General features: G+C 38.6%; 1 protein-coding gene and 2 pseudogenes across 1 annotated transcript; 2 read left to right on the top strand and 1 right to left on the bottom strand.

Moving 5' to 3' along the window:
* The first annotated feature begins 6594 nt into the window (after nucleotides 1-6594).
* Nucleotides 6595-28255, top strand: LOC145789303 (oligopeptide transporter 1-like; annotated as a pseudogene).
* A 29021-nt stretch (nucleotides 28256-57276) lies between these two features.
* Nucleotides 57277-58587, top strand: LOC145800051 (uncharacterized). The gene is made up of 4 exons (XM_082889709.1): nucleotides 57277-57340; nucleotides 57449-57538; nucleotides 57671-57845; nucleotides 57996-58587. Exons 1-4 carry the CDS (start codon nucleotides 57277-57279, stop codon nucleotides 58585-58587), a joined length of 921 nt encoding a protein of 306 aa, XP_082745835.1.
* Nucleotides 58588-66731: 8144 nt separating this feature from the next.
* Nucleotides 66732-109646, bottom strand: LOC114295887 (oligopeptide transporter 1-like; annotated as a pseudogene).
* Between the last annotated feature and the right edge of the window lie 4227 nt (nucleotides 109647-113873).

Raw genomic sequence — 113873 nt, 5'->3', positions numbered from 1 at the left:
TACATACACAAACCTTTGGCCATAGTTATGATTTGAAAGGTTTTGTTATCATCAATTTGTACATGCGTTATAGAACTGTTGAAAAATGAATATTACGCCTTTTGTTGTACTATTCTGCTATTTCAGTCCTTTTCATCCTTCAAGCATCGCTCTCATTCTTTACTGTCATTGTAGATATCTCTGATGTTCCTTATTGGAAATGACAACACCTTTGACGTCATTTGTAACGCCTCCAAAATAATACAATAAAGATAACTCATATGTGAAATAAATATGAGAAACAACATACTTTCATATATTAGAGTTCACTGTTTAACAACTGGTTGAATGTCATGTAGGCTTACATCTTTCCAAGTCATTGCTTGGTTACACAAATTGAGTTTCGCTCATTACATCTTAAACCCTTGGCTTTACAAATAACAAACATACACACATAAGACATAATTAAGAAGCTCTTACTTCCCGAAAGTCCATCCATGCTATTGCCTTGGAGGTAACATCTCACCTGCACCTGAAAATGATATTCCCGTATAGGGTAAGCCAACAACCCAGTAGAGATAATCTAACATAATATATGAGGTTTAGCAAAGGTATAAATACCATGTGCATAAACAATACCGATACTAAAACATCCACAAGGTCTGCATATTCATATGCCACTAAGACCAAACCTCATTTCCATTTTCCTTCAATTCATTTCAAGTTCATATATGCTACTCAATTCATGAGTTAAATCCATTATCTTTCAACAACCAAAATGAGACTACAACTCAATGGTTTCCAATTATGCAAAACACACATAAACACTTCAAATCTGTCATTTTACGGATATTTCGTCCGAAGGAATCGACACCCATTTATATATTTAATTTTAGGCCTTTCACGTAGGACACTCCGGCCAACTTGCTTTAAAATGGAGTCCATCCCCTTTCTCCTCCCAAACAAATATACATATGCAATGTATTTATAAACATAATCGCATATGGAGTACATCTCATTTCTCCTCCCAAACAAATATACATATGCAATGTATTTTTAAATATAATCACATATGGAGTACATCCCCTTTCTCCTTCCAATAAACATACATATACAATGTATTTATAACATGGTCATATTCAATGACACCAACAATGGATTTGCATTAAATCGCCTAATTCTCATGCAATTTCTACAACAATCATAGTTATCCTCCACTGATAGCCCAATACAATTATTTCTAAAGAGATGTTCAATCTCAAAATAAATCTTTTATTCAAAACTTACATAGGTGAGATAATACATATCCAATATCACCATCTATACCCATAAGCTTCCAATTTCACATTTTCAATGCTAATCCCAATTATTTATATAAAATAATAATTTAATCAAAATTAGGGCAAAATCTCCCTCTTTCCAAATATCAACCCAAACACCAAAATCAACTATTTTGGCACAACATGATCTTATATTCAAGCCTCATACTCATTTACCTCATATTCATCAAAACCCCTCTTTTCATTTCACACCCAAATCCTAGATTTGTCCAAACCACAACCAAATCTCATCATCTATACACAATAGCAAACAACTAAGCTAAAAACCATATTAGAGTGTAGAAATTCCCTACCTCAAGAAAAGAAGACGAGCAAAGCAAGGTTGAACTCCAAAAATGACAAAACCCACTTTTACTTAGATCAATACGAAGCTCTTGAAGCCCTCTACCTTATTCTCAAAGACACTAGGGTCAAGAACTCAATGGTTTTCGATGAAATCTTAGAGAGAATGTGAGTTTCTAGAGAGAAAAGCTCAAGATCTGGAAATTTGGAGACTTTTAGAGAGAGAGAGAGAAAGCAGAAAATGATCTGAAATGTCACTTTCACGATCTGATAAAGCGAGGTCCGCTCGAGCGGAGAGTTTGACGCTCGAGCGTCAGAAACATAAATTTTACCCGTTCGAGCGCGATAAAGGCCGCTTGAGTGCCAAGACACAACAACAAGGTACTACCCGCTCGAGCGCAATTAGACTCGCTCGAGCGTAGAATGCACTGATCCAATATTTTTGCAGACATAGTCCCCGCTCGAGCGCCCGAATTCCCGCTCGAGCGTAGAGCAAAATTTCAGAAGCCCGCTCAAGCACAATAATGCCCGCTCGAGCGGAAGAGCCAAATTCTGGGCAACAAAGGCTTGGAAAAACAAGTAACCAACCTATTCCCAATACACAACTACAACCCAATAACCAACATTAAAGGGAAGACAAGGGAAACAAGACATGAACCACCATCTAAACCATACAAACCCGAGTCCGGAACACCACAAGAGACGGGTCAAAACCAGGGTCGCTATATCATTTTCACAAGTGATAAGCTCGTTCAGTCTCTCTTTTTCATATTTCCTTTCCTCTCGCTCTACTAGCTAATATTCTCTAACTCCCATTTTCTATTCCATGCCTTTAAGTCGTTGATTAAATTATTTAATGATTGTCATTACATTTTGTTTTCTCTGTATTCTAAGATTTTTAGTGATTTGTTTAGTCATTTTATGATAATTGTTATGAAACTTTGTTGCTTGATTACAATATTTGTGGTTTATAAAAAATTTAGATATTTTGCTACATCAATTAGTTGTATTGTAACGCATTTTGTGATTGATGTTATGAAATTTTTTGGACTGGTTATGACATTTGTGATTTGTAAAAATTGTGATTATTTTTATTATGGCAATTAGGGGTGCAATTACGCATTTTGTAGTTGATGTTATTAAATTTTATGAGTTGGTTATGACATTTGTGGTTTTTAAAATTTTTAGATGTTTTTGTTATACCAATTAGTGGATAGTTATATAATTTTTGGTTAATGCTACGAAATTTTGGGAATTAGTTACGACATTTGTGATTTTCTATAATTTTAAACAATTTTGTTACGCCAATTAATGATGGCGTTATGTATTTTGTGTTTAATATCACAAAACTTTGTGACTTAATTATGATATTTGTGCTTTCTAAAATTTTAAATATTTTTATTACGTCAATTAATGATGTGATTATACATTTTGTAGTTGATGACTAAGATAGTCTTTTTCATTAATTTTACTTAATAAAAATAGATGAAGGATTTATATTAAAAATAAATAAACAAAATTTAAGTATAAATTGACAAAATTATAAATTAATAATTTATTTTATTATAAGATTCTATTCATAAATCTTTTAATTTTGTTTTTTATAATGATTATTACATAATTTTGGCCCCATTTTCTTCAAAAATTTGGAACAAACATCCAAATTTTGTCAAAATCAAAATTCCCTCATTAATTGTTTTTGACAAATCCCTAGACTCTTTCTTTAGCCCAAATGCGAGAGAGAGAGAGAGAGAGAGAGAGAGAGAGAGAGAGAGAGAGAGAGTAATTTTTGGACTTAGGGTGTGCCGCGAGCTCATGGGCCAAATTTACACCCCTATATGTGAATAATGGTTATGAGATATGTAATTAGTGGTTATGATATATTTGATGTTGGTTATGAGGCAAATGGTTATGACATAAGTGGGTAAATGTTACGAGATATATGATTAGTGATTATTAGATATGTGGTTTTGGTTATGAGCAGAGTGTAGTTATAAGTTAAAGAGTATTTGGTTATGAGATATCTGATTAGTGATTATGAGATATGGAATGTTGGTTATGATCAAAGTGGTGTGGTTATGAGATATGTGTAATGCCCCAAATTTTTAACTCAAATGATAATACAACAATCATGGTTCTTTCAAGAAAAACCAAATATAAATCTCCAAACTTACATTACATGATATAATAGTTCTTCATGCAACAATACATTAATCCAACAACAAGTAAATAAACAAATAAATACCCCCAAGGGTTTACAAGTTTCCAAGGCTTGAGCTTGGTTACACAAAACAGTTATTCAAACCCACACACATACAGCCCTTGGTTTACACACAGAGTCACAACAAAATGAGAGTCTCGTACTCTCAACACACATTACCTCGCCTTTAGTTAGACGGTATCACCACATCTTTTCTTGCACAAAAATCCCGTAGGGTGAGCATGAAGCTCAGTAGGAAATCCTTAACAAAGTATATACATTTTATACAAGTCTCAAGAGATGAAATGCACATGCCATGCTATGCCCCATTTTGAAGATAAATTAAATTTTCATCTTTTGAAAACCATTATGCTTAATGATGTCATGCAATTTCAATTATTCAAAACTTAACAATTTATTTCAAGGGTGGTAAATACGACTCTGGTAATCCCTAGGTCGGTGTCTGTAAGTAGACTATACAAGTACTACCAAATTATCATTTTTACCGGTATTAACCGGAAGGCTCGACACCTATCTGCGCGGGTTTTCGGTCTTTCACCCCGGACTCTTAGGCCAACTTATTCAATATCATCTACACCACCTATCAAGGCTCACCAACGTATTTATCCCAAAACCATTTCATGAAAACTTATTTGTTAACATTCTTTTCTCAATGCAAGTTTTCAAATCAACTTTCAAAATTTAATGTAATCAAATGAATTGTTATGTCAATAACACAAGATGAATATAAATACTTTTATTCCAATTCATCATCCAAGAAATAACACAATTCCCTCTTCTTAAGTATCCTCAACAATTAGTCATTTCAAGACTATTTTAACATTTTGAACAATAATTTCCAAAATGAACAACAATTTTCATATTCCCTGAAATTCATCATTTATATAAATATTAATAAGAAAATTTCCAAACATCCATTTATTTTGACACACAAAATAAATACAACAATATCATTCATGGATTTTCAGTCTCTTTTAAAAAATCCCCAAATTCTAGGTTTTCTCACCAAAACTATACAACTCAAATCCTTTGAAAGAAAACTTTCCAACATCATCTTTTCTTCAATCAACGAAGATCAAAACCTATAAGATCATTTTAAAAGAACAAGAGACAAACCCACTTTCAAAATCGCTCAACTTCTTGAATCAACAATTAATTTTCAAAGCTATCAAAAGATGATTTCGAAAATCATATAGATCTTGCAAAATATATATATATATATATATATATAACTCTAGGAAAAATCCTACCTCAAGTTTTGAAGAAGAAATGAGATGAAACCTTCAAAATCAAAGGTGTCGAAACTCGATCTTCACCGCACACAACGAAGCCCTCGAGAAGTTAACCAACTTTGATAAAGAACTTATGGCAGAACTCTAATGGATCTTGAGAAATCAAGGTTTTGATCCAATTTGGCGTAGGGAAATGTAGAGAGAAAGGAGAGGAAAGGGTTTTAGAGAGAGATATACAAAAGTGATTTGAAATATCAGATTCATGAACTGATGCAACATGGATCGCTCGAGCGTGGAAAGCCCCGCTTAAGCGTCAAATACACTTTCCTAATACTTTTGCAGACAGGTCAAACTTCTGAAACCAAACATTCTCCGCACAAGCGCAAAAACGGCCGCTCAAGCAGACAAGCAACTTCTAATGTATTTTGCATTTTTGCATCGAGGGCGCTGCCCCTTAACCTCGCCAGGGCGCTGCCGTAGGACCCGCCAAGGGGCGCTGCCCCTTGGACCCCTGCGAGCTGACCGGGCAGCTCGATCCCCGACATACTCAGCGAAGCGGCAAAACTGGGATCGCTACAATATGTGATTAGTAGTTATGATATATGTGATATCGGTTATGAGATATGTGGGTAATGGTTATGAGATATTTGATTAGTGATTATAAGATATGTGATTTTGATTATGAGCAAAGTGGTGTCAAAGGGTGTTTGGTTATGCTATATATGTTAGTGGTTATGAGATATGAGATATTGGTTATGATCAAAGTGGTGTAGTTTTAAGCAAAAGGGTTGTTAGTTATGAGATATATGACTAGTGGTTATGAGATATGTGATATTAGTTGACTCAAATGGGTTAGTTATGAGATGTGGTTATGATTCATGTGGGTAATAGTTATGAGATATGTGATCAATGGTTATGAGATATGTGATATTGGTTATGAACAAAGTGGTGTGGTTATGAGCAAAATGGTGTTAGTAATGAGATATGTGATTAGTAGTTATGAGATATGTGATGTTGGTTATGAGCAAAATGGTGTTAGTTATGAGATATGTGATTAGTGGTTATGAGATATGTAATGTCGGTTATGAAGAAAAAAGGGTTGGTTATGAGATATGTGATGCTGGGACCCCTGGACTCCTCTGATTTCCTTTGCCCTCTTTTTGATAATCGGTTACACCGGTTGCCAATTCAAAATTAAATTATTAAAATAATTTAATTATGTGGTAGTTATGAGATAATATGTTATATATGAATAACTAAATATAACTAAGTTATGAGTTAATATGATAATGATTATGATCTATATGATATTAGTTATAATATAAAATCACATATCTTCATAACTGATGTGTGGTACATCCAAATGTACCATAGAACAAGAACATTGAACAACACGAAATGGAAACAAAAACCAGAGCAAGAGTACAGAGTGGAATCAACAGGGCGGCACGTAATCAATTCCATTAATTGCTTGCTTGTGTTATAAATAAAAATAAATAAAAAGGAATCCCTGTGTTGGTTACACTGCACTTGTTTAAGGATGGAGCTATCGAGTAGTAATGGGAATTCTCTGTCGTATCAGCCCAACAAACTTGATTTCGATACTCACTTTTCTGATGAAATATCTGGTGAGTTTTTTTTTTTCCTTTCTAAATTATTCACATGATATAAAGTGTGAAATTTATCATACCAAATATATATATAACAAAGTCTGAAATTACATAAAGACATGTTGTGTTTGGTTTCTTAACCAAAATTTCTTTTGCAGAAGAGGTGAACGATTCTCCAATCGAGCAAGTCCGCCTTACGGTGCCATATTCCGCCTTGCTTGACATTTTGAACATGGGTTTTGGGGACTTTTTCATGTGCTATCCTGGCATTCTTGAACCAATTCTTTGGTTATCGCCAAAACGCGCTTTATATTTCCTCAGTTTCAGTCCAAATTGCTGTTCTTCCCATTGCAAAGTTTATGGCAGCATATCTGCCAACCAAGTCTATCCAAATCCCGTGAACAAAATGGACATTTTCAATGAATCCAGGGCCATTCAACTTGAAAGAGCATGTTCTTATCACCATTTTTGCCAATTCAGTTTCGAATACTGTATATGTAGTGGGTATTATTACCGTAGTGAAGGCGTTTTATCATCAACAACTTTATCCTCTTGTAGCCATGTTGTTAACCTAAACTACCCAGGTGCTTCTCTCTCTCTCTCTCTCTCTCTTTTAGCATCTTCATTTGCAAGTCTCTTTCTCTTTCAGCATCTTCATTTTGCTAAATTTTCTTGATGGTGTTCAATGGACTGTTTAGATGCTTGGGTATGGATGGGCTGGTATTTTCATAAAGTTTCTAGTTGATTCACCATACATGTGGTGGCCTTCTAATCTGGTTCAAGTCTCCCTCTTCAGGTAGTCACTTTCTCTATCTCTCTCTCTCTATCTCTAAACGCACAAATAATGGTGTGCCCAAATCACCAACCTGCCAACCTGCGCCCACCAAAATCGAACCTAACTGACCCATGCAATTTAAGAATGTGAGCGGGTTGAGTTGGGCAGGTTAGATGATAAAAATAGACAAATTGGTTGACTTGTGTGTTAAAATTTATCAACCTATCTACAAACTCACGAGTCTCCTATATGTATACGCAAAATTACTTTGCACTTATCCATACATAATTTCTTTCTAGCTATAGGCCCCGTTTGGTAGAGCTGTAGGAAAGTGATTATAGCATATAGCTTAATAGTTTATAGCTTATGACTGTGAACATAAGCTGATTTTTGACTTATAAATTAAGTTTCTCCTCCCCCACTCAAAGAATAAGTTGATTTTTGGCTTACAAAAAGCTATAAGCTATATTGTTAAGCTGAACCAAACACATCAAAATAACTTAAATTAAACTAAAAGCTGAAATAAGCTGGAAATAAGCCCTACCAAACAGGGCCATAATATCATTAATCAGATAACACATCTCTCATTTTCGTTATATTTTTTCTCTTATTTTAATTGCTTGGTATATTATTTTGTGCAATATGATGTAGAATAGCATGACCATTTAATTAATTTGTGGGTTATGTAAAATACTCGTTGTATATTCACATTTTTTTTTAATTTTTTAATTTTTTTGCCATACTATATTTCTAACTCACTCAAACCAAACCCTGTCCATTTTGAAGATGAGTAATTCTTACATGTAAGAGAAGCACGCCTGATTTTATGATCAAATTTTGTGTACATGAAAGAACTGTTTGTAGAGTTCATTTGTACACTTACGCTTTCTCCTCCATTTTATTGGTTAATTTTGGTGTTGTGGCAACTGTAGGGCCTTACATGATGCTGAGACTAGGCCTAAAGGAGGCCTAACTAGACTCGAATTCTTCATAGCAGTACTCATATCAAGCTTCTCATACTTCATAGTCCCCAACTACCTCTTCCCATCCATAACCGCTCTCTCCTTCGTTTGCTGGATATGGAAAGACTCTGTCACTGCCCAACAAATCTGCTCAGGTCTCCATGGCCTTGGCATTGGCTCATTTGCTCTTGACTGGTCCACAGTGGCTGGTTTTCTGGGAAGTCCTTTGGTCACTCCTGGTTTCGCCATCCTCAACATACTGGTTGGATACATAGCAATTGTGTACGTTGTGATTCCTATTGCATATTGGACCAATTGGTTTGAAGCAAAGCGATTTCCGATTTTCTCAGCCCATGTGTTCAATGATGGAGGGTTGTACGCGTTTAATAGACAGGGTTATGAGAGTAATAGCAAGATTCATTTGAGTATCTTCTTTGCGTTTATTTATGGTCTCAGCTTTGCTACATTGGCTGCTACATTGTCTCATGTTGCACTCTTCCATGGGAGGTATATCTTTTCCTCTATTCTCTATGGGTTTGGCATGCATAAAAGTTCTGAAAACAAATGATAGTAATAAAAATAAACAAACATATTTGATGAGTTGCTGAAAATAATAGGCAGAGGACTTGAAAATCCTACGTTTGATGACTATACGAGGCAGGAAAGTGTAAAGATTGAACCCCAAAAAATAAAATAAAAATAAAAATAAAAACAATATGGGAAAGATGAAAACTCTATGAATTTTTTAATTTTTAATTTTTATTACTCAATCACCATTGGCCTAGCCTCAAAAGTTTACAATCCAATTTATAGTAAACGCTGACCAAATCACGATTCACACCCAAATTATGCCAAAATTAGTAGAATTAAAATTTAAATTTAAAAAAACACTATTCAAAAAACAATTTAAATTTAAAACGGATTTGTCTAGACCCAAAATTATGCAATCTGCTTTTTTCAAAAATTGTAAATTTTGTAATTTTGAGATCTTATCATTTAACCTTTTTTCGGATTGAATATGGATATTTTGAAGTTGATCCTACAACTTTAAAAAAATTAACAAAATTATTATTTTGTCATCAAACGATCTGAAAAATCTAAGTGATTCGTGATTCATACTAGATTAATTGCACCAATTCTCAAACAATTAAAAACAAACAATCTAAATCATCTAGCATATACGAAAAGTGATTTAGATTGTTGCTTTGAAATCAATAAATCGACACAAATGATTTTTACGTGAAAAAATCACAATTGGAGCACCTCTAATTGTGATTAAAAAACCACGGGCAAAACGCCACAAATCAATCAATTATGAAAGAAAGAAAAAAATACAAATATACCAAAACAAATTACCCAAACGCAATCAATTTGTCTTCAATAATTTGTATATCTTTCACCACCGCCTTCGCCTCGGAATTGATCAGCTTAATGTTGAATCCGCAACATCCATGTCGAACCAACGACTGCGCACAGCTTCGAACTGCTTCGAATACTCCACGCTTAAATCTCTGGATTCCACCGAAGAAGAAGAACACTCTTGAAGTTGAACAATCAAACTCTTTGATGTATGCTTGTCAAGACATGAGTTTAATACTCAATCAAACATCAAAGAAAACTAGCAACATAACCCCAGAAGAAAACCCTAGAACCCTCAAAGAAGATCTGGAAGATGTGCCCTAGATTTGAAGCAAACTGCAGTTTTATAGTAGTTGGAATCGCGATCTCCGCTTGAGTGCAGGACTTGCCGCTCGAGCGGTGTCACTAAAATGCGTGTGACAAAACAGGGTCTACGCTCGAGCACTAGAACTTACACTCGAGCGTGAAAATACACCTCCTAGTAGTTTTGTAGACAGACCAAACTTCTGAGAGTATGAAAACTCCGCTTGAGTGCAGATTTTCTAGCTCGAGAGGGAAGACCAAAAAATAAGGAAATTTTACAACTCAATTAAATGAAGCTTGTTCATGGAATTGGCAACAAGTAGGGACCTAACAATCTCTCCCTTTGTCAATTCTCGGACAAAACTTTCTAACAATTTTTCCTAACACCCACACGTACTAGACACACTAACAATTGCAACAAAATACTATAAACCAACAAACACCACAAACCACAAAGGTTAACGCAATTTAGAAACACTTTGGGAATAACCCACCTGTTGAAAAAAAAATACCACACAAACCAAAACTGTGGAACAAAATAACATAAACAGATAGAAAGAGAGAAATAAGCAAATGAGCCCAAATATGTATGTCCAAATCTATCTATCTATTCCAATATATCATACCAAATATCCAAAGCTATGTGTGTGTCCAGTATTATCCAAACCAACCAATAATAGCTAAACCAATATCCACAATTATAAGCAAAAATAACTACTTCCCCTTTTTGTTCGGGAGACAAGATAACCCAGCCAACAGTAACAAAAAAAAAAAAAACATGAGAGACAGAAGACAAAAAAACATAAAAAACTGTCCAAGAGAGAAAGTAATACTCTCCAAAGAGGAAAAAATCAAGGAGCTGGTGGCGGTGGAGGGGGCTGTTGTAACTGAAGCAAAGAGAGAATCTGATCAAGCTGAAGTGTAGTCTGCACGGCTAACTGCTCAAGATGGCCAAGTCGACCATCGAATGCATCAAGTCGAGCATCCATGTGATCCAACTGCTGAGTCATGGTCTGCTCAAATCGGCTAAGTTGGCCACGAATGGTTCGGGGATAGACATCCGGCTCCTCTGCACCGGCCGCCACTGCATCAATCTCAGCCTCCTCTGCTAAAAGATCCGCATCACCTGTAGAAGAAAGACCCACCCTAGATGACTCCCACTTAACATGAGCCCGACATTGAGACACAGTTTTCTTAGTAAAGGATTTAATGGAAGTGGCACAATCATCTTCCTCGAAGATCGAGACCTCAAGTCTGGACAGGAGACGGTTGATCAGACAACCATAAGGCAACCCTAATTGTTTGTTTTCAATAATTATAATCATCTTGCGAAGGATAAGTGTGGCAAGATTAATGGGCAACTGGTGAGCAATGCAGTATAGGGTATAACCTTGGTCTTGGTTTATTTCGGAGCTATAGGTGGTGACTATGAGATTGGCACAAACAATGAGATTAAGCAACCGAAATTTTGGAAGGAGTTCATGCTGTTTGATGAGGGCACCTTGGATCTAGTTTCGGGGTGTACCACATAACTCAGTGGACACCTTATTGAAGTCACAAGTGGGGCAAACAAAGAAAGGAAATCGAGCATTAAAAACAGGGCCAATTCTGAGAAGAGACCGAATAAGGTCCTGGTCAACTACAATCTGCTTAGAGCGAACCTAGGTTTTGAAGGACGGACCTACAATAACAACATCTTCTATGTTACAGTAAAATTCCTTGACCCAATCCAAGTTTTGATGCCCAGAAAAAGAGAGAACTAGATCACCACCTAGGGGCTAAAACACAAACCAGATCGGGATAGACTTAAAGGTGTTAGGCTGCACATGACGCTTTAGATGGACAGTGCGGGATAGGTAAGCTTCTCTAAAATTTTTGGCTTTGTCAGCGGAAGGGAAACAATCAAAGTTAAAATGTGGGCGATTAGCGGTGGACTTGTGGCGTTTAGAGGTAGATATGGTAAACCCAATAACAAAACCAATACTAACCAGACAGAACACCCCCCCCCCCAAAAAAAAAACAAACAAAACAAACCAAAAACCCAAAACAGTTAGGGTAGGAAAACCATTAGTAACACAAATGAGTAGAAACAAAACCAATTAGGACAAAAACAGTAGAAAACATGGAATGTCATTAGTATCCAAACATTAGGTAGCACAAGCTTATAACAGTAAAATCCAAAGCAAAGCCACCAAAAAAAAATCCAAGAAAACAAAAACTATAACCAAACCATGTATAACTCAAAGGCACAGATAACAAATTCCAAGCCTACACAAAATAAGTAACTGCAATGGACAAACTGAGAAAAGACAATACACGGTGAAGACAAGAATAAACCAAACCCCAATAAAAAACACGTACTAGACTAATAACCCTCTGTGGAAATGTGGGAACTAGTGAAGAATAAGAACAAAAAGAAAACAGAGGTGAAGAATGGGAACTAGTGAAGAATAAGTCACAAACAAAACCATATCCCAACTCAGACAAAGAGAGAGAGAGAAAGAGAAAGAGAGAGAAAAGAAAAAAATTTGGGGGTGAGAAACTTACCAGATGCAAACCAGAGGTGAAGATGGAAGAAGAAATCACCAAAGCACAATCCAAACCAGTCGCTGATGAAGCCCTAGGCAAGAGAGAAAAAGAGAGAGAGAGAGAGAGAGACAGTCGCAAAAGGAGAGGGAAAAAAATGAGCTTGAAATGACAAGTTGAGAAATGTATACTAGGGCTCACCGCTTGAGCAGGGTATTAAATGCTCAAGTGTACTCACTTAAGCGCGTCTCACTGCTCGAGCGTGAATGTGACGCTCGAGTGCAAAAACCAAGCTCTCAGAATCTCGTGCACTCTGCAAAAGTACTGGATGATAGAAAAATACACTTGAGCGCTATATTTTCCGTTCAAGTGGGTAAGAAAAAACACCAAAGGCAAAATGCACCCTTCTGAGCAGTTAAAACAACTCATACTATCAAGTGGGACCTGAAACAAGAGGGGATTAGAACAATAGCAAAAATGTAATACTAAGATGAGATAATTCACAAACCATGAAGCCTGCAAACTCGCAATTTTGATAATATGAAACACAATATTCATGAGCAAATCAGGTAAACATCAATCAACGAGCATAAGCGACATGAGAATACACAACTCAAAGACAAACATAAGAGCTCACATAATGAACGTATGTGTGTGTGTATGTGTGTGTGTGCGCAATCCTTAAGAGGCCACAGAGTTAAAGTTAATCCTCATAGTGATCGGATGGCTGGACCACTGGCAAGAGTTACTAAACATCACTGAGAAAAGTCAAACCACTCGAAATCAAGGGGTATTTGTTGAGTAAAAACGGAGGCTCCCCCTTAATCAGTGAATCCCTTTTTTTTTTTCTTTTATTTGATTTTTGACTTTTCATTCTTGTGAGCACTCACTGGAGGCTTTCACGCTCAAGAGTATGGAGACCAAACCAGAGAAGCATGGAATTAATAAGGATGGCCTGGTTGGTGCCTCTGAGGTAGCCTTCTCCTAATGCACAGACTTCAATGAATTGAGAGAGGAACCGTGAAAGTGAAAAATCATGGTAGATCGTTAAGAGACTCAATATCACCCAAGATATGCCAGTATAGGTTAATTCCTCTAAAAATGTATAAGAGACACTGATAGAGGTCCATAGAGAACTTTGATCACTTGTGCGGAAACCCCTGCAATAGTTTATCTAAAGGATGTGCACAGAATGAGATCATGAAGTCAATGAGTATGCGTATTCAGAATGAGCTATGAACATAAAAGAATGAAATCTTGCAAACAACATGAGAGGTGTTCATATGAGTCTTAAATACAGAGATGACAAGAATAAATGACAATGAGATTATAGCATCCAAGTACACATAAAGCCAATCACTTTCACTCACTCAAGAAACAGGTCACATCTTAGTGACTGAGCACTACACCCAAGGTCTTTCTAAGGAACTCAAACCTAAGAAGATTAAGGGGTTTTGTAAAAATATCAGCATTCTGATGCTCAGTGGGTACATGTTCAAGAACAACAAGGCCCTTTTTCACTAACTCTTGAATGAAATGATGACGAATGTCAATATGTTTAGTGCGAGAGTGTTGGATAGGATTTTTAGAAATGTTAGTGGCACTTGTATTGTCACAGAAAAGGGTGAGAGTGTTCTGGTCTATACCATAATCATGAAGCATTTGCTTCATCCACAACATTTGTGCACAACAACTCCCTACTGCAATGTACTTAGCCTCAGTGGTTAAAAGAGAGATGATAATTTGCTTTTTGTGATGCTAGGCAACCAAATTATTCCCAAGGTAAAAACACCCTCCAGATGTGCTCTTACAATCATCAGCACACCCTGCCCAATCGGCATCAGAAAAACCAGTGATTTCAGTGGTAGTGTCAGTCGTGAACCAAATCCCATACCCTAATGTCCTATCTACATGCTTAATGATGCATTTAACCACAAGCAGATGAGACTTTTAGGACAGGCTTGGTAACGGGCACAAACACCTACACTAAATGCAATGTTAGAACGCCTGGCTGTGAGGTACAAGAGACTCCCTATCATGCTCCTATAAAGGGTAGGATCAACATCAGTACCAGAGGAATCTTTGGAAAGGTGAAGACTGGTGCTCATGGAAGTATGTGCATGTTTGGTCGACTCTAGACCAAACTTAGACACAAGGTTTTTGGCATACTTGGTTTGAGAGACAAACATACCCGAAGGAGACTATTTAATTTGAAGACCCTAGAAGTAAGACAACTCCCCTATCATACTCATTTCAAACTCATGTGTCATGCAATCCGAGAAATATTTCACAAGAAAGTCAATAGTGGATCCAAACATAATATCATCAACATAAATTTGAGCAACAAGTATATAAGACTTGGTATGTTTCACAAATAAGGTCTTGTCAACACTACTCTTTTGAAAATCATTATCAAGAAGAAATGTAGTAAGTCTATCATACCAGGCCCAAGGGGCTTGCTTCAATTCATACAACGCCTTGTCTAACTTGTAGACATGATGCGGGCATTTTGGGTCCTCAAACCCTTTTGGTTGCTCAAAATAAACCTCTTCTTTCAAGTACCCATTCAGGAAGGCACTTTTCACATCCATTTGAAACAATTTGAACCCAAGAAAACATGCAACACCAAGTAAAATACGAATAGATTTGAGACGTGCAATAGGGGCAAACGTCTCATCATAATCAACACCCTCTACTTGTGTATACCCTTAAGCAACCAACCTCACTTTATTTCTAACCACAGTACCATTCTCAACAAATTTATTTTTAAAGATCCACTTGGTACTTATCACATTCATGTCTCTAGGTCTTGAAACAAGAGTCCAAACTTTGTTACATTCAAATTGACCTAATTATTCACGCATAGCATTAACCCAACTATCATCTAGTAAGGCCTCTTTTATATTTTTAGGTTCAATTATCGACACATAGCACATATGAAATACCTTTTCCCGAATTTGTTTCCGAGTTTTCATTTTGTTTGAGACACTTCCAATCACCTGTTGAGCTGGATGATTCAGTTTTACCCTTGCTGATGGTCTTAACTCTGGACTAGTAGTGGCGGGAGCTTCAGAGGTGGTGTCTCTTTGTGCACTCTTTGGACTCGGACTAACCATTAAAGTTGGGGCCAGCTCACTTTCTTGGGCTTGACCCTGTGCTTCTCCTTGTCTTTGTGGTTCAGTATCCAAGATTGGAGACTTACCATATTCTTTCTCATGTATTATTGGCATAGGAGAACCTATGTCATCTATAACCACATTGATTGATTCCATTAGAGATAAAGTACGCAGGTTATTGACACAAAAAGCCCTACTAGTGGTTGAATACCCTAGAAAAATACCTTCATCACTTCGAGAGTCAAATTTTCCCAACGTCTTTCTATCTTTGACAATGTAACATTTATTCCCAAAAGTTTTGAAGTATTTTACGTTAGGTTTTAGCCATTTCCACAATTCATATGGAGTTTGTAAAGTGCTGGGCCTTAAATACACACGATTCACAACATAAACAGCGGTATTTAAGGCTTCAGCCCAGAACTTAGGAGGAACTTTCTTACTAGGAAGCATGACCCTAGCCATCTCTTGAACAACCCCGTTCTTCCTCTCAACAAACTCCATTTTGCTATAAAGTAATCGGTGCAGAAAACTCATGCTTAATTCCATGCATATCACAAAAATCCGAAAACGAACTATTTTCAAATTCACAACCATGATACGTTTGGATTCTTATGATACGCCCAATAAAAACACCCTGTTCATTTTGGATTTTAAGGACTAAGGCCTGGAAAGCATCAAATGTATTATATTTTTCTCTTAAAAAAATTAACCCATGAAAAATGAGTATAATCAGCAACAGTTAAAAATATGTATCTTTGACCTCTAATGCTTTCAGTACGAGTAGGTCCCATAAGATCCATATGAACCAGTTCAAGAGGACGTTTGGTTGTGAAGATGTTCACATTTTTATGAGGGGAATGAGTTTGCTTCCCAAGTTGACATGGTCCACACACATGGTTCACATTCTTACCTATTTTGGATACTCCTCTCACAAGCTTTTTGTTGGCAATCTTAGTTAGGTCTTTGAAATTCATGTGACCTAATTTTTGATGCCTCAGGTCAAGATCACTTATGATGGCAAAGTGGCAAGTGAGATCATTTGTGGTAACAATCCCATAGCAATTATCAGATGTGAGAACCCCATGCATGATAGTATTTCCCTTCTTATCCAAAATTTCACATTTTTGTTTTGAAAATAATACATCATGGTGGGAATCACACATTTGACTGATGCTCAAAAGATTCGCTTTAAAGGTCATCAACAAGTAAGGCATTTTCAAGCTTTGGAAGACCGGCCACACTTATAGAGCCCTTAACAATGACTCCAGAAGTGCCACCATCTTTAAAAGTAACAATTCCTCCATATTTTTCAAGAGATGTGAAGTAGGATTTGTTACCTGACATGTGATGAGAGCACCCACTATTAAGATACCACATGTGTGAGTTACGTGCTTTCAGTGCAGTGTGAACAACAAAATAAGTTAAGCCACTCTTTTTCACTTATATCTTTTTGGTCTTAACAGAAATAGGATTCGTAGTCTTGGTAACTATCTTAGCGTTGTGAGCACCATCATGAATCTTGGTGTTTTGCCTAGACATGTAAGGTTGTCTCCTAACCCATGAAGTATTAGAATTTCTAATTTTTTGAGACACCTTACCAAACAACTCATAACAGTAAGGACGAATGTGGCCATACCTACCACAATGATGACAAACAAAAATAGGTTTTACCTCATTTTCGTTGTTCTTACCCCCTTTAGGTTAATGATGTCACGACCCAATCTTGGCAAGGCAAACCCCGCCAAGAGGGCACACTTCAACACTATAGCACCTGCACACAATAATCACCTGTATAATTCTTATATCACATCACCAATAGTGCATAAGACCTTTCGATTGGCCAACATATATGAGATGATCCGTTCAAAGACAAAAATATCATCGTGCCACTAAGATAGTTCCCATGCACCACTACCCCAATGATAAAACGTACTATTCATGAATCCATCAATACATCTAACTTCATAAGCAAAAGTTTACAATCAACCTCTTTCATAGAAACAAAGGATAAAACTACATCCTAGAGTGACCCTAAGCAAAAACCTCAACTACAAGATGCCCACATTCGATCCTCCAGAAACTCTAATCTTCCAAGTTGAGGCAAGCTACACAAAAGTCTAGGAATCAGGAAAAAAAAAATTTATTTAAAAAGAATGAGCTAAAGCCCAATGAGTATACCAATCCCATGGAGTTATAAAACTTGCTCCTTCCAATGGGTTCAAAATAAAGATAATAAACATAAGAGCTTAAATGGACTGAAATTTATACAAATTGAAAAAATTGCATAAACCATTATCAAGATTTTCCCAAAGAATCTCATAATGCAGGAAAAATACATTTGAATATGGAAAGTAAACAAAAATACAACTTTTCAATACATTAAGATTTCATGTCCATCATACGAATCACTACATAGCCTTAGGGTCATGTTATCTCGCGACTTAGGTGGTGACGGTACCGTTACCCAAAACATAACCATAGGAACTTAACTCATGTCATCGTAGCACTTCAATTCTCATTTCAATGTTTTGGTCCCCAGGACCCCTTATGTACAACGACCCTTATGGTCCTTAAAACATTTAGGTCCCTGTAGACACCCCATTTTGACCGGCCCTAAGACTTGGGCCCTTTCTTTTGATTACCTGATGATGAAAATAAGAACATGTTATCTCCCAAAATTCTCAGCAAGAAAAATGGAATTTAAGCTTTAATCCCAACCTTCACCCGTTTTGGCCAAATTATTTTAGACCGTGTTTTTACATATTTTGAGTGTTTTTTTAATATGTGTACATTTTAGCTTTTGTATATTATATTATAACTTTAAATCAAAATGAAAAAAATAATAAAAAAAGACTTTGTTTTGGTGGAGAAATCCACCCACCCATTCAAATAAAAAATAAAAGAAAGAAAAAGAAAAGTAAAAGAAAGAAGTATCGAAGATGTCTCCATATGCACCATCTTTAGCATCCACCTCACAAAATTTTCAATAAAAAAGATGGAATTTGAGTTTTAATCCCAACTTATACCTGCTTTAATTAAATTATTTTAGACCATATATTTTATTAATATTGTACATAAGTTGGTATAAATTAGACATTTTAAATATTTTATAATAAAATATAGAAAAATGCTTGGGAGCACTAATTAGTGCTCCCACTAATTAGGTGGCAGTGGGTCCCGCCATGAATGATGTGATATTTTGGTCTTGGAGTTGTAATTTTTTTTTATTTTTTTTATTTTTTTAATGTATTAGTGCTATTAGTGGTGATGTTTTTAGTGGGATGAATCATTGTTGTAAAATATATTATTAAATTATACACTAAACATATATATATATATATATATTATAATAAAATATTTTATATTCTTCTTTCGGTGGTGGTTTGCACACCATGCCACCATTATATATCATAATATATTATATTATTATTAAAAAATTAAAAAATTAAAAATTAAAAATTTAAAAAAATTTAAAAAAAACTCCATATGCACTCTTGCATTTGTCTATAAAAGGATGGAGTGGGGAGGAGAGAATTGGGGGCAAGAGAAGAGAAGGATTGGGGAAAAAATTGAGAGAATTCAGGCAGAGGGAATTGAGAGAAAGAAAGATAAAAAAATTAGTGTTTTTTTTTAAGGGAGGGAACAAAAAATAGTAGATATTTTATTTTTGTCAAACAAAACTTTTCTTTCCAACCTTTCTTTCCAATACATTCAAACCAACCATTAAAGTTGAAATTCCAAATTTTGAATTGAGAATTGAGAACACATTCCACAACCTTGAGGGTGATCAGAAGAAAGTTTGTAAATCAGAAAATTCATCATTTCCTCGAAAGGTGAATTTTCACAAACTTTCATTTAATGTGAAAAATTGTGTTAAAGTTGTTTAAATACTTCCTTTACTACTTTTCATAACTTTTTCTTATCGCTTTAATGGGAAGGCTGCACCACCCGCATATCTGTTATAGTTTACTAGTTTTTTTTATCGCTTTAACGGAAAGGTTGCACCACCCACATATCTGTTGTAATTTACTAGTTTCTTTAATTGCTTTAATGGGAAGGCTGCACCACCCGTATATCTGCTATAATTTCCTACTTATACATAAATTATTGTGATTTTACCACTTTAAATGGTCGGTTGACCACCTAATTTGTTAAAGATATGACCCCACCGGATGAATAGTGATCGACGATGAATAGTAATCTCTGGTGGTAAATAGTAACTTCCGGCTGTGAATAGTAACCCCGACGATAAGTAGTACCTCCGGCGATGAATAGTAACTGCGGACGAAAAATGCCTGGTAAGATGAATAACGATCAAGAAAGGTGAATAGTAATTGTCGTGGTGAATGGTGCTCCCGCAAAATAAGTTTCCCCGGATAGAACGGAGCAGTCTTCCTGCGTCAAGCAGAATATTTTCCGGTGCACATGAAGTTTCTTTATTTTATTTTTTTATTTTGAGAGTTTGTGAGGATTTTTATATTTTGCTGTAATATTTGTTTTCTTCCTCCTCCTTTATTTGGATATGTAATAATTCAAGTGTTGTAATAATTCCCCATCCCCGCTTCTTTATATCCCATTCTTATACTTACTTTCCTTATTTGTACATAAACATCATATATATATATATATATATATTATCATATTCATACTTTGCATCCATGTTTCATGCATCTTAATTCGGCTTATTTTGCATTTATCGATTTAATCAATTCTTATATGATTATGTGCGCTACCTCATGTTCTTCAGATGATTTACATGTTGTATCTTAGAAGCCGAATCTTTAGTTACATCTCATGAGTGCATTGCATTAGGATTTTATATATAAGATCATGTATGTTTTACTAACTTTGTTTTGTAACTGTTCGCGGGACGTCGGTACATATGTAAGTTTCTATGCTTTAGCATCCCGCTTGTGTGTGTTTTTCTTATTCTGTTTAAGCATCCTACCATGTGGCTACTTGCTTACTTGATATAACTGTATGAATGCCAGTGGATGGAGGTTGTGTCGCTTAAATTGGAATAATGTTGATTTTTCATGTTTGTAAACTCAATTTATTTGGGTTGTACATCTTCAAAACTCTTTCAAAATACATGAAATCAAATTGTTCCAAAATAAATGACATAGTCTATACTTGTATGCTTCATACAGTAATTTTTAGGATTTATTAAATAATCAAAATATGAACATATAATGTAAATAAAAGTTATATCATGGTTTAGTAGAGGTCGATCTTTGATCGGGTGAGCGGGGGTGCTCATTATTGACTTTCCCCTCTTATACCTAAGGTTCCGAGCCAAGCATCTTTGATTACGACAAACAGTGGTCTTGGCACGAGTCATGGGTTTCCTAATTTTTTCAAAATAAATATTAGGTGGCGACTCTAAGATTTGATGACGTAGTCCATTTCTGGCAAAAGATTTTGCATTAAAATGGATTTTTTAAAAGTTGCCAAATCTGGACTCTCATCTATGTTTCACATTACACTCGTGAGATTAGATCAAAGAGATCTCAGGAGTCCGAACTGTTTCACGCGCGCAGGTACCCCCCAAGCATGTTACAGTCCCCAGGACCCCAAAGCATTTTGGCCCTTGTGGCCGCAAAGGCTATATTCGGTTATATGATCAATAAAAATATATACTCTCGAATGACGTTTCATTGTCATTTAATCATCATCATAAAATTTGAAGGACTCAACTTAAATAAATTCTCATAAAAATTAATGCTTCATTATACAAATGAAATCATATATTTATTTAAACTCAACGTTTGACTTCAATAAATTTATAGATTTTCTTCTTATACATATATCATGATGAAATGTGTTACTTCCTCTAATTTAAAAATACTTTCAAACTTTGTATTAAAGATAGAGATAAGGTAAATTTCCATGGTATGTATACTCACCTCCAAAATAGCAAAAGCGTAGATTTGAAACCCTATGAGTTAATTTCCAAGAGGTGTAGAGACGCCTTCCTCCAATCCTAACAATTAGTAAATAAAATCTAAAATTAGGGGAAAGCTTTCAATGAGAATTACAACATCGACAAAATTGATCCTAAATAAGACATGCTATGGAATGAAAGATAAAACCAAGCTAAAGAACTCCTCCAACTTCAAGTCACCCAAACAAACAACTTATCCAATCTCCACAACACCCAAACTTTGTACATTTTTGAGTTATTAACTTTTTTAAATATCCAACCAATTTATAAGAACAATACCACCATCAATTAAATCACAAAAGTCAAAAATCAACATTTTCATAAGCTCAACAACTTAGGTAAAACCACTTCAATCATTAATAAATTCCTCCAAAATCGTTTATAGAACATAGAGATACCCAATCCACCATTTATCAAATCAATTTCAACATATAAATTTCCTAACACCAAAATCCCCAATTTTTACATCACATTCAAACCTAGATTAACCCAAATCTCAATCCCCAAAACAACCATCAAATTGATCATTTTTCTACATGTAAAACATTCATAGAAACTAATTGAGAGTATAAAACTCAACAATCAAACCCCAAATCATAATAGATCTAAAATAGAAAAAAAATTCATCCTCTCTAACTCAAAATATGTAAAACCTTAAATTAAACTTTTTAGGGAAAGATTCTTACCAATTAAAAGCCTCTAATCCATCAAAAAAATAAACCCCAAGCTTTGATTTTTGAAAAGATTAAAAAAAATCTAGAGTTGGTACTTCTATTGTGCTATTTTCGGATAGAGTAAAGGAATGGCTGATAGGACCTTTTTCCGGCAAGATAAGATGGTCGGTGGTGGTAGAGATGGTGGGTTAATGTGGTGGTGTAAGGGTGGAGCAAAGGTGGGGCGTTTGGCCACCAAGAAAGTAAAGAAAAATGAAAGAGAATGTAGTGAGAAGTTAGAGAGAGAAGAATAAAGACAATGAAGTAAAAAAAATCTACACTTTTTTTTTTTTTTTTTTGGTTGAAATGGGGTATTTGGTCACACGTACTATCAAGTTTGGAGTTGGGTTTTGATATCCTAAGTGGAGTTTAACTTAGGAGTGTGTTTGGATCTAGATGAATGTTGGGAATATTATAGATGAAGAGAGGGATCACTCTGTTGAACCTTCAGCTTTCCATTTGTTTGAGTTTTAATGTTATGTGATATAGAGGCCTGTCCCTTTTGAACTGTTCCATTACCATAGCCTATCCCATTTTTGTTACAACTCATCTGTTGAGACTCGAGGATGTCTTCCAATGTCTTTGACTCTTTGTTCCACATAGCAATCGTGGCTCTAGCATCTTTGAGTTATTCCTCTTTCTGACCGACCATCTTTTCTAATGCAGCTTGTGACATCTCAAGGAGTTCAATCTTCTCTTCATATGTGGTATAGATTTTCTGAAGTTCATTCCTTTCACTCTCACAAGATAGAAGTTTTCTACATAGATCTTGCATGTCATTTGAGATCTTGATGACATCGTTTTTTGCTGTTGCAATCTCTCCCTTCAGCTTGACATTCTCGCTTTTACATGCTTTGAGCTTGAGAGTGAGTTTGTCATTGATCTTAGAAAAGTTCAAAGATTCATTATAAAGCTTTTCATAAGCTTGTTGTAGATCATCACCATCAATCTCATCATTGTCTTCCGAGGTTTCATTATCTTTTTTTTGCTTTCTTTCTCCTTGACCTCATCCAGTCAAGCAACTAAGGCATGAAAGTTGATGGATGGTTGTGCAAATGACTCTCCTCTTTCATGGATTTGACTAAGAATGTCCCATGCATCTTTGGCCTTCGTGTAGTGAGCAATTCGTTGTTGTTCTTCTTTAGAAATTACTTCACGGATGATAATCAGAACTCTTTGATTGCTCGGATTGTCAGCACTTTCAGTATCCTCTTTAATTACTTGCCAACCTTCAAGGTCATGAGCTCTAGGATACATCCTCATTCGTATCTTCCAAAATAAGTAATCACTTCCATCAAAGGTATGAGCACGGTGCAGACTCGGACCACGAGCAAACTCAACTAGTTTTGGAGATGGTTGAGTGACAGTAGACCAAAATGTCATGTAGGTACTATCTTCATCTTCTCTGGATTCAGTTTCTTTGGGTTCTTGCTCTGACCCGCTTTCATCATCCCAAGTCAAAGTATAGACTTTCTTGCGGTTCTTTTTTGATGGACATTCAAGTGCAATATGTTCAAACCCTTGACATTCATAACACTTGACACATTGCCCCTTCACAGTCTTCTTCTTAGTATTTGGAGCACCTTTTAGTGGAAAAGTTTTGAATTTTTCATTACCCTTATCTTTTGAACTAGAGTCCTTCAAATTCGGCTTCTTTTTCTTTAAATTTTATTAAATTTTTCGGTAAACATTGCCGTCATTTCAGACTCTAGATCAAACTCAACCTCAGGAGTCTTAGTAGTCAATTGAGCACTAGTAAAAGCCATACTATCTTTTTGTTTTTTCTTAGAAATCTTCCAACCAACTTATCAAGCTTGAGGTTCTCAACATCCTGAGCCTCCTCAATAGCTGTCACTTTTGATTGGAACCTTTCAGGTAAAGACCTCAAAATTTTTCCAACTACCTTTGATTCAGGGATTTTTTCACCAAGTGTGAAATAGGAATTCACGATCTCACAAAGTTTAGCATAAAAATCATCAAACGTCTCATCATCACACATAAAAAGAGTTTCAAAAAAGGAGGTGAGACATTGAAGTTTTGATCTTTTAATAGCAACAGTGCCCTTGTGAATAGTTTCAAGAATGTCCCAAGCCTCTTTTGCTACCTCACACGTGTAAATACGACGAAACTCTTCTGGTGTGACAGAGCAAAAGAGGGAATTGAGAGCTTTACTGTTCCAACTTGAGTTTTGATAATCGATTGCATCCCATCTATTGAGTGGTTTGGAGATATCAGCACCACTAATGGTGACAATAGGTTCACTCCACCCGTAGAGCACATAGTGCCAAACTTTTTCATCAATAGATTTTAAAAATGCCCTCATACAAGCTTTCCAATAAGAATAGTTTGTACCATCAAGTAACGAAGGTCTACGGGTCGAGTTACCTTCGCGATTTGAATAAATATCACAAATCACACAAAATCGCACTCCTATAGTTTTGAGAAAAACAAAGAGTGACATGCTCTGATACCAATTGAAAAACTTAAGTGATTTGTGATTCAGACTAGATTAATTGCACTAATTCCCAAACAATTAAAACAAACAATCTAAATCATCTAATACATACGAAAGTGATTTACATTGTTTCTTTGAAATCAATAAATCGACACAAATGATTTTTATGTAGAAAAATCACAATAGAGCACCTCTAATTGTGATTAAAAAATCACAGGTAAAACGCCACAAATCAATCAATTATGAAAGAAAGAAAGAATACAAATATACCAAAACAAATTGCCCAAACACAATCAATATGTCTTCACCAATTTATATATCTTTCACTACCGCCTTCACGTCGGAATTAATCAGCTTGATGTTGAATCCACAACATCCATGTCGAACCAACGACTACGCACAGCTTCGAACTCCTTCGGATACTCCACGCTTGAATCTTCGGATTCCACCGAAGAAGAAGAACACTCTTGAAGTTGAAGAATCAAACTCTTTGATGTAAGCTTGTCAAGACATGAGTTTAATACTCAATCAAACATCAAAGAAAACTAGCAAAATAGCCCCAGAAGAAAACCCTAGAACCCTCAAAAAAGATCTGGAAGCTGTGCCTTAGATTCGGAGCAAACTGCAGTTTTATAATAGTTGGAATCGCGATCTTCGCTCGAGCACAGGACTTATCGCTCGAGCGATGTCACTAAAACACGTGTGACAAAACATGGTCTACACTTGAGTGCTGGAACTTATGCACATGCGTGAAAATACACCTCCCAGGAGTTTTGCAGACAGGCCAAACTTTTGAGAGTATGAAAACTTCGCTCGAGCGCAGATTTTCCTACTCGAGCAAGAAGACCAAAAAACAAGAAAAATTTACAACTCAATTAAATCAAGCTTGTTTGCGGAATTGGCAACAAGTAGGGACCTAACACGACCAAACTGCACTTTTTGTGTATATACATCTCTAATTATGTAGAATTTTATAAATTGATTTGCAGGACAATTTGGGAACAAACAAAGGCATCATTCCAACATAAATTTGGAGATGTGCACACAAGGTTGATGAAGAAAAACTATGATCCATGGTTTTACACACTGTTGGTGGTGGTGATTGGACTAACCATCCTCACCTGTGAAGGCTTTAGCAGACAATTACAACTACCTTACAGGGGAGTTCTACTTGCGATGGTGTTGGCTTTCATCTTCACCTTACCTATTGTTGTCATTACAGCCACCACCAACCAGGTATACTACATACACGGCCGACCCTGAGTTTTCAGGGCCTGAGGCGAAAGAATTTTTCGAGCACCTTTAAGATATTCATAAAAAAAATCTCCATGTTTGGTTTAGAGTTTTTAAGAATAATTTTTTGAGTTTGCAATTCTTATTTTTTTTTTTATATATATGGTAAAACAAATTTTAAAAAAAAATTCACAAAGATTATACTTTTTAAATATATCTACATTAGGTTTATCTACAAAACAAAAAAAAAAATTACCTAAAGTATAAAAAAAATTCACTAAAAAGACACATAATTGGGCCATAAAAAGAGAGTTAAAAAAAAGGGGGTCGAATAGAATTGGACTAACAACTAATACATACATAAATACATATATATATATATATATATATATTTTCAATTAGGCTAACAATTAACACTTATACATATTTTTAAATTGTGCCTTTTATCAATTGGGACAAACAGAATATTTGGAACCCTTTAAACTGGCCTAAATTAATAAAACAGAATTGAATCATTTTGAATTTTTAATATAATACATGACTAATAAATTTGGGAGCCTTTTCTGAGCCTAATTTTTTGGATCCTACGCACAGGCCTTATTAGTCTTAGCCGAGGGCTGGCCTAACTACATATCATTTAATTATAATAATGGTCCTAAAAATATGCTATATATGTTATATTTTATTTTTCTACTTGTGTCTCAAAAATATAAAATTTGTTATACTTTAATTGTTGAAATTAGTGATGTTCAAATTAATAACAATTTCAAAGTTTTATCTATATTATATATATGAAATCTCAACAAAATCTGAATGACCAAATACTCTCATGGTCCTCCAAGTGTGAATTTTGTTGCATTTTGATCCTTTTTTTCTTTTTCTTTTTTTATAAAAATAAAATAAAAATTTAGTGCAAATTTTTTTTTTGTTGTAAAGTTTAGAAAATACCCCTAATGTCATATTGATTTTGAACAGCTGATGCTAGGGACCAAAGTGTAATAGATCATATATTTCGGGGGTCAAAATAAAAATAAAAAATTACAATATTTGAGATTCAAGTGTGATAGATTATATACTTTGAGTACCAAAATGAAAAATAAAAAGATTGGGAATAAAGTTCAATAGGTAGCAAAAATTAGGGACCATGAGTGTAATTAACCTAAGTATATATATATACCCTATATATATATAGTTATTCTATTATATAAAATGCACAACTCAAAACATTTTTAAATTTTTGTTAACTTTTTTCTTTTTTAAGGATACCCATATTATTAACTGTTAATAACTGCCACCAGTTTTCAAACGCAACTCATTTTCTTCATTCGTCAAATTGCCAATAGTTTAGATTTAAAATAGCAAGGACATCATATTTGCACCAAGAACTAGTATATATATAACTAATTAGGCCTAATTTAGTTATCCACCATGACACTCCTAAGGGTGTGAAGGAGGTCATGGATTCAACCCTTTCCAAGTGGAGTTGAATTAAAAGGCAAGCACTTCGTGCTTTGCAAAGGTGGGGAGGCTAACTTTTATTGGTGCTAATTTAATAACTAATAACTGAGTTTGATAGATAAACAAAAAACAAAAAAAAACAAAAACTAATATATATACACACACCTTCCTACATAATCAGTTTCTTGTTAGAATTTGAGCTAAATCACATTCTGAAATCTTAATTTGTGGAAGCCAGCAACCAGGACTAAATGTCATCACTGAGCTCATCATAGGCTTCATGTATCCGGGAAAGCCTCTTGCCAATGTTGCCTTCAAAACCTATGGTTGCATAAGCATGAGCCAAGCAATCATGTTTCTCTCATATTTCAAGCTAGGCCATTACATGAAAAGCCCTCCAAAGTCCATGTTTGTTGTTCAGGTAATAATCACAAACCCCTCCACTCTCACTCATTCTCATTGCAAGCTATGCTATGCTTGAAAACAGTTCTGAAAACGAAACTAAATAGAGCGATTAATACTTATCTATGGTTGTTAATGAAGTTAGTGGGAATTGTAGTTGCATCCTCTGTCTACTTTGGCACGTCTTGGTGGCTCCTCAACACGGTGGAAAACATGTGTGATCTAACAAAATTGCCTAGTGGAAGCCCGTGGACATGCCCTGGAGACGATGTTTTCTATAACGTGTATCAATGTATTCTATCCATAACAACGTTCATTCCTAGTCAAAACAATATCCTGCTATAATAATGTATTAATCACCAAATCACAGTAAAATTTATTAGAATGATAGACATAGCATGTATTATCTATTACTCTTTTAGAATTCTTTCATTTACAAAAAGCAAAATTACATACATCATTCATAGATACAAAAAATTAATTCTCAAAAGTTATCCACATCGTCGTCCTCGAGGTCTTATCTCTTGGCTATTTTTCTTTTGAGGTTAAAGTATTCCTCACTCCATGCTTTTGGAGAATCATTCAAAAATTGATGCACTATTGATACTCGAAAACTGTTAATTTTATCATCTTCCATTGACTTTGCAATAGGCTCATCTCTTATGATTTGACGCATGATATAATATACAATAATTTCGTAATCACCACTGTTAATACAAATCAAGATCTTGTTAGATTTACTCAAATTTGAAGACTACCAATTCAGGCATGTAGTAGTAGTGTGAAATACTTACAATGTTGGGCGTTGTTGTGGATTATCTTTCACCGAAACCATGTTTGCAAACTTTCTTGTACCTCTCTCCATTTTTTTGCCCAACTTGTTCTCCACATATGTTATCTAATCATTGCATAATTGTTTGGTCACGATTAAATACAAGAATAAAACACAATAAAAAGGGTTTCGATGGCACCATCGCTCAGAGCGGTCGTGGAAGAAGGGTTTTGAAGGCTCACGGTAGTGGTGGAAGGAGGATTTCGGATGATATGGCAGTAGTGAAAGGTGGGTTTCGAATGCTCACAACAGTAGTGGAAGGAGGATTTCGGATGCTACAGCGGTGGTGAAAGGAGGGCTTCGGATGCTAGGGTTTTTGAATGACGGTTTTCAGAGGAGGGTTTTTAAGTGATGGAACAGAATGAGGGGACAGAAACGGTTCAATCGTTTCATATTTGCCTATTTATATGGAAGGGTATTTCAATCTTTTCATCATATTTTTTAATTTGAGGGACTTTTGGAACCATTATTTTATTCCGTGGGCTTCACACAAAAAAGGTCCAATGAGAAGGATTTTTCACCAAAAATCCTCTTTTAAAACCACAATCTACGACTTTAGTGGAAGCGTTCGGCCCATTAAAGCCTAGTAAAGCCCAATTTCAAGACACTGCTCCAAGTCTTGTTGTCAATCCATAGTGTGAAAATTAAGACTGTGTTTGGAACGCTTTTTAAACTATAATTCTACCCCTTTATTTGCGTTTGACGTTTGTTTACGATTTTCCAAAGTTAATTCCACATTCAATTTTGAAAACTCTGTCTTCAGCGGCAAAATTTGGGTTAACCGGTCATCCCACCGGTCGTTCGGCCGATTGACCGGAACAGTAAATTTTTTTATTTATTTTATTTTTTTAATTTTTTTTTTCAATTGACACATTAATTTTTAAATATTCGAAAAAAATATTTTCCAATTTTTTAAAATTTTTTATGAGCTTTAATAAAATTTTGAATTGTGTGTTTGGTTATGAGTCGTAAGTTTTTGTATCAAATATCATATGTCACATCAAAAATTTCCCACTCAATTCAAAACTCTTTCACCAAATAAATTTTCTACACTCAAATCATAATTTCAAAACTTACAAACTCAAAATATAACTTCTACTCTCAAATCATATTTAGAATAAGCTTTTTTGGAACACCATGAAAATGAAGTTAAACCAAATCTTTAAATGGGGTGGACATAACACAAGCCTTCAATATAATTTGGTAGAGACAAGGTTTGATTTCCTCATTCAATCGACCTTTCTTTTGTCCTATTGTTGTCAAAATAGATGGTCCAATGTTGAATGCTCAGCAGGCTTTGAGCATTTTTTTCTGTCAAATATAACCAAGTGGGAACAAATAATCCAAAATAGCTACACGTGCTCATGACATCTCCTTGATAATGTGGTTGAACTAGAGTCATTATTTTTTAAAAAATATTAACATAACTCTTTGTTTTAAAAATATCTCCGTTAAATTGTTCTGAATGTATTTTCTATATAATTGTTTTTATAGACTTTTCTTGAAGTCCTTAAATGCACTCGAGTGGTATTGATTGTTAATGTCTAACTTGCGTTACCACATTTTATGATTGTGATTATAAATTTGTAGACACCCCATTTTTGACCGTCCTCAAGACTTGGACGTCACCGTTTGAACACACGGTGATCTTCCATGTTTGTGTTCGTTTGGAGTTCCCGGAGGTCTCGGCTCGCGCGCCTTGCCTCAGGATCCCCGAACTCGATCGTTTAGTGTCTGGTTTTGCACCAAACACTTGCATCTTGCCCTTGAGAGGCAGGGTGGGGCTTGTAGACCATCCCCACCCACCACCGGCAGTGGCTAGAGGCCACCGGCTGGTGTTTTGCTGCCACCGGCAATTTTTATTGCCGGCCGGCACTTTTTGTTGCCGGTCAGCACTATTTTGTGCCGGTCGGCACTCTTTTTGGCCAAGATGGCATTTTTGGCCGGCCGATTGCTGTTCATCTGCTTTTGCAGATATTTTTAGACAGCTGTCTTACTTTTGCATCCCTCCATACACGTGTATGGAGGGATCTCCCTCTTGTAAAGCTTGTCTTGTAAGCTTTACAAGACATATAGAGGAGCTCTCTCTCTCTTGTGGCAAAGGGTTGGAGATTTTGGACATTGGAGGGAGAGAAAAATACAGACCAAGCTCTGGTTTTAGGGTTAGGATTAGATACACATCCTATCTCTCTCTCTTTTCCTTCTTGTGTGTGTAAAATAGTGTTTAGTTCTTACTATTGCACACAAACACCTAGTGTTTCACCTTCCTTTGGCTCTTGAGGTTCTAAAGGAGTGGTTTTGAAGTTTTGGTGTAGGATCCAAGCTAAAGGAGGCCATTGGAGCATCATTTGTGAAGAAGGCTTCAAGGGTGAGAATCTAGTCCCATTTTCTCCATTTTTGCATTGATTTTATACCTATCTTAGAGCTGTTTTTGTGCTTATTGTATAACATAAAAAAGTTCTGTTTTTAGACCCTCTTTGTTGTTTATTAAGAGTGTTTTGTTGTTTGAGGGTAGTTGACCACCCTTAGGCCTTGAAAGGCCTCATTTTGAGCCATTTTGTGTTAGCTCCGGGATTTTGGTGTTGAGATCTCTTCACCACTGAAATCTTGAGGGATTTCAGTGGCGAGGATGATGCTTTGAAGTCCCAAGAAGGAGAGGGCCACCCCTCTCCTTGTTGTCCTTGAAAAGGGCATATTTTGGCCTCTTGAGAGAGCATTATGCTTGAGTGTGTGTTGAGCATGTTTGGGCTGTTTTTCATGCTTATATATCCTTAATATAACATGACTTTAAGTTGGTTTTGGTACTCCATGCATGCTTAGCATAGTTGCCTTGTAATGCCATGTTTATGCCTTAATGTGCCTTAGGTTGTTAGCCTTTGTGGGAGCATGTTTTAGGCTTAGTCTTGTGAAGATTATGTGCTTATTTTGCCATGTTTTAGGTCTGTCCATAAGTGTTTGGGTCGATTTTGGCATGCTTGATATAGCTCCTTTGTATTTGGGCTTCTTAGCCTTGAGAATGTGCATGTGTAGCATGACACCTTTGCATCAAATTGGTGATTTGGGGTCCCTCCACATGTTATTTCAGTCCCATTTCCATGCTCGTTTGATTGCCTTGCATGCCTCTTTAATGCTTTGGAAGTTTGTGTAGCAATGCTCCATGTTTTGGTGTTTATGCATGCCTTTGTTTTTGGGTCATTTAGATGTCATCTAAGTGGTCCTTAGGCCTTGTATTGATGCCCCAAAACTCTGTTTTTGGTTGATAAGCTCATACCATGTTTGGTCTTGTAAGTGTATCTCAATGCTCCTTGGATTTGCTTTGAACATTTAGACTATTCGTTGCATGTTTAGCTTGACTTATTGCTTGGTTTGGTACCATGTATTAGCATAATTTTCAGAGCTTATGTTGCATGCTTTTAGTCCATGAATGTCTCTTTCAAGTGTGCTTGAATGTTGCTTGCTTTGTGCCTAAGTGTTGGGTCTTAACATGTGTATGTGTGCATGTATGTTTTGGTCTCCATTTTTGGGCATAATGGCTACTGTTTTGGGCCTTATTAGAGCTGCCTAATTCATGCATAAGTCCATATTTCCATTAGTTTGCATTGCCATATGTATGCTTGTATGCTTGCATAAGCTTGTCACCATGCCATGTTGCATCCTTAGTTTGTATGCTTAGGTTACATTGCATGTTGCATGCATTCCTTGCCCCTTGATTTGGTGATAGGGATTAGGACTTTGATTTGATTTGGTTTGCATTTCATTTGAAATCAAAGTTGCATACTTGGTCTTTGGGCCATCATGCATGGAAATGCGTGATTGGTGGTCCGAGAATCGAGGCACATGCCCCTTTGAGTCATTATCATGATAAGGGACATGGTTGGTGCATACATGCCTTGAATTGTGCTGCCATGCTTTGTTTTGCCCTCTGTTGCTGTGAGTTGCAGGTTCTGCAGGCTTTCTTTGCCGACCGGCAGTGTAAGGTGCCGGCCGGCAATCTTTCCTCTGCTGACAACTCCATTTTGTGCCGATGGCCACACACCAGTGCCGGTGGTAATTCCACTCAGCCGGTGGCACTCCCCAGTGTCTAGGGATGCAGTCCTGAGGTTTTGACAGCCTCCAGAGGAGCAGAGGAAAGAAAACAGAGGCAGCTTACGCATGGCGGCGCGTTTCCCGAGGCAATTTTCCTGTGTTAATTAATTTATTTAAATTGTTAATTAAATTAATTAATTTGTAATATTAATTAGCTTGCGTAGTTAATTAATTTGTAATATTTATTCGATCCCTCCGAGCGAGGGCAAATCTGTAATAAGTGTGCGTGAGTGTGTGTATGTCTTCCAACCTCACTTCTTTCTTCCCTTTTATTTACCTGCTTTGATGGTTAGTATTAGGGCACGTTTAATTTAGCATACCTTATGCTATGCATGTGTGCATCCATACATTTGTATTACATACATTAGGCTCGGTACATCATGCTAACCGCATTTGTACTTCAAATTCTAAACTGAATATGTGATAGTTGTGCATTTCTCACATGCCATGTTTAGGATAGCCGAGCCTATTCTAGCAACACTTTGTATGCGATGCATTAGGCACTTAACATGGACTTGGATCATGCATGTTTGCTAACGAGTTCTTTGTTTTGGCACGGAGTACGATGTAAGTATTTCCGCTTTAGCATATCGCATGAGTGTGAATGTTGCCATGTCAGCATGCTTAACATGTGGCTAGATGCTTATGTGTTATAAACTGCTTGGATGCCTGTGGGTGGAGGTTGGATTGTTTGAGTTGGAAAAACTCATTGAAATCCGTGTTTTAGCCTACTTGCGAGTAGCAAATTCCAAAGCATTTTCAAAACAAACGGATATGCAATGTTTCTTTCCAAATTAGGCAATCTAGTCTATACTTGTTTGCTGCACGCATAACACAGTAATTCTAGGCTAATAAATGGAATAAGAATACATAACGTTTTCAAAAACGAATATCACGGTTAGTAGAGGCCGGTCTTCGGACCGGGCGAAAGGGGGTGCTCACAGCTGACCTTCCCCGATCGTACCCAAGCTCCTGAGCCGAGACAACTCCGGTGATGACGGACATGTGGCCTTCGGCACCGAGTCAGGGTTTCCTAAATTTCCCCATTTTAAAAACATTTAGGTGGCGACTCTGTATCTGACAAAGCAGTCCATGTTTGGCATTACTTTTTCAAAAATCTGTTTCTCAAAACGATTTGCCAGATTTGGACTCTTTGGTTCAGATTAAGAACCATGACACAAGTCGAGTCCGAACTGTAGTAACCCCAAATGAACAGAACGGGACTCATCCTCCCGGGGCGTTCGGGGACGTCTACAGTTTCTGGCGACTCTGCTGGGGACTTTAGAGAGCTTGACTCGAACTCGTGATATCCTGTTTTGATTTCGCTTATGTGTTTCTTTGCATTGCATGTGCATTGGTGCGCCTAGGAACACAGTGTTTGCCATCTGCCATTCCTGAACGGTTTGCCGGAGGCTTGTCTTGTCAAGGCATGTCCATAAGGCTGACCGGCTATGGGCTCTGACAGCATGGGAACACAAACCCCGGTTTACCGGGGCACCCTTTTTGACCATTCGACCTAGTTCATATTCGGATCCATAGTGACCATTCCAAATTAGGACAGGTTGCTCACCCGATGTTAGGTTGTTTGAAAACCGCTGTGTGCATAGTGAAACCCTAGTTCCTGACAAAATAGGACAGGGAAACCCTACCCCAACATAGGAGTGTTTTGGCTCTCACTTACTTGCTATGTGCTTTTAGAGTGTATCTCTACAGGAACGCATATACCAGTTTGCAAGTTTGAGTATCGGGCCCGAGGGCACCAGAATCAGTATTGTTGAGAATCAGTTATCAGGAATCAGTTATCTGCGGGTATCGGGTTCAGTTCGTGGGAACAGAAATCTGGGAACAGTGATTAGCAGTAGGGTACAGTTGTCTGGCTACACCCGTGTTTGATCAGTTTGGGCTGAAATGCTGTCTATTTTTCCTTTCAGTTCGGAAAGTTACAGAGTTGATACAGAATAGCCAGTGTCTCCCCTTTGCTGAGGCAGGATTTATGGCGGCACAAAATTCAGAAGAAATTGTGGTTATGACGACTGCATTGGAGTAGGGGACTGCTCCGCAGAGTGAGGCCAGCATCAGTATGTCATACCCGCCCAGGTCGCCCGTTGTGCACCCGGTTTGGGCTCCCCAGTTATATCAGGCTCGTGAGCCCACCACCTTCGAATTGATGGGAATGATAGGGGACCTCCAGAGGACCGTGGCCGATCTAGCTTATGGAATGTCGGCTTCACCGCCAGCGGCGCCATATGCCGGGAATTTCGTACCACAGGAGCCCCCGCTACTGGGGCGGATTGTGATAGAGCTCAGCCAGCCAGAGGTGGCTTCCAGCTACAGCCGCGACATGCCAGCATCAACCCCGACCCTTGATCAGGCTGAGGCCAAAGGAAAAGACAAGGTGAAGGTAGACGCCGACCCTATTGAACAACTGTTGTGGGCAGTCGAGGCTCTGAAAGTCAGAGGGATGAACAAGCAACAAACATCCGCGATCGTGATCAAAGCTGTGGATGATGCTTTCCCCGCTCCGATCAAAGGCAGTTCAAGCCAGGTAGAAAACCGGGATGGGCCCCGTCATGCCCAGACAATTCCTGTAGTTCCCAACCCTGCACCGGGAAAGGTTCAAAAAGCCAAGGCAGCGCCAGCCGATCCTTTCGCCAGCGCATCTGGCAAGAATCCTCAAACTGCAAAGTACCTGCCCCGAGGGCGCAGGGTCTTTCACGACCTCCACATGCCTTTGTCTAGGGCATTACTAATATTGGCGAAGAATGGGCATCTTAAGCCTTTGGAGCCCCGGCCACTCCCGAAAAATCTCCCCGCCACCCATGATGCCACCTTGTACTGCGCGTACCATCAACAGTCCGGTCACAGTACCGATGGATGTTCCCGCCTTCGTCATGAAGTGCAGGATTTGATCGATAACAAGGTTATCCTACCACCCACCTCAGGCAAGCCCGTCACCACTCAGTTGTTGGATTTCGAGGGCTCAGATACTGCGAGTATGTGAAGTGGACCGCCTGCGGGCAACATTTGGTGAATTTTTGAAGCGTCTGGCACGCATTTTTGAGCATCGGTGAAACCGAGTTTTGTAAATCCTGGCTTGGATGTTGAGTCGGTCTTTTGTTTTGGGTCTGTCTCTTTGTCTTGAGTCAGTCTTTTTTTTTTTTGCTTAAGGGTCTGTCTGGTTGTATCGAGTCAGTCCCCGTTGTATATAATACTAGGTGATTCTGGGGTTGTTGTCCCGAACGCCTTTTTGTTATTATTTGTTTTTGTTTTGAGTCTGTTTCTGCCGAGGGGCCAGTTGCACCAACAAAGCCGATTGAAACAGCTGTTGCTATCTCAAACTTCATGCTTTCTTTCAGCATAAGTGCCAGAGAATTTGATTGGGCTGAAAGTACATCTCGCCTGCTCTCCTGCGTGCCAAACTCATTGCATTAACCTAAGTTTTCCAAAAACAAACTTTTTGAACACTGCGGTGATGAAAACGAAGAGGAAGGAATTCCTCGGGTTTTGCAAAATTTTGATCATTTTGAGAGAGAGAAAGGCGTGCTAAGCCTTTTAATGATGAAACCATGCTTGTCGGCGTGAGTACTGAGAAGGATCCTGGCCTGATCCAGATTGGTTCCACACTATCTTCGGCGCGAGCGATTTGTCGCTTTCTTAAAAACTTTCAAAAACAAATGTTTTACGCGGCCCTGCGAAGACCTGTGTGGAATCGCTCTTGAGACTGCGCAGCCTAGGATCGCTCTCAGCCTCAAGATTCGACTTGTTGTCTTGAATCTCGAACTCATTCGGAACATTCAACAGTCAACCGTTAGAGGAGGCCCGTGTGGCCAATTTTGAAGCAGCCCTCGACCAAGAGGCGCAGAAATTGAATCAGAAGGAGTGGATCTCGCCGGAAGAAGCTCGTGGAGCAACCGGGATGGATTCTCCGCAAATCAGCGCAACAGCCGTTCTCCTGGACACAGAGAGGCTTCAACTTCAAAAAACCATTTGACATGGACTTGCTACACTTTTTACCCTTTGAGAGGCTCGCTGGGTCGAAAACCCGGAAGGACGGTCCAGGCAAAAGTTAGAGCAAGAGAAAATACAAAAAAGCAAAAAATACAAAAAAGAAAAAAAATGCAAAGACAAAAAAAGAAAAGAAAGAAAAAAAAAGAAATAGAAAATGAAAAGAAGCTCGCAAGGTCGAAAACCCGCATTGGGCGCCTTGGCAAAAGTAAGAGCCTAAGAAAAGTGAAGGTTAAAATACCCGAGTGTACCTTAACCGGAACTACGTAAGGCTTGATTCCCATGTTTGGGATACGTAGGCAACTTCATCGTGAAGTCCAGCCCCCAACGCTTTCATAGCATCTCAGTCCATGCAATGGTTTCGATTTCATCCCAAAGTCCAGTGGCCGACACCCTTCAAGGTGATTGTGTCCATATATGTGTTGTGACCGTCTTTGTCATCGCTGTGTCCAAGAGCTCGGCAACCGCCAATGAAGACTGTCTGCGGATTGCTGCGGCACCATTCCAAACAAGGGGCAACTTTCCGTTGCCACGAGCCGCCGTGAGCCGCCATTCAAACTAGGGGCAACTTTCCGTTGCCTCCCACCCCCCTTCAAACCAGGGGCAATTTTCCATCGCCTCCGATCCGAGGTTGCGCGTCTCGAAAAGTAAGTTCCATGCTTGTTGAGCATCAGCTGTTTGAAAAATAGTTTTTGAAAATTTTTACTGAGGTTGACTATTTTCTCGAAAACTATTCCACTTTCCAAAGCTGGACCATTGTCTTGGACCCAAAAAGGAAAATTTTCAGTGCTTGCAGCCTGACTCGCATACTTTTCAAATCAAAAATCGAACAAGTACGTTAATCCGACTCTCATTTTGATCAAAATTGTTTTAGTAGAAAGCAAAAACAAAAAACAGTTAAAATGATGAACTAGGGGCACAGTTGAGTCAGGCGTTCTGTCTTTCCCCCGTCATCGACGTACTTGCCAGAAGGGCGCTCTACCCGCCGGAAGAAATAGCCGTGAGCTAACAGCATTGGGCATGAACCCGCAACTTCCTGTTCATTCATCAATCACCCCGGGGAGGGATGAAAAATGAGAGAATGAAGAATAGAGAGGTGTAAGTTGAGAGAAAAGTGAAGAAAAGGTTTTTGAGAGAAAATCCGAGCTTGAGAGTCGAGTGATGTGAGAATCACAAATCAGACAGGGTGGGAAACAATACCCAGTTTGAACTGGCTCCTCGTGGTCCGAGGTCCCCCATCTTCGTTTACGCGTCTGTGTGTCGTGTCTCTTTGATTTGACGGTCTCGTCTTTTATTTTTAGTCTTTCCCGAGTGTGTCTCGTTGTGTTTAGGTCGTGCACCTATATTTGAGTCCTCCCCGCTGTGTTCAGTTGTAGGCTCGATACCCCGGTTTGAAAAACCCTCATTCGATTTCAAAAAATCATTTATGCTCAAGAATGTTGTGCCATTCTCTACATTTGAGCGTGTTTCGACTCCAACCGGTTCCATCTTTGAGGGCCGTCTTGTCAGATTGGGCTGTTTTGTTTAGAATTTGCTGTGTGCAGGATGAACCGAATGCTGTGCTAAGGGCTGTATACAGATTAATCCCCAGTAGAGCAAGGGCTGTGTGCCCAGAATCAGGCAGTGGGCTGCTTGGGTTATTTTGCTGTTGGCTGTTTAAGTTATTTGATTATTGCAGTGCAAGTGTTCAATTTTCAGACAGCTAATCAATTTCATTTACATTGAGGTGTAACATGATGGAATGCGATGCAATACATGAGATATGTGAATGTAACACTTTTTAAGCAAAAATCTGTTCATTTAACTATCTTTCCAAATGTACAAGTTTTGGAAACAAAATCTGCCTGTGGCAGTACAAGGCAATCTATCTACCAACAAAAAGAAAAGTACAAGAAAGAAGAAAGATAACAAAATCTGCATCTGTGTCAAAAAAATCCGAGGGCCGTCAGTCCGTCCTGGTCCTCTTCCTGGACGAGGGTCCAGGAGCATCATCAGCATCGTCGTCAGAGCCCGAGCTAGAACCGTCTCCGGTCTCCTCCTCCGATGACTCGGACTCCGCCTCTGCCTCCGCCTCTGACTCCTCGTCATCATCATCGTCCAGGACTGGAGCTCGCGAGCTACTCCCGACATGAGTACGCCCTCCCCTGGTACGGGGAAATATCCTGCCCTCCTCATCTCTCCCCCGGGCAGGGACAGAAGGTCCCGCTGGAGCACCTCCCGCCATGGGAATCTGGAAAGGAGGCTAAAAAGTATATAAAAAGGGAAATGCATCAGTATACTGTGAACAGTTTAACAGTGCAGAAGACAGTGTATGAATACAGTGTGAGAATGCCGTGAGCAGTTTAACAGTGCAGAATGCAGTGTATGCAGTGTATCAGATGCTGTGAGATCAGCGTATTAGGTGTTGTGCCGTGCGTCAGATTATGTAAAGCAGTGTATGAATGGTTGAGGCCAGTGTCAGAAGAATATACCGGTATGCTGTAGAGGGCTAGGAGGTCAAATGTCCGCTGAAGCATCCCCATCATCGAGGCATTCATCGCCAACGACTGACAAGTGTACTCAGAAGAAGCCTGCAAAAGTATCAGATGCATCAATATTCTGTGGAATATCAAGTAAACTAAAAATGAATGACTGTATAGAAATGCAGTAATACATACTGGAGGTAAGTCGGGGACGTCAATGAACTCGTGACCAGCCGGTGGAGGGGCGAAGGGGATCTGATAGGTCGACCCACCCTGCCCCTCGAAAGTCAGTACAGCGGGCAGGGCAGGCCAGCCAACTCCCCGTCCTCCCTGCACTCCGCCCCTGCCACGGACCCGCGCCCTCCTCGAAGATCCAGCCCTTGCTCTCGCTCCGGCCCCAGCCGCCGATGCCACAGGCCTGGCCCCCTCTGCTCGACGGCCGCTCAGGGGGCGCATCAGATATGTCTGCACATACTCCCGGTAGTCACCGGTGCCTCGGAAGCTGGCCTCCTCCCAGCCGATGGTGTAGTCGTCCACCTGCTCGCGGGTGAGCCTCTCGGTCTCCCTCATATCCCCAGGAGGGGGAGTCGGGACTATCTGCTCAGGTAACCCTAGGGTCTGACGTAGAAAACGCTCCCCCAGGTACCAAGCTCGACAGACCGGGCCCTCAAGCAAAATCCGGAAACGCGAGGTCTCCTCCGCACCAGGGAACCGACCCCGCATCGCTGCCGGCATAGGAGCCCACGGCCGCCAAGTGATCTGAAAATGACAGACAGTTTGTTATCTACTGTTATTGAAATATACAGTTGGTAAGCGAAGCTTAAATGAACTGAAAGTAAAGCATACCTCCGCGGGGGTGATGGTGTCGAAATATCGGCGGAAGAAGTCGAATGTCTCCCGTGGTCGCCGGGTGCATCTCCCGTCGAAGCGACTCGAAAAGGGGACGGCCAGGGGAGTCTCCGCAACTGGCACAGGGGCAAGCCTAGGAAAGTAGGCGTAAACCCACAACTGCAAAACAGATGTCAGTATGACCGTCAGATAAAGCAGAAATGGCAGAGCCGTGTGTTGTGCAGTGTATTGTGTGCAGTGTACAGTGTAAGCAGTGTACAGTCAGTGTAAAGCAGAATGTATGTGTGTGCCGTGTGTACAGTATACAGCAAGTATAGAGCAGACTACAGTGTGTGCAGTGTACAGAGTACAGAAAGTACGAGACAGGAATGAAAAAGCGGAGAAGAAGTGTACCTCCCATGCCCGCCAGTAACCTCCGAGTAGCTGGCCGCTGCCACGCGAAGCCGAGCTCATATATCCATAAAGGGTGGCCAGAGCAACGCCGCCCCAATCATAGTGCAGGGTGTCCCGGACGTCCACCAGTGCGCTGAGAAGACAGAGAGGCACGGTGTTCGCCCGGTCGGCGAAGATGGTAGTCCCGAACAGGAACATGAGGAAGCCGCGAGCATACCTCTCCACGTCCTCCGGTGTCATCTGCGCCTCCTCCTCCTCCAACGCGGGCTGGACCCGAAACTGGACCTCGAACCAGGAGTACCGCACAAAACCTGGACGAGCTAGTGGTGGCGCCTCCCCCAACAGATAAACCTGAGCGGCGGTCCACTCATCCATCGCTATGTCAAAGGGGATCGGATCACCCCCTACCGCGATGCCTGTGAGCATCGAGAAGTCATAAGGGGTCATCGTCATGTCCCCTGTAGCAGAAAAATGGAAAGAATCGGTGGTGTCCCACCACCTCTCCGCCAGAGCGGCCAAGAGAGGTCTGCATGTGGATAACCTGGAGAGTCCTCGGCAGAAGGCGCCGAAACCCGCTCGATCCACGATGCGTCGGACTGCGTCGGGGAGCTCATCATACCACTCCCGTGCGCCAGTATTCCCATACCCGCGAATGGTATGGGAACCCTCCTGTAAGCAGAAAATAACAATTGCAAGACAACATTCAAAATGCAGTTTTGAAAAAGCAGATGAAGCATGTGTGCAAGTTTGTTAGGCTTAGACAAATACCGGGTACCGGTGTGCTTACAGTGAACTACAGCGTGTGATGTGTCAGCGTGTTTGGGTGGTTCCGAGCAGATAAAGCGTGTGTGCAAGTTTGACAGATTCAGACAAATACTGGTTGCCAGTGTGTATGCAGTGAAATACAGTGAGTGCAGTGTGTTTGAGTGATTCAGGGCTAGTGCAGTGTGTGTGCATGTGTCAGTCTCAAACAGATATCAGTTGTATGTATGTTTACAGTCAACTACGGTCTACAGCATATCAGTTTTCAGCAGTTAAAGAATACAACTAACTATGACAGTTTTTGTATCCTACATTGCGGAAAGTAAAGCAGAAGACAGGGAGTTACCTCGGAAGTGCCGAATGAAAGGTGGGAGGTAGGCTCACGCAGCAGTAGCTCAGGCGCCACGTGCTTCTCGAAGCTCCGGAACTGACGCAGGCCGTCGGGGGGCAGAACATAGATCACCGGCCGGTAGGTCGCCGGGTCGAACGGGCGCTCGCTCAGTGGTAAGAGCTCGACCCCGGGATCCATCTCGTGGTCTGGGGGAGTCCCGCCACGTGGAACATCGTCCGCCATACCGAAAATGATGAGAAAATGGCCGGAGGAAGGAAAACCGGGCCGGAATACGAAGAGTCAACCGAAAAGTCGACTCCCAAGAGGGTCGGGAATGGCCGGGAACGCCGGAATGTGAAAAGGCACAGGAATGAAGAGGAAAGTGAGGGGAACAAACCCCGAAAAGACGGGAACGCCAAACGAGGCACCAAAACAAAAATGCGATCGGTTGAAAATGTCCGCAACGCGAAGGAAATCGCGAATCCGACGACAAAATGGGCGTAAAACGCGAAGAAACGGAGAAACGGGAAGAAGAAAACACTCTAGAGAGAGAGAGTTAGAGTTTTCGGCGGTGGAGAAGTGAGGAATAGGGTTTTGAAACCCTATTTTAAAACACCGAGGGTGAAAAGTCGAATCTGCCCCGACTCAGCAACTGTTTGCCGGTCGGCAATGTTTTGTGCCGGCCGGCACTTTTTTGTGCCGATGGAATTGTTTTACAGCCGGTGGACAGCCGGTGACCTCCCCTCCTGGCCGGTGATGTTCCCACAGCCTTGTTTAGGCCATGTGAGGAGTTTTTGGTCTTCATAGCTCAAGAAGGTGCAAGAAAGTGCATTCCCGACGCTCAACCGGCCTCCGTTCTGACTTCGGACTGCATCTGCCGTGCGTAGCACTCCAACCCATGCAGGGTGTATCCTTTTCGTATCCTTTTGACTTTTACAGGATTCAAAAGTTGCCCCATGTTTATCGCATAACAATCGCACTGTTTTGTGCATTTCAATCAATCGCACTGTTTTGTGCATTGCAAAATTGTTCGCGCTGTTCTGCGCGTCGCACTGTTTTGTGCATTTCAAAATTGTTCGCGCTGTTTTGCGCATCGCACTGTTTTGTGCATTTCAAACCGTCGCACTGTTTTGTGCATTTCAAACTGTCGCACTGTTTTGTGCATTTCAAAATCATCGCACTGTTTTGTGCATTGCAAAATTGTTCGCGCTGTTCTGCGCGTCGCACTGTTTTGTGCATTTCAAACCATCGCACTGTTTTGTGCATTTCAAGCCGTCGCACTGTTTTGTGCATTTCAATCGTGCTGTTTTGCGCATCGCACTGTTTTGTGCACCTCACTTGCATCTTGCATGTATCCATTCGCGCTATTTTGCGCATCACACCGTCCTGTAACATCACGGTCTGGCGAGACCTTAAACACGCATGGTCTGGCGAGACCTTAAACACGTACGGTCTAGGAGACCTTAAATCCTTGGGAGGTGCGAAACCTCCGGTGCATTGATGTGCACGTTTTTTTTTATTTGGCATATAAGTCCATTTGCATCAACTTATATTCCATACGGCATGCGTGCCTCATTCTTGCATTGTCATGCATATTGCTAACAATATTGTACCTGTTAAGTTTGTTTTCTTTTCAGGAACGGTATTGTATGTACGGTTCATTTGAGGCTGGAGCAACCAGACGAACCGGACAGGTATTTTGCGGTCTGGCGAGACCTTAAACACGCACGGTCCAGGAGACCCTAAATCCTCTGAAGGTGCAATTCCTTTGGTGTTTGTCGTGCCCGAACGACTTTCGGTGGTCTGGTAAAGCCACCTGCCTATGTTTGCGATGAGTTCCTAGAAGAACAACTGGGACGGTGGAAACTAGAGTTCGAACGGCTTATGCCTAGAACGCAAAGGTTCGGGAGTTCCGAGACTAAAGTCTGGTTTAAATACCCAGGGGTTTACCCTCGGCTTGAAATCTGTATGGTACCCCATAGGTTGAGGCGGCATGTCTACGCCTCAGTTCTGGATACTAAACCAACCTAGTATATCACCCTGTTGGTAAGATAGGGAAAGTTGCAATCATAGTCATTGCATCATAGTGCATTGTCATGCATTTCCATTGTAGTTTGCATTCATTGCATCTTCCCCGTAGATCGCATCATACTGCATTGTCATGCATTTTGTAAATATCCATTCCATTGCAAATTTGTAAATTTTGCATTGTAGCTTGCATGCATTCATTGCATCACCTTCCATCCATGGCTTGCGCCTTTCCAGGTTGAGCTTGGTCTGGTATGTGCCCTTACTTTTCATGTTAAAACACAGTTATGCATGTGTATCGCGCCGATTCCACGCTGATATGTTGGTTGAGGGTTGCGGCACCTTTTCTGTGTTACACATGACTCGTATGTATACATGCCTTTCTTAGGCAAGATTTGGTTTGGCTTGCGTGCCATATCCATTGTATCCATATCCACTCCATTGCATATTTGTAGATATTGCATTGTAGATTGCATGCATTCATTGCATCACCTTCCGCCTATGGCTTGCGCCTTTCCATGTTGAGCTTGGTCTAGTATGTGCCCTTACTTTTCATGTTAAAACACAGTTCTGCATGTGTATCACGCTGATTCCACGCTGGTATGTTGGTTGAGGGTTGCGGCACCTTTTCTGTGTTACACATGGCTTGAATGTGTACATGCCTTTCCTAGGCAAGATTTGGTTTGGCCTGCGTGCCATATTCATGTATTACATTGTAGTGTAATTTTTGCATCCGGCATTAGGATCGTAGTCCTTTCTCCAGTGGGTCGTTTCCCCACTTATGTCGATTCCACCCAATACTTGTTCTTGCGTCTGTCTACAATACTCATAGTTCAGTTGACCGTTCTATGGTAGACAGACTTGTTATCTCCATCAATCTATTTGACATAGGTGTGGTTTCGAATCGCTCGTGATTGGATCACGATTCAAATGCTTCGCATGTAGCTTGCATTGTTTCAATTACATTGCATCTTCATTTGCATTGTTTATACATTGTTTTGTATATATTGCATATCATTTTGCATCCATTCTTGCATTGTCATGCATGTTGCTAACAATATTGTACCTGTTAAGTTTGTTTTCTTTTCAGGCACGATATTGTATGTACGGTTCATTTGAGGCTGGTGCAACCAGACGAGCCGCACAGGTATTGTATCCTCCGAGTGAGACGTATTGAGAATTGCATAATTCTCTTACATCCTTTCTGCATTGTAGTGTAGTTCGGTGTATGCTAGCTTAAAACTGTCGCATGTTTGCTTCATTACAGCTTTTCTTTGCATGATCATAAGTTATGCTCGGCTCTGTGCATTGTCTTGCATTTTGCCCCTGCCTTCGGGCGCATATCTTGATTGTCTTGCATGTTTGTCTAAGTCTTCGGCCTTGTCAAAAATGGGTCGTCTCTGGGCTTTGACATTCACTCCCGTCATTGTTATGACTTTCGAGTTCTGTCAAAGAGGGGCAACTGTAGACACCCCATTTTTGACCGTCGTCAAGACTTGGACGTCACCGTTTGAACACACGGTGATCTTCTATGTTTGTGTTCGTTTGGAGTTCCCGGAGGTCTCGGCTCGCGCGCCTTGCCTCAGGATCCCCGAACTCGACCGTTTAGTGTCTGGTTTTGGACCAAACACTTGCATCTTGCCCTTGAGAGGCAGGGTGGGGCTTATAGACCATCCCCACCCACCACCGGCAGTGGCTAGAGGCCACGGGCTGGTGTTTTGCTGCCACCGGCAATTTTTATTGCCGGCCGGCACTTTTTGTTGCCGGTCAGCACTATTTTGTGCCGGTCGGCACTCTTTTTGGCCAAGATGGCAATTTTGGCCGGCCGATTGCTGTTCATCTGCTTTTGCAGATATTTTTAGACAGCTGTCTTACTTTTGCATCCCTCCATACACGTGTATGGAGGGATCTCCCTCTTGTAAAGCTTGTCTTGTAAGCTTTACAAGACATATAGAGGAGCTCTCTCTCTCTTGTGGCAAAGGGTTGGAGATTTTGGACATTGGAGGGAGAGAAAAATACAGACCAAGCTCTGGTTTTAGGGTTAGGATTAGATACACATCCTATCTCTCTCTCTTTTCCTTCTTGTGTGTGTAAAATAGTGTTTAGTTCTTACTATTGCACACAAACACCTAGTGTTTCACCTTCCTTTGGCTCTTGAGGTTCTAAAGGAGTGGTTTTGAAGTTTTGGTGTAGGATCCAAGCTAAATGAGGCCATTGGAGCATCATTTGTGAAGAAGGCTTCAAGGGTGAGAATCTAGTCCCATTTTCTCCATTTTTGCATTGATTTTATACCTATCTTAGAGCTGTTTTTGTGCTTATTGTATAACATAAAAAAGTTCTTTTTTTAGACCCTCTTTGTTGTTTATTAAGAGTGTTTTGTTGTTTGAGGGTAGTTGACCACCCTTAGGCCTTGAAAGGCCTCATTTTGAGCCATTTTGTGTTAGCTCCGGGATTTTGGTGTTGAGATCTCTTCACCACTGAAATCTTGAGGGATTTCAGTGGCGAGGATGATGCTTTGAAGTCCCAAGAAGGAGAGGGCCACCCCCTCTCCTTGTTGTCCTTGAAAAGGGCATATTTTGGCCTCTTGAGAGAGCATTATGCTTGAGTGTGTGTTGAGCATGTTTGGGCTATTTTTCATGCTTATATATCCTTAATATAACATGACTTTAAGTTGGTTTTGGTACTCCATGCATGCTTAGCATAGTTGCCTTGTAATGCCATGTTTATGCCTTAATGTGCCTTAGGTTGTTAGCCTTTGTGGGAGCATGTTTTAGGCTTAGTCTTGTGAAGATTATGTGCTTATTTTGCCATGTTTTAGGTCTGTCCATAAGTGTTTGGGTCGATTTTGGCATGCTTGATATAGCTCCTTTGTATTTGGGCTTGTTGGCCTTGAGTATGTGCATGTGTAGCATGACATCTTTGCATCAAATTGGTGATTTGGGGTCCCTCCACATGTTATTTCAGTCCCATTTCCATGCTCGTTTGATTGCCTTGCATGCCTCTTTAATGCTTTGGAAGTTTGTGTAGCAATGCTCCATGTTTTGGTGTTTATGCATGCCTTTGTTTTTGGGTCATTTAGATGTCATCTAAGTGGTCCTTAGGCCTTGTATTGATGCCCCAAAACTCTGTTTTTGGTTGATAAGCTCATACCATGTTTGGTCTTGTAAGTGTATCTCAATGCTCCTTGGATTTGCTTTGAACATTTAGACTATTCGTTGCATGTTTAGCTTGACTTATTGCTTGGTTTGGTACCATGTATTAGCATAATTTTCAGAGCTTATGTTGCATGCTTTTAGTCCATGAATGTCTCTTTCAAGTGTGCTTGAATGTTGCTTGCTTTGTGCCTAAGTGTTGGGTCTTAACATGTGTATGTGTGCATGTATGTTTTGGTCTCCATTTTTGGGCATAATGGCTACTGTTTTGGGCCTTATTAGAGCTGCCTAATTCATGCATAAGTCCATATTTCCATTAGTTTGCATTGCCATATGTATGCTTGTATGCTTGCATAAGCTTGTCACCATGCCATGTTGCATCCTTAGTTTGTATGCTTAGGTTACATTGCATGTTGCATGCATTCCTTGCCCCTTGATTTGGTGATAGGGATTAGGACTTTGATTTGATTTGGTTTGCATTTCATTTGAAATCAAAGTTGCATACTTGGTCTTTGGGCCATCATGCATGGAAATGCGTGATTGGTGGTCCGAGAATCGAGGCACATGCCCCTTTGAGTCATTATCATGATAAGGGACATGGTTGGTGCATACATGCCTTGAATTGTGCTGCCATGCTTTGTTTTGCCCTCTGTTGCTGTGAGTTGCAGGTTCTGCAGGCTTTCTTTGCCGACCGGCAGTGTAAGGTGCCGGCCGGCAATCTTTCCTCTGCTGACAACTCCATTTTGTGCCGATGGCCACACACCAGTGCCGGTGGTAATTCCACTCAGCCGGTGGCACTCCCCAGTGTCTAGGGATGCAGTCCTGAGGTTTTGACAGCCTCCAGAGGAGCAGAGGAAAGAAAACAGAGGCAGCTTACGCATGGCGGCGCGTTTCCCGAGGCGATTTTCCTGTGTTAATTAATTTATTTAAATTGTTAATTAAATTAATTAATTTGTAATATTAATTAGCTTGCGTAGTTAATTAATTTGTAATATTTATTCGATCCCTCCGAGCGAGGGCAAATCTGTAATAAGTGTGCGTGAGTGTGTGTATGTCTTCCAACCTCACTTCTTTCTTCCCTTTTATTTACCTGCTTTGATGGTTAGTATTAGGGCACGTTTAATTTAGCATACCTTATGCTATGCATGTGTGCATCCATACATTTGTATTACATACATTAGGCTCGGTACATCATGCTAACCGCATTTGTACTTCAAATTCTAAACTGAATATGTGATAGTTGTGCATTTCTCACATGCCATGTTTAGGATAGCCGAGCCTATTCTAGCAACACTTTGTATGCGATGCATTAGGCACTTAACATGGACTTGGATCATGCATGTTTGCTAACGAGTTCTTTGTTTTGGCACGAAGTACGATGTAAGTATTTCCGCTTTAGCATATCGCATGAGTGTGAATGTTGCCATGTCAGCATGCTTAACATGTGGCTAGATGCTTATGTGTTATAAACTGCTTGGATGCCTGTGGGTGGAGGTTGGATTGTTTGAGTTGGAAAAACTCATTGAAATCCGTGTTTTAGCCTACTTGCGAGTAGCAAATTCCAAAGCATTTTCAAAACAAACGGATATGCAATGTTTCTTTCCAAATTAGGCAATCTAGTCTATACTTGTTTGCTGCACGCATAACACAGTAATTCTAGGCTAATAAATGGAATAAGAATACATAACGTTTTCAAAAACGAATATCACGGTTAGTAGAGGCCGGTCTTCGGACCGGGCGAAAGGGGGTGCTCATAGCTGACCTTCCCCGATCGTACCCAAGCTCCCGAGCCGAGACAACTCCGGTGATGACGGACATGTGGCCTTCGGCACCGAGTCAGGGTTTCCTAAATTTCCCCATTTTAAAAACATTTAGGTGGTGACTCTGTATCTGGCAAAGCAGTCCATGTTTGGCACTACTTTTTCAAAAATCTGTTTCTCAAAACGATTTGCCAGATTTGGACTCTTTGGTTCAGATTAAGAACCATGACACAAGTCGAGTCCGAACTGTAGTAACCCCAAATGAACAGAACGGGACTCATCCTCCCGGGGCGTTCGGGGACGTCTACAAAATTATTTGACCCGAAGTCCTTAAATATACTTGAGTGGTATTGATTGTTAATGTCTAACTTGCGTTACCACATTTTATGATTATGGTCAGTGGTGAAGCCACGTAAATCAGGGGGGTCACGTGCCCCCTTGGATTTTGTGATTTTGTTTATAACAAATATAAAGAAAATATTTTAAATAAAAAGAATTACAAAAATATTATTAGAGTGAAATGTCAATGACATTTTAAAAATTATGAAAATAATAATAGTTATTTTGATTGAAAATAAAGAGACTACTATAAACTATATTATCTATGAAAAATTTAAATGTAAGAGTGATGTCATTATTATTGACATGCAAGTATAAGTAATCTCACTATAAAGATATGAAATTTATTGGATTGTTAGTTATATTTGACATGTAAGGTTCACTCTCTGTGTGTTTATTTATTATTAGTTGGTGATACCTCATACTAATGATGACGTGATATTACCATTATATTGAATTTTTAATCAAATTTTGTATAAAAAAATAATTTATCATTATATAATTTATTTTAAGGTTTATATCCATATTTTTTTTATATTGTTCATGATACACTAATTATAAATAACATTATTTTTTTGATATTTCTGGAAATCAATTGTAAAAACTTGCGTGAAATATTTTTGTAAAAATTTTCGATATTGTAATTAATAAATGCCTCCCAAATTTAATTTTCTGGCTCCGCCACTAAGTGTGGTTGTAGATGGTTTGACTCGAATACCCATCTCCCCCTTTTATAAATTAATATTATTAAGACGATCTATTTTTTTTATTATCTAATATGTCACACTAATGTTTTATTTATACATGATGATCCATGTGGAATGCTCCAAAAATGAGCAGAGCCTTTTGCTGCTATGTGTTGAAATGGGAAGTAAGGATCCAAAATAGCTACTCACACATCCACATGACATCTAGTAATACCATATATGGAAAAATTATACAAAAATGATGTAATTAAATTAGAGCCATTGATTTGAAAATAAAACAATCATAAAGATGATCCTTAATTTTAAAGATATCATCATTGCATCACGCTTATTTATAATTTTTTTAAACAATAAAATTTTCCATAATACATAGTGATATTAGGAGTCCTTGAATATGCTCTGAGTGTCTAACTTGTGTGAGTAGCCCTTTCAATCACACTTTAACAAGTTGGCTCAGCATAATTACAGAAGATTAGTCTAAGGAAAGCACCATGTGATGCACGTACATCATTTCATTTGGTTAAGCCTCTGTTCTTAGAGCACTTATTAGATCACCCAATAACTTCTCTTTAATTAATGTCATTTTAGGTTGGGTGGACACTAACAATTAATAACAAATATATAAATTAAATTAATTAAAGCATCGGTCTTGCTAATAAGTGCCCTTAAGACACAAGAAAATGACAAAAGATATGTCAATTCCGATAGATTTATTATTAAATTCAATATACATTTTATAGATTTCAAAAGACTATATAATCTTTTTACACTTTTTCTCACCTTTCCAATATTAACAAGTGCCATAGTATTTGGCCTAGAGCATCCGCATCAGGATCATCAAAATAACAAAAAGCTAAAATATAACTAATAAATCATCAAATTCTCTCTCCATCAGTCACAACAAATTTTTTCTAAATTAACTTTTTGTTAAATTTGCTACAGTACCTCAACAACTTTGTTGAGGCACTGTTCATGTGCTACATATTTTTTTATTATATTTTCTAGAGCAAAACTGGGCCAAAATCTTTAAACCGGTAGTCCACCCGGATGTCCTCCGGGATGTCCCACCACCGTGATTACCTGTAGCAGAAGAAGAAAAATGCCGAAAATTAGACAAACCGGTCCACCGGTCAACAACAATTTTTTTTTTTTTTTTTGCATTTTTTAGGAATTATTTGGCTATGCTCATCAAATTAATAAAAAAAGAAAGAATAAAAAATACAATAACAAAATAATATTTTAATAGGATTGAGTTAGAATAGAGAGTTTGATGCAGTGGCTGACTGGCTAAAATAGCAAAATAAGTTTTTCAGCTCTAATTTGACTAAAAATTTGAAGAGGCTGGTGTGGATGCTCTTTTAAAACATATAGGGCGCTAGATAGATCAGTTTGAATTTTGAAACTCCAAATGAAGTGATGTAGCATGGTAACTACTCATTGCATAAGATTCCATTCCAATTAAAGATTTAAGTCAAGGTTTTGAACAAAAGTGAACACCCAAAATTTGAGGTTTTTTTTTTTTACCAAACTCTTGAGACAAGTTTGTCAATGTAAGTTATTTTGAACTTATTTTTCAATTATGAATTGGTTTTTTAAAGTTTAGGTGTTGAAAACATGACTTCAAGCTTGAAGTTGGTGAAGTCATAAACACGACTTCATTGCCTGTAAAGATAAGAGAGAAAAAAAAAAAAAAAAAAAAAAAAACTTGGTGTTGTGTTTTGAAAACACTATTTCAAGTTTTTTCACAATAAGATAATTGAAGTTACTTCAAAAATTTTAAAAGTAAGTTTAATATAACTCCTATTGGGGAATTTTGTTTAGAAATGATATGGGTAGGTAGATAACTCCCAAAAATTTGTTTACATGAAGCTGTTTTGAGAAGTGATGATGAAAGGTGAGATTCAATATGAAGGCAAGATGGAAATTGTTTATGCAATGATAAGTATGATTAGGGTAGTGTTTTTGCAGTTGATTCAATCATAGCCTTGTCCATTATGTTAATGCTTCATTTGATTGTCATAAATGAAAGATCCAAAATCAATCAATTTTTTTTTTCCTGGTAACCAAACAGAAGTCTGATTATATTTTCCCCTCCATTTGATTCAGAGCAAGAAACGTAGAGTAACAACACAGATATAAGAATTTAGGTTTGGTTATAGCAGGGGTGCTTCTCAGGAAGTAATTTGTGCCTTGATGTTGCTTTATTACGATGTTTGGATTCTCTGCTATGCCTTCTCCACACTTTATACATCTCAACAAAGTATATAATTCAACAATTTAAAATTAAAATGGCAAAATATTGCATACCTACCGAATTCAATGGTTTAAATTTAAAATGAAAATAAAAATGACAAATTTGTATAACTACCTACCCTAAAACAATGTGGCTTTGCTTTAACTTTAACTGATTACCATTAATGACAAGAAAAAGCAGATTTCATGACTAAAAATGAATTTTTCGTCGCTGAAAGTAGCAGAATTGGCGACTAAAATTCAATTAGTGGCGACTAAAACAGTTTAGTAGCCAAATGTAGGGGTTTTTGCGACTAAAAGTCAGTTTAGTCGCCGAATGTAGGGGTTTTAGCGACTAAAAAAATTTTAGTAGCCAAAAGTGAAGGTTTTTGGCGACTAAAAACATTTAGTAGCCAAAAGTATAGGTTTTGGTGACCAAAAAATAGTTTGGTCGCCTATTATACGTGTTTTACCGACAAAAATCAATTTCGTAGCCAAAAGTGAAACTTTTTGGCTACTAAAAAAAATTTAGTAGCTAAAAGTCAAGAATTGCCGACTAAAAATGCAGTTTAGTCGCCCAAAGTAGAGGTTTTGGCGACTAAAATTCAGTTTAGTCGCCAAAAGTGCTATCCTTAGGTAGGATTTAATTCTTTTAGTGACAAAAAAGAAATTAGTAGCCAAAAAATATAGAATTCGCGACTAAAATTCAAATTTAGTCGCCAAAAATGCTATCCTATTTTTTTAAGTAAATAATTAATTTTTTACATAAAATATATTAAATAAAAATAATTATTTATATATATAGTTTTGTATTAATACCGGTCAATATAGTATATAAATAATATATGTTGCATTAATATTTATGTGATATTGTAGTAGCGTAATGGGTTGAGAGTGTTGGTAAAGGTTGAGAATGTTGGGAGGTTGGTGGTTCGAAACTTGGGAGCAACAGAGGCAAATTTTTTTTTTTTTTTTTTGAAAATGCTTTTGGCGACTAAAGTCTGTGGTCGCCAAAAGATTGGCTATTGGCAACGAAAAGTTTAGTTGGCAAATGTATAAATAAATAAAAAATTAACTATTGGTGACTAAAAGTTTAGTCGCTAAATGTATAATTTCCAAAAATGGAATTGACTATTGGCGACAAATTCTTTGGTCGCTGAAGACCTGTATATTGCCGACTAACAGTTTTTTAGTCGCCAAAGGTATTCGCGACCATGTATTGGCGACAAACCCGGCGACTAAAATATTTAGTCGGGGAAAGTGAAAATTCGACATTTGGCGACTAAAAAAGGACTTTTTTAAGGTGTGTTTTCTTGTAGTGATTATTATTTCAAAGACATTTTGGATTCAAAATTCTGATATTGTATGTTAATGCACTCAACTCAAAATTAATTGACAATGAGCGGAGGATCTCAAGTATGTTAACCAAGTTTGGGTGACTTAGAGAGTAGATTTGAGATAAATCTAAACAATGTAACAGAGAGGGAGTGGGACATAGGATCCAGATTCCTTTGGTCCTTAGCTCAAATACTCTCTTCTGTTAGAAAACTATTACGTTCATCTTGTTTGGACCATGCTATGATCACTTTCTGTAGGAAAGGGACTGCTTACTTCACTTATGGTAGCAGCAACTTTCATTCACCTTTGGTTAGGCCATCCAGTTGGTTCTGTTAAATATAACACTATGCCCACCCTTATCTATTGTCTACTTGTTGAAATTTTACACTAGCAGCATGATTTTAAATAGCTGTATTGAAATACATATTGGTATTGTTTGATTATGATCCAAAAGCTCTTTGATTATATCTTATGTGGTATTTGGTTCAATCATATATGTTGGTTAATCATCACATAAGAGTATTTTGAAAAAATAATTAAAAGTTAATTTTTTTGATCTTTTTTAATTTTTAAAAAAAATTATATTAAAAATATAAGAAGTAATGTGACTTAAAATAAGTTAAAAATTAACTTTTGACTTACTGTGTTACCAAATTGGCCCATATTCCAGCTTCTTTTATTATTATTATTATTATTATTATTATTATTATTATTATTATTATTATTATTATTATTATTTATTTATATTTTTTTGAGAAAGTCTCATTGAAACTTGTTATTATGAGGGGAAAAAACTTATTTTATGAAATATTAATAAATTTACGATAATCACTCGCTCTCAATGTAGAGTTAATTAAAAGAGTCTTAGAAACCTTGTGGCCCAAGCCAAGTCCATGCCCTTTAGCATGTTGGGCAATCCGAGTAGGCTTTGGGTTCAGGCTACCTGTTGAAGCTCGGTCTGACGATTGGCCTGTGAAAGTTAGTCCGTTGGCTAGGCCCGCAAGCTTAGAAAAATCAAAGAAAAACTAAAAAAACAAAATTATAAAAATATATAATAAAAATAAACTCAAAAGTATCTTAGCCTATTGGGTTTAGCTTGCTTAACATGACTTGAGTTTAAGATTTTTGACTAACCAACATATATGATTGAACTCAAATAATAATCAAACATGTGATCAAAGCAAAACCTCTAAAGCTTGATCACCATACTTGCATAACAACATAAGAGTTGGAACCATTTTTCAAATCTACAATCAATTGACAGTAAAAATTTACTATTAATTAAAGTAAAATTTTACTGTCATTGTAAGTCCAAAACACAAATCACAGAAGTACACAATGTTAGAGTAAAATTTTACTGCCATTCTATCAAAAAATAAAAAACAGAACTGATAACACCAGAGTAAGATTTTACTCTCATTTTATCAAACAAAAATAGAGCACATACTAGAGTAAAATTTTACTCTCATTCTATCAAACAAAATCAAATCATACACAATAAAAATAAAAATAAAAACAAAAAAAAAAACAAATCAATATACATGATTGAACTCGAACAATAATCAAATACGTGATCAAAGCAAAACCTCTAAAAGTAAATAAAAGGGATTTTTATTGATAAATCCATTTTGGAGTTATTATAACCCATTAGGTCCACAAAAAAATAGTATAACCTGATTAGTCTCATATATTTTTCTTTTTATTCCATAAGGTTCATTTTACTAATTTTATAGTTGTACCTGGACTATTATGCCCTTATATATATATATATATATATATACATTCTGTTAATACACAGAACATGTTGCCTATTTTTTCGTTGATTCAGTTTTGGTAGTTTCTATCTTCATCATCATTCTAAGTCAAATGGATACGTTTCAATTTTGCATGCTCGTTCGAAGGCTTTGATGTGCTAGGGTTTCATTGTTGCTGTTGTAGTATGGTTTGGTGATTTTCGAGTGAAGACGATGAATTGACAGTGTTCGATTTTCACATTTTCTGGAGTATAACTAGTTCAAATCAGTTGTTTTCGAGTTACAGGACGATTATAGGATTACATGATTAAGGTTAGTATAATATTGATTATGAATACATGTTCAGTTTATGTTTTAATTTGTATGATGGATCAGATGCTCTGTTTTTTTTTTTATTGATATGGATCGGATGCTCTGTTTGTTCAATTATATGCATTTTACGTGGTCCTGTGGAGGGGAGGTCATTCAGATTATGTGAAGAATGTGGATGTTCTCATTTTACTTTGAGGTTTGCGTAATGAGGCTATGTATGGGTGATATAATTCATAGTATATGTATCAATGTGAATGTGCACGTCTTGTTAATATTATGTGAAGAATGTGGATGTTCTCATTTTACTTTGATGTTTGCGTAATTAGGCTCTGTGTGGGTGATATAATTCAGCGTATATGTATAAATGTAAATGTGCACATCTTGTTAATATTATGTGAAGAATGTGGATGTTCTTATTTTACTTTGATGTTTGCTCAATGAGGCTCTGTGTGGATGATATAATTCAGAGTATATGTATCAATGTGAATGTTCACATCTTGTTAATGTGAAGTTATGGAGGGTTGCTTGCATGTTGTGTACTGTCACCTTAATGTGGTGGTGTCATTTTGATATGGTTAAATGTTTTATGTTGTGTAAAGATGGTGGTGATAGTTTTCATTGTGGATTTAGCACTTACACTGTTCACATAGGCATCTAATTTTGCACAATGTGAATTTTCATATCGTTTTGGATTATTGTTGAATGTTGTGTTTTTACAGGAGATTGATAGCTTTATGATGTTGGTATGTACATATGGTTGCAGTACAACTGTAATAAATGTTGCCCGCGCTTTGTGTTATTCGCGTTTGGTGGAGTGTTTGTGTGAAAAATGGGGTGAGTTGTCTGCTAGTTCTATTTCATTGTTCTACTGGCTACCTGGGATTAATAGGTGTGATTTGGACAATGAGAAAGAATTTCAAAACATGTTATTGCTTGCTAAATCAATGGGGGTACAACATGTAGAAGTTGTCGTCGAGTTGAAAAGTGACATTGGTCTGTCGAGTAGCTCTGGGTTGTTGCGTGTGGAGGGTGACGAAGAAATTGATGCACCACGGAGATTTTGCCACCATAAGGAGGTGTTGTTGTCAGCCCCTTTGGCAAATGGTATTACGCATATGGGACAACGGTTTGGTGGAGGTGCACAAGAATTTCGTGATGTTTTATGTAAGTACGCCATTCAATGTGGGTTTCAGTTACGTATGTGAAGAACGAGACAACAAGGGTTACTGTTGTGTGTGCGATGCATAAAGAGAGAGGCTGCTTATGGGCTTACATTATAGAGCACAACGAGCAAATGGTTTTTTCTACATCAAGAGTTTTAGTGATGTGTATAGTCGTGGTACGGATGTCCGAAAAATGCGCGAGTTAGTTCTGATTTGGTGTCGAGTACCATATCTAAAATTATGAGGGACAAGCCGTTAACTTGGCCATGTGAGGTGGTGACTATTTTGAAGAGGGATTATGGGCTAGATGTGAGTTACCACATGGTATGGTTGGGTGTGGAGAAAGCAAATGCTATTATTCATGGAGATCACTCATTATCATTTGACCAGTTGTGGTAGTATTCGGATGTTGTGATGTGTTACAATTCGGGGAGTTATGTCAATATTGACTATGATACGAGTAGTCAATAGTTTTTTCATTTCTTTGTATCATTCCCTGCGTGTATGTCTGGGTTCAATTCTTGTCGGCCTTTATTATTCCTAGATGGAACATTCCTCAAAGGAAAGTACAAAGGTTAGCTACTTGCGGCAACGGCGAAAGATAGAAACAATGGTTAGCATTTTTTTAAGCTGTCTATTCATGTAAATATTACATTGAGCGGCATAGTGTGAACGTATGACAGACGGTTACACAGTGTGTTCCACATCTACACTGGTGTCAATGTTTACATCAATACAAATTGATGTGAACAACAACATAATATGAGTGATTGAGAAATTAACAGTAATGTGAACATTCACATTAGTATACACTGATGTGAATGTTCATATCAGTGTCTACTAATATGAGTTTATCCATTAATGGACATTAATGTGAATGTTCACATTATTGATGTTTACGAACCCAAATCCAAAAACAACAATAGTAACAGGGCAATGTAGATATAAACATCCACATGACCTGTTTCCTTTATATTGTTTTCTATTCACTTTGGAATATTGTGAACAGTTGTTTAATGGTGTTATGTTGTAGGTCTATTTCCTGTTGCATTTGTGATTGTTGATTCAGAGACCACGGTCAATTGGTCATGGTTCTTGCACGAACTTGGGAAGGTTGTTGATGGTAAGCGCCATATTACTTTTATTTCGGATCGTAATCTTGGTCTGTTAGAAGCTATGCCAAAGGTGTTCCCATCGGCTCACCACGGTTATTGCTTACAACACTTGAAGAGCAATTTAAGAGACCGGATAAAAGGAATTGATAATGGATTTAGGGATCACCTAGTTAGTAGTTTGGGTGACTATGCTTACGAGCCAACTGTGGTAGGATTCCATGAAAAGCTTACGAAATTAAAAGAGGAGGGCAAGCAACAAGCACATAATTTTTTCAAGAACTTAGCACCTGAGCACTGGGCAAATTCATACTTTAGGTAATAGTAGTTTCCTAATGTATTTCATTTGTCAAGTTTAGAATGGTAGTGATGTGAATTTTCAGTTATGCTTTGTGGCAATGTGAAATTTCATATTCAGTTTCGAAGAAATTAAATTCCGTATTGTACAATGTTTGTGATGTTGTGCAGGGGTATGCGTTATGGGGAGATGACATCCAATGCGGCGGAGTCATTTAATAATTGGATTAAAGAAGCACGCAATCTTCCTATCACTCGAATGGTGGACACAATTCGTACGCAGTTGATGCGGCAAATGTCTGTACGGCGTGACCAAGCAAACAAATGGAATGAGCTTATTTGTCCTACATTCGAAACGATGCTTATGGATTCGTTCAACGACAGCAGGTCTTGGCAAGTTAGCAAAGCCAATGAGGATGTGTTTGAAGTTCATTCGATGCCATCTGTTACAGTTGATATTGCAAGGCGTACATGTTCTTGCTTCAAATGGCAAATCAACAAATTCCCATGTGACCATGTTGTGATTGCTATTCAGAAGAGCCGTTACAATCTCAATGATTGTGTGGAACATTACTTTCATGTAGAGACATATCATGCAGCTTATTCGGGTGTCATATTCCTTATACCATCGGTGGAAAAGCCGCCTTTTGATCCCACAGACTTCACTTTATACCCGCCAACTATGAAAAGACCACCTGGAAGGCCAAAAAAGAATAGAATCCCATCAAGGGGTGAGAAACTGAAGCAAATTATGTTGTGTTAGCAAACATTGTGTTGCAAAAAGATTACGTTGTGTTGGCAAGTAGAATAATGGTTTGGCAAACTTAGTATTTGATTTGTGTTTTTTCTTTTTCTTTTTGGGTACGAAACTGATATTTTGTTAAAGTTTTAATGATGCATACATGATGTGGACATTCACACTTGCGTAAAAGAATCATATTATGTGAAAAGTTTCGCATGGGTTTAACTTTTTTACATTATTGTTGTCAATGTTGACATGAATATAAACTGTGTTGTGAACTTTCACATGCATAGAGATTGACATGGTGTGAACATTGACAATTGTTATGAATAAAAACATATGTGAATATTCACACGTGTATGTCATCCTTAATGATGTCATGCAGACAATGTGTACATTCCTGCACAAAATATGTGTATTACAGGAAAAACGGGTTCAAAAAATCGCATAAATTATGCTCATCACAACACAGCAGTATGAATATCATTAGTGAATATGAACATTCACATCAGTGGTGCAACTGTGAACATTCACATCTGTAAAACATTAGTGTATATGAATATCATAAGTGAATGTTCACATTTGGTAGAGAAAGATAACATTCACAACTGTTATGAATAAAAACAAATGTGAATATTCACACATGTGTATGTTATCCGTAATGATGTCATGTAGACATTCCTGTAGAAAATATGTGTACTATAGAACAATCGGGTTCAAACAATCGCATAAATTATGCTTATCAAAACACAGCAGTGTGAATATCATAAGTGAATATGAACATTCACATCAATGTTGCAACTGTGAACATTCACATCTGTAAAATATTAGTGCATATGAATATCATAAGTGAATGTTCACATTTGGCAGAGAAGAATAACATTCACAACTGTTATAAATAAGAACAAATGTAAATATTCACAAATGTGTATGTGATCCGTAATGATGTTATGTAGACAAAGTATACATTCCTGCATAAAATATATGTATTATATAACAATCAGGTTCAAACAATCGCATAAATTACACTCATAACAACACAGCAGTATGAATATCATAAGTGAATATGAACATTCACATCAGTGATGCAACTGTAAACATTCACATCTGTAAAACATAATAACACCAAAGGTAGACCAAAATTCACAGGTGGCTTTTTCTCATTAATAGATGTTGTATCACTGTTTTGTAATCAGTTGTTGTGTCAAAATGTCAAAGCAATTGATATTAACATTCATATTGAGTGTTAGTTAGTTTGTAGGTGGACACCCCCCACCTATAAGTTTTAATGACGCTCTGATTTCTTATGATTCAAAAACTATATACTAACAAATCTCGTAGTCCACACCATTTAGAACTAGTGAAGCTGCCCACAATTTCTTCATGGTATATGTGCGCCCGCATGATGTAACATACTGCAGGCCCGCAGTCCACTCTGTAAATGCAAAATGGTTTTCATTAGCAGTTGACATGTATGTTTGCATAATGGTTATGGAGGATTTGTAAAAAATGTAGTAAGGCTTACGAGTCGTCGCCCTGCTGAGGACAAACATCAACTAATATGATTGGTTGTGACGGATATTGACCTGCTAACTTAGTGTAAAGTGGTGATGACTCACCAATAACGTGCACAACGTTCTCGATGTACTTCCTCTGTGTAGGGAATTTCAAATTAGGCACCAACAAACATATGTGTGTGTACATTCATTTAACGCAGGACAACAAGTCATAGTTGTGTACAAAAAGAGCCACTTACAACTTCCTGTGCTTGGTCGATATGTGAGTCATGTATGCCTGTCCTTGGGTGCAATGAGTTATAATGCCTCCATAAATTATCTTTAGCATCATACACAACTATCGTCCAGTGGAAGTCATGGTGCAATGGGAATAGTAGGTATCTCTCTCGTTGGTAGTTTTTGACATGTGCATCAATGTGTTTACTCCTTTTGCGAGGATGGTACTCTCGTATCATTTTCTGTACACATTGGACTAATAATTAATGGACTGTGAAGTTTCACATTCACATTAGAAAAAATAGAATGATAGATTTTACCAAACACATGCTCGTGAAGATGAATGACGCTTCATCTGAAGTTGGGTTGACCACCTCTTATTGTTCATGTAATAGTTCAGCATATGCATCTATGAGCTGCACAAACATAGGGTCATATTATATTATTTGTGGTGGGTGAACAATATGTTTCTGTGGCTGTGGGTATGTGTCTCTGTGCGTATATGCATGAAGAGTGAATTATCTTCGTAATGGCATACATTGCTGTGTATCAATTCCTCCTTGATAAGGTTCACAATGTCATCAAAATACACATGTGTAGACTTCGAGTCTCCTTTCCACACAAGCAGCCTGTGCATTTTAAACAAACCAATGTGAATATTAACATTGCACAGTTTTGAACAAATCAAATAAATAAGCATAGTGGTGAATATTGACAATTATAGAATGTAAATGTTGACATTAGGTGTTTGTACAGTCACTTACTCATCGCCTCCACTCTTTTGTAAAGCCTGGACCTTTTGCTTGTCTTGTTTGGACATCTTGCTCTAGACTTTGAACTTGTTGGCCAAGGTTAATTTTTTTGGGTGCTTCGCTGGTGGGTGTTTGTCCACATCTTCAACCATTTCGACTGTATGGGGCTGTTTTTTGGCCAAGTAAGTCTGGGTATGGGAAGTCAATCAAGCGATGTTCTTTTTGATCTTTTTCCTTTATATGCTTCACCCTAGAGGGTGGGCTGAGATTGTGTTGCATTGGGCTAGGGGGTTGCTTCTGTGCCTCAGCCTGTGTGACGATGTGGATTGACTGGTCATCGTAAAGGTCCTGAAGAATTATTTTCTCGCATTCTAAGTCAATGACCAGCTGCGTTAAGCGCTTAATTTCTTCATCATTCTGCTCCATGCACTTTTTATGTTCAAGATCAGCTATGACTCTTGCCCTTAACTCCCATGAGAATTGAAGGTGTTTGTACTTTGTTTCCCATTGCCTTATGACGCCACAAACCTTCCGATTTTCTTTGATAAGTACATCAATAAAATCAAGTTGGTTTGTGTTTGCTATGACAATAGCTCTTTCATCATGTGGGCTGCTAAATGGAATGTGAATGTCCTCATTACTGTCCTTTACCTCAACTCCATCCGCAGAAAATTGGGAGTTGCTGCCATTGTATTATTCTTCCTTGATGTCAGATAGGTTGGGAGATGTAGTGGCTGGTTCATAAATTTCGGGCTCCACCTTCAATGTTGTATGCCTGAACTTTTATAATTTTGTTGGGGCTGCAAAGAGTTCGTCGACATTAACCTGAAATGAAAAAGTTATGTTACTTAACGTATATATTTGGGTGGTGTCATAATGTGAATGTTTTGATCAATAGTTCAAGGCCCTACCCCATTAAAACCAATATCAGCCAAAAATGTGGTTTTCATCTTCTTTTGTAAAGCAGTCAGATCCAACTTGACATAGCGAGGAAAGGCATTGGACTTGTGAGGTTGTAGGATAAAGACATATGTTATTTAGCATTTGCATAGTAATGTCAACATATCTGAACATTAATAACAGCGGCACGGTTGTGAACATTCATAGTAGTATAACATGAGTGAATATGAACATTCACATTAGTGGTACAGATGTGAACATTCACATCTGTGAAATATAAGTGCATATGGACATTCACATCAGTGGTACAGATGTGAATGTTCATAGTTGGCATAAATAAACAACACTCAAGGACATGTGAATGTTATTATTTGAGAATACGGGTACTTACCATCAATAACATGACACAGCCAGTGACTTTTGCCGGCTTTTTGTCGTTTTAGGAAATGGAGGATGTCAACATTGTTCTAATTTGCTTGGCCCAATCATATTCTTGCATGCTTTCCAGTGGGTCCATATGTGCGTAGTAGCCCCATCCTATTGTCTCACCGCTTGTGGAGAAAAAAAGTTTTTGGCAAGCATACATGCAGACTAGTTGGGCGATTTCTTCGTTGTTATCTTTCTTTTTGCCTTTCAATGCCTCGGTCAAAAGGGTGCGTATCCATTTTGAAGTCAAACGGCTGACATTTTTGCACTTTTTGTTTATAATGTCAGTCTTTGGTTTCACACCATATGATATGTCCATCGGCTTGATGCCACAGTCCACACCAAAAATCAGCTTGATGTCATTGTCGTGTATGTTCATCTTCTTCTCCCCAATGTAGAAGGCATCTTTTGAAGCTTTGTACATTTGTAGGACATGCACAACAACATCATCGTACTTCATGCATTTGTCAAGGTCGATCTCACTGTTTCTCAATGCATCTAACAAATGCCAAAAAGGTGTTTGTTACAGGCAGCCAAGCTGTGCTTGTGTGAATTTGGTGCTTTTCATTAATTTCACTAGTTCGGTCATGTTAGATCTGTAGTTTACACGCCGCATGTCAACATTGTTGCTAGTATTTGCTTGTGCGCTTTCTTCCTTGACATGGAACTCATCTCTTTTTCTCTTTGAGGTTTTCTTCTGTGCAAGACCTGCAAAAATGGAGTATTTTAAAAAAATTAAGTCAAGGCTCATGTGATTAGCATAGTGGAACAGATGTGAACATTCACAACATTGCCACTGATGTTCATGTTCACAGTTGTATGCGTTGGTGTGAATGACCACAGTTTGTGTATGGATGTGAATATCCACATATGCACATGGATGTATATGTTGACTGTGTTAGCATAAACACAATGTACACTTTGTGTGAGTGTGTAAAAATCAATGTACTTTTATACAACCATGAACAACATTCAAGAACATGTGGATGTTAACACAAACATATAAAAGGATGTTGCGAACATTTACAGTCCTAATTTGTATGGCAATGCACATTCTTACTACAATCATGCAATGCCAATCTTATAAAACAACCTCAAAATTGAAAAACAATTTGAAACATGGGATAACAAAAGTGATATATTTTCTCTAAACACAGTGGTTAATATTCACAAAGTGTCTAATTAATTTACACATATAATGAATGTTCACAACATAATTATGTATCACAATAACATCTAACACAAGGAACTTTAAATATGAATGTTCACTACGGTTAATAACAACAATTTGATAGAGGGGGGGAATGATAGTGTCAATATTTGCAGGGACTGTATTTCATGCCACTTTCATGTAAAAAAAAATCAAGAATTGAAGGTTCAACTTATTGGATCACCATTAACAATCAACAATACCAACAAGGCAAAATTCACAAAAGGGGAAAAAAATCTACAATATTACAAAATAATGATTGGCCAAACATTTTCAATCCATGTGAATGTTCACAGCATTGAACAACAACACCAATAATATCTGGAATAATTTGATTATCCAAACATTTTCAATCAATGTGAATGTTCACAGCTTTCAACAACAACAAAAACAATTTGATTTGGCCAACATCTTTCCAAATCATTTGAATGTTCACAGTTGTGAACACAACATAATGGCAACTGTAATGTTTTTATTGAAAAAATCAATATAATTAGGGATTACAATTGAGGGGTTCAGATTAAAGGTTAGAGTATGAACAATATGGACTCCTATATATTGTATGAATAGAAACATGGGATATTTGTGAAAGTTCACAATGTTGTTTGTTGAAAAAGAGATTTAGGGTTTAAATACACGAATGAGTAGAATGCTTACGTTTTTTGTCCATTTCGACGATTGCGTTGTCACAACTAGTCGTTGAAGGTGATTTTGACGAAGATAGACCTTACGGATGTTCAACAATGGTGATTTCACATTTTCGGCGACCGACGGTGTAGGGACGACGAAGAAAACGATGAGACAATGCGACGATGCGACGATGGACCAAAGACAATCTTCTGGGCGTTGAGGCGATATGGAATACGGATTTGGATTTCTGGAATGGTAGAGATGTGCGTGATTTCCTGCGAAAGAATAGAGGGGAAGACAGGCGCGTGTTTGTTTGAGGGTTTTTTTGGTCTTTTGGTATGAAATGAACCTAATGGAATATTACAAAACACTATGAGTCTTATGAAATAACACTCTTAGATAATGGATTTACTGAAAGAGCACCCAAATACAAAATATATTTTAGACATTTTATATATATGTATATATATATATATTTATATTGAGTTTAACTTCTTGGTTCCAAACATATATAATTGATATGTGTAAAGGTTCTTAACATATATAACTAAAATACTCGTTTGTTGAGGTTAGTTTGAAAACAAATATTACATAACAAAGTTTCAATCCTAGGGAAATTTATTAAAAAAAATTCTTTGTAATACTTTGAATCCCAATTAATTCATAAGATATTCTTATATTTTAATAAATTTTATTATTTTAGATATTTGATTCACTCAATCTTAATTTTTATATTTAGGGTATTTTATGAATAATTTTATCTTTACAAATATTTTTTTTAAATCCTTAACAACTTGGTGATGTGAACATTCTTATTAATAACTAAATCGAAAATGATATAAAGTACAGATGCTAACCATAAAAACTCTTAAAATCACTCTTTCCCTCGTCTATAAAACTAATTTAAAAATAATTGTATAATATACAATAAAATACTACAAATTAAATCAAGAGTAAAAAAAAATTATAATATTTCTTTCATAATAACTAGTATCATTGAAAATAGATATAATATTTTGTGACTTCTCCAAAAAAAAAAAAAAAAAAAAAGATATCTGTTTTGTTTTGAGTTGCTTTCTCTCTCTCTCTCTCTCTCTCTGTGTGTTCCCTCTCGATTTCAGCTTTTGAAGGAAGAGAAGATGAAACCCTTGTTCTCATCAGCAGCAACCAAAGTTGGTGTTGTGCTGATGGTGGTTATGGTAACTTCAGTGGTGGCCAAGGGCGGTGGTGGAGGAGGCGGCGGCCGTGGTGGTGGAATGCGGCCCTGGGGTGGCGAAATCGGTGGAGTATGGCCTCATCATTACCATTCAAGCGCCTCCTCATCCTGCTTCTCTCATCGTCTGTTTTTTATCATCATCATCATCACTTACTTCCTCGCTGCTTTTGCATTCTTTCTCCATTCATGCACTTCTCTAACTGTTGGGCTTTGTATAGGCTGCACAATTATTCTGTATGACCCCTTTTATTTATTATTATTATTAATTAATTTTTTTTAAAAGGTTTTAGCCAGGGTTTAGAGTTAGGGTTTAAGACTAAACATGGACATCATCTATATATATATATTATTTTACTTACAGATGTTGTGCATGCATACCTATATATTAGTGGTGATCACAAACTTGATGCATTAGTAATTTTATATTTAATTTTGTTCTACTATTTGATGAATGAAGATGATAGGTTGAATTTTAAAATTGTTGGCATTTATTTACTGAGTCATTAACAGTACGGACACTTTTGAATAAAATGTGACAAAACCTTAAAAAGTTTTCTGAATTATAGGTGTTTTGTATAATAGTATAGATATAATAATAATAGAATAGATGTATGTACAATGTTCTGGTTATAGATATTTAGCAATAATCAATTGAATAGGATTAAACAGAAAGTTCTATCTTATAGCTAATGATTATACGATAGGGGGTAAAAAACATAACAAAAAGATCATAAACTGTATTTGGGAGTAGAGGAAGGTTTTGAGATGTAAAAGTCAGAGCGTTGATGTATTGACTACAAGATAAAAAGCAAAAAAAATAGGATTGAGACAATTCAGACTTCAGAGCAATCAACTATAAGTGTTCTTCTTTTCTATTTTTATTTTTAATTTAACCTTTGTGTAATTGTGATTGGATTAGTCAAAGTCCAATGGGGATAAGAAATTCTAATTAAAACTGGAAGGAAATAGATAGGAAAACAAAATCTGTTTTTGAAATCCATGCTCTGTTTCTCGCTATAATAATATTCTATTCCCTTCCCCTTTGTTACCCCATAATCCCAACCACTAACGCTATTTCTTTATCACACTTACACAAAGAAAACGTATACAGATTTAAAAACAAAATAGGATACAAATAAGGTAGGATATATATACATAAGGAAACTTTTGTAAATTTTCCATGTGGAACAAAGCTTTATAATACAATTTCACTTTCACACAACGTCTTTAATTTTACAATCTATCAAAGGTATAACATTGCATACAGAACGAAACCAATTGATGTCAACGCCAACATCTCAATGGAAAACAGGACACCCTTTGACCTCTATCCCTGGGGCAGTAGGGCAACTTGCCAGAGGGCAATGATCACCCAAATCCAATCCCCACCACTTAATACCTTTGGTGTCTCTAACTTGCAATGTGAAATAGCATAAAATTGCCATGAACGCAACCCCCGCGTCAAGCCCAGCAGACAAAATGTAGTTTTGCCTCGCCCACCACACTTTGAACCTCCGATACACAACAAAGTTGAAGAAAATGCCCACCGACAACCAACACACATAGTTCACTGCCCTGGCAGCCGGCATATTCCCCGCAGCACCTAACAGAATTGGCACATTTATGAGCTAGATCCACTTTTTCTCAGGAAAAATGTGTGAGAGGATCCAAACAGGCACCGGCATAAGAAGGCTAATGAGAAAGAAATAGTTCATCTTCTACTATAAGCCTCGACTTCCAAACATGCGAAGTGGACCAACGAGGCCCCATATAATCGACGCGTTATAGAAAACATCGTCTCCAGGGCACGTCCACGAGCTTCCACTAGGCAATTTTGTTGGATCACACATGTTTTCCACCGTGTTGAGGAGCCACCATGACGTGCCAAAGTAGACAAAGGATGCAACTTCCGTTCCCATTAACTTCATTAACAACCATAGATTAGTATTAATCGCTCTATTTAGTTTCGTTTTCATAACTGTTTTCAAGCATAGCATAGATTGCAATGAGCATGAGTGAAAATGCAGGGGTTTGTGATTATTACCTGAACAACAAACATGGCCTTTGGAGGGATTTTCATGTAATGGCCTAGCTTGAAATCTGAGAGAAACATGATTGCTTGGCTCATGCTTATGTAACCATAGGTTTTGAAGGTAACATTGGCAAGAGGCTTCCCCGGATACATGAAGCCTATGATAAGCTCAGTGATGACATTTAGTCCTGGTTGCTGGCTTCCACAAATTAAGATTTCAGAATGTGATTTAGCTCAAATTCTAACAAGAAACTGATTATGTAGGAAGGTGTGTGTATATATATTAGTTTTTTTTTTTTTTTTTTATCTGTCAAACTCAATTGTTAGTTATTAAATTAGCACCAATAGAAGTTCGCCTCCCCACCTTTGCAAAGCACGAAATGCTTTCCTTTTAATTCAACTCCACTTAGGAGGGTTGAATCCATGACCTCCTCTATACCCTTAGGAGAGTCTAGTTAGTTATACATATACTAGTTCTTGGTGTATATATGATGTTCTTGCTATTTTAAATCTAAAGTATTGGCAATTTGACGAATGAAGAAAATGGTTGCGTTTGAAAACTGGTGGCTGTTATTAACAGTTAATAATATGGGTATCCTTAAAAAAGAAAAAAGTTAACAAAAATTTAAAAATGTTTTAAGTTGTGTATTTTATATAATAGAATAACTATATATACAGGGTATATATATCCTTAGGTTAATTACACTCATGGTCCCTAATTTTTGCTACCTATTGAACTTTATTCCCAATCTTTTTATTTTTCATTTTGGTACTCAAAGTATATAATCTATTACACTTGAATCTCAAATACTATAATTTTTTTTTTTATTTTGGCCCCCGAAATATATGATCTATTATACTTTGGTCCCTAGCATCAGCTGTTCAAAATCAATATGACATTAGGGGTATTTTCTAAACTTTACAACAACAACAAAAAATATGCACTTAAGTTTTTATTTTTTTTTTATAAAAAAAAAAAGAAAAGAAAAAAAGGATCAAAATGCAACAAAATTCACGCTTGGAGGACCATGAGAGTATTTGGTCATTCAAATTTTGTTGAGATTTCATATATATATATATATATATAATATATAAAACTTTGAAATTGTTATTAATTTTGAACATCACTAATTTCAACAATTAAAGTATAACAATTTGTATATTTTGGAGACACAAGTAGAAAAATAAAATATAACATATATAGCATATTTTTAGGACCATTATTATAATTAAATGATATGTAGTCAGGCCGGCTAAGACTAATAAGGCCTGTGCCTAGAATCCAAAAAATTAGGCTCAGAAAAGGCTTCCAAATTTATTAGTCTTGTATTATATTAAAAATTCAAAATGATTCAATTCTGTTTTATTAATTTAGGCCAGTTTAAAGGGTTCCAAATATTCTGTTTGGCCCAATTGATAAAAGGCACAATTTAAAAATATTTATAAGTGTTAATTGTTAGCCCAATTAAAAAAAATATAATATATATATATATATATATGTATATATTAGTTGTTAGTCCAATTCTATTTGCCCCCCTCCCCCTTTTTTTAAACTCTCTTTTTATGGCCCAATTATGTGTTTTTTTAGTGAATTTTTTTTTATACTTTAGGTAATTTTTTGTTTTTGTTTTTGTTTTGTAGATACACCTAATCTAGATATATTTAAAAAGTATAATCTTTGTGAATTTTTTTTTTTTAAATTTTTTTACCAAATACAAAAAATATATATATATATATAAAAAATAAGAATTACAAACTCAGAAAATTATTCTTAAAAACTCTAAACCAAACATGGAGATTTTTTTTATGAATATCTTAAAGGTCCCCAAAATATTATTTCGCCTTAGGCCCTGAAAACTCAGGGTCGACCGTGTATGTAGTATACCTGGTTGGTGGTGGCTGTAATGACATCAATAGGTAAGGTGAAGACGAAAGCCAAGGCCATTGTAAGTAGAACTCCCCAATAAGGTAGTTGTAATTGTCTGCCAAAGCCTTCACAGGTGAGCATGGTTAGTCCAATCACCACCACCAACAGTGTGTAAAACCACCACTGTGGTACTGGATCATAGATTTTCTTCATCAGCCTTGTGTGCACATCTCCAAATTTATGTTGGAATGATGCCTTTGTTTGTTCCTAAATTGTCCTGCAAATCAATTTATAAAATTCTACATAATTAGAGATGTATATATACAAAAAGTGCAGTTTGATCGTGTTAGGTCCCTACTTGTTGTCAATTCCACAAACAAGCTTGATTTAATTGAGTTGTAAATTTTCCCTATTTTTTTGGTCTTCCTGCTAGAGCGGGAAAATCTGCGCTCGAGCGGAGTTTTCATACTCTCAGAAGTTTGGCCTGTCTGCAAAACTACTAGGAGGTGTATTTTCACGCTTGTGCATAAGTTCCAGCGTTCGAGCGTAGACCCTGTTTTGTCAAACGTGTTTTAGGGACACCGCTCGAGTGGCAAGCCCTGCGCTCGAGCGGAGATCGCGATTCCAACTACTATAAAACTACAATTTGCTTCGAATCTAGGGCACAACTTCCAGATCTTGTTTGAGGGTTTTAGGGCTTTCTTCTGGGGCTATTTTGCCATTTTTCTTTGATGTTTGATTGAGTATTAAACTCATGTCTTGGCAAGCATACATCAAAGAGTTTGATTGTTCAACTTCAAGAGTGTTTTTCTTCTTCGATGGAATCCGGAGATTCAAGCGTGGAGTATCCGAAGGAGTTCAAAGCTGTGCACAGTCGTTGGTTTGACATGGATGTTGTGGATTCAACATCAAGTTGATTAATTCCGAGGCGAAAGCGGTAGTGAAAGATATATAAATTGTTGAAGACAAATTGATTGCGTTTGGGTAATTTGTTTTAGTATATTTGTATTTTTCTTTCTTTCTTTCATAGTGGATTGATTTGTAGCGTTTTACCCGTAGTTTTTTAATCACAATTGGAGGTGCTCCAATTGTGGTTTTTCTACGTAAAAATCGTTTGTGTCGATTTATTGATTTAAGAGCAACAATGTAAATCATTTTCGTATGTGTTAGATGATTTAGATTATTTGTTTTAATTGTTTGGGAATTAATGCAATTAATCTAGTCTGAATCACGAATTACTTAGGTTTTTCAATTGGTATCAGAGCAGGTCACTTTTTGTTTTTCTCAAAACTATAGGAGTGTGATTTTGTGTGATTTGTGACATGGATTCAATTCGTGAAGGTAACTCGACCCATAAACCTCCATTACTCGATGGTACAAACTATTCTTATTGGAAAGCTCGTATGAGGGCGTTTTTAAAATCTATCGATGAGAAAGTTTGGCACTATGTGCTCTATCGGTGGAGTGAACCTGTTGTCACCATTGATAGTGCTGATATCCCCAAACCACTCAATAGATGGGACGCAATCGATTATCAAAACTCGAGTTGGAACAATAAAGCTTTCAATTCCCTCTTTTGCTCTGTCACACCAAAAGAGTTTCGTCGTATTTGCACATGTGAGGTAGCAAAAGAGGCTTGAGACCATCTTGAAATTATTCACGAGGGCAATGCTGCTGTTAAAAGATCAAAACTTCAATGTCTCACCTCCTTTTTTGAAACTCTTTTTATGTGTGATGACGAGACGTTTGATGATTTTTATGCTAAACTTAGTGACATCGTGAATTCCTGTTTCACACTTGGTGAAAAAATCCCTAAATCAAAGGTTGTTGGAAAAATTTTGAGGTCTTTACCCGAAAGGTTCCAATCAAAAGTGACTGCTATTAGGGAAGCTCAGGATGTTGAGAACCTCAAGCTTGATCAGTTGGTTCGAAGATTTCTAAGAAAAAACAAAAAGATAATGTGGCTTTTACTAGTGCTCGTGAGACTACTAAGACTCCTGAGGTTGAGTTTGATCTAGAATCTGAAACGACGACAATGTTTACCAAACAGTTTTTAAAAAAAAATTAAAGAAAAAAAAGCCAAATTTCAAGGACTCTAGTTCAAAAGATAAGGGTAATGAAAAATTCAAAACTTTTCCACCAAAAGGTACTCCAAATACAGAGAAGAAGACTGTGAAGGGGCAATGTGTCAAGTGTTATGAATGTCAAGGGTTTGGACATATTGCACTTAAATGTTTATCAAAAAAGAACCGCAAGAAAGTCTATACTTTGACTTGGGATGATGAAAGCGGGTCAGAGCAAGCACCCAGAGAAACTGAATCCGGAGAAGACGGAGATAGTACCTACATGGAATTTTGGTCTACCGTACTCAACTATCTCCAAAGCTAGTTGCGTTTGCTCGTGGTCAGAGTCTGCACCGTGCTCCTACCTTTGATGGAAATGATTACTTATTCTAGAAGATACGAATGAGGATGTATCTTAGAGCTCATGACCCTGAAGGTTGGCAAGTAATTGAAGAGGATGCTGAAAGTGCTGACAATCCAAGCAATCAAAGAGTTCTGACTACCATTCATGAAGCAATTTCTAAAGAAGAATAACAACGAATTGCTCACTACACAAATGCCAAAGATGCATGGGACATTCTTAGTCAAAGCCATGAAAGAGAAGAGTCATTTGCACAACCATCCATCAACTTTCATGCCTTAGTTGCTCAACTGGATGAGGTCAAGGAGAAAGAAAAACAAAAAGAAGATGATGAAACCTCAGAAGACAATGATGAGATTGATGGTGATGATCTACAACAAGCTTATGAAAAGCTTTACAATGAATCTCTAAACTTGTCTAAAATCAATGACAAACTCACTCTCAAGCTCAAAGCATGTGAAAGCGAGAATGTCAAGCTGAAGGGAGAGATTGCAACAGCAAAAAAAGATGTCATCAAGATCTCAAATAACATGTAAGATCTATGTAGAAAACTTCTATCTCGTGAGACTGAAAGGAATGAACTTCAGAAAATCTATACCACATATGAAGAGAAGATTGAACACCTTGAAATGTCACAAGCTGCATAGATGGTCGGTCAGAAAGAGGAAGAACTCAAAGATGCTAGAGCCACGATTGCTATGTGGAACAAAGAGTCAAAGACATTGAAAGACATCCTCGGGTCTCAATAGATGAGTTGTGACAAAATTGGGATAGACTATGGTAAACCAACAGTTCAAAAAGGACAAGCATCTACGTCATATGACATTAAAACTCAAACAAATGGAAAGCTGAAGGTTCAACAGGGTGATCCCTCTCTTCATCTATAATATTCCCAACATTCATCTAAAGCCAAACACACTCCTAAATTAAACTCCACTTAGGATATCAAAACCCAACTCCAAACTTGATAGAAGGTGTGACCAAACACCCCATTTTAACTAAAACAAAACACACACAAAAAAAGTGCAGATTTTTTTTACTTCATTGTCTTCTTTTTTCTCTCTCTAATTTCTCTCTACATTCTCTCTCATTTTCCTTTACTTTCCTGGTGGCCAAACACCCCACCTTTGCTCCACCCTTACACCACCACCTTAACCCACCATCTCCACTACCGCCGGCCATCTTATCTTGCCGAAAAAAGAGTTCGATCTGCCACTTCTTTACTATATCCGAAAATAGCACAATAGAAGTACCAACTCTAGATTTTTCTTAATCTTTTGAAGAATCAAAGCTTGGGGTTTATTTTCTTGATGGATTAGGGGCTTTTAATTGGCAAGAATCTTTTCCTAAAAAGTTTAGTTTAAGGTTTTACATTTGAGTTAGAGAGGATGAATTTTTTTCTATTTTAGATCTATTATGATTTGGGGTTTGATTGTTGAGTTTTATACTCTGAATTAGTTTCTATGAATGTTTTACATGTAGAAAAATGATTAATTTGATGGTTTTGGAGATTGAGATTTGAGTTAATCTAGATTTGAATGTGATGTAAAATTTGAGAATTTTTGTGTTAGGAAATTTATATGTTGAAATTGATTTGATAAATGGTGGATTAGGTATCTCTATGTTTTACAAACGATTTTGGAGGAATTTTATTAATGATTGAAGTGGTTTTACCTAAGTTGTTGAGTTTATGAAAATGTTGATTTTTTATTTTTCTGGTTTAATTGATGGTGGTATTGTGCATATAAATTGGTTGGATATTTAAAAAAGTTAATAACTCAAAAATGTACAAAGTTTGGGTGTTGTGGAGATTGGATAAGTTGTTTGTTTTGGTGACTTGAAGTTGGACGAGTTCTTTAGCTTGGTTTTAGCTCTCATTCCATAGGATGTCTTATTTAGGATCAATTTTGTAGATGTTGTAATTTTCATTGAAAGCTTTCTCCTAATTTTAGATTTTATTTACTAATTGTTAGGATTGGAGGAAGACGTCTCTACACCTCTTGGGAATTAACTCGTAGGGTTTCAAATCTACACTTTTGTTATTTTGAAGGTAAGTATACTTACCATGGAAATTTACCTTATCTCTATCTTTAATACAAAGTTTGAAAGTATTTTTAAACTAAAGAAAGTAACACATTTCATCATGATATATGTATAAGAAGAAAATCTATAAATTTATTGAAGTCAAAGGTTGAGTTTAAATAAATATATGATTTCATTTGTATAATGAAGCATTAATTTTTATGAGAATATATATAAGTTGAGTCCTTCAAATTTTATGATGATGATGATTAAATGATAATGAAACACCATTCGAGAGTATTTTTTTTTATTGATCATAAAATCGAATATAGCCTTTGGGGCCACAAGGGCCGAAATGCTTTGGGGTCCTGGGGACCTAAATGTTTTAAGGACCATAAGGGTCGTTGTACATAAGGGGTCCTGGGGACCAAAACATTGAGATGAGAATTGAAGTGCTACGATGACATGAGTTAAGTTCCTATGGTTATGTTTTGGGTAATGGTACCGTCACCACCTAAGTCGCGAGGTAACACGACCTTAAGGCTATGTTGTGGTTCACATGATGGACATGAAATCTTAATGTACTGAAAAGTTGTATTTTTGTTTACTTTCCTTATTCAAATGTATTTTTCCTGCATTATGAGATTCTTTGGGAAAATCTTGATAACGATTTATGCAATTTTTTCAATTTGTATAAATTTCAGTCCAATTAAGTTCTTATGTTTATTATCTTTATTTTGAACCCAAGTGGAACGAGCAAGTTTTATAACTCCATGGGATTGGTATACTCATTGGGCTCTAGCTCATTCTTTTTAAATTAATATTTTTTTTTCCAAATTTCTAGACTTTTGTGTGGCTCGCCTTAACTTGGAAGATTAGAGTTTCTGGAGGATCAAACGTGGGCATCTTGTAGTTGAGGTTTTTGCTTAGAGTCACTCTAGGATGTAGTTTTATCCTTTGTTTTTATGAAGGAGGTTGATTGTAAATTTTTGCTTTATGAAGTTAGATGTATTGATGGATTCATGAATAGTACGTTTTATCATTGGGGTAATGGTGCATGGGAACTATCTTAGTAGCATGATGATATTTTTGTCTTTGAATGGATCATCTCATATATGTTGGCCAATCGAAAGGTCTTATGCACTATTGGTGATGTGATATAAGAATTATACAGGTAATTATTGTGTGCAGGTGCTATAGCGTTGAAGTGCGCCCTCTTGGCAGGGTTTGCCTTGTCGAGATTGGGTCGTGACATCATCAACCTAAAGGGGGTAAGAACAACGAAAATGAGGTAAAACCTATTTTTGTTTGTCATCATTGTGGTAAGTATGGCCACATTCATCCTTACTGTTATGAGTTATTTGGTAAGGTGTCTCAAAAAATTAGAAATTTTAATACTTCATGGGTTAGGAGACAACCTTACATGTCTAGGAAGAACACCAAGATTCGTGATGGTGCTCACAATGCTAAAATAGTTACTAAGACTGCCAATCCTATTTCTATTAAGACCAAAAATATATGGGTGAGAAAGAGTGACTTAACTTATTTTGTTGTTCACACTGCACTGAAAGCACATGACTCACACATGTGGTATCTTGATAGTGGGTGCTCTCGTCACATGTCAGGTGACAAATCCTACTTAACATCTCTTGAAAAATATGAAGGAGGAATTGTTACTTTTGGAGATGGTGGCACTTCTGGAGTCATTGGTAAGGGCCCTATAAGTGTGGCCAGTCTTCTAAAGCTTGAAAATACCTTACTTGTTGATGGCCTTAAAGCGAATCTTTTGAGCATCAGTCAAATGTGTGATTCCCACCATGAAGTATTATTTTCAAAACATAAATGTGAAATTTTGGATAAGAAGGGAAATACTATCATGCATGGGGTTTGCACATCTGATAATTGCTATGGGATTGTTACCACAAATGAACTCACTTGCCACTCTGCCATCATAAGTAATCTTAGCCTGTGGCATCAAAGATTAGGTCATATGAATTTGAAAGACCTAACTAAGATTGTCAACAAAAAGCTTGTGAGAGGAGTACCCAAAATGGGTAAGAATGTGGACCATGTGTGTGGACCATGTCAACTTGGGAAGCAAACTCGTGCCCCTCATAAAAAAGTGAATAGCTTTACAACCAAACGTCATTTTGAACTGGTTCATATGGACCTTATGGGACCCACTCGTACTGAAAACGTTGGAGGTAAAAGATACATATTTTCAATTGTTGATGATTATACTCGTTTTTCATGGGTTAATTTTTTTAAGAGAAAAATTTGATACGTTTGATGCTTTCCAGGCATGAACAGGGTGTTTTTATTGGGCGTATCATAAGAATCCGAACGGATCATGGTCGTGAATTTGAAAATAGTTCATTTTCGGATTTTTGTGATATGCATGGAATTAAACATGAGTTTTCTGCACCGATTACTTTACAGCAAAATGGAGTTATTGAGAGAAAAAATAGGGTTGTTCAAGAGATGGCTAGGGTCATGCTCCTTAGCAAGAAAAATCCTCTTAAGTTCTGGGCTAAAGCCTTAAATACCGCTGTTTATGTTGTGAATCGTGTGTATTTAAGGCCCGGCACTTTACAAACTCCATATGAATTGTAGAAAGGGTTGAAACCTAATGTGAAATACTTCAAAACTTTTGGGAGTAAATGTTACATTTTCAAAGATAGAGAGCCGTTGGGAAAATTTGACTCTCGAAGTGATGAAGGTATTTTTCTAGGGTATTCAACCATTAGTAGAGCTTTTCGTGTCTATAACCTGTGTACTTTATCTCTAATGGAATCAATCAATGTGGTTATAGATGACACAGGTTCTCCTATGCTAGCAATACATGAGAAAGAATATGGTGAGTCTCTAATCTTGGATACTGAACCACAAAGACAAGGAGAAGCACAGGGTCAACCCCAAGAAGGTAAGTTGGCCCCAACTTCAATGGTTAGTCCGAGTCCAAAGAGTGCACAAAGAGACACCACCTCTGAAGCTCTCGTCACTACTAGTCCAGAGTTAAGACCATCAGCAAGGGTAAAACTGTATCATCCAGCTCAACAGGTGATTGGAAGTGTCTCAGATAGAATGAAAACCCGAAAACAAATTCACGAAGACGTATCTCATATGTGCTATGTGTCGTTAATTAAACCTAAAAATATAAAAAGAGGCCTTACTAGATGATAGTTGGGTTAATGCTATGCGTAAATAATTAGGTCAATTTGAACATAACAAAGTTTGGACTCTTGTTTCAAGACCTAGAGACATGAATGTGATAGGTACCAAGTGGATCTTTAAAAATAAATTTGATGAGAATGGTACTGTGGTTAGAAATAAAGTGAGGTTGGTTGCTTAAGGGTATACAGAAGTAGTGGGTGTTGATTATGATGAGACGTTTTCCCCTGTTGCACGTCTCGAATCTATTTGTATTTTACTTGGTGTAACATGCTTTCTTGGGTTCAAATTGTTTCAAATGGATGTGAAAAGTGCCTTCCTGAATGGGTACTTGAAAGAAGAGGCTTATGCTGAGCAACCAAAAGTGTTTAAGGATCCAAAATGCCCACAACGTGTCTACAAGTTAGACAAGGCGTTGTATGGGTTGAGACAAGCCCCTCGGGCTTGGTATGATAGACTTACTACATTTCTTCTTGATAATGATTTTCAAAAGGGTAGTGTGGACAAGACCTTATTTGTGAAACATAATAAGTCTTATATACTTGTTGCTCAGATTTATGTTAATGATATTGTGTTTGGATCCACTACTGATTTCTTGTGAAATATTTCTCGGATTGCATGACATATGAGTTTGAAATAAGTATGATAGGGGAGTTGTCGTACTTCTTAGGTCTTCAAATTAAATAGTCTCCTTCGGGTATGTTTGTCTTTCAGACCAAGTATGCCAAAAAACCTTGTATCTAAGTTTGGTCTAGAGTCGGCCAAACATACACGTACTCCCATGAGCACCAGTCTTCACCTTTCCAAAGATTCCTCTAGTACTGATGTTGATCCTACCCTTTATAGGAGTATGATAGGGAGTCTCTTGTACCTCACAGCCAATCGTCCTGACATTGCATTTAGTGTAGGTGTTTGTGCCCGTTAACAAGCCTGTCCGAAAGAGTCTCATCTACTTGCAGTTAAACGCATCATTAAGTATGTAAATGGGACATTGGGGTATGGGATTTGGTTCACGACCGACACTACCACTGAAATCACTGGTTTTTCTGATGCCGACTGGGCAGGGTGTGCTAATGATTGTAAGAGCATATCTAGAGGGTGTTTTTACCTTGGGAATAATTTGGTTGCCTAGCATAGCAATAAGCAAATTGCCATCTCTCTTTCGACTGCTGAGGCTAAGTACATTGCAGCAGGGAGTTGTTGTGCACAAATGTTGTGGATGAAGCAAATGCTTCATGATTATGGTATAGACCAGAACACTCTCACCCTTTTCTGTGATAATACAAGTGCCATTAACATTTCTAAAAATCCTGTCCAACACTTTCGCACTAAACACATTGGCATTCGTCATCATTTCATTCGAGAGTTAGTGGAAGAGGGCCTTTTGTTTTTGAACATGTACCCACTGAGCATCAAAATGCTGATATTTTTACAAAATCCCTTGATTTTCTTAGGTTTGAGTTCCTTAGAAAGACCTTGGGTGTAGTGCTCAGTCACTAGGGTGTGACCTGTTTCTTGAATGAGTGAGAGTGATTGGCTCTATGTGTACTTAGATGTTATAATCTCATTGTCATTGATTCTTGTCATCTCTGTATTTAAGACTCATATGAACACCTCTCATGTTGCTTACAAGATTTCATTCTTCTATGTTCATAGCTCATTCTGAATACCCATATTCATTGACTTCATGATCTCATTTTGTACACATCCTTGAGATAAACTATTGCAGGGGTTTCCGCATAGGTGATCAAAGTTCTATATGGACCTCTAACAGTGTCTCTTATACATTTTTAGAGAAATTGACCTATACTGGCATATCTTGGGTGATGTTGAGTCTCTTAACCATCTACCATGATTTTTCACTTTCACGGTTCCTCCCTCAGTTCATTGAAATCCGAGCATTAGGAGAAGGCTACCTCAGAGGCACCAACCAGGCCATCCTTATTGATTCTATGCTTCTTTGGTTTGGTCTCCATACTCTTGAGCGTGAAAGCCTGCAGTGAGTGTTCACAAGAATGAAAAGTCAAAAATCAAATAAAAGAAAAAGAAAAAAAAAAAGGGGACTCATTGATTGAGGGGAGCCTTCGTTTTTACTCAACAAATACCCCTTGATTTTGAGTGGTTTGACTTTCCTCAATGATGTTTAGTTACTCTTGCCAGAGCTCCAGCCATCCGATCATTACGAGGATTAACTCTAGCTCTGTGGCCTCTCAAGGATTGCACACACACACATTCATTATGTGAGCTCTCATGTTTGTCTTTGAGTTGTGTATTCTCATGTCGCTTATGCTCATTGATCGATGTTTACCTGTTTTGCTCATGAATATTGTGCTTTATATTGTCAAAATTGTGAGTTTGTAGGCTTTATGATTTGTGAATTATCTCATCTTAGTATCACATTTTTGCTATTGTTCTAATCCTCTCTTGTTTCAAGTCCCAGTTGACAGTATAAGTTGTTTTTAACTACTTAGAATGGTGTATTTTGCCTTTGGTGTTTTTTCTTACCCACTTAAATGAAAACTATAGTGCTCGAGTGTATTTTTCCATCATCTAGTACTTTTGCAGAGTACATGAGATTCTGAGAGCTTGTTTTTTGTGCTCGAGCGTCACATTCATCGCTTGAGCAGTGAGACGCACTTAGGTGAGTACGCTTGAGCATTTAATACCCTGCTCGAGCGGTGAGCCCTAGTATATATTTCTCAACCTGCCATTTCAGGCTCATTTTTTCCCTCTCCTTTCGCGACTGTCTCTCTCTCTCTCTCTCTCTTGCCTAGGGCTTCATCAACGACTGGTTTGGATTGTGCTTGGTGATTTCTTCTTCCATCTTCACCTCTGGTTTTCATTTGGTAAGTTTCTCACCCCCAATTTTTTTTTTCTTTTTTTTTTTTTCTCTTTCTCTCTCTCTCGGTCTGAGTTGGGATTTGGTTTTGTCTATGACTTAGTCTCTATTTTCTTTTTGTTCTTATTCTTCACTAGTTCTCACCCTTCCACAGAGGGTTATTGGTCTAGTACGTGTTTTTGATTGGGGTTTGGTTTGTTCCTGTCTTCACCGTGTATTGTCTTTTCTCAGTTTGTCCATTGCAGTTACTCATTTTGTGTAGGCTTGGAATTTGTTATCTGTGCCTTTGAGTTATACATGGTTTGGTTATAGTTTTTGTTTTCTTGGATTTTTTTTTTCTTTTCTTTTTGGCTTTGCTTTGTTTTGCTTTGGATTTTACTGTTATAAGCTTGTGCTACCTAATGCTTGGATACTAATGACATTCCATGTTTTCTACTGGTTTTGTCCTAATTGGTTTTGTTTCTACTCATTTGTGTTACTAATGGTTTTCCTGCCCTAATTGTTTTGGGTTTTTGGTTTGGTTTTGGGGGGTGTTCTGTCTGGTTCGTGTTGGTTTTGTTATTGGGTTTACCATATCTACCTCTAAACGCCGCAAGTCCACCGCTAATCGCTCACATTTTAACTCTGATCGTTTCCAAAGCCAAAAATTTTAGGGAAGCTTACCTGTCCCACATTGTCCATTTAGAGCGTCATGTGCAGTCTAACACCTTTGAGTCTATCCCCGATCAGGTCAATGTTTCAGCCCCTAGGCGGTGATCTAGTTCTCTCTTTCTCCGGGTGTCAAAACTTGGATTGGGTCAGGGAATTTTACTGTAACATAGAAGGTGTTGATGATGTAGGTCCGTCCAAACAGCATGAACTCCTTCCAAAATTTTGGTTGCTTAATCTCATTGTTTGTGCCAATCTCATAGTCACCACTCATAGCTCTGAAATAAACCAAGACCAAGGTTATACCCTGTACTGCATTGCTCACCAGTTGCCCATTAATCTTGCCACACTTATCCTTCACAAGATGATTGTAGTTATTGGAAACAAACAATTAGGGTTGCCCTATGGTTGTGTGTTCAACCATCTCCTGTCCAGGCTTGAGGTCCCGGTCTTCGAGGAAGATAAGTGTGCCACTCCCATTAAACCCTTTACTAAGAAAACCGTGTCTCAAAGTCGGGCTCATGTTAAGGGAGAGTCGTCTAAGGCGGGTCTTTCTTCTACAGGTGATACAAATCTTCTAGTAAAGTAGGCTGAGATTGATATAGCGGCGGCCGGTGCAGAGGAACGAGATGTCCAGCCCCGAACCATTCGTGGCCAGCTTAACCGATTTGAGCAGACCATGACTCAGTGGTTGGATCACATGCATGCTCGACTTGATGCATTCGATGGTCGGCTTGGCCATCTTGAGCAGTCAGTCGCGCAGACTACACTTCAGCTTGATCAGATTCTCTCTTTGCTTTAGTTGCAACAGCCCCTCCACCGCCACTAGCTCCTTGATTTTGTTCCTTTTTAGACAGTATTACTTTCTCTCTTGGACAGTTTTTTATTTTTTTTTCTTCTTCTGTCTCTCATGTTTTTTTGTTACTGTTGGCTAGGTTATCTTGTCTCCCGAACAAAAAGGGGAAGTAGTTATTTTTGCATATTATTGTGGATATTGGTTTAGCTATTATTGGTTGGTTTCGATAATATTGGACACACACATAGCTTTGGATATTTTGTATGATATATTGGAATAGATAGATAGATTTGGACATACATATTTGGGCATGTTTGCTTATTTCTCTATTTCTATCTGTTTATCTTATTTTGTTCCACAGTTTTGGTTTGTGTGGTATTTTTTTTCAACAGGTGGGTTGTTCCCAAAGTGTTTCTAAATTGCATTAACCTTTGTGGTTTGTGGTGTTTGTTGGTTTATAGTATTTTGCTGTGATTGACAAAGGGGGAGATTGTTAGGTCCCTACTTGTTGCCAATTCCGCGAACAAGCTTGATTTAATTGAGTTGTAAAATTTCCCTGTTTTTTGGTCTTCCCGCTCGAGCTGGAAAATCTGCGCTCAAGCGGAGTTTTTATACTCTCAGAAGTTTGGCCTGTCTGCAAAACTACTAGGAGGTGTATTTTCACGCTCAAGCATAAGTTCCAGCGCTCGAGCGTAGACCCTATTTTGTCACACGCATTTTAGTGACACCGCTCGAGCGGCAAGACCTACACTCGAGCGGGGATCACGATTCCAACTGCTATAAAACTGCAGTTTGCTTCGAATCTAGGGCACGTCTTCCAGATCTTTTTTGAGGGTTCTAGGGTTTTCTTCTGGGACTATTTTGCTAGTTTTCTTTGATGTTTAATTGAGTATTAAACTCATGTCTTGACAAGCACACATCAAAGAGTTTGATTGTTCAACTTCAAGAGTGTTTTTTTTCTTCGGTGGAATCCAGAGATTCAAGCTTGGAGTATTCGAAGGAGTTCGAAGCTGTACGCAGTCGTTGGTTCGACATGGATGTTGCGGATTCAACATCAAGCTGATCAATTCCGAGGCGAAGACGGTTGTGAAAGATATACAAATTGTTGAAGACAAATTGATTGCGTTTGGGTAATTTGCTTTGGTATATTTGTATTTTCTTTCTTTCTTTCATAGTGGATTGATTTGTGGCGTTTTACCCGTACTTTTTTAATTACAATTGGAGGTGCTCCAATTGTGGTTTTTTCACGTAAAAATCGTTTGTGTCGATTTATTGATTTCAAAGTAACAATCTAAATCACTTTCGTATATACTAGATGATTTAGATTGTTTGTTTTAATTGTTTGGGAATTGGTGCAATTAATCTAGTCTGAATCACGAATCACTTATGTTAGGTCCCCTGATTGTCAAATCCGGATACAAAACCTTGAGTTGTTAAAGTTGTTTATTTTCTGTGTTTTTGTTCTTCCCGCTCGAGCGGGGACATTGACGCTCGAGCAGAGTTTGTGGTCTCTCAGTATTTTGACAGGTCTGTAAAAGTACTGGAGTGCGTGATTTTGCGCTCGAGCGGGTTATGAAGCGCTCGAGCAGATCTCTGTGTTTCCACACGCGTATTTTGTTGAAGCCGCTCGAGCGAGATGTTGGGCGCTCGAGCGGAGATCGCGGATTCAGGATTCCTGTTTATATCTGTTAGGTTGTTTTGAGGATGATTTTTTCCTAGATCTGATTCAAGAGTCCTAGGGTTTTGTTCATAAGTTTATTCTGGGTTGTTTTGTGAGTTTTTCCTTGATGTTTTGAGAAGAGTTCTTCACTCATGATCTAAAATACATACATCAAGGAGTTGGTTACTTTATCTTCAAGAGAAAGTTCTCTTCGGTGGATTCCGAAGATTCAAGCGTATAGTTTCAAAAGGCGGTTGATCTTATACGTAGTTGTTAATTCAACAAGTGAGGTTGTGGAATCAACTTCAGGATTGATCAGTTCCGAGACGAAGTCGTGAAGAAAGAGTTACAGAAGATTCGAAGACAAATTGACTGAGTTGGGTAATTTGTATGTTATCTTTGTAATCTTTTTTACTTCAATAGTGGATTGATTAGTGGCGTTTCGCCCGTGGTTTTTTAATCACAGTTGGAGGTGTCCAATTGTGATTTTTTCCACGTAAAAATCGTTCGTGTCAATTTATTATTTAATCTGAAAAACAAACAATCTAAATCACCAATCTAAATCACTTTCGTAAGTGCTTGTTGATTTAGATTGTGTGTTTTGGATTTTTGGGATTTGGAATATTTTAATCTTGATCTAATCACGAATCACTTAGGATTTTCAACTTAGGTTTTTCAGATTGTTTGATGACAAAATAATAGTTTTGTTAATTTTTTTAAAGTTGTAGGATCAACCTCAAAATATCCATGTTCGATCCGAAAAAAGTTAAATGATAAGGTCTCAAAATTACAAAATTTACAATTTTTGAAAAAAAGCAGATTGCATAATTGTGGGTCTAGACAAATCCGTTTTACTTAAAATTGTTTTTTGAAAAGTGTTTTTTTAAATTTAAATATTAGTTCTACTAATTTTGGCATAATTTGGGTGTAAATCGTGATTTGGTCAGCGTTTACTATAAATTGGATTGTAAACTTTTGAGTCTAGGCCATTGGTGATTGAGTAATAAAAATTAAAAAATTCATAGAGTTTTCATCTTTCCCATATTGTTTTTATTTTTATTTTTATTTTTTGGGGTTCATTCTTTACACTTTCCTGCCTCAAATAGTCATCAAACGTAGGATTTTCCTTGTGTTATTATAGACTTTTGACCACAAACTGATTTTCAACTCCTCTGCCTGTTATTTTCAGCAACTCATCAAATATGTTTGTTTGTTTTTATTACTATCATTTGTTTTCAAAACTTTTATACATGCCAAACCCACATGTTTTTTTTTTTTGGGGAGGGGGGGGCATTTTACACACAAAAATAAAAATAAAAATTTGTCTAATTGACAAGGAGACACCCTAGAGAATAGAGGAAAAGATATACCTCCCGTGGAAGAGTGCAACATGAGACAATGTAGCAGCCAATGTAGCAAAGCTGAGAGCATAAATAAACGCAAAGATACTCAGATGAATCTTGCTATAACACTCATAACCCTGTCTATTGAATGCGAACGTTGTTTCATTCAAAACTTTCGAAACATCGTACAACCCTCCATTGGCATTGAACACATGGGCTGAGAAAATCGGAAATCGCTTCGCTTCAAACGAATTGGTCCAATATGCAATAGGAATCACAACGTGCACAATTGCTATGTATCCAACCAGTATGTTGAGGATGGCGAAACCAGGAGTGGCCAAAGGACTTCCCAGAAAACCAGCCACGGTGGACCAGTCAAGAGCGAATGAGCCGATGCCAAGGCCATGGAGACCTGAGCCGATTTGTCGAGCAGTGACAGAGTCTTTCCATATCCAGCAGACGAAGGAGAGAGCGGTTATGGATGGGAAGAGGTAGTTGGGGACTATGTAGTATGAGAAGCTTGATATGAGTACTACTATGAAGAATTGGAGTCTAGTTAGGCCTCCTTTACGCCTAGTCTCAGCATCATGTAAGGCCCTACAGTTGCCACAACACCAAAATTAACCAATAAAAATGGAGGAGAAAGCTTAAGTGTACAAATGAACTCTACAAACAGTTCTTTCATGTACACAGAATTTGATCATAAAATCAGGCGTGCTTCTCTTACATGTAAGAATTACTTATCTTCAAAGCGGACAGGGTTTGGTTTGAGTGAGTTAGAAATATAGTATGGCAAAAAAAATAAAAAATTAAAAAAAAAAATGTGAATATACAACAAGTATTTTACATAACCCACAAATTAATTAAATGGTCATGCTATTCTACACCATATTACACAAAATAATATACCAAGCAATTAAAATAAGAGAAAAAATGTAACAAAAATGAGAGATGTGTTATCTGATTAATGATATTAGAGCTAGAAAGAAATTATGTATGGATCAGTGCAAAGTAATTTTGCGTATATATATAGGAGACTCGGGAGTTTGTAGACAGGTTGATAAATTTTAACACACAAGTCAACCAATTTGTCTATTTTTATCATCTAACCTGCCCAACTCAACCCACTTGCATTCTTAAATTGCATGGGTCAGTTAGGTTCGATTTTGGTTGGCGCAGGTTGGCGGGTTGGTGATTTGGGCACACCATTATTTGTGCGTTTAGAGAGTGTATGAGAGGGTTCAAGAACATCGTTGGAAAATTCAAAGATCCTTGAAGAACAATTTCGAATTCTCTATTCTTTGGAAGATGGTGAGAGGCTTAGATTCTTCAATAGTCTCAACTCAAGAACACAAGAGTAAAGGAGATGATGGAGATAAGAGATTGGGTGAAGAAGAAGGCAAAATGGCTAGAGAGAGAATAATGGCAAGGCTCTCCCATGGATCTCTCACTTTCACTCTCAAGGTTGATAATAGAGAAGGGAAATTAATTCTTTCCCAAGAGTTAATTCTCCAAAATCCATCCCTTGTGAAGCTATGGGTGGGTGTTATTTATAGGCACCTCATGATGTAGGATGGAGCCCATGTACAAGGCACGTGGAGAATATTCTCTCTAACCACCTTATCCGAGGAGGTGACCTCTCCGAGGATGAGGAAAACCCCGAAGAGGAGATTAACCTCTCGGCAAACCCTTCTTCTTAGCTACACCTAACGAATGATCCCCAATCATCCCAAAGGGTCAAGGGTAGTCCCAGAGGACGTCCTGCCGCATAAGGGTCAGGGGTAGTTCAAGAGAACGCCCTGTCGCAAATATTGCCGAGCCTCAGGGATCCCCTAGATCATGCCACCTCGACCCGGGTATAGGCTAGTTTAACCGAAGAGTGAATTTATCTCCACTCACCGTCCTCGGGATCGGGTCCTTTGTTCGAACTCCATTACGCCCATGGTTCTGGTGCGTAGATCCCGGAAAGTTCCGAGCCCGCAAGTGTTCTGGGACTCATTAACGTATCGACTTCTAGATTGCGTCTGAATCCGTTCGAAGCCAAGTGCTTCAGATCTCTAGATTCGTGGATCCGAATCCTTTCGAGTCCGAGTGCCTCGGATCTCTAGGATAGCTCAATACCCTTTCGAGTCCGGGTCCGAGTAAGTCTCTAAGTTCGCGAATCCGAACCCTTTCGAGGCTTAGAGCAATTCAGCCCGTTTGATGGCGATAAATCCGGGCCCACCAAACTTGGACTTGCGATAAATCCGAGCCCACCAACCTTGGACTATTGAGCCTAATTAATTTAGTGGGCTCAAATTAGCTCCTCTTACATTTGCCCCTTGGGTGTATGAGAAATTGTAATTTTCTCGGATATGCATAGTTTCACCTTGTCAGCCATGCTTCACATTACGTCTTCGGAAATATTTTATCTTGATAGAATCTATGGATAAAGTTGAGGGCTCACCGCAATTTACAGATAAAATTGATAAGTAATATTAAAAAAAATAAATAAATAAATAACTTCTTTTTTTTTTAAGTCAACTTTAATTATTTTTTTATTTTATTTTTTTCAACAGCATGCATGACTCCAAATCTTTTTATTTCTTTAGAACATCAAAAGGTCATTTTTTTCATTTCAAGTCAAAAAACAATAAAGCACCCATTTTTTATTCTGAAATAAAAATGATCCAAACACTCTTTTTTTTTTCTTTTTTTTTTTTTTTGCTTAGAAAACAGCAGGCACATTATATATATATATATATAGACAAATAGAATAATGCCACAAACCAAGCTTTTTCTTTTCCTGGCTGGCAACACAACAGACCCGTCTATATATGGATATATATAAATAGTATATTCTGAGGGGATATTCCAGCATCACACACTTTTTTTCTATTTAAAGAGAGGGGCCAAAACCCTATTTATTTCATAGGTCACTTTTTTTATTTGTTTCACAGCGGCGCTCTCTCTCTACACAGAGAGACTCATCTTTCTTCGTCTTTTTTTTTCGTCTTTTGAAACCAGTGGCACAATCTTTCTCACTAAACTTGCATTTTCTTCAAAAAGGCAAGAGACCACCATGAGCAGCGGCTCTCTTCTTCTTTCGCAAGCCAGCATTTCTATTCTTCGTTGAAGACCACTGCTGCCTTCATGCTGGCCGTCGTCGCAGCTCAGGCCCCGCCGTCGGCCTGCGAAAGAGTCACTCAAGGCACTGTCCTCCGCGTGACCACCCCAACTCGCGCGGCCTGCAAGCTTCGCGTCTGACCCATGCGGTATCGCCCACTGCTCACGCCGTGGCTCCGGACACCACTGATGCTGCGACCCAAAGTGCCACCATCTCGCGCTATCACCAGCCCAGTTCGTCACTATCCAGCCCGTTGTCAACGCTGGTTGTTACCCTCGGTGTCTTGCCGCTGTGCTGCGACACCCCCAGCTTTGTCGTGGGTCTTGGCTTCGGCTCTCTCTCTTTACACAGAGACCAACCCAGTTGTCCTCTTCTTCAATTGGAGCTCCGTAGTTGCTGAACCAAAGGCCACACAAGCCATTGTCGTCGGCCTTCGTGAGGTCACTGTTCACGCCGACCACGCCGCCCTCTCAACGCGTCATTGGTCGGTCTAGCCAGAAATTTCTCGGACTGATTTGGCTCTCGAAATACCAATGCTCACGCTGCTGCCAACCCGTCCTGGTTGTTCTTGGACCCAAGCCAGCTCTTCATTTTGATGAGCTTTGGTCTATTTCTTCCTTCCACAGTGCTTACTCTGCCCATTTCTTTTATTTCTTCTACACTGCTTCAGATCTGTGAGTGAGCTCTTTATATATATATATATATATGGGTTTTGATTTTTACTCAACTAATTTCATTCCCTTCACTGTTTCAGATTTATTGATCTTTGGACTTCAAGATCTAGTTGAATATTTGCTCAAAGCCCTCTTCCTTTTTCTTCTTGCATTTCTGTTTTTCTGATGATGAACTCTGAATTTGTGAACTTCGGTGGAAATTTTGATTTCAGTTTTGAGGCTTGCAAATAATCTTGAGCTAGTGATCTGATTATATACATCTTCAAATCCTTGCTTGAGATTCGGGACTTTTATTGATGGACTGGATATAGATAAATCTTTAACACTAGGCTATTGAATTTTTATTGCTGATTTTGCAAGATAAAAAACACACCATGACATTGCACTCTTCCTGATATTTAAAAACCGAGCCCATGCATTGATAATTTGATACAAATAGAACTATTGAAAAATATTAAGCATCCGCTGGTTGCCTCGTGTGAATTTATTCATTGCCATCCTTGTGAATGTTGAAATAGGTACTGTTGAACTAAATTGGCCCTGCAATAATTTTTTTAAAAAAATTTGTTGAATCTTGGCGGGCTTGTTGAAGGTGATTGCAATTTGTTGTTGAGCACTATTGTTGAAAATTTGAAGAGAATAAAACAAATGTGTAGTTGTTGATGTTGCCCCATTCTAATAATGCCTGAATCATGATCTGAAATTGATATTGTTTGTCTCATTTGTTGGTTTTACTATTTCAGGCAAATAAATTTTTGTGCGAAATCCACGACCCCGAGGCCTTCAGAATCTTCACTAATGAGAGCAAGGGTTGTCCTTTGGAAGTTTGAATGAGCGCAAAACTGTTCCTTAGAAGTCCGAAAGTAGCATACACCCTACCTCGGCAAGAAAGATCCCTCTGGACGGCAACCGAGTCTACCAAGCTTGCACAAATAGAAGTAAAGATTGTCTCTCACAAGTCCGAATAGAAGCAAGGCTGTCCCTCATAAATTCAAGCAGAAACAAGGCTCTCCCTCAGAAATCCGAGCAGAAACAAGGTTGTCCCTCAGAAGTTCGAGGGGAAACAAGGCTCTCCCTCAGAAGTCCGAGCAGAAACAAGGCTGTCCCTCGGACGTCTGAGTGGATGCGCACTTCTACTTCGGCAGCTAATGGAAGCAAAGGCTATCCTTCGGGAGTTCGAGTAGGAGTCCACTCTACTTTGAAAAGAAAGATCCTCGGAGCTCGTATTGATGAAAGCAAGGGCTGTTCTTCAGACCCGCACTGATGAGAGCAAGAGCTGTCCCTCGAAAGTCCAAACGGAAGCAAGGCTGTCCCTCAGGAGTTTGAATAGTAGCACACACCCTACTTTGGCAAGAAGATCCCTTCTGATAGGCCACCGAGTCTTGAGGGCTATTCTTCGAAAGTCTGAGTGGGAGAACACACTCTACTTCAGCAAGAAAGATCCTTGAGGCTCGCACTGATGGAAGCGAGGTATGTTCTTCGAAAGTCTGAGTGGGAGCACACACTCTACTTCAACAAGAGAGATTCTCGAAGCTTGCACTGATGGAAATGAGGTTTGTTCCTTGGAAGTCCAAATGGAAGCAAGGGCTGTCCCTCGGAAGTCCGGGTGGAAGCACACTCTTTTCTTTGGCAGAAAAAAAAGATCCCTTCTAGCTGGTAACCGCAAGAAAGATCCCTCCTGGCTGACAACCGAATTTATCAAGCTTATCCTAACGGAAGTAAAGATTGTTCCCTAGAAATCCGAGCGAAGACAAAGTTGTTCCTCGAAAATCCAAGTGGATGTACACTCATTTCTTCGGCAATCAATGGAAGCAAATGCTATTCCTTGAAGCTTGCATTGAAGGAAGCAATGGTTGATAGAAGCAAGGGCTATTCTTTGGAAGTCCAAGTAGGAACACACACTCTGCTTCAACAAGAAAGACCCTCGAAGCTTGCATTGATGGAAGTAAGAGCTATTCTTCGGAAGTCCGAGTGGGAGCATACACTCTACTTCAGCAAGAAAGACCCTTAAAGCTTGCATTGATGGAAGCAATGACTGTTCTTCGGAGGTCCGAGTGGGTGAAACACTCTACTTTAGCAAGAAAGACCCTCGAAGCTTGCATTGAAAGAAGCAATGGCTGGTGGAAACAAGGGCTATTCTTCGGAAGTCTGAGTGGGAACACACACTCTACTTCAACAAGAAAGACCCTCGAAGCTTGCATTGATGGAAGTAAGGGCTATTCTTCAGAAGTTCGAGTGGGAGTACACACTCTACTTCAGCAAGAAAGACCCTTAAAGCTTGCATTGATGGAAGCAATGACTGTCCTTCGAAGGTCCGAGTGGGTGCAACACTCTACTTTAGCAAGAAAGACCCTTGAAGCTTGCATTGAAGGAAGCAATGATTGCTCTTTGGAGGTCCGAGTGGGAGCACACACTGTTTTGGCAACTAATTGAAGCAAAGGTTGTCCCTCTCTGAGTGGGAGTACACTTCTACTGTGTCAAGAAAAGTCCCTTCAGGTTGGTAACCAAGTCTATTATTTCCTCTTTCTTCTTCGAGGGGCAATAAAAATTGAAAACTGTTTCAAGCAACATAACACGATGAAGATATACAATGTAGAGAAAATAACTTCTAATGGAGATACATAATATAGAGGAAATAACTTTCTTCATAACATAAGAAAGAAAGATAGAAAATTCTTAGACAATGCAGTAAATACAAATTGTAAATGCCATAGATAGACTTCTTTTACGGAATGTCGAAATTTGCCCCTAGAGTTGTAAGATCATTTGGAAACCTTTCACCAGCTGCTCGGGTTGTGGCCATCATGCACCATCATAGCCATGTCTTCTAAGATATCCCGGGGCTCCTGTTCTCTGAACTCTATCTCATATGCTTCGACTTTCTTTCTAAAGATCTTCTTAAGCATCCGGCACTTTTCTGTAGGATGTCCTAGTGATCGGTGGAAAACACAATAATTAGGACCCTCACGGCCCTTCTTCGGCAAAAGCTCTTCGAAATGAGGCAACTTCAGTTCCCCGTCTGCCACCCATTCTTTAACTAAGGCCTTCACCTCCTCGACACTACACGGAAAAGAAGTGTCATCTTCATAGTTTTTTCCTCTTCTGACCTCTGAATTCCTCCCCCTGCGACTTTCATGTAGAAGACGCGGAAGCCGCAGTGACAGAAGGTCCTCGGGATGACTTGAAGCTAGTTTTATAACTAGTCTTGAACCCAATCTCCTGAGACTGAGGTATGTTGATGTTCCGGGATGCTTCAATTAGTGTCGAGAAGGTGGGTAGCTTGTGATTAACAAGAAGCATCTTGTACCCATTCAATGCCCCTTCAACACAAATTTGGACCAAGTAGCTTTCCTCCAGAGCCTCATGACAGTCCACGGCTTTGGCTTGGAATCTCTTCACATATTCAAGAATATCTTCACCTTCCCGCTACTTTTCCTTACACGGGGTAAGTGTGGTCACTTTCTCGGCCACCTGAAAGAATTTCGCGTGGAATTTGTTGACCATCTCTTCCCAACTTCGAACAGAGTTTGGGGCCAAGTTAACGTACCAACTATATGTTCGGTCGGTGAGGGACTTGGAGAATTCTCTCAGTCGGAGAGACATGATGTGAAGCATGAATCTCCAAAGTCTCGATGAACCGAACAACATGTTCTCGAGCATTTCCTTGCATGCCATTGAATTTGATGAATTTCAGCACCGTGTACCCCTCTGGGTATGGATAACTCAACATCTCAATAGGGTATGGTGGCTTGACATCCGGATCAAGCAAAGAGGGTAAAGTCATCTTGCCCCGTTCGAGATCGAACATGGCTTGCACATCGGCGAGAGTAAGAAATTGTTGAGGGAGAGAACTTGATGGTGGTATTCCCGGAACCTGACTTATAGACCCGAAGACTTAGCTTGGAGCAACTTGGCCATTTGGGTGTTGAGAATTCACCATCGGTGAAGACACATGATGATATTGGCCATCGGCACCTATGGATACGCCGTTTGGTGGTGGGACGTTGCATTGGGTCCCATAAAGTCTATTGTATGCCACGGCTATATCAGGTTGGGCTTGCAAACTCGGCATTGGAGCCAAAGGAGACCCACTCGGTACATGAGTAGAATTTATAATCGGTGGAACAAAATTAGGCATGGATGGAGCACCACTTTGTAGAGAAATTTCTGTAGGCCTTTCTTGAAGTTCCACCGCCGCTGGAACACCATTCATTGCGCCGGAAACTCCTCCAACCACCGATGGACCATGGCTCGATCCTCCAGGTGCGTGATTTTGCACTCCATGGGCCACAGGTTGGCCATGACTTATTCCTCCTAGCACTTGATTTTGCACACCATTTTGTACAACTTTAGGGAGAATTTGGAGTAGATCTTGATGGTTTTGACCATTTCCAACATTACCATGAAATTGTTGATGCTTGTCAGTGCCGACTTGACCTCAACTGGTGGTGCGAAATTCGAACCCATCACCAACATGGTGTGATTGAGATTTTGAAAAGTCGTGAGAATCTGTTGTTGAGTGTGTTGGAGTTCTTGAATGGCTTCAAGAATGAGAGGTCAAGCTTGAACTTGAGTCCTTTCATCACCACCATTGGAAGAGCCTTGTTGATGAGTCTCATTATCTGCCATTTTTGTCGGTGTTGTATGAGTTCTAGATCTCATTGAGACCATTAACCAATCCGCCTCCCCAGTGAAGTCGCCAAATGTATGAGAAGGTTCAAGAACGTCGTTAGAGAATTCGTAGACCTTCGAAGATCCTTGAAGAACAACTTCGAATTCTCTAGAAGATGATGAGAGGCTTAGATTCTTCAATAGTTTCAACTCAAGAACACAAGAGTAAAGGAGATGATGGAGATAAGAGATTGGGTGAAGAAGAAGGCAAAATGGCTAGAGAGAGAATAATGACAAGGCTCTCCCATGGATCTCTCACTTTCACTCTCAAGGTTGATAATGGAGAAGGGAAATTAGTTCTTTCCCAAGAGTTAATTCTCCAAAATCCATCCCTTGTAAAGCTATGGGTGGGTGCTATTTGTAAGCACCTCATGACGTAGGATGGAGCCCATGTGCAAGGCACATGGGGAATATTCTCTCTAACCACCTTGTCCGAGGATGAGACCTCTTCGAGGATGAGGAAAACCTCGAAGAGGAGATCAAGCTCTTGGCAAACCCTTCTTCTTAGCCACACCTAACCAATGATCCCCAATCATCCCAAAGGGTCAGGGGTAGTCCCAGAGGACGTCCTGCCGCATAAGGGTCAGGGGTAGTTCAAGAGAACGCCCAGCCGCAAATATTGCCGAATCTCAGGGACCCCCTAGATCATGCCACCTCGACCCGAGTATAGGCTAGTTTAACCGAAGAGTGAATTTATCTCTACTCACCGTCCTCGGGATCGGGTCCTTTGTTCGAACTCCATTACGCCCATGGTTCTGGTGCGTAGATCCCGGAAAGCTCCGAACCCGCAAGTGTTCTGGGATTCATTAACGGAGCGACTTCTAGATTACGTCTGAATCCGTTCGAAGCCAAGTGCTTTGGATCTCTAGATTCGTGGATCCGAATCCTTTCGAGTCCGAGTGCCTCGGATCTCTAGGATAGCTCAATACCCTTTCGAGTCCGAGCCCGAGTAAGTCTCTGAGTTCGTGGATCTGAACCCTTTCGAGGCTTAGAGCGATTCAGCCCGTTTGATGGCGATAAATCCGGGCCCACCAATCTTGGACTTGCGATAAATTCGGGCCCACCAACCTTGGACTATTGGGCCTAATTAATTTAGTGGGCTCAAATTAGCTCCTCTTACACAGAGAGAGAGAGAGTACCTAAAGAGGGAGACCCGAACCAGATTAGAAGGCCACCACATGTATGGTGAATCAACTAGAAACTTTCTTAAAATACCAGCCCATCCATACCGAAGCATCTAAACAGTCCATTGAACACCATCAAGAAAATTTAGCAAAATGAAAATGCTGAAAGAGAAATAGACTTGCAAATGAAGATGCTAAAAGAGAGAGAGAAAGAGAGAGAGAGAGAGAGAGAGAGAATCACCTAGGTAGTTTGGGTTAACAACATGGCTGCAAGAGGATAAAGTTACCGATGATAAAACGCCTTCACTATGGTAATAATACCCACTGCATATACAGTATTCGAACCTGAATTGGCAAAAATGGTGATAAGGACATGCTCTTTCAAGTTGATGTTAGGGAAAATATGTGATTCTCCACAAGTAAATCAATCAATGGGAATAAAAATTAATGCGAAAAAATTAAATCAAAAGCAACACAAAAATTTTTACGTGGTTCCCTCAATGTGAGCTATGTCCACGGGATCGAAATCTGATTCCACTATCAACCAAATAGTTTCCAAACGATTACAAACGAGACACGAAAAGTCTCACAAATCACCCTTAGGTGAATTCCAAATAATCACAAATAAACAAGAGGAAAGACCTCACCAAATAGATGAACCAAAATCTTCAAAACTAGAATTGTAGAAGACCAAAAATAATAATCCAAATTAATTTCACCCACTAACCAATGATGCACAGCAACAATGGAACCATCAATTGAACTTATGCCCCAAGAATCAATGTTGGCTCCCGAATCTATGTGGCTGCCGCAGTGCACTTTTTTCCTTCGGCAAAACCAATACCAAATATATGTCTATATAATTGATCCTTGAGTTTTGTTATCAAAACCCTAATGGTTACCAAACTGAATTAGGTCTCCACAAATTAAATATAATATATAAAAATATATTATAATTAATACTAAACCAAATTAAACTCTTTTTCCAAACCCAATTGGGTCCCACACTCCAATAAGGAGGTATACCCAACAATTCTCCCCCTACCGACTTAAGTGGAGATATCAACCATACCCGCAAAAATTCGACACTTCAAATGTTTGTCCCTTGACAAAGTCTTAGTCAACATATCCGAAATATTATCATCCGTGTAAACCTTTTCGAGTTGTAACAATTTCGAATCTAACACATCACGAATCCAATGGTATCTCACATCAATGTGTTTCGATCTCGAATGAAAAGTAGAATTTTTACTCAAGTGAATAGCACTTTGACTATCACAATAAAGCACATACTTTCTTGCTTCAAACCCAACTCTTGCAAAAATTTCTTCAACCATAACTCTTCTTTGCAAGCTTCTATAATAGCAATAAATTCAGCTTCGGTAGTTGAGGGAGCAACACATTTTTGTAATTTAGATTGCCATGCCACAGCTCCCCCTGCAAAAGTCATCAAATACCCCGAAGTAGATTTCCTAGAATCAACATCACCGACCATGTCAGAATCTGTGAACCCATCAAGTATCAGCTTACCATCCCCAAAACACAAACACACCTTCGAAGTCCCTCGAAGACACCTTAGAATCTATTTTACCGCTGCCCAATGTTCTTTACCTGGATTAGAGAGAAAACGACTCACCACACCAACGGCGTGAGCAATATCCGGCCTTGTACAAACCATGACGTACATCAAAGAACCAACTGCTGAAGCATAAGGAACTTTTAACATCTCTTCCTTATCTTTCTCACTTGTAGGACATTGATTCGAACTAAGCTTGAAGTGACCCGCAAGTGGACAACCAACCGGCTTTGCTTTATTCATGTTGAACCTCTCAAGAACTTTCTCAATGTAGCTTTCTTAAGACAACCAAATCAGCCCCTCTTTGTGATCACAAACAATTTTCATACCAAGTATTTGCTTTGCCGGTCCCAAATCTTTCATAGCAAAAGATTTACTCAACTCTAACTTCAACTTGTTAATCATGGTAGAATCTTGACCCACAATTAACATGTCATCAACATAAAGCAAAAGAATAATAAATTTGCCATCCAGAAAATTTTTCACAAACACACAATGGTCCGAAGTGGTTTTAGAAAAACAATTATTCATCATGAAAGAGTCAAATTTTTTGTACCATTGTCGCGGGACTTGCTTAAGATCATACAAACTTTTCTTCAATTTGCAAACAAATTTCTCTTTTCCCTTTTCTACAAAACCTTCCGGTTGCTCCATGTAAATTTCTTCTTTAAGATCACTATGAAGAAATGCGGTCTTCACATCAAGTTGCTCAACTTCAAGGTTCATACTTGCAGCCATACCAAGTACAACCCGAATAGAAGACATCTTTACAATCGGTGAGAAAACCTCATCAAAGTCAATACCTTTCTTTTGCCCAAAGCCTTTCATAACAAGACGTGCCTTGTATCTCAGATTCTTGCCATCATTCTTCAATTTGAAGACCCACTTATTTTTCAAAATTTTCCTCCCCTTAGGCAACTTCACTAAATCATAGGTGTGACTTTCAAATAAAGAATTCATCTCCTCTTCCATGGCCTTTTTTCAATGACCTTTCTTTGTATGCTCAATTGCTTCTTGATAGCTCTCAGGCTCCCCTTGATCAGAAATCAACACAAACTCATTAGGAGGATACTTTCTCGAAAGTTGTCGGTCCCTTGTAGATTTCCTCAACTCAAGTTGTGGTGGCGGTTCTTGAGTTGGATGCTCTTCCTTAATTTCTGCCTCAACTTCATTAGGATTAGCATCATCCTCTACATCTTCAATAGGTGGTTGCATATCTCCCCCATTTTCATCATCAACTGAAGATGAAGGAGATGGATCCACGTCTATGAGATCACTAGTTTTTGGCTCCGGTTGATCACCTTTGCCGAAGTCATCAATTGTTTGGTCTTCAAGAAACACAACATCACGGCTTCGAATGACTTTCTTGTCAACCGAATCCCACAATCTATACCCAAATTCATCACGTCCATAGCCAAGAAAAATGTATTGTCTTGACTTACTGTCAAGTTTGGACCTCTCTTCCTTTGGAATGTGAACAAAAGCTTGGCAACCAAACACTCTCAAGTGCTCAAAAGTCACATCTTTGCCAGTCCAAACTCTTTCTGGAACATCACCATTCAAAGGATAGGAATGAGACAAATTGATCACGTCAACCGCTGTCTTCAATGCCTCACCCCAAAAGGATCTTGGCAATTTAGCTTGTGAAAGCAAACACCTTGTTCTTTCCACAATGGTGCGGTTCATCCCCTCGACAACTCCATTTTGTTGAGGAGTCTTCTTAACTGTCTTTTGATGCTGAATACCTTGGCTGCGACAATACTCATCAAATGGCCCAATGTATTCACCACCATTGTCTGATCGGATGCACTTCAATTTCTGCCATGTTTCTCTTTTAACCATGGCCTGAAAAGCTTAAATACTTCTAGAACTTGATCTTTAGTTTTTAGTAGAAAAGCCCAAACTTTCCTTGAATAATCATCAATGAAAGTAACAAAATAAAGTGCACCACCATGTGTTCTAACTTTTAAAGGACCACAAACATCCGAATGAATCAACTCCAAAACATTTTCTTTTCTAAAAGCAACATTTTTATGAAAGAAACTCTATGTTGTTTACCCGCCAAACAATGAACACAAGTTTTGAGATGTGTACCTTTCAAACTGGATAGAAGCTCTTTCTTGAACAATACTTGCAGCCCCTTTTCACTCATGTGGCCAAGCTGCTTGTGCCACAATTCGGTAGAAGTATCATCTTCAAGTGCATTGACAACACCTTTACAAATTTTTCATTGCATCGAACAAAGTATATGAGTCTTCTTGCACTTAGCCACCACCAAAGAACCCTTTGTGAGCTTCCATATTCCATCACCAGATTTGTTGTTGAAGCCTTCATCATCTAGCTTCCCAGTAGAGATCAGATTGAGGCGAATGTCGGGAACATGCCTCACATCTTTAAGCAACAACTTGCAACCCAAATTTTTTTCCAAGCAAACATCGTCCATGCCAATAATCTTGGACAAACTTTCATTACCCATTCGAACAGAATCATAATCTCTTTTGATGTAGGTAGTGAAGAAATTAACTCGAGAAGTCACATGAAAATAAGTACCAGAATCAATCACCCAATTACTCTCTTGGCCCACAAAATTGATACAATCATCTTCACAAACGACCATGAGATCATCGGTAGTAACTGCCGTTGTGTCTTCTTGCTTCTTATCCACACTTTTGTCATGTATTTTCTCCTTGTTCTTGAGCTTTCGGCATTCTCGCTTCATGTGCCCTTTCTCATGGCTAAGGGTGTACGCGGTGCGGGTCGGTGCGGTTTGAGAGAAAAATAGAAACCGTATGGCGGGTGGCGGATTGATAAAAGTGTCACTAGAATTTGCCATTTTTCTTACCAAAAATCGGCGGTTCGATTGGCAAATTATAATGAATTTGCCTTGACGGTGCGACTCGGTGCGGTTTCGGCGGTTTTGGCGATATTATGCACACCCTTACTCATGGCAATAATGGCACTCAATGTCTTTCTTTAAAAAAGAACCATCTTTTGATTTGTCACCGTTTTGATCACGACCACGAGGAGTCTTACTCCTTCCCTCTGTTTTGCTTCTGCCTCTCACAACAAATGCTTCCGAATGAGAGGAACCCACTGATTTTCTTCTAGTTTCTTCATTTAACAAGCTACTAGTGACTTGACCCATTGTGACAACTCCATCAGGTGCCGAATTACTAACCGTCACAACCAAAGTCTCCCAACTTTCGGGCAAAGAACTAAGTATCATCAAAGCCTGCAACTCTTCAGTAGCAACATGATGAAACACACTGTCATCAATCCATTGACGAATAACACCAACAGCTTTTCAATTAAGCCTATTCCACTCATCATCTTTCATACCCTCGGGTTTGCCACTATCACCCTTAATGGGTCCATACAAATCTTTACAAAATAATAGGTCCTCCATTTTAGTTTTCCAAGGTATCCAATTGCTTCTATTGAAGCTAGACATACAACCCACATTCCCCACCATTGATTTACACAAATAAATAGACACAAATAAACCGTAAGCTCTGATACCAGTTGTTGGGGAAAATATGTGATTCCCCACAAGTAAATCAATCAATGGGAATAAAAACTAATGTGGAAAAATTAAATCAAAAGCAACACAAGAATTTTTACGTGGTTCCCTCAATGTGAGGTACGTCTACGGGATCGAAATTCGATTCCACTATCAACCAAATAGTTTCCAAACGATTACAAACGAGACACAAAAAGTCTCACAAACCACCTTTAGGTGAATTCCAAATAATCACAAATAAACAAGAGGAAAGACCTTACCAAATAGATGAACCAAAATCTTCAAAACCAGAATTGTAGAAGACCCAAAATAATAATCTAAATTAATTTCACCCACTAACCAATGATGCACAACAACAATGGAACCATCAATTGAACTTATGCCCCAAGAATCAATGTTGGCTCCCGAATCTATGTGGCTGCCGCAGTGCACTTTTTTCCTTCGGCAAAACCAACACCAAATATATGTCTATATAATTGATCCTTGAGTTTTGTTATCAAAACCCTAATGGTTACCAAACTGAATTAGGTCTCCACAAATTAAATATAATATATAAAAATATATTATAATTAATACTAAACCAAATTAAACTCTTTTTCCAAACCCAATTGGGTCCCACACTCCAATAAGGAGGTATACCCAACAATTGAATGGCCCTGGATTCATTGAAAATGTCCATTTTTGTAACAACCCTCGTCACTGTTTACTGATTAACTACCGATTACTGCTAAACTGGGATTGATTATGATTGGTAATCGAATTGATTGAAGTACTGAACTGACTGACTGAAATCTGGAACTGAATTGATTAAGTATATTTGTTTAATTGTATGTCTATCTGTTGACTGTTTGATTATCTGTTCATGCCTTTGTGTTTAAATTGCGAATTGAAGGCCTTATCGGTGACCGAATCTGAAATTGATTGATGTTTTACGATCGTCATAATTTATATGATTTTATGGTATATTTATCTGAAAAGTGATTTGGTATGATTAAATTAGATTGAATTGAGCTAGATTGCAATAGTTGGCTTAATTACCGTAATGCCATGTTAGTGGACAATGCTAGGACTTATTGAATCACATGTACAACACTTGACCAACACTTTTCCTCAGCCATTTCTTGAGTTCTCACCGAAAAATAAAGAGAGAGAGAGAGAGAGAGAGAGAGTTAAGAGAGAATTTGGCTTCATCTTGTGAATTGTTTGGGGACTTGAAGAAATTGAAGAAGAAATTGCATATTTGAGCTTCCTTTCTTTGAATTGGAGACTTAAAGTAGAAATTCATCTTCTCATTCTTGTGTTTAAATTGTTTCTTGCATGGTTTAGACCAAAGTTGAAGACTAGAGCCAACTTATGGCTCAAATTGTTGTGTTGAAGCTTAATTGTTGCGTGCATGTATATATATTGAAGTTTTGAGGTTGTAGTTCATAATTCCTCACATGCATGTCCATGTTTTAAAAGTAGTCAATGAATTCATCATGTTTTTAGAAAGAATTGGCTCAATTGAGTTAGCATTTGAAGCTTTGAAGTGTTTAAATTCATGCATGTTCCATGTTCATCTTGTTCATGAAATGTTATTTGAAATTGGATTTATTTGAACTACCTTTGGGCCTTGATTTTACAAATTGAGCTTTGGAATCATGTTAAACTATGAGTTTTGGGATGTTTTCTAGAAAATTAGCCCATGAGGATCGAAATTTATGGTTTAAAAGTTGAATTTGAGCTTAAGGTTCAAATCTGGGAATTCCAGATTTTGAACTCACGCTCGAGCGTGGTGACTGGCGCTCAAGCGTGAAATTCGTGCTCCCAGTATTTTGCCCTGTTTTGATGTCTGCTCGAGCGGAATAATTGACGCTCGAGCGGGACACTGTGTCTCATTCTCGAGCAGGTGTCGAGTGCCCAATCAAGCGTGATTTCACCTATCCAGCACTTTTGACTGTTTTGCAGAACGCTCGAGTGGGTAAGTCTACGCTCGAGCGGAAAGCTTTGTCTGCATGTCCGCTCGAGCGAAGTAATCTACGCTCGAGCATGACTCCTATTTTCTGAAAATTCTAAAAATGCTTTTAAAATGCATCTTTGCATCCTCATCCCATCCTAGGCATTATTAGGCCTAGTTTAAGGCATCTTAACGAGGATATAGATGTAGAACACACTGAGGCAAATTAGGGATTAAGTTATTATTTTCCCAACTGTGTAGCTTAGTGTGTGTTCAATCTGTAACTGTGTAGGGTTGGCGACTGGGGACGCGCTCTAGTTTTACTGTAGCCCAGAACTCTGTGAGTAACAACTGTGTAAAGATATGTTCAAAATGATTATCTTCTGAACAATTGAACTGTACTGCTTTCTGAATTGATACTGTTAATTGAATGAATGTATGTCCTATATTCTGAACTGTATTGTGGCATCCTTAACAACCACTGTCTACTGTTACTGTTACAGAGATCTCTGTCGGTTCCCTCGTCGGAACCACTACTGTTTACTGATTGATGGCCATCATTTACTGTTCGATCTTTTAAGACCTACTGTTTACTGTAGTGTTATGCTACTGGATGTACCACATATGACTGTACTGACTGAACGACTGAAATACTGATTTAATGAACTGTTTTCATTACTGTAAGGACATTCATTCTTAACCCCTTTACGCATTGTGTTATTCACTGGGCTTTAGCTCATTGCTCATATATATATGTAGGTGTACAGGCACCAGACCGTGGTTAGAAGCGTCGGGGTAAGCTCCAGTTTTGTCAAGCCAACCACTGTGCCTCACTGCGAGGTTCCGAGCCTGTCAAGTTATGGCTTAAGGGTGTTTTAGTTCCTCATTCTGTCTCTGTAACTGTTTTGTTTACTGTACTGTACTGTTTAATAGGGATTAGGTCCCTGAACTGAATGATGGTATATATGTACATACTGTTTTGTCCGACTGTATATATATTTGAATGAAAGTCTTTTTGCATACAGACTGTCATAGCTCATTGGACATTGTTTATTTACTGTTTTGGCATCTACTAGGCCCCTGTACTCTGTTTTACTGTATTACTGTTAAGCAGGCCTTCGGTAATCTTGGATTACTGGCCGGTTACGGTGCTAAACCCATAGGGGCGGGTTTGGGTCGTGACAGAGTGGTATCAGAGTGATACTTACCACGAGTTATACCGCACACACGTGTCCCAATGAGCTATAGGATGTCATAGAAAAGCGATTAGGGCATTACATGAGCATGATAAGTGTGTGTGGCTATGACATGACTGAATGTATACTAATGTGTTAATCTGTTTAAACAAATGACTGCCTATGTTGATAACTGCAATAACCGCCTATAGTGAAATGGATAATGCGAGAACTGCAAATGAATCTGAATCCTCATCCTCTGAGGCAAGAATGGCACGGCTGGAAAGAATGATGGAATTAATAACTGAGAGACTAGATCAACAACAGAATCAACAGCCCCCACCTCCTCCTCCGGTACAGTCGGAGCAGAATGTGAATGTTAATGATGGGGACATAATTGCTCTCACCCATAAATTCAGCAAAATGAAACCGCCATCCTTCCAGGGAGGCCTTGAACCGTTAAAAGCTGAAGCATGGGTTCTCGTGACAGAAAAATTGTTTGAGGTTTTTCCGTGCTCCGAAGCACATAAAGTGCTATTGGCCACCTTTACTCTGCAAGAAGAAGTTAGAAGGTGGTGGATGCTTATCCGTAATAACAATACTGTTATGACTTGGGCTCAGTTCAAAGGAGCCTTCTTTGAAAAGTACTTCCCTCAGTGTGTTAGGGACAGAAAAGTAACTGAATTCGAACAGCTAAGACAAGGCACAATGTCCGTTGCTGAATATGAGACAAAATTTACTGAACTTGCCCGTTATGCACCACACATGGTTGACACTGACTACAAGAAGGCCAGAAAGTTTGAAGGCGGCCTTAATGTTGCAATACTCGACAGAATAAATGTTCTGAAATTACCGAACTATGTAAATGTTCTTGACCGAGCCTTGATGGCTGAATCGAACATCGAAGCACTGAAAACTGAAACACCAGCATCTGAATGGCGTGCTAAAAGGCAGGGTTTTAAATTCAAGAAAGGCAAGCATAGCCCATTGAACAAGAAACAGAATACGAGGTCAACAACTAGCCCCAGCCAAGGGAGTGGTTTCATACCACCCTGTTCTGAGTGTGGCAAGAAGCACAAAGAGGTCTATTACAAAATATCTAGAGCCTTTTACAGGTGTGGAAAGGTGGGCCACATGGTTAAAGACTGCCCCTCTGTTCCACAAGCCAGTAGCGAAGCTGGACCAAGCGTGGCAGCATCAACTGTTGCACCAAAACTGAACCCCAAAGCTACTGGGAAAGAGCCCATGAGGCAGGGCCAAGTGTTCGCCCTAGTGCCAGGAGACGTGCAGAATGCCGAGACCGTTGTGTCAGGTATTCTCTCTATTTGTACTCAAAGTGCTTATGTACTGATTGATTCAGGGTCTATGCATTCATATGTGTCGCATGCTTTTTCACGAAAATTGAATAGACCATTAGAACCCATGAATTATCTGTTAGCTGTATCATCACCCATTGGGGAATCTATGACCTGTGCATATATGTACCCTACTTGTGAAATTATTGTTGAAGATGCACATTTGTTTATTGACTTACTACCTCTGAACATTGATCATTTTGATGTAATATTGGGAATGGACTGGTTAACGAAATACCATGCTACCATAGACTGTGTAACGAAACAAGTAGTTTTTCGTCCACCGGGTTTACTCGAATTTGTGTTTAATGGGGTTGGAGTAGTACCTCCTCCGTACTCGATTTCATCTGTGAAAGTTGTTAAATTGATTAGAAAGGGGTGTAAGGGATATCTGTGTTCTGTATTGACTGTATCTACTGATGTTTTTCTAGATAATCTGCTGGGGGATTTAACTGACAGGGAGATTGAATTTACCGTTGATGTGGTTTCGGGATCGCAGCCAGTATCTAAAGCTCCTTACCGAATGGCCTCAACTGAACTGAAGGAATTGAAAATGCAACTGCAAGAACTGCTGGATAAGAAGTTCATCAGGCCTAGCACTTCGCCATGGGGCGCTCCTGTTTTATTTGTGAAGAAGAAAGACGGCTCACTGAGACTGTGTATTGACTACCGTGAACTGAACAAGGTAACTGTGAAAAACAAATACCCATTGCCACATATTGATGACTTATTTGATCAGTTACAGGGTGCTCAAGTGTTCTCTAAGATCAACCTCAGATCAGGATACCATCAGTTGAAAGTTAAACCAGAAGATATTGACAAAACTACTTTTCGAACGAGGTATGGACATTACGAATTTTTAGTTATGCCTTTCGGAGTTACCAATGCACCTGCTGCATTTATGGACCTCATGAACAGAATCTTTAAACCATACTTTGATGACTTTATTGTAGTATTCATTGATGACATACTGATTTACTCCAAAAGTATAGAAGAACATGAACATCATCTGAGACTTGCCCTACAGACCCTAAGAGAACAGAAACTTTATGCTAAACTGTCTAAATGCGACTTTTGGCTTGATCATGTTATGTCTTTGGGGCATGTTGTTAGCAAAGATGGAATTTCTGTTGATCCGCAGAAAATTGAAGCTGTAGTAAACTGGCCTAGACCAACAAATGTGACAGAAGTCCGAAGCTTTTTGGGACTAGCCGGGTATTAAAGAAGATTTGTCAAAGATTTCTCCAAAATTGCCTTACCGTTGACTCAGTTAACTCAGAAGGGGATATCGTTTGACTGGACTGACCAAAGGGAATCTGCTTTCCAAGAGTTGAAAACTCGACTTGTGACTGCACCGGTTCTTGCCCTACCTTCAGGTATGGATGGTTATACTGTATTTAGTGATGTTTCTCATAAGGGTTTGGGATGTGTTTTAATGTAGAATAGGAGAGTTATTGCTTATGCTTCCCGACAACTGAGACCGCATGAAAAGAACTACCCGACCCATGATCTGGAACGTGCTGCAGTAGTATTTGCACTGAAAATCTGGCGTCACTATCTGTATGGGGGCGACATGTGAAGTATATACCAACCACAAGAGTCTGAAATATTTCTTCACACAGAAAGAACTGAACATGAGACAGTGGAGATGGCTAAAACTGATTAAAGACTATGACCTACCGATTTTGCACCATCCCGGGAAAGCCAATACCGTTGCCGATGCACTGAGTCGGAAATTGATTGGAAATTTAGCCTGTTTGCTTACCGGGCAGAAGGAATTGCTTTGTGACCTTGAAAAATCTGAAATTGAAATCGTTTTGTGAGAATGAGGTGGAACCTTAGCTGCTATTTCTGCTCAACCAGTACTGATTGAAGAGATTAAAGAGAAACAGCAACTGGATGACCTCTTGAAGAAGATCATCGAAGAAAGGGGAACTAAACCCAGACCAGGTTTCAAATTTGAAAGTAATGTACTGAAATTTCAAGAAAGACTGTGTGTACCAAATGATACTGAATTGAAATGAAGAGTTCTACAAGAGGGCCACAATTCAAAATTTTCTATCCATCCAAGGAATACGAAAATGTACCAAGACCTGAAACTAAATTTCTGGTGGCCAGGAATGAAGAAAAAAATTGATGATTTTGTATCGAAATGTCTTCATTGCCAACAAGTCAAAGCTGAACATCAACGACCCGCAGGCTTATTGCAACCCTTACCGATACCAGAGTGGAAATTGGAGCATATCACCATGGATTTTATTGTGGGATTGCCTCTCTCCAGTAAAGGTATGGACTCAATTTGGGTTATCATTGATAGACTGACTAAATCTGCTCACTTCTTACCTGTTAAGACAATTTATAATGCGGACAAATTGGCTATACTCTATATTGATGAAATTGTTAGACTGCATGGAGTGCCTGTGTCCATTGTTTCTGACAGGGATTCGAAGTTCACCTCGAGATTTTAGCAAAGCTTACAGACTGCATTGGGTACTGAATTGAGACTGAGTAGTGCTTATATCCTCAGACCGATGGCCAGTCAGAAAGGACCATCCAGACTCTGGAGGATTTACTGAGAATGTGTGTCCTTGATTTTCAGGGAAACTGGGAAAGCTATTTGCCATTGGCTAAATTCGCCTACAACAACAGCTATCATTCAAGTATTGGTATGGCGCCTTTCGAGGCATTGTATGGCAGAAAATGTAGATCTCCGATTTGCTGGGCAGAAGTTGGAGATGGGCCTTTACTTGGGCCCGAGATTGTATACGAAACAACTGAGAAAGTGAAACTGATACAATAGAGACTGAAAACCGCACAGAGCAGATAGAAAAGTTATGCTGATGTTAGAAGACGGGATAGAGAATACGAAGTGGGTGATCACATATTTGTGAAAGTGACACCGATGAAAGGCCAGACTCATTTTGGAGTCAAAGGCAAGCTGGCGCCGAGATACGTCGGACCGTATGAAATTATTGAGAAAATCAATCCGGTGGCGTATCAAGTAGCGCTTCCTCCTGAAATAGAGCATATACATCACGTCTTCCACATTTCTATGTTGAGAGACTACCTCCGGGATCCTTTCCACTTGATAGAGCCTACTCGTGTAGTGCTGAGTGACAACTACACTTACGAGGAAACGGCCTATTCAGATTGTAAACAGACGGATCAAAAAGTTGAGAAACAAAGAGATCCTATTAGTGAAAGTTGACTGGCAAAACCATAGTGGCGTATATGCCACTTGGGAGAGGGAAGATGACATGGCTAAAAGATATCCTGAACTGTTTTCACTGAATCCTGTTTTCTTCCAAAACGAAGGTAACTCGAGTTTAGAGGACTAAACTCTTTTTAAGGAGGGGAGACTGTAACAACCCTCGTCACTGTTTACCGATTAACTACCGATTACTGCTAAACTGAGATTGATTATGTTTGGTAATCGAATTGATTGAAGTACTGAACTGACTGACTGAAATCTGGAACTGAATTGATTAAGTATATCTGTTTAATTGTATGTCTATCTGTTGACTGTTTGATTATCTGTTCATGCCTTTGTGTTTAAATTGCGAATTGAAGGCCTTATCGGCGACCGAATCTAAAATTGATTGATGTTTTACGATCGTCATAATTTATATGATTTTATGGTATATTTATCTGAAAAGTGATTTGGTATGATTAAATTAGATTGAATTGAGCTAGATTGCAATAGTTGGCTTAATTACCGTAATGCCATGTTAGTGGACAATGCTAGGACTTATTGAATCACATGTACAACACTTGACCAACACTTTTCCTCAGCCATATCTTGAGTTCTCACCGAAAAATAGAGAGAGAGAGTTAAGAGAGAATTTGGCTTCATCTTGTGAATTGTTTGGGGACTTGAAGAAATTGAAGAAGAAATTGCATATTTGAGTTTCCCTTCTTTGAATTGGAGACTTAAGGTAGAAATTCATCTTCTCATTCTTGTGTTTAAATTGTTTCTTGCATGGTTTAGACCAAAGTTGAAGACTAGAGCCAACTTATGGCTCAAATTGTTGTGTTGAAGCTTAATTATTGCATGCATGTATATATATTGAAGTTTTGATGTTGTAGTTCATAATTCCTCACATGCATGTCCATGTTTTAAGAGTAGTCCATGAATTCATCATGTTTTTAGAAAGAATTGGCTCAATTGAGCTAGCATTTGAAGCTTTGAAGTGTTTAAATTCATGCATGTTCCATGTTCATCTTGTTCATGAAATGTTGTTTGAAATTGGATTTATTTGAACTACCTTTGGGCCTTGATTTTACAAATTGAGCTTTGGAATCATGTTAAACTATGAGTTTTGGGATGTTTTCTGGAAAATTGGCCCAAGAGGTTCGAAATTTATGGTTTAAAAGTTAAATTTGAGCTTGAGGTTCAAATTTGAGAATTCCAGATTTTGAACTCACACTCGAGCGGGGTGACTGGCGCTCGAGCGTGAAATTCGTGCTCCCAGTACTTTGCCCTGTTTTGATGTCCTCTCGAGCGGAATAATTGATGCTCGAGCGGGACACTGTGTCTCATGCTCGAGCGGGTGTCGAGTGCCCAATCAAGCGTGATTTTCACCTATCTAGCACTTTTGACTGTTTTGCAGAACGCTCGAGCGGGTAAGTCTACGCTCGAGCGGAAAACTTTGTCCGCATGTCCGCTCGAGCGGAGTAATCTACGCTCGAGCGTGACCCCTGTTTTCTGAAAATTCTAAATATGCTTTTAAAGTGCATCTTTGCATCCTCATCCCATCCTAGGCATTATTAGGTAAAGTTTAAGGCATCTTAACGAGGATATAGATGTAGAACACACCGAGGCAAATTAGGGATTAAGTTATTATTTTCCCAACTGTGTAGCTTAGTGTGTGTTCAATCTGTAACTGTGTAGGGTTGGCGACTGGGGACGCGCTCTAGTTTTACTGTAGCCCAGAACTCTGTGAGTAACAACTGTGTAAAGATATGTTCAAAATGATTATCTTCTGAACAATTGAACTGTACTGCTTTCTGAACTGAAACTGTTAATTGAATGAATGTATGTCCTATATTCTGAACTGTATTGTGGCATCCTTAGCAACCACTGTCTACTATTACTGTTACAGAGATCTCTGTCGGTTCCCTCGTTGGAACCACTACTGTTTACTGATTGATGGCCATCATTTACTGTTCGATCTTTTAAGACCTACTGTTTATTGTACTGTTATTCTACTGGATGTACCACATATGACTGTACTGACTGAACGACTGAAATACTGATTTAATGAACTGTTTTCATTACTGTAAAGACATTCATTCTTAACCCCTTTATGCATTGTGTTATTCACTGGACTTTAGCTCACTGCTCATATATATATGTAGGTTTACAGGCACCAGAACGTGGTTAGAAGCGTCGGGGTAAGCTCCAGTTTTGTCAAGCCAACCACTGTGCCTCACTGCGAGGTTCCGAGCCTGTCAAGTTATGGCTTAAGGGTGTTTTAGTTCCCCCTTCTGTCTCTATAACTTTTTTGTTTACTGTACTGTACTGTTTAATAGGGATTAGGTCCCTGAACTGAATGATGGTATATTTGTACATACTGTTTTGTCCGACTGTATATATATTTGAATGAAAGTCTTTTTGCATACAGATTGTCACAGCTCGTTGGACATTGTTTATTTACTGTTTTAGCTTCCGCCAGGCCCCTGTACTCTGTTTTACTGTATTACTGTTAAGCAGGCCTTCGGTAATCTTGGATTACTGGCCGGTTACGGTGCTAAACCCAAAGGGGCGGGTTTGGGTCGTGACAATTTTGTTCCTGAGATTTGGATAGACTTGGTTGGCAGATATGCTGCCATAAACTTGGCAATGGGAAGAACAGCAATTTGGGCTGAAACAGAGGAAATATAAAGCGCGTTTTGGCGATAACCAAAGAATTGTTTCAAGAATGCCAGGATAGCACATGAAAAAGTACCCAAAACCCATGTCCGGAATGTCAAGCAAGGCAATGTTGGATCATCTGTTATTGGCACCGTGAGGCGGACTTGCTCTATTGAAGAATCATTCACCTCTTCTGCAAAAAGAAATTTTGGTTAAGAAACCAAGCATAACATGTCTTCATATAATTTCAGACTTTGTTATATATATCTTAGGTATGATAAATTTCACACTTTATATCATGTGAATAATTTAGAAAGGCAAAAAAAACTCACCAGATATTTCATCAGAAAAGTGAGTATCGAAATCAAGTTTGTTGGGCTGATACGACAGAGAATTCCCATTACTACCCGATTGCTCCATCCTTTAACAAGTGCAGTGTAACCAACACAGGGATTCCTTTTTATTTATAACACAAGCAAGCAATTAATGGAATTGATTACGTGCTACCCTATTGATTCCACTCTGTACTCTTGCTCTTGTTTTTGTTTCCACTTCGTGTTGTTCAATGTTCATGTTTGGTCTTTTATGTTGAGCCATGAGGATGGTCGAAGAGAATAGTGTTTCCAATTATTGGATTATCTAGGAATTAGGAAGAAACCTTAAGATTCCATTTCCTGAGGTAGTTAGTCCTAGCCTTAAAATGCTAATATATATAGGATAATGTTGGTGTGTCCCATTTGAAAGTAATGATATTTGTAACGTTGATCACTACAAATGTTATAAATTAATTCTATGGGAGTCTTAAATAATAATAATATATATATATATATATATAAAGAGTAATAACCAAATACCACATAAAATATAATCAAAGAGCTTTTGGATCATAATCAAACAGTACCAATATGTATTTCAATACAGCTATTTAAAATCATGCTGCTAGTGTAAAATTTCAACAAGTAAACAATAGATAAGGGTGGGCATAGTGCTATATTTAACAGAACCAACTGGATGGCCTAACCAAAGGTGTGAATGAAAGTTACTGCTACCATAAGTGAAGTAAGCAGTCCCTTTCCTGCAGAAAGTGATAATAGCATGGTCCAAACAAGATGAAGTAATAGTTTTCTGATAGAAGAGAGTACTTGAGCTAAGGAGCAAAGGAATCTGGATCCTATGTCCCATTCCCTCTCTGTTACATTGTTTAGATTTTTCTCAAATCTACACTCTAAGTCACCCAAACTTGGTTAACATACTTGAGAGGCTCCTCCGCTCATTGTCAATTAATTTTGAGTTGAGTATATTGTTGGATATGTTATTATCATCCCATGTGAGTGGCTAACCCACCTTAGAGAGACTGGGGTGGTTGGAGACCACTTTAGAGAGAGTGGGGATGGCACCTCCCCACTAACCAATCCACTCACCATTGTTGTCCAGCTACCTTCCCTCATGATATGTATAAATAGAGGTTGAAGGGGGAGTAGACAATGAGAGAGAACCAAGAGAGAAGAGAGAGAGATGTGAGGCGGAGAGACCGTCTCTCTCGGTGTGAGAGATGGAGACGGGTGAGTGGGTGAGTAAGGAGAGTGTGAGCTCCTCCTCTATTGTAATCTTTCTGTAATCTCTCCATTGTTATAGTGATAGCCGGTTACTCTCCGTGGACGTAGGCTTTAAGGCCGAACCACGTTAAATATGGTGTCTCCTTCTGTGTGGGTGTGTTTTTCTGCTTGGTATAATTTCTGGAAGGTCTTGGGTGGGATCTCCAATCCCAACAAATGGTATCAGAGCCTTGTGGGTGGCGTTCGGAACAAAAACAGTGTGTTGTTCGAAACTACCCAGAAATCAAGTTGCTCGAAATTAGGTTTCGAGCATACCAGGAGTAAGGTCTCGACGAGAGAAGTCCAAACATGCAAAGTAGAGCCCCAGAAGAGGCCAGACGCACCGTCACGCGCTTCCTCACGCGCCGTACAGTTAGTCGGCACGTCGGCCCAGTCCCGTGCACGCGTCCTACGCGCGGCGGAAGGAAGAAGGTGAGTAGGGGAAGCTCGTGTACGCCACGCGCACGCCCCGCGGCGCCACGTCAACAAGCCACGTTATCGACGCGTGGTACCACGTTAGCAAAAGAGTGCCACGTGGCTACCACGCCATCAAACCAGTCAGCACCACGCGGCAAACCAGTCAGCACCACGTCATCTGCCACGTCAGCATACGGAGGAGCGATCAAGTGGTGTGCGGCTGAGGTGCAGCCGCAAGAGAAAGGATCCAATGCTTCGCGGCTAAGGTGTAGCCGCAGATCTGAGGCGTACAAAATGTTTTGGCTTGATCTAAGCCATTCAGAGTCTATTTTTGGCGATCCGATAGTGCTTTCCAACTATTTGAAGTATTCCGGACACATCCATACGGTCAAATTTTGGAATTGGAGTTTCTATAAAAGAAAGAAGATTAAAGTGGCAGACGACGTCAGGTACAGTGGATGGAATATTCTGTTAGAACACGAAATATTCCCTGAACTTTTGAAAATTACAATTTGGCCCAAAATTTTTAGAAAATTGTGGTGTGGCCCAACTTTCAGGGATGTTTTTCAGTGAGGTCCTCGGAAGTGCAGCGAAGGTTGGTCATAGCTAAACGGACCGTTCCGAACGCAACCGCGAGGTCAGAATAGTGAAATTCTGAACGATTTTTAAAGATTGTCAAAACATGGGAGTTTGTCATCTTTAATAGTCGAAGGAAGGTTGTCGGATATTGTGGAACACTGCGGATTCACTAAAGAGGTTAGAATGGGCAGATTCTGACCAGATTGGACAACCAAATACAGATCGAGATAGATCATTGAAGACCAAAGGAGATCAAGCTTGATCAAATGGCAAATCGAGAGAGATCAGGATTGGTCAGGGGGTGATTAGAGGATTGCAGAGATGATTATCTCCGAAGTTGATCGGAAGATCTGGTTCAATCAAAAAGTCCATTCATCGACGGATAGATGATTTGGCAACAAGTACAGGCTCAAGGAAATGTTGTGGCTATTGGAGCTATTGTATATGAGTAGGTGCTGATGGTATGTGGACATGTAGAACAATAGTTGCAGAGGAGCATACTAAGCGCAGAAGCACAAATGCAAACGTACAGCAGTGCAAGGGTACAGTGTCGTAGAGAGGCGCGAGAAGAGTGTGTAGCAACGGGTTATTGACAGTTCACAGGAACTTCCAAATAGAGAAATTGAGACGGGTAAAACGCAAGAGTGCGCGCCAAGGAGTGGCAAGTCTTTTTTCTCTATGGTGGTTTCTTTAGTTCCATGGCAGCAGAGGATAGAGTTGATGCGGATCTCTCAAGCGAGCTCGACGCAAGGAGACCAGAAGCCATGGGCGCGAGCACTATGCAAGGAATTGCATAGCTGACGATGCTTTGACAGATGGAGCTACTATCAACCATCAATCTACTGGACAGCAAATCAGGAATTGCATAGCTGACGATGCTTTGGCAGATGGAGCTACTATTAACCATCAATCTACTGGACAGCAAATCAGGGATTGCAAAAGCACAGACAACGAGCGTATGTGGAAACGCTAGGAGGTTGTTCAGAAGTGCAGAGGGCAAAGGCTGATAGTTTAGAGGAAAAGCTCCGAGCAAAGAAGACAGAGGACGTTGATAGCATAAACAACGAGTTTTCTATTGCTCCAATGACTGGTCCTGTGAGGTAATGCATGACAGTCAAGGGCGTCCCAGCAGGGGGTGCAGGACATCCAATCAGGGGGTGTCGGATATCTTGGTTGCGCAAGTTCAAGCATAGCAAGTGAAGACATCCGAGACAGGAAGCGTGGAAGAGATCTATGGGAGATAGGAGCAAAGGCTCTCTCCAAATCAGATAGTGGTGTGAGTTGAGTTGAGGATGTAGGATTCCCTCCTCCTCTTGTATCTCTGGTGTATTATCTCTAACTTCAGGGGATGTGGCGTCTCAGTGAGGAGATGAAGATTCTGTTGAAATTTGGGCGTGACAAGATTAGCAGTAGTGTGTGCAGTAGATCACCTCACATGGGTTGAGGGGGTGATTTGTTGGCTATGTTATTATCATCCCATATGAGTGGCTAACCCACCTTAGAGAGAGTGGGGTGGTTGGAGACCACTTTAGAGAGAGTGGGGGTGGCACCTCCCCACTAACCAATCCACTCACCATTGCTGTCCAGCTACCTTCCCTCATGATATGTATAAATAGAGGTTGAGGAGAGAGTAGACAATGAGAGAGAACCAAGAGAGAAGAGAGTGAGAGATGTGAGGCGGAGAGACCGTCTCTCTCGGTGTGAGCGAGGGAGACAGGTGAGTGGGTGAGTGAGGAGAGTGTGAGCTCCTCTTTATTGTAATCTTTCTGTAATCTCTCCATTGTTATAGTGATAACCGGTTACTCTCCCGTGGACGTAGGCTTTAAGGCCGAACCACGTTAAATATGGTGTCTCCTTCTCTGTAGGTGTGTTTTTCTGCTTGGTATAATTTCTGGAAGGTCTTAGGCGGGATCCCCGATCCCAACATGTATTAACATACAATATCATAATTTCGAATCCAAAATGTCTTTGAAATAATAATGGCAATCAGTTAAAGTTAAAGCAAAGCCACATTGTTTTAGGGTAGGTAGTTATACAAATTTGTCATTTTTATTTT

The sequence above is a fragment of the Camellia sinensis genome, chromosome 9 (assembly GCF_055761805.1).
Source record: "Camellia sinensis isolate YWXY chromosome 9, ASM5576180v1, whole genome shotgun sequence".
Classification (NCBI taxonomy): Eukaryota; Viridiplantae; Streptophyta; class Magnoliopsida; order Ericales; family Theaceae; genus Camellia; species Camellia sinensis.
Note: the sequence above shows the minus strand (reverse complement) of the source record. Positions and strands in the feature narration are given on the sequence as shown.

Coding starts and splice junctions, on each gene's coding strand:
- LOC145800051 (XM_082889709.1), top strand. CDS start 57,277: ATGGACATTAATGTGAATGTTCACATTATTGATGTTTACGAACCCAAA. Junction 57,341..57,448: donor CAAATCCAAAAACAACAATA/GTAACAGGGCAA, acceptor GTTATGTTGTAG/GTCTATTTCCTGTTGCATTT. Junction 57,846..57,995: donor TGGGCAAATTCATACTTTAG/GTAATAGTAGTT, acceptor GATGTTGTGCAG/GGGTATGCGTTATGGGGAGA.